At 38.3% G+C, this 144,179-nt stretch overlaps 3 protein-coding genes and 1 long non-coding RNA gene across 6 annotated transcripts in view; 2 read left to right on the top strand and 2 right to left on the bottom strand.

Moving 5' to 3' along the window:
- Window positions 1-257: 257 nt before the first annotated feature.
- Window positions 258-2,128, bottom strand: LOC141399051 (transferrin-like). Its single transcript, XM_073977059.1, has 3 exons — window positions 1,730-2,128; window positions 1,214-1,589; window positions 258-1,140 (listed from the first exon to the last, which is right to left on the bottom strand). The coding sequence occupies exons 1-3, from the start codon at window positions 2,098-2,100 to the stop codon at window positions 1,021-1,023; spliced, it is 867 nt and encodes a 288-aa protein (XP_073833160.1). The 5' UTR covers window positions 2,101-2,128; the 3' UTR covers window positions 258-1,020.
- A 7,403-nt stretch (window positions 2,129-9,531) lies between these two features.
- On the top strand, window positions 9,532-112,190 carry Pdcd4 (Programmed cell death 4). 3 transcript variants are annotated; one of them, XM_073977058.1, is made up of 6 exons: window positions 9,559-10,548; window positions 14,902-14,953; window positions 50,919-52,013; window positions 52,699-53,126; window positions 56,169-56,308; window positions 111,750-112,190. In XM_073977058.1, the coding sequence occupies exons 3-6, from the start codon at window positions 51,182-51,184 to the stop codon at window positions 111,820-111,822; spliced, it is 1,473 nt and encodes a 490-aa protein (XP_073833159.1). In that variant the 5' UTR covers window positions 9,559-10,548; window positions 14,902-14,953; window positions 50,919-51,181; the 3' UTR covers window positions 111,823-112,190. The 3 variants fall into 3 exon arrangements, 2 of the variants coding, with proteins under 2 accessions (XP_073833158.1, XP_073833159.1); XM_073977057.1 differs by lacking the exon at window positions 14,902-14,953 and having other exon boundaries at window positions 9,532-10,548; XR_012411754.1 differs by lacking the exons at window positions 14,902-14,953; window positions 111,750-112,190 and adding an exon at window positions 95,315-95,402 and having other exon boundaries at window positions 56,169-56,696.
- A 20,683-nt stretch (window positions 112,191-132,873) lies between these two features.
- LOC141399056 (uncharacterized) lies at window positions 132,874-135,944 on the top strand. Its single transcript, XR_012411755.1, has 2 exons — window positions 132,874-133,189; window positions 133,241-135,944. It is a non-coding gene; the product is annotated as an uncharacterized lncRNA (long non-coding RNA).
- Window positions 135,945-137,562: 1,618 nt separating this feature from the next.
- LOC141399055 (pyridoxal phosphate phosphatase PHOSPHO2-like) overlaps window positions 137,563-144,179 on the bottom strand; it is a 17,667-nt gene continuing 11,050 nt past the window's right edge. Inside the window, exons 2-3 of the mRNA XM_073977062.1 lie at window positions 142,487-144,165; window positions 137,563-138,360 (exon numbers count right to left, since the gene is read on the bottom strand). Of these exons, the coding sequence (XP_073833163.1) occupies window positions 142,597-143,496 (900 nt within the window). The 5' untranslated portion in view covers window positions 143,497-144,165 and the 3' untranslated portion in view covers window positions 137,563-138,360; window positions 142,487-142,596. The remainder of the gene's footprint in view (window positions 138,361-142,486; window positions 144,166-144,179) is intronic.

The following is a 144,179-nucleotide window of genomic DNA, read 5'->3' on the forward strand; positions in this document are numbered from 1 at the left end:
ACTTTTTTGACGTTTAAAATTCAATCATATAGGCTGATGCATCTACCTTGGTAATTGTGCTATGAACAAAAATCAGCTGACTGTCATTTAAATCATCCAAAAGTATATCTAAATGCAATTAGATTTCTACTGGATTTATTAAATCCAGTTGAGGATTTATGGCTAGTCTAAATGAGCTATTAGTTTCAAGATTTGTAGGCGAATTCGAAACAATGGACAAGAAATGTAACTGCAGTGAAAAAGAAAACAAAATTTACTATGCTTTTAATGTACACTATTCGTTCCACAGTTTACTTTTCATTCATGTTTTTCTAAAATTAGTTGTATTTTTCATAAATTTTTAAATTTTATGTTTTGCCTGTCATCATTAATTTATTTGTCAGAGATGGGACATATTTTATCGTCGTTCGGAGAGTAATTTAAATTGAACAATGTACACAAATCGTTGTTCGCTCTCAAAATTTTGTATGGACAATTAAGTCGAAGGTCAGACAAAAGTGGTTTCATTGAAACTTTTAGGGATTCTTAAATCGAGCTCCCCACTACAGTAACTTTTTAATTTTACTCTAGTATGAAAATCGACCTAGGAACCCTGCAATTCATGAAATTGTTTCAATGAAACCATCTAGTGTGACCTTCGACTAAGTAATTAAAACGTCGAACGTATAGAGAGCGAACGACCGTCGGTATGCACATGGTATTAGCATATACTAATGAATATATAGACGAAGGATTAACCCGAAAACTCAAAAAAGTTCGAAGACGATTTTTGGGGAAAATGGCAATATTTTCTTTATCTGAGAATTAAAAACTAACCCCATGTAGTCTTTTACGAGAACAAAATATGTATTAACTTGTATTGTATTGGCATCTTGTATTGAGTTTCTTGGTCACCACACTCAATTCGAATATACTCGGTGAGAACATTCCTTCGTCTTTATATTCATTAGTCTATGGTATTAGTAAACACATTTACCAATTCCCCTCATACTCTGCGTGTTTTTTTATTTATTGAAATATTTATTCTATAATCCTCGGATCATGTGGTTGATGATCGTCATTACAATGTAGCTGATTGAAAACCTTTTCATTGACACCGTTGCGATAGGTCGGATGTACATCAAAAGCAACTACGTTATTCTAAAAAATAAATAGAAAAAAAATATAATAATTCTTCTCTCCCCACGATGACGATAACAGGTACGGGACTTACCTTGAAAATAACATTATCACTGCCAGAGAAAGGTCCAAAGAAATTGAATGTTGACGATTTTGCATTAAATTGTTTTAAAATAGTTTTAAATATTTGCTGAATTCTATAAATGTTAGATCTGTGAATACGAGATCTAGTGAATACGGCTCGTTGTAGGCCTGCTTCTACATTGCAACGTTCATACGCTTCAAAATCTGCAGTTCGAAGATTTGAACAAATTAACATTTCATTTTCATTTGGTTTATAGCTGGCGGAATCTTCAATGCGAATATATGGACCCACATTGACCTGCATAAAGCCGCAAATATCATGCCCACGTTGCAAATTGAAAAAGGCGGCAGCATGGAAAGCGCGGTGATTTGACAGATTTGCATTGCTGAAAAATTGGATGAGAAAAAGAAAAGGTAAGTTATTGCAGGCATTCTTTGGCACATTGTTTATGGTCCTTGGTATTGTCTATCGCAATACCAAGTATAACCCAATGGCCCTTAGCATTGTAAATTTCTCATTACTTACATTGGAGCTTCTTGCAAGTCAGCAACCGTTATATTCCTTGGTACCACAGCTATATTTAAACTGCTATTATCCTCTCGAGCAAATACTACAGGACGTAAATGTTCCTTTCTTGCTTCAAGATACCCATGTCCTGTTAAAACCGTCATCTCACTATGACCATAACGTACAGCTTCTATACATTGGTCATGATCATTTTTGTGTACACATTCAAGTTGCAGAGATATGGAGTTATTTTTTGCCACCTCTATGGTATGCAAACATTTGTCATAATCCACCTGATTATAGGTGCACAAACGGTACGATCTTCGATGGACAATTTCTTGGCCTGCTGCAATTGTCACAACTAACAATAATAAAGTGAATTTTAACATGTTTGTAAAGTGACTGATATCGGTTAATATGAGTTGCATGGGTATTTAAAGGTTTCCAAAGTTGAGAAAGGTCGAGGTAATGAGATTTTAATTACCTTAAATTCGCTAAACAGTTAAATGTGAAACTAAGATAATGTAATTAGAGAAAAGTATTCGTCACCTGAACATGCATGTGTATATGAAATAAGGATGTAGAGAATTATATATGTGAAAACTGCAGTTTTGATTTTGCTAAGCACAGTGGAGGAAAACTACCAGCTAAAACCAAGCATTTTCGAATTCAAATGAATTAAATATACATACATATATCAATTTATTCGTCAATTGTAACGGCCAAAGCGTTATCCATTGTGAATTGTTATTACCACATTTACAATGCTATCAGACATTCACTGCGCATGGTGTTTTATTGTTGATGACATTATGCAATAATAAAGGTGATGATGCATCGGTGAATTATTCCAACAAAAAACTTCTGCTGCAACGCTATAGCTCTGTTCCAGAACTAAAAAGTTTTTACAATTTTTACCACTTTTACACATTTTGCGTTCCCGCACACAAAATTTATATGAAAATCGTTTACGACTTTTACCACTTTATAAAGTACGGGAACAGGCCATATATCCTAAAATAAAAAAACTTCAAATGATTTTTATTCGCGTGGCAAAATTAAATTGTTAATTTTTGTAATAGTACTACTTGCGAAAGAACGATTCGTCAAATATTGATATTAATTGAAATTTGTTCCAAAAGTACGGGAATGTAAACATTTTGTAAAAATGCTAGTTTCTAAATCGCATGCCAGTAATCACGATGTTAGATCAGCCAAACTTGTCAAGTAGAAAATAAAAGAATAACATTTTTTTCATTTTCATAAGTTTGGGTACAACTTTTGCTATTTTTGGAACACTTTTCTAGCAACAATATTCTGGGGCCTAGCTAAAGTAATTTTTTACTCTACTTGGTGCTTTTAACATATAAACAGTGAAGTTCTAAATTCCATATGTTTTTGTAAAACGGGCTAACTATCCAGATACATCAAACTTTAGCTCTGTTCCAGAACTAAAAAGTTTTTACAATTTTTACCACTTTTACACATTTTGCGTTCCCGTACACAAAATTTATATGAAAATCGTTTACGACTTTTACAACTTTTACGACTTTTACCACTTTATAAAGTACGGGAACAGGCCATTTATTATTAGGTCTTTATTATTAGGTATTTGTACAAACTTTTACAAAATGCTGTTCGATAACAAGCTTGTTCAATAAAAGAGAAATGAGAAGTAGTTGCAAGAACTTGCAAATACTTTTTACTTGCGAAGTTATCGAACAGGCCTATTGGACCATGCCATTTGACGTTTTAAACCATGGCTGCAGGGATGTATTTTTCCGCGATTTTCATACCTGGCCTACCTCTACTTTATTGTACCATGGTGTTAATTGGTCTGTTCCTTTACTAAAAATGGTAAAGTGGTGAGCATGGTACAATTACAAAGGTAGATGCATCGGCGAATTGCTACAACAAAGCAATTTTTTTAATGTAAACTGTCAAAGTTTTCGCCAAATGGTCTCTTGTTGTCTCTTTTTATCGCTTGTGGTTGTCTATAAAGTGTAGACATGCTATTTCTTACCTACCGAATCATATGGTTTTTGTTTTGATTTTTCATGGCGAATTCCTAGTTTTTTGACGTTTTAGATTCGATCAGCTGGGCTGAGGCATCTACCTTTGTAATTGTACCATGGTGTTGAGCTGCTGTCATATAAATTGTATGCTCTTTAAAGTAAGGGAACACTTTGCGGGTAAAAAGTGGTAAAAACTGGTAACCTCAGGCACGTAAAGGAACACGACTAATCTCCATGGTAATGCTGAAGCAGCCGGGAGTGAAGTATCTCACTAATGTTCTCAACTTGTCGCTAGCCACCCTCATTGTTCCCGAAATCTGGAAAATGGGCAGGGTGGTCCCACTACGGAAGCCCGGCAAGGATGCCAGCAAAAGCGAATCGTACAGGCCGATTTCGCTTTTGTCGCCCGTAGCAAAGACACTTGAGGCCTTACTCCTCCCCAGTATCAGAAATAGCTATCAAGTTGCCGATCATCAGCATGAATTCCGTAAACAGTACAGCACGACAACTGCACTGCACGCCATTACCACACATATTTGTCAAGGACTCAATCAGAGACGTCCGTGCGATAGAATAGTGATGGTGGCGCTTGACTTATCAAAAGCTTTTGATACAGTCAGGCACTCCACACTGTTTGAGGACATTATATGTGTGGACGCCAGTCGTACGTGGAATTCAGGAACAAGAAGTCCAAACTCCGTAGAGTGAAAGAGGGAGTTCCCCAAGGTCGGGTGATATCTCCTGTTTAACCTCTACCTCTCCTGTATTCCGCCCCCTCCAGACGGCATCGAGATCGTAACGTATGCGGATGATTGCACGATCCTGGCGTCAGTTACCTTCCCTGATTAAATATGTCAGAGACTGAGCACCTATTTAACCGATCTTACCACCTTTTTCCAGTCGAGGAATATGCAGATTTCTGCCACAAAATCTACAGCCACTCTGTTCACCACATGGGCAGCGCAGTTTGGACGAGAGTTGAATGTCATGGTCGACGGTAGCAGAATTCCGACCACAAACTGCTCCAACATTTTAGGGGCAAGTCCCTAGCCGGCAGCACTTGGGGTGCTATGCGGCTCCAGTTTGGTCCCCGAGATTATGTGATACGAATTAGAAAAAAATTCAAACCTGTCAGAATGCCGCCCTGAGAACAGCAACAGGGTGGCTCGTCAAGTCTTCAGTGGACCGTCTATATGAGGAGGCAAAGATTCTTCCAGTAAAGCAACATAATGAGATGCTTTCGTTGCAGTACTTGCTTGGGTGTAACCGTGAGAGCCATCCCAACTGCTGGCTAGGCCCGACACATTCAGGCATATCAGGAAGGATATTCATGCTCTAGAGAGGGATGTCCAACAATATAGTAGAGAACCCATAGATCAACAGGCATATTAAGCAGGTTTAAATAGTATTCACACGGATGCAGTTGCTAAGGCCATAACAAATATAATGTGAATTAAGTTCTCGGAGTACATCTATCGCAGCTGAGGAGCGTCATCTGCCACGACAAACCAGAGTAGTTTTGGCTCAACTACGCCCGGGATATTGCAGTTGCCTAAATTCTTATTGGGCGGAAATCGATCGCGCCGTGCAAGACATCTGCCCAGTATGCCGCATGTGCCCGCACGACACAAAGCTCCTTTTCAACTGCCGCGCCAAAACTACTCATCTAACTCCAGTGGATCTTTGGTTGCATCCCATCGAAGCAGCCACTTGCCTGGAATTGGAGATAGACCCAGAGCCAGATTGAACAGAAGAACGAGCATACAAACATAACAGTAAACACTGTTACAGCAACAACAACATTTACTATACTTTGAATGTATAGTAATCGTTCAAAATTTTACTTTTCATTCATGTTTTGTAGTTTTTCTAAAAATTTTGTTATAGACATTTCCTTGGTTTGTTTACATATACTGATGACACTAACATTACAAACAAAAACAAAAAATAAGCCGTCGGTACCAATATGTACAAACTGAAGGAGAAGAGAGTTGTTTGCTACCAGTCAATCATGGTGTTCCTCAGGGTAGCGTGCTGGGCCCTCTTTTATTTAAGGTTTATATAAATGATTTGAAAAACATCCCATTTAATGGGAAATTGATAATGTTTGCAGATGACGTATGTCTTTTTATAATTACAAGGATGATAAAGTACTTCGCACACAAATTGAATATGACGCTGCTATCTTGGCGGAGTTTGCAAGGTTGAATTATTTAGTGCTAAACTCTTCAAAGACAATATTCGTGAGATTTAAACCACATCAAACCGGAGATACTATGTCGGTGTTTATAAATGGGGTCCCTGTTACGGAGTCTAAATCGGTAACATACCTTGGTCTTATTATGCAAAACAATTTGTTAAGGAATTCGCATATTGAGAAATTAAAGACAAAAGTTTCATCTGCCACCGGAATAATGCGCAAATTTAATCATGTTTTGGATACAGAGAGTAAGTTAATGATATATCATGCACTGATACACTCTCACTTGACGTACCTCCCAGGAGTCTATGCTTGCAAGAATAGCAGATCATTGAAGGAATTGCAACGGGCACAAAATAAAGCACTAAAGATTGCAACAAACAAACCAAGACGATACCCCACAATAAGACTTTACAAGGATAAAGTTAAAAATGTTCTTCCAATACGAGGCTTATACAAGCAACACATATCAAGATATGTTTATAAATCTGTCTATTTGAATGGTTCTGGATCAATGGTTTTCAATAGAAACTATGGCAGAACTCGGCAGTCTGAGCATTTACGAGTAGCGAGATGCAGATTTGAGATCACAAAACAAAGAATTGGTTTTGCTGGACCAAGTGAGTTCAACGATTTACCTGAAATCTTAAAGAATTGCAATAGCATATCTTCTTTTAAATATAAAGTAAAGAAGTATTTATTAGATCGTGTTGACACACTTCTAGCATGAGTTTACCACTCTATTACATAATATGTAAATTATGTACATACAATATTTTTTTTTATATGTATATATAAATTTTGTTTGTAATTTATAGTTGTCAGTTTTGCCCCTATAAAGCCTTAAGGCTGGGGATTTATATTAACAATGAATAAAGAATTATGAAAAAAACCAATTTCTATGTGGTTATTGTTCAGTTGTATTTGTTGTAGTATTTACTCTATCTTGTTTGTTGTACTATCATCATGGTACAATAATACAGGTAGCATTATCATGCCAGCTGATGGTAACATAATGTGTCAACTGCATTGAATTGATGTCAAATATTGACATCTTATGTTACCAACAATTGCCGATGCGGCTACCTGTGTATTTGTACCATGACTATCATGTTCTTCAAGGCATACATGGTACAATAATACAGGTAGCATTATCAAGCCAGCTGATGGTAACATAATGTGTCAATTGCATTGAACTGATGTCAAATTTTGACATCTTATGTTACCAACAATTGCCGATGCGGCTACCTGTGTATTTGTACCATGAAGGCATATTTATATAAGGGGTAGTTTACACTATATGTAAATGTCATATGACATGAAATTTTCGATCGTTAAATATTCATTAATATGTGGAATATTGGAGATTTTCCTTACGTCATTTATTCTTTGCGTCCACCCCAACAAAAATATAATAGAATTTCGTCTCCACATTGCATCCGTGGGTAGATATGGAATGTTTTTATTTCGTGTCATATCGACACCTCCAAATAATAGTATGCTAAGTCTAAAAAGTGAGTTTTGCAGGAGAAGCTTTCAAAGTTTGGAAATTTTTTTGAACTTCAGTACTATGCTAAGTCAATATTTGTTTATAACTTCTGTTCGGATTGACCGATCATTACCAAAATTAGACAGAATTTAAGTTAAAGGACGTTCGGCATCTCCAAATAATAGTTTGAAAAGCCAGTTTTGCAGTTTGGAAATTTCTTCGACCTTCAGTACTATGCTAAGAAAATATTTGTTTATAACTTCTGTTCGGATTGTCCGATCATTACCAAAATTTGACAGAATTTAAGTTAAAGCACGTTAAATATAAAAATGTAAAGAACTTGAGAACATGCTAAGTCGACAATAGTATGCTATTGTTTGGAGGCGTCGATATGACATTGATAGATAGTGTAAACTACCTCTAAGGTAAATGCATGAATTACAACAACTAATAAATTTACAAAACAAAATTGTTAGTCCATATTTACATTAGGCAATTTTCCTTGCGGCAATTGTCAGTTTGTCGGTGAGAGAGGGTGTTGAGTGGCAAAGGGTTACCATATGCCTCACCTCTCTCTCCTTCAAACTGACAATTGCCGCAAAGAAAATTGCCTAAGGTAAATATGGAGTTATTATAGAAAATTTAATGTCAAAGAAAATATTGTTACGGAATTAGGTTTAACTAATTATTAATAATTACAGTAGTGGGATTCTGTAAGTCTGTGTTTAGACACACAAATTTATCGGGAAAGTAAATTGAGTTTTTTGGGAGAGATCGGAGAGGAAAGAGCTCCTCAATACTCTTTCCTACCCCCTATTGCCCAAAAACTGAATTTACTTTCCCGAAAAATTTGTGTGTCTAAACACGGACTAACTCATTTTTGCTGTTATCGATAATTGTCGGTAAAATTAAAATGCTTATAATTTCGATAATTAACGAAATTTGTCGGTAAGTTAGCGATGAATAAAAAGTAGTCGCTAGCCTCTACCGACACAAACAGTGATGCCAACTTTTCTTTATGTTTTTAGTCATAATTTTGCGATTTAATTTTACCGATTTTTGTCGGTAACAGCAAAAATGAGTTACAGAATCCCACTACAGATATCGGACGTAACGTCCGAAATTTGTTCCGATTTCGTTACGATATCGGTACGATTGGTTTGCTGGGTTCATACACCATACAATTCATATGGGAGCAGTTTACAACTTTTGCTACTTTTGCCGGTTTTACCACTTTCAAAAGAAAAGGAACAGACCATATGAAAAACGCCGCTTTTCCAAGAATTAAAGAAGTAGCAAACTAAACGATAATTACTACATGATTATGGCAAAACAAACAAAAGCACATTAAAGAAAGGTAAAGTAAGAACTAGAATGATGAAGAGAATTCTACATGGTACTTGTTTTTGCTTAAATAAAGTAACTGCGTAATAAAACTTTACGTTACAATTCAAATTTTTAAATTAACGGAAATTAAACTAAATTAACTTAAACCTATTAGTTACATTCGTAACAATATTAAATAATGGGGTGTTCTAAAAATGTTCTCAGGAAAAACATAAAAACTGTTTGAAAATCCTCCAAAATAGAACAAATTTGAATCAAAATGTAAATATAAGGCATTCAGAACTGTCGTAGGTCATTGTTATTCCACGTTTACCATGAAAAGAAGTATTTTATGGTAGCAAATTTCGAAGTTTAAAATTTCATGAGTAGACCCTATTACATTTTGAAAACCAAATTTACAAAAAAAAAGTAAAAATACAGCTGATTGTCACTTCTTATATAAATGTGCCTTGGTCTAAACCAAGTTTTAACATTCTCTATGAAGGTTTATTTGACGTATACGCAATAGAATTGACATTTAAATCCTAGTGGGTTTTTTAAATCCTTTGATATGTAAACGTACTATTAATATATTTTTGTCCGAAATCAATGTATAATTCTACCAAAAAATAGTCTTGAATTGTGATGAATAAATAATCTCATTTTTAGATATTTTTAATATACGTTACATTTCTCTGTATAAATTTAGCAAAAAGTTGTACGATATATCGTTCAAAAAGTCATACTACAACAAAACGAACGTCGCCATCCGACGGCGGCAAAAAGAAACAATCGTTACGACTTGGATCTTTGAGCCGACAGCAAAAGGCCGATTGTCGATGCATTTTCCAATTCAAATCATTGTGGACTTTCAAACTGAAAAGTTGTGAAAAAAACGGTTCTTGGAAAGCTATAACAGGCCCGGTAAAAGCCAGTTAAATCTCCCAAAGAATATCTATCGATTGTGAAGAAAATAATAACCCAAAAATACTATAGAAAATAAAAGAAGATAAACAGTGAAATAATAGAAGCAAATTCTTTGCTTCTGTTTTAACAATTTATATTGTTAAAAACAACAAAAATATTTGCCGACAAGTGAATATTTTATGCAAAAGGAAATAGAGTTCTTTAACAAAGTAAAGAACTAAAGAAAATAAAAAACAACAACGCAAAAAAAGTGCTGTTCTCTTGCTGCATTTATCTTACATTTCCTGTTCTCCTCTTGATTCTTTTTCTGTGGCCAATAACAAAAAGAACAACAATAACAATACAAAACAAAATCCAATAAGACAAATATTTGCAGTCAGTGTATCAGTGTGTGTGTGCGCGGTACTCTATGAACAGCAGCCACGGCAAAGAAGAATAACAACAAACATTGTTGCGTGCAAAAAAAGTTTGTGTGTTTTACCATCCCATCAAGAACAGGAGACGAAAAGCAACAAGAAGTAACATAACAAAAACAAAAGGGACTTGCAATAATAGAAAGAAATTAAACGAAGGTAGACAAAACAACAACAAAAGAAGTGCATTAAATTTTGTTCGTAAATATCACAGCAAAAACAACAAACAGCTTTTCTAAAGTTTGACAAACAACCGGTTCTCGTTCGTGTGTTCCTTTCTCTATCTTCCCATCACGGTTTGCAAAAGACAGCTGAGAGCTATCACCAAATACAGAATTTGTTTGCCATTGTTTTTCTTTCGTTCGTTTCTGTGGTGGACTTGAATGCATTTGTCTAAAATTAAGTGAACAACTTGCATAAACTCGCACAATCAAACACCGCCAGTCAGATAGACATCAACAAGAAAGGTAAGCTTTGTAATTTTTGTTGTTGCAACATTATTTGTATCTAGATTTTTCATTGATTGGAATGTTCGCGAACAGATGGAAAATGGACTGCAGTTAATGGATATAGGAAAATCAGCTGTAGCTAAAGAAGAATTGGAAAAGAAGGAGAATGGGTGTATCATTGGTGGTTACAGAGTTGCCGTGTCTATCAGGAAGTGTTTGTCGTTTGGATACATTCTGGAAGTTGTTGCAATGTGGTGTGAATGTTGATGAGTTGAGAACTTTAACTTTTGCTAAGTGTTGGTTTAATTGACATTTTGGAAAGATAAATTTCATTGTTGGAAATCGGGGAACAAGTTTCGTTTAAGGACAACACTCGGATCGGGTTGAAATTTTGGAACAGGATGAATGTTTTGACTGGATTCGGATCGATCTGAAATTTGTATCACAGGTAGGGCCTGCAGTGCTGATCACGCCAATGTATATATCAAGGGCAGGAAGTCCATACTTCCCGAGATATAGGCTCCGAAAGTTCAAAAATTCCCTTGGTTTTGACGATAAGTTTAGTTTAAATCGACATTTTTTCATATACAGCCGGCCTTCGGCCGGGGATTTAAGACTTTCTCATATGGACAGGAACAAATCTCGGCTAACGCGAACAAAATTTTCCTTTAAATCGATTTTTTTTTTATCATCGATCCAAATCCAGTCCATATATTCAACTTATGCCGAAATTTTTACCATAGGAGTCTTTGGTACCCTGGTCACAGCGATATATCGTTATAGGGTGGAAGTACATTCCTCACGAGATATGGGTTTTATATTTTCTGAAATTTCTTACTTCACCTGTGCCGCACGCTGGGCAGATGTTTTGCAGGGTGTCGTCGATCCTTACCCAATAGGAATTCTGATGGCTCCACCATCGCGAGTGTAGTTGATCCAAAATTACTCTGGTTTGTCGTGGCTGCTGACGCTCCTCAGCTGCGATAGATGGGGGATGTTTTTCGAGAACCGCATTCAGACGATAGTTGTTTATGGCATCTCTGACTGCATCTGTGTGAATGCTATTCAAACGGGAACGATGTGGCTGGCTAGATACAGGTTGAGAACTTTGCTGAAATACTCTACCCTCGGTTCAACCAAATGTTTTAGCATTACCATGGAGATTCTATCGGGGCCCAACGCTTTGGATGACTTAGCGTTCCTGATGACATTCGCAACACCATCCATTGTAAATTGTGGTGGTTCATCCTCGACAGGAAGAGATCTAATGCGACGTAGTACTATTTTCTTTGTCCTGTCACTCCCGGGGTGCTCGATTGAAACAACTTGCGCACCTCTTCGGATCAGCCAGCGTAACGTCGACAAACGTGACTGAGGTTATATCTTCCTTCTTTCCAGGGTTCGAGAGTGACTTAACCGTTGTCCGCAATTCACTTATTTGGGCCCCAATGTTGCAACTTTTCAGATGATCAAGCCGCTTGATCCATGGTTAGTGAACTCCCTGAAATTATGTTAATTAGATTTCTCATGATTGTTGTAATTAGGGCGTTCACAGTTGATGAAATCGGCAGGTCTTCTGATGGAGACAATTATGGGGAGATGGTCTGACCCAAGAGAAACGACGGATTGCCAGATGACGGCATTTCCAAGGAGCGAATGCCACAACACATGATGAACATTAAAATCCGGTTATGACCTTCCAAAAGCGGGCTTATGTTGAGCATTTAACCTGGAGTACAGCTATTTATCGGCGGGATGTATACGTTAAGCAACTCTGCCTCGGCAGCACCACACTTGACTGCTACCCTCATACATTTCCTGTACAGGTCATTAGAGGCAGACTCACACGATATAGGATTGTATTAACCAGACTGGTGCAATAGGAAAGCTAATCCCCCAACTGCATTTCTGGTGCGATCCTTCCTCAGTACGTTGTAACCATCACAACGCATTTTCAGAGATTGGAATAACAACGGCTGGTGGGACTGCGGAGAACAATGACTCACTGGGAGATGTGTTCTCGCAACATGCAGCAACATATTGTACCTGTCGTAATACCTCTCATAAACTAGTCCAGAGCAACCCCTGAGGTGCATCTACATCCGGCATCTATTACATCTCACCGAAATTTGAGTGTGGTGGATGCGGATGTGACAAACCGAGCACATCCATATTGGTCTATGTTTTCCTCCGTCCCGGTAGGGACCAAACGTATTTTGGGTACACATATGCACTGAGGTGGCAGCCGCTGGCCTGAACCGGGAGTTGTTTGGTTCCGGGTCAATCCGGTATCGAAGAACCCGCAGCCGAGTGATTGTTCAGGGGGCTAAGCAGGATGCTCAGGTTCCAATCGTCGGGTACGCGTTCTTCCTGCCAGATGGAGCTAACTATCAGCGTGTCGCCTCCGGTTTTAAACAGCCCGGCTGGTATGCCATCAGCTCCTGCCGCTTTATTATTCTTTAGCCGGTTTATTGCTGTCTTTACCTTATCTTGGCCGGGTGGTATGCATTCAATACATTTGATACCACATTTGATCTCTGGTATCTTCGTCGACTTCACTACTATTGGATACCAACAGTTTGGAAAAATGCCCTATCCATATCCTTGGCACACTATCTGTATCAGTTACCAGATTACCTTGCTGCTCTCTACAGGAGGATGTGCCAGTTCCAAAGCCATCAGTTTGATGTTTCACTCTTTGGTAGAATTTTCGCAGTTCATTCTGTCTCTTGTACATCTCGATTTGTTCACACTCCCGCTTTTCCATCTCTCTCTTTTTCCTGCGGAAAAGACGTTTCTCCTCTCTCCTTTTCTCCCGATACCTCTCTCGTGCGCTACGCGTTGCTACTGTTTGTAAAGTAGCCCTATATGCCGCATTTTTCTCTTCGGTAGCAGTACGACACTCCTGGTCATATCATAGATTCCTTGGTGGAGGTCTCTGGTATCCTGGTATCCAAGTACTGATTTTGCGGCTGTTTGCATGGAGTGGGCAATGTTTTGCCATTGTTCTGATATGTTATAGGGACGAGGAGTGCTTTGATTAAGCAGTTGGGCCAGTTGAGAGGAATATGCTATCTGTTGTGATTGCAGGTTACCGATGTTCAACTTCCGTATTGTTTCTGTTCGCACTTTGTTTGCTACGTTTAATCTGGTACTTACCTTTGCTGCAACAAGGTAGTGGTCCTCGAAACGATCGTACATCCAACACGCTTGATGCATGTCTTCCATCTATCACAACGTGATCAATTTGATTTCTTGTTCTTTGATCTGGCGACAGCCAGGTGCCCTTATGAATGTCGAGATGCTTAAATCTGGTACTGCTAACTACCATGTTTCTTGCAGCTGCAAAGTCTATCAGCCTCATACCATTGTCAGAGGTTTCACTCAATTTCCCGACTGTTGGGCAAAGATATTCTCCTTTCAAATTTTGGCATTAAAATCGCCTAGTATAATTTTAATGTCATGGGCAGGGCAACGGTCATAAGTTTCTTCTAAGCGCTCGTAAAATATATCTTTGGTCTGTTCGTACATATATTGATCAGTCTAAAATTGTTCGTCGAATAAGATGGGTACCACAGGAAATCTTGTCGGCTTAAATGAGATTTGAGTTATAGACGTAATTTTTCCATGTAGATATGACTGAAACCGAGGTAATCCACTTTGCTTGACTTCCTATAGAGTCATGTTATGTCTTGAGTATTCATACAAGTTGGACAACGACTGTAGGCGGTTTAAGCCGATTTCTTTGCAATCAAGAACGCAGCAAATTTTGTATACATTTTTTGAACACCTTCATAGCCATATTTCGTCCAGTAACAACCCTCACCCGACCGATTAAATCAACGATACGAACCAAATAACTGCTACACATGAGCAAGCTAAGCCTATTTGCTATGACAGGAGTCATTACTGGTCAGTGTACCTTTAAAGACCCACATCTCGGAATGTATGGACTTTTGTAGCGAAAAAAGGGGGCTTTTAAGCGGACTTGAATTTGTATATTCCTGCAGGCAGTACTATTTAACACCTTAAAGTTTTAAGTTTTCCTAATAGTGTGGAGGGTCCCCGAACTTACCCTCCTGTTTTACTTGTTCATATCTTCGTTCCGTTATGGCAAATTAAATGCTCTTTGTAATCTCAACTTAAGTAGAAAAAAATAATGACAGGTGGTGGTGTGGTGTCTAAATACTTTTTTTGTTTTCCTTTACATTCTATAATGATAATAACAACAGTATTGAATTACATTTCAGAGATAAAACAATAATCAGATAGGCCAACAATAAGCAAAATACATTTCAGATTTTTTTTGTTCCAAAACCCCTATTGTTTTCAATTGCAAATTTAGCTGGAAATCTTTTTTGTGTTTTACAGAACCTAGAACGGAAATCAGTGTCTGGAGGTTTGATTTGTTTTCACTCTGAAGGTAATTGGCGATCAATGACATTATTTTGCTGCAACAAAAAATCCAACTACATATCTGACTACTTATTTTCAATATGCAAACAAATACAAATTTCTTTTGATTTTGTATGCGGGTTTTTGTTTGGGAGCGACGAGTTATCCATTGGCTGCATTGTGTGGTTGGTTTGGAATAAATAAAAAATTGAGATAAAGAATTTAAATCAGTATAACAACCACAGAAAAGATTAATTTATTTATAAATTCGCTGCTACTTTAATTTTGCATCAATGCAAGGAGGCAAGAAGAACAAGAGCGCAACAACGTCAATATAATTTCAAGGCTATTCAAGTGAAAGAGTTAAACAAAATGTTGATCCTTAATAGAGAATATTTATTATTTAAGATACATATTTATGTAGCTCAGATATGGAAGAAAAATAAGGAAATTGAATAATAAGAAAACCTGAGGACCTTAGGACCATTATTTCATGATGTGTTTAAGGGCAACTCTCGTATCGGGCTGAAATTTTTTATCTTAGGTAGTGTTTGATATACTGGTAATAACGATATATAGTTTTCCAAAGGGGAACCCAATAGTTTCGGAGATATGGGTCCGTATAGGTAAAATTTTCAAGATTGGGACTCCGTTTAAAGAACTTTTAGGCCCACCACTTCTGTTATTGCTTTTTTTACAGTCATAAGCAAATCTACCAGGTTCTTTTTTCTTGTTTATACCCTCAGCATTTATGCTAACGAGGGTATACACACTTTCATACGGGCAAAATGTGCCTCATCGAAATAATGGTTTTAGACCCCAAGTATGTTTGGAGGAAATGTGTTTCACACAATTTGGAGTTGATTTAGCAATGTCCGTCCGTCTGTCTGGCTGGCTGGAGCGCACGATAACTCTCGAACGGATAAACCGATTCGGTTCAAATTTTGGCTTTCGTAATAATTTGCCGAAACTTAGTTTAAGTTCGAAGATGGGCTATATCGGTCCACTCCTTCAGGTACCTCCCCCACAAAAGTTAGTCAGTGAACACAAGCGGAAAAAGTGGCTAGAACATCTGAAGTGCTGCAACATTGGAGCCGGCTGTAATAAATTGTGGACAACGGTTAAGGCGCTATCGAACCCTGGTAGGAGAGACGATCCGACATCTGTCACGTTTAACGGCGTGGCTGTGACAGATCCGAAGAGGTGCGCTGGCTATTTCTGCCGACAATTTATCGAGCACCCCGATAGTGTTTTGCGTCGTTTGCGATCTCTTCCAGCCGAAGAAGAACCGCCACAATTTACGATGGATGATGTTGCAGATGTTATCCGAGGCGCAAAGTCATCCAAAGCGCTTGGACCTGACGGAATTTCTATGGTGATGCTAACCTTGAACTTCTACCTCTCGGCAGTTCCACGCCCTCCCGACGGCATTGAGTTAATTACGTACGCGGATGATTGTACACTCATGGCGTCAGGTCCCAATATCGGTAACGTTTGTGAAAGGCTAAATGCCTATCTCATTGATCTTGTATAGTTTTTCCACGCGAGGAATATGAAAATATCCACCACTAAGTCAACAGCCACACTGTTCACCACATGGACGGCGCAAATGAAGCTCCCACTGAATGTGCAGGTCGACGGTACAACTATTCCGTCCACAAACTACCACAAAGTCCTAGGGGTCACATTCGATAGCATGTATAAGTCGTCCCAGCATACTACAGTTATCTGCGATAAGCTGAGAAACAGGAACAAGGTCCTCAAGTCCCTAGCCGGCAGCACTTGGGGTGCGGATAAAGAAACCTTGTTAACCACATACAACGCGATAGGTCGGTCTGTGGTAAGCTATGTGGCGCCAGCGTGGTTTGCTAACGTAAGTGATACGCAATGGGATAAACTACAAATCGGCAGAATGCTGCCCTGAGAACAGCTACAGGGTGTCACCTCATGTCTGCAGTGGACCATTTACATGAGGAGACAAAGATCCTTCCTGTGACTCGTCACAACAGGATGTTGACGATACAGTACTTGCTTGGATGCTATAGGCAAGACCACCCAAATCACCATCTGGTGGTTATGCCCGAACCCCCCAGGCGAGTTAGGAGGATTATAGAGATCTAGAGAGAGAAGTCCAAAGATATAAAATAGAACCTCTAGATCAACGAAGATCATTCTCCACCCGTGGCAGCGGAAGAACAGCAGCTGCCAAGACAAACGAGAGTCGTGTTGGCGCAACTTAGATCTGGTTGGTGCAGCCGCCTCAATTCTTACTGGGCCAGGATTGATGGCACGCGGAATATCTGCCCAGCATGTGGCACCGGTCCGCATACTACGCAGCACCTGTTTAACTGCCCAGCCAACCCGACTGACTTAACTCCTCTCTCTCTCTCTTTGGACTAATTCAATTCAGGTGGCGTCCTTTCTGAGCTTGGAGCTGGAGGCAGAGCCGAATCAATAAAATAAAGATTTACATGTACTTGTAGAAGCTGCTACAATCTGGTTTTAGACCCCAAGTATGTTTGGACGAAATGTGTTTCAGACAATTTGGAGTCGATTGAGCAATGTCCGTCTGTCTGTCTGGAGCGCACGAGAACTCTCGAACGGATGAACCGATTCGGTTCAAATTTTGGATTTCGTAATCATTTGTCCAAACTTAGTTTAAGTTCAAAGATGGATATATCGGTCCACTCTTTCAGGTACCTCCCCCACAAAAGTTCGAAAATGTTCGGAAAATTTGTGCGCACGATAACTCTTGAAGGGAGTAACCAATTTGGTCCATACTTTGCCCATCGTGAAATGTGTACCAGACTTAGACAAGGTTTCACTCTCAATCGACTCAATCGATCCACTCCTTCGGGTACCTACCACATAAAATTTTGGAAAAGTTCAGTTTAGGGCCATCTCTCGAATCGCTTTGATTTTTGCTTTGGCAACTTGTATTCACTGCCCCCCAAGTCCATGCTTCCTGAGAAAATAGCATGAAAGTTGCAAAAAAACCCCTATGACACCGTGAGAGGTGGTCGGAGCGAAAGATAACTCTAGAACGGATCTGCCGATTCGGTCCAAAATTTGGCCTTAGTAATATTTTGTCCAAACATAGTTTAATTTCGAAGATAAGCCATGTCGGTCCACTCCTTCAGGTACAAAAATTCAAAAATCTTCGGAAAAAATATGCGCACGATAACTTTTGAAGGGAGTGACTGATGTAATCCAGAGTATGGATATCTACCAGATATAGATCAGGTTCGAATATGGACTATATTTGTGCACTCCTTTGGGTACCTTCCACACAAAATTTCGGATAAGTTCACTTTAAGACCTGCTCTCGAATCACTTTGATTTTTGTTGAAGCGATTTGCATTCGCTACCTCCATTACGACGGTAAAAGTTTTTTCAGGAGCAGGTCCATATTTCTTGGGAAATCATCCCGAAAGGTGTAAAAAGCCCTATGCCACCATATGTGGCTTTCGAACTGTTCTACCGATTTGGTGCAACATTTGATCTTCGTAATATTTTATCTAAACTTAGTTTCATGGGGCAATACCGGTCCCCAACTTCCGGTACTTCTCCGCAATATTTAAAAAATGTCACTAAAATGTTAGGACGATATCAGTTGTATGGTGCAACCAATTTGGTCCAAACTTTGGATCTCCTAATATTTTGTCAAAATTTAGTTTAACTTCTAAAATGGCCCATATCGGTCCTCCCTAAGGGTACCTTCCCCACAAAAGTTCAACATTTGTGTTAATTCCTAATCCACATTTTTGTCGGCAAGTTCAAATGTTGAAAAAGGGCCACAAAATTCTGAAGAGGCGCTAAATACATTCTATCTGTCCGTAGATGAAAGTTTCAATTCACATTGGCTGAGGGTATACCTCTGTCGGCAAAGCCGACTGACACTTTTTTACTTGTTTTTTAATGATTTTTTTATTAAATTTTTCGTTTAGAGTTAAGCTTGTTCTTTCGCCAATAATGTTGAATTTAAATATTCCCCATCCTTTTCAATAACTTTCATCAACGTTTATTTTATGCACCTATTTAGTATTTTATTTCCCTTTTTAAGCTTCAGATTGTCATTTTATACTTCTCAACAACACCAGGTACCCTGGATGGTTGGTGGTAGTGGTTGGACAATTGACAGCCAATGAATGTTCTGGTGGTGCCAACAAAACACGAATCTGATGATGACACGAAACGAAAACTGCATATGTGTTCAGATTTTGTATTGTTGTGCATTTTTTTGTTGCCTTTTCTTCATTTTGCTAATTACTTTGCCATATTCCATATTTTATTATCTCTTCCACACACTTTAGTTTAACCGGTTGGTTGGATTCAGCGATTAATTCTTCTTCATCTGACATGTTTTGCAGAATTACTTTAAAAAATGAAATTATTTTTTGGATTTTGTTTCTCCTTCTTTGGGATTTACTTCTTGCTGGGTTCTGGAAGACTTATTGGCTTGGCTACATGCATACGTGATGGTGTGTTTGAAATTATTTATTCCTTTTTCTTTCTTTTCACAACATATTCTGTGTTTTGTTTCATATTGCCGCTTTTGTTTGTTTAGCCAGCCAGCCAACCAGCGATATACTGTTTATTTTGCCCGGTTTAACCTTGAAAAAATGTGTCGTTTCAGGTTTTTTTGTTATTTACTTTTTATTCTTCTCCAACGTCTGTCCTCCTTCCTTCCCATCCTCCATGACTTCTTCAAGTGCATTATTTTTTTGGTGGTGATAAAATTTGTAATGCATTTTTGCTTAAATAATTACCTAATATGTATTTTTTTCCTTTCTAAAAATATAGTCAATTTTTATTACCCACCGAATCATCATTTATCCCATAAAAAACATTTTTAATTTAATTTGATTTTTTTTACAATTATCATGTCTGCCTCAGGAACTGCTGAGTGTTTTTTAATTGTCACACCATGTACCACATTCTGGGGGGAAGCGAGGAGGAGAGGTATTGATTGTTCTTGTCTGCTTTGTGGGCTGCTGTGTATTTTGTTTTCCCCGTTTCAGTTTCGCACAAAAATTGCGACGCAATATAAATTTCGGGTATATTTTTGTAAACACTTTTTTCTGCTGTTATTATTTTTTTTGCCGGTTCTGCCGCTACTGCTCTCGTTATTTTCTTTATATCTACTTCGCCTGCTTGTTTTTTTCTCGTTTTTTGTTTTGTTTTTTATTCGGGGCATACTACTTATACATATCAAAAAATGTTTTGGGGTAGGCAATCAGCGTAAAAGTGGGCAACAACAAATCACCAAAAACAAACTTTTAAATACACGTAATAGAAACAATTTTATTGTTGGTGGAATACATAATATATATTTGTTTGTATGTACGAATATATACATAGTATATATGATGGGTATATAAAATTTGTATTCCATTCACAAAAACAAAAGCCGAACACATCAACCCAAACCATAACAAACCACATAGAAGCAAGCCCCCTCCATGGTGTGACTTGTGGCGTCTGCTGCTACAAGAAGTTCTGGAAAAATACACATGATGTAGAACAAAAATTACCATAAGAAAATATCAAACAAATTAGTCTTTATTAGGCATAATTGCTAAAAAAAAGTAAACAAATTAAAGTGAAACCTAAATTATTTGAATTTTTACGCGCTAAGGCTAAGGATAGATTAGTGCGTCGGTTAATTTTTCACTTTAAAAAGTATCAAGAATCGACCGAGATGGATGTGCCCACATTCTAAAAGGGGTGCACTGGCTTTCAAAAACGCTATATGATCCAGGGTGTTGAATGTCCTGGAGATTGTGTATTTGGTAAGACAGGGCCGCCTAAAAAGAAAGTGAAGAACAGGAGTGGCATTTATTTTCATGGGTGACTTAAATGTTTGGGAAATTTCTATAAGGACTACATTTTTACATCAACTTTAATTACGTTAATTAACACCTCCTAGAACGGGTAGAAATTTTTACCACAGTTAGTCTTTGGTATCTTGATCTCAACGATATATAGTTTTCCTTGCGGAAGTTCATACTTCCCGGGATTTGGGTATTGGTTTTTATGGCACACCTCGGATCGGTTTAAAATTCTTATCATAAATTGTACTTATAATTACAACGACATTAAGTCATTCAAAGTTGGAGTTAAACTTCCCGAGATATGGGTCTAGACTTTTCGGAAATGTCTTACTTTAATCCATTGCGTTGTTTAGCGATTTGAATTTGTTATCGTAGGCAGTATTTGTTATCCATTTATAGATAAAAAGTTTTCCGGGAAAAGCCAATACATGACTTATCCTGCATATTAGCCAAATTGTAAATCTTTTTTGAGGAGCTATCAGAAAGAGTGGGCCTAACAATTCTACTGACAGCTCCAATAAGCACAGGCTCCTCGACTAAAATACTCAAATAAAACATGAAAACAACATGGGGTTTTCGGAAGTGACCTATTCTATGAGATCGGTTTTTAGATATATGTATATAGTTTTTGGGGGACATCTATACTTTCCCCCGATATGGGTCTAGACTTTTCGGATATGTCTTACTTTAACACCTTTATGTTGCTTAGGTAATTTAGCGACTGCACTAAGTCAGCAATGTAGACATTTAACATATCACAAATGTCATCGACGTCAGGGCCCAACACCAAGATGGTATAATCATCTGCATACACTGCGAACTCTGTGCCGTCTGTAGGGTGTGGAATTTTAGGCCACTCTACGGGTCTTAAATTTCTTACTTGTGAAGTCCAAAAACGACTGGCCCACACACATATAGTTGATTGCCCAACGTTTCAAACACGGCTGCAGGTAAGTCTTCCCCATAGTAGTTGGCATCCCGGGATATATTGCAGTTCCCATAGTGAAAAAAAAAAACAGTAAAGAAAGGATCAAAGTCGGGCGGGGCCGACTATATAATACCCTACACCACTTTGAATATGTAAAATATATATGGGAGCTAAATCCAAATCAGAACAGATTTTGATATAATTTTTCACACTTATTTGTAGACCATATTCCATCACATAGTCCAAATTTCATCAAAATTGGACATACAGCTGCGAAAAAAATAATAGCAATAATAGCACCACCTTCTAAAAAACGTTTTGGAGCCATTCTTATTTTTCCACAGAACTTCTATACGACAATTTCTTTGACTTTCTTCCAGATTATAACCCAGTTTATTACTGTTCATATCCTTTTGGCAGAACCAAACTAGTGTCATCTTATTTTATTATATAGTCATATTTTCTAGGATTTCAACGATAATAAGTTAATTCTTCACAGTTGTGTTACCGTGTATAGGGCTAAGTCTCTAACGACAAAGTCAGCTCCATACTATTACGGTTAAACAATCTTTTCTTAATGGGTTTTGCTATATATTTTTGGTTCTATTCAGAGTTTTTGAGAACATCTAACTAAGAAATTAAAATATTTTCCTCCAAATATAAATATTTTGAACCACAACTACATAAAATATTGCCCACTGTTGGTCTAGCAAATGTTAAATTTTCTTGTGACCATTTTTCCGCTCCGCATCCTTTAAAATTATGCAGTTTCCTGGAACTGTGTGCTTTTAAATTATGTTCTCTGCGATATTTGCGAACTTTTTGTACTGTTTCCTATACAATATGGTCCTTTATAGCCTACTAAGACCTTTGAAATATTAACTTTTTGCATTTCAAATGAAAATTTTGACCTGGTGTTGTGTCAGGGATCAATTAATTCCACTAATTTCCGCATTTTCTTTACAGCTAACCGCGTGACGAATCATTTTGTTAGATTTTCAAATTATTTGGCACACTTATTTCTAGGCCAAATTCCAAATTTTATTGAAATCGTACATATATAGCGCGTTTCGTGCATCAAATACTTAAATCGACCGAGAATACAGTGTTGTTCACAGAATTAGCACACCCCTTTCGGACAAAATGATTTCAGTCAGCTAAAAGTTTTGATAGGGCAAATTGAAATATTTTCGTAAACAAAATCCTTTTCTATAATGTATTTAACAGATCTAATGATATAAGTGAATAGTATTATCAGTGGTTTTTTTGAAAATAAAAGTTTTGTGAAGATGCCCAAAATATCAAGGGGACATATAATTAGCACACCCTATGATTTTTTAATTTAATTCAATAAATATACAAAAATTAATTTATATTGAAGTTAATTCATATTCAAAACGCATTGAACAAATCATTTTTTCAAAGAAAAAATAATTTATCATCCCGGAATCTCAAAATATATCCCAATAGCGGACCATTTTTCGTAATGTACACCTAAACGTCAGAAAGTCGCCAAAACTTTAAAAACAAATGTACAATTGGATCTGAAATTATTGGAATTGTTAACCGATTACTGAAATTTAAATATAAAGTGCAAAAACTTTTCAAAAAGTGTTTAAGGTAGATGATTCATTCAAGAAAATTTTCGATTTGGAAGGGGTTTATAGAATGAAGATCAATAAAATGTACCCTTATGTAAAGAAGGATCAACTTATAACACCAATTGTTATTCAAAATTACAAGTCTGAATAACACCAAAGACCTATCACTACAAAACTGTCAACAAAGCGCTAGGTGAACACGTAGCACATGAGTATGTTAAAAGGTATAACCCCTTTCTAACAATAAAGGATTTTGATGTTTGCTGAAATTGGTCAGAATCAATGAAAGTAGGCATATACTATTCAATATAAATGTTTTCTGGATTATTGATTTTAAATTTAATCGTTTTAAGCTCCGGGAAACATATTAACTTGCGGTCTCACTAGACTATCTCCAATTTGCCTTATGTTTACAAAATTATAGAAATTTGCGTAGGTCCCATAGAGATGAACATAGGTTTATCGTGGCACACATCACGACATATCGGTAAAATTCAGTCCAGATGGATAAGTATTTATATAATCAATAGCTCAAACCATCATATTACAGTTTCGTAATGAAAATTTTTGTGTCAAACGGATTTTACAGATGTACACTGCTGGTTGGTACATCCCACTATTCACAAATTTACAGAGATGAACAAGAATATGATGTTTTATTTGATGTTTCTATGAACTACTTGCCTCATTGAATTTGTTTACATGTGCAAAAATCGATAAAAACACTAAAAAACTGAAATTTCCATCAGTCCTTGGGACCCAAGGTGTACCCCATATAATTCCCTTCTGACACTGAAATTTCGGAGACTGGTGGAGAGTATAACTAGCAGACTGGAACTTATTCCCAAACGAAAGGGATTTAAAACTGAATATGGACGAACATATTGAAACTATTCACAATATTAGTGATTCTATTAAGGTGTGCTAATTACGTGTCCAGTGAATTTAGGACATTGTTTACATTTTTGGGGGTTAGTCAAATTGACAGTTATGTTTCAGTTTCTGTATTGCGTTGTATTCCTTAAGCATACTACTGAGAATATATTAGTACAAATACTTTATTCAATACAACTACTTTTGAAGGTCTTTTTAGGCAAAATAAATGTTGGTAGTGGGGTGTGCTAATTGTGTGACCAACACTGTATATATAGGAGCTATAGCCAAATTTGAACCGATTTCTATATAATTTGCCACACTTATTTCTAGACTAAATACCGTCGCACATTCCAAATTTAATTGAAATCGGACATATATATCGTGTTTCGTGCACCAAAGTCCTTAAATCGATCGAAAATATATATGGGGGCTATATCCAAATCTGAACCGATTTCTATATACAGTATAGTCTCGATAATCCGGACAACGCGGTAATCCGGACACTAGAATTTTTTACATTGTAGACTCTATAATCCGGACATCTCATATTTTTCGTACCTCGATAATCCGGACATCAATATTTTTTCCTATCTTGAGGATTAGATTCTTATTTATTTCATTGACGTTTTCGTTCTTAGCAATAGTAATTGGTGTATCAATAAGAAAAAAAATATTTTTTCAAAGTTTTTTTTCTCGTCTTTCTGGCTAGCCACTGTTGACTCAGTTATGCAGTCAATATGGAATTACCTATCTGAATCTGTTGAATGACACTATGCAACACTGAAAATGCAAACAACTTCTAGCATGGATTTTTTGAAAGTACATATTTAGACTACAAAAACCCTAGTTGGGTTTTGTCCTGTCAGATCCAGTTCGGATTTTATGGCCTCATCTAAACCGGGCTAAATCTTCACTTTTTTGCATTTATCAGGCCTCTATCTCAGAAACGAATAGGAATTTGGCCTTGCTGTCTTTAGCAATATTGTAGCCCTAAACTAGTAGAACTTATCTCTTGAAGAAACCACATAAGAAAAACTCCATCTAGGGCATAAAAATCTATAAAATATAGAAAATTTTACATAACTGCTGAAATTCTGGTCAGTAACGGCTAAACTATTGGGAGTTGAACCAAGTAACCTTTTGCAAAAACCTTCCAAATAAAGTTCTCAACAATTCTTTAGAACATTCTGAAAGTCTAAAATGCTTACTTCATGTTGTTTCAGCGGTATTTTGCATCATATCTTTTACAACACATATTTCAAACACAGTTCACACCAACAGTTTATTCTCGCATTTCGGATTTCACTACATTATTGATATTTTTATTAAATCGTCGTTGAAAAATGTACTGAAAACAACGGCGTAGAGGCATTTTACAACAATGACATGTTCTGAAGAGTTGTGTATTACATTCCAGAGAATATTTTACCAAAAGAAAATATTCAGAAAAAATTAACGGTTTTGGAGATACGGTGCGAAATGTATAAAAATTGTGGAATTTTTGCATATATTTTGAAATTTGAGGCAATAAATGTAGTTTTTCGAGTTCATTATTTCTCCAAATATTTTATTCTTGTCCTTGTCTACAAATTTGCTTCAGAGATCAGAAGAAGATTCGTATTAGTTTCAGAGATATAGCCCCGAATTTCTTTAAAAACTCAATATTTAGCCATGTTTAGATGTGGCCATAAAATCCGAGCTGGATCTGACACAACAAAACCCAACTAGGGTTTCTTGTCGTTTGGGTCTGTGCTTTCAAAAAATCCTCAGTTCGAAGTGTTTGCACAAGATCACCTTAAAAATGTTGCACAGTGTGATTTTTCTACCAGTAATGGTTGCGTAGCCTAGTTCCCTTAAAATTCTATGTTGGATGTTCCTTTCCCCTAAAGGAATTAGTTCATTAGTCCTCTGATAGTGAGAAAGTCCCTTGGCAATGGGCAGAGCTTACCGATTACTTCTTTGATCGTGTTGAGAGGCCAAAAGGAAAGACAAGTGGTTGATTTGACGGTTGCTTATGAACTATGCTCAATTTTATTGAATTCACTCAGAGCAGACTAATTACATACTACTATTTCATACATCACATAAACATCTGTTAGTGATCTCACAAATGGCTAAATGGTTATTCGGTTATTACAATATTTATTACAACACTCTCCCTGAATAAGCATTTACCTTAATACAAAAAATAAAATAATTCAAAATACAAAAATCATAGAGTTCATATTAATCCAAATTTAGTGGAAAAAACTTTGTACTTGTCAGCAGCTACAGCTTTGGTGAATAGATCAGCTAACATATTTCCAGTTTCCAAGTATTCCAGACTAATACGACCAGCTTCCAAATTTTCTCGAATAAACTTGATTCTGATGTCTACATGTTTCGTTCTAGATGAGTATGAACTATTGCGTGCTATTTGTATCGCGCTCTTATTATCGCTGTACAAAGTTATGGTATTGGTTACACTCAATAGTTCTCGTTGAAAACGTTGAAGCCAAACTGTTTCTTGCATTGCAGCAACAACTGACATAAACTCGGCCTCAGTTGACGATAAGGCTACTGTACGTTGTCTTTTTGTACACCACGATATTGCTCCTCCTTGCATCGTAAACACATAGCCCGTAGTTGATCTCCTGTCATCTACGTTGCCGGCCCAATCAGCATCACAAAAACCAACTAATTCGCCACCTGATTTGGTATACACTAAGCCTTTTTCAATTGTGCCTTTCAAGTATCTCATTACTCGTTTAACTGCTTTCCAGTGGGCTTTGCCAGGATTGGTATTAAAAGTACTCAACAAATTGACAATATAACAAATATCTGGTCTTGTGTTCTGCGCAGCAAACAGCAATGAACCCACGGCTTCCAAATATGGGACTTTGCTCATCTCCTCCTTATCTTCTTCAGACGATGGGCACATTTCTATGGATAATTTTTGATTCATATCGACTGGAGAAGATATTGGTTTGCTGTCGTCCATACCAAAACGCTTTAAGACTTCTTGCAAATATTGTGATTGATCAATTTTGATACTATTTTCTGACCGCTGTATTCTCATTCCAAGTACAGATGTTGCTTCTCCTAAATCTTTCATCCGAAAATGTGTCGATAGCTCTTTCTTTAATTTATTTGTCACATCCATATCGGTTGAAAATACTAATACGTCATCCACGTATATAGCAACGAACAAAAATTTGTTGGACTCACGATAATAATAAACACATTGATCAATCTCACTCCTTTTTAGTCCAAACTTCAATAAAACTTTGTCCAGGGTGTTATTCCATACCCTACTCGATTGCTTTAAGCCATACAGTGCTTTCCTCAATAAGCAAACTCGATTCGTGCCATCTTCATAACCTTCAGGTTGAATCATATAAATTTCCTCCTTAAGCTCACCATGGAGAAATGCGGTTACGGCATCGAGTTGATGGATATGCATGTCATGCTTTACTGCTAGTGCCAACAAAAATCGAATCGATGAGTATCTCACGACAGGTGCGAACGTCTCCTCATAGTCGATTCCTTCCTTTTGACAACATCCTTTAATCACCAATCTTGCCTTATGTCGAGTGTTCGATCCGGATCCATCTGATTTTGTCTTAAAAACCCACTTGGATTTTAATGGTTTCCTTCCGGTTGGCAAATCTACTAACTCCCATGTCTTGTTATGTGCAAGCGACATTATCTCCTCATCCATTGCACTACGCCATTCTTTAACATTGCTTGACTTCATGGCTTCTTCCAAGGTGATAGGATCATTTGCAATAAACGCAACAGCACAAGAAGTATAATTTTCTCGTGACTTTGCAGCCAGTCTACCTGATCGACGTATCTCAGTATCGCTATTTCCACCAGAAATTTCTTGTTCAGCATCTTCAAAGTCCATATTATCGTCAGAATATTCATTGTATTCCACTTTTAAACTGTCGATGGAAACATTTGGATTCTCGACTACTTCTGCTGCTTCATCACGCTGTGCTTCTTCTACTACACACGCCTCTCCCTCGTTGTCGTTTATGATTTCTACAAGAGTATTGCGAACTTCATTAGTAATATCTGTATCAGTGCTACATACCTGATTCTCCATAAATACGACATCACGACTAGTTACAATTTTCTGCGTCTTCGGGTTGAACAAACGATATGCTTTGCTCTCTAGACTGTATCCCACGAAAATGGATTCAGTCGACTTAGCTTGAAGTTTTGACCTCTTCTGCTTAGGAATATGTACGTACGCCTTGCATCCAAATATTCTTAGATGATCCAATTCCTGTTTTCTGCCGGTCCATATTTCCTCAGGACATCTTGATTCTTTTCTGCATGGAATCCTGTTCAAAATATATGCTGCGGTAACAGAAGCTTCAGCCCAAAATTTGCTGCCAAGTCCCGAATCCAAAAGCATGCACCGTACTCGATCCATTATAGTGCGGTTCAGCCTTTCCGCCACCCCATTTTGCTGCGGAGTATACGGCGCTGATTTCTGATGAATGATTCCAGAGTTGGACAAATACTTTTGGAACGCTCCATTGACGTACTCAGTTCCATTATCTGATCGAAATATCTTTATCTTCTTCGAACACTGATTCTCCGCCATATTTTTAAATTTCTTAAAGGCTTCAAACACGTCAGATTTGTTTTTAATTGGTGTCAAAAACACTTTTCTCGAGTAGTCGTCAACAAAAGTCGCAATATACCGCGCACCAGAAAATGACTTTGGTTGAAATGGACCCATCACATCAGAGTGAACAAGCTCTAACAACTCCGTAGCTCTGTGACCTTCCTCCTTAAACGAACCTCTGGACTGCTTGCCTTGAATACAAATTTCACACTTCTGGCCATCAACTTTAAAGTTGAATTCATTTGCAGCTTTTATTTTGTTTAAGGTATCATCACAAATATGCCCAAGTCTTCTGTGCCAAACACTTGCATTGTTGTTTACGGTAAAGGCTGTATTTGTATTTCTAAAACGTAAACCAATCAGTTTGTACAAATTGTTCTCCAACATTGCCTTTGCAACTACAACGCCATCATTTCCAAAAATTGTGCACATACAGTGACACAGAAAAGTATACATACACCCTACAAAAATGCAGTTTTGGCTCAATCGTTGGGTTTTTTACAGCAACAACTGCACTGTGTGGCTCCTTGGTGACAAAATAACCATAATTACACAAATTTGTTTTAATCTAATACGTATATTTAATACAATTAAAGAAATTCAATTTTCGCAACACAGAAAAGTATACATACACCCCAAGGAAATACGAGTATTATCGTAAAATTTATGGAATTAGTAGCAAAATTTATACATTTTTTAGTTTTGGCGAATGTCTATGGGTGTCTGAGATATATTTTAGAGAAAAGAAAATAATTTTTGGGGGTCAAATGCCGTTCTTTAGGGTCAAATTTCTTATATACCTCGTTAAAGCTGACCCTTGCTTAATTTTTTGCGTTTTTAGGTATTGTACTTTATAAAAAAGCACAAAATTCGTATCAGATGGCAAATTTTGGGACCCTAGAAAACTTTGAAGTTGTTTTTGTGCATAATATACCTTCCTTAACGTAGATAAATGCACGTTTTCCCTCAGATTTCTCAGGAAGTGAATATATTCAGCGGAAATCTTGGTGCAAATTACATATAGATGGCCTTGAATTGCCTTGTAATATTGTCGGATACAATCCTTGGGCATCAATTGACTCAGAAATGTACAATTATACGAAACGTTTCGGGCCTATTGTAACGGTAATGATCATAATACGAAAACGACGTTGTTCACAGTACAAATTTCATGCTTTTTTGGTAGTGCTTATATTTTGTTGCTTTAAAAGCTTTGGGAACAGGTTTGTAACAAAATATATCACATTTCTGATTCAATTAATGCCCAAGGATTGTATCAGACCATACTACAATGCAATTCAATGCATTTTGTATGTAATTTGCGCCAGGAATTCCGCGGAAAATATTAACTTCCTGAGAAATTTGAGAAAAAACGTGCATTAATCGACGTCCAGGAAGGAATATTTTGCTCAATAAGAACTCCAAAGCTTTCTTGGGTCTCAAGATTTGCAATATGAAACTAATTTTGTGCTTTTTATAAAGTACAATACCTAAAAACGCAGAGAGTTAAGCAAGGGTCAGCTTTAATGTGATATACAAGAAGTCCGACCTTAAATAACGGCAAAAAACCGCCAAAAATGATTTGTTTTCTCTAAAATATATCTGAGACACCCTAAGACATTCGCCAAAACTAAAAAAAATTATAAATTTTGCTACTAATTCCATAAATTTTACGATAATGCTCGTATTTCCTTGGGGTGTATGTATACTTTTCTGTGTTGTGAAAATTGAATTTCTTTAATTGTATTAAATATACGTATTAGATTAAAATAAATTTGTGTAATTATGGTTATTTTGTCACCAAGGGGCCACACAGTGCAGTTGTTGCTGTAAAAAACCCAACGATTAAGCCTAAACTGCATTTTTGTAGGGTGTATGTATACTTTTCTGTGTCACTGTATTTTTATCAAAAATTACTTTGTTGCCATTCGCCGTTAACTGTTTCACTGACAACAAATTTGTGCAAAGAGATGGAACAAATTCTACATTTGTTAACACTGCATTTGTCTTTTTACATCCATCATCCAATTCCACTCTCACGTCTCCTACACATTCAACCTTCATTGTGTTGTTGTTCGCTACCGTTACTTCTCTACCAGTAGTTGTGCGAATATTAGACAAAAGCAATCTTGAATTTGTCATGTGAGCAGTAGCGCCAGAATCAATGTACCAATCTTCTGCATTTATTTCATGTGGTGTAAAAAGAGATGTCAGCAGTAGTCTCTCATCTGTCTCTTTCTGTTTTTGTGCACTGTTATAATTTTCAAATTTTTTCTTGTTGGGGCAATTTCTTATGAAATGACCCTCCTTTTTACAACCATGGCACTTTAACTTCTTTCTACTTGCAAATTTCTTTTTTAACACAAATGCGGCGTCTTCCTTTTTAACTCCATCGAATTTAGTATCCTGCAGCAACAAATTCTTCACCATATCCACACTCAATTTTGTCTTCGCATTTTCTACTGCTAACACCAATGACTTAAATTCTTCTGGAAGTCCCGCCAACATAAGGGATGCTACCAACTCATCATCAATTTTGAGTCCAGCCTGTTGTACTTCCATCGATGCCATTATCATTCGGTTGACGTAATCTTCCACGTTGTCGCAATCAGATAATTTCATCTGCACCATTTGTTTCAAAAGCTCGACTTTCCTTGTTAATCCCGTGTCTTCATAGGAACTCACCAACGCCTGCCACGCTTCCTTAGCTGTCTCTGCTTTGGCAATGTGCTCAAAATTACTGGGTTCCACCATCAAAGTTATTTCAGCTAACGCTTTTTCATTATTATCTTTGTCCTTGTCATTTGCATCTGCCGCCAAACCATTCTCGATAATTTTCCAACAATTCTTTAATATAAGATACGATTTTGCTTGCCGCTTCCATGTATCAAAATTTTCACGGCCTCACAATTTCTCAAATGGAAAAGACAATGTCGATGCCATTTTAATCGCTTCTCACTTATATTACTTGAAAATTATCACTTTTAAACTTCTAATTCGCCTCTGGGCCCATAACCTGTTGAGAGGCCAAAAGGAAAGACAAGTGGTTGATTTGACGGTTGCTTATGAACTATGCTCAATTTTATTGAATTCACTCAGAGCAGACTAATTACATACTACTATTTCATACATCACATAAACATCTGTTAGTGATCTCACAAATGGCTAAATGGTTATTCGGTTATTACAATATTTATTACAACAGATCGCCACCTTTTTGAAAAATATCGTTTATTGCCGAAATTATAAGCATTTTAACTTTGCCGATTTTTGTGGGTAACGCAAAAAATGATTTAGGGAATTGCACTATTATTGAAATGTCTATACATTTCAATATATTATTTAAAACATATAAAAGGAGTTATTAACATTCTTTGATGTACAAAATGCAACCAATAGATTTTAATTCCATATATAACATTTATATAAAACAATACCTTATTTGGTTTCGACGGCGAAATAAAGTCAGTTGCTGACATTCATAGAAATTATTGTATTTGAATTCTGAAGTTATATCTCAAGTCGTAAGAGGCTCATGTCCCATGGACACTGAAAATCAATATGTGTACATGGGCTACAAAGTTTATATCCTTGACTACATATGACTACAACAATACACATGAAATGTAACCTAAATGACTCCGGAGGACGACAATTAAGAAGTAAAGTTGGTGTCAGGAAAGTCCTAAAAAAACCCATGATATTTGCTCAATATGAATTCGTTGATCTTAGATGTTAGGTTATTATCTAGTAATTGTCCATTACACTGTGCAACATTTTTATGGTGATCTTGTGCAAACAATTCGAACTGAGGATTTTTTGAAAGTACAGACCCAAACGACGAGAAACCCTAGTTGGGTTTTGTTGTGTCAGATCCAGCTCGGATTTTATGGCCCCATCTAAACATGGTTAAATATTGAGTTTTTAAAGAAATTCGGGGCTATATCTCTGAAACCAATGCGAATCTTCTTCTGACCTCTGAAGCAAATTTGTAGATAAGGACAAGAATAAAATATTTGGAGAAATAATGAACACGAAAAACTACATCTATTGCCTAAAATTTCAAAATATATGCAAAAATTCCACAATTTTTATACATTCCGCACCGTATCTCCAAAACCGTTAATCTTTTCTGAATATTTTCTTTTGGAAAAATATTCCCTGGAATGTAATACACAACTCTTCAGAACATGCCATTGTTGTAAAATGCCTCTATGCCGTTGTTTTCAGTAAAATTTTCAACGACGATTTAATAAAAATGTCAATAATGTAGTGAAATCCGAAATGCGAGAATAAACTGTTGGTGTGAACTGTGTTTGAAATACGTGTTGTAAAAGATATGATGCAAAATACCGCTGAAACAACATGAAGTAAGCATTTTAGAGTTTCACAATGTTCTAAAGAATTGTTGCGAACTTTATTTGGAAGATTTTTGCAAAAGCTTACTTGGTTCAACTCCCAATAGTTTAGCCGATACTGACCAGAATTTCAGCAATTATGTAAAATTTTCTATATTTTATAGATTTTGATGCCCTAGATGGAGTTTTTCTTATGTGGTTTCTTCAAAAGATAAATTCCACTAGTTTAGGGCTACAATATTGCTAAAGACAGTAAGGCCAAATTCCTATTCGTTTCTGAGATAAAGGCCTGATAAATACAAAAAAGTGTAGATTTAGCCCGGTTTAGATGAGACCATGAAATCCGAACTGGATCTGACAGGACAAAACCCATCTAGGGTTTTTGTAGTCTAAATATGTACTTTCAAAAAATCCATACTAGAAGTTGTTTGCATTTTCAGTGTTGCATAGTGTTATTAATGATTTTAACTTACTAAATTATATGTTTATGTAAGTACTCGATAATCCGGACAATTCGATAATCCGGACATCGCCGAAACATGCGGTGTCCGGATTATCGAGACTATACTGTAATTTGGCACACTTATTTCTAGACTAAATTCCGTCGCACATTCCAAATTTTATTGAAATCTGACATATGTAGGGTGTTTCGAGCACCAAATGCCTTAAATCGGGCGGAGCTATATATGGGGGCTATGTCCAAATTTGAACCGATTTTTACCAAAATAAATAGCGTTCTTCCTTTGGCTATCTTCACCAATTTTCATGCGAATCGGACAATAAATGCGACCTGTACTTTGTTTACAAAAATACATGGACAGACGGACAGAGAGACGCACATGCGTAAATCGACTCAGAAAGTGATTCTATGTATATCCCTAAAAGAATCTATGGGTCCATCTCGTTTCCTTTTGCATGTTACAAACTAATGCACAAAGACATAATACCCATTACCACAAGGTGATGTAGGGTATAAATATAAAACAAACATATAATTATTGAGGTGACGGTCTCTGGTCGAAGATTCCTCCCGAGTCAAACCGGTGCAAAGAACCAGAAATCGTAGGATTGTTGTTGTTGTATCAATGCAAATATTGTTCGTTCGTGTATTACTTCAGTTATCTGACTCTGGTTCCTTTGTATCCAGACCCAAAAATTCTGCAACCTAGGCTGACTGTGTCCATACAGAATCAGGAGATATGTGAGTGGGGTTAGCTGCGCAGCTAAACAAATGCAGCTTGTCGTGTGGTCCCAATCAGCATGTGTTTGGGTATCGCATCAATGCGGGCCCAATATGAATTGAGGCAGCTGCATCGTCCTAATCTTATCTGGGCTAAAATAACTCGCGTTTGTTTGTGGACTGATTTCCGAGTACGGCATTCACACTGTAACTTTGTAAGCCCTGCGCAACTGTATCAGTATGAATGTTATTTAAGCCTGTCTGATAGGCTCGTTTATACCTCAAGTGCCTGGATAGGGGAAACTTGTCCACTTGATCGTGAGATGGATGCTCATGGGGGTAACACCCAAGCAGATACTGACATCGACAAAATCTTGTTCTGTTGATGTACCTTTAAAATCTTCATAGCGCTAATATTTGGATACCACACTGGCGTCGCCTAGCTTACCACAGACCGCCGGTCTATTGCTTGATAAGAGGTCAACAAGGTTTCTTCCTCTGCTGCCGGCCAGCGACTTGAGAACCTTTTCTCTTCTTCTTTCTGTCTTGGCTTGAAAAATTATTTATTAATTTGAATAGTTTCGGCCAATTAGGAATCGTAAGTTATGGTGTTCATTAGTTATTTTAGTAAGTGTCGCAAGGGTTTTTTTCTTTTCGAACGTTCCCACGCCTCACTTTCCCACTCCTGCCGACCAAGGGGGCGACCTCCCTTTTCGTAGGGATCGCGTACACACCATGATCCGCATCATGATGGGATATGAGAAGGAAATCGATAACCAGCTACAGCTACTTCATCAGCCAGTTAGTTAAACGTTCAAGGATACATATACTACTCATTTAAATCGAATCCAAAATTTCTCCAAACCGACCAAGAAACGAATAACATTAGTTGCAGGTGTTAAAAATGTTTTGGAGATTTTAACAAGGACTATAAGTGGTGCTAAATTTTAAAACGATTTAATATGGGACGGGATATTATGTGTATTTAAAACCATATTTTGGCTCAAGTCCAGTTTAGTTCATAAAAAAGCACTTAAGATCCTGAGTGCAATTAATACGTTCTTCTTTCTTGCGGAAGTCCATACTTCCCGAGATAAGGTACGAAAGTGACTTTCCATTAATTCAGGTATTCAGGTCGGAAGGCTATTTTCTGAAATATGGGCCTATAAGAGCGATTAAACCGCATAGGTGGACTTGAAATCTGTCTATATGTGAAAATCTTAAATAACAGGACAAACTCCGTCCTCTCCCAAAAATTTAAATTAAAGAGAGATTTTTCCGCGCACCCCATGTTTAATCTTGTCCATATGGGAAAGTCTTGAATTTTCGTCAGTTAGCCAGAGAACATGTATATCGGACCATAAAGAGTACATGTGGTTAAAACATTAAACAAATATCCGGATTCGACCCTAATTTGGACATGTTCATTCCCTTATTTTTACAAAATCACTATTTCAGATTGGTGGGAAGAAGGCTTTTAAAACACTTTGGAGCCCATGCTTCCGGAAGTATGGACTAACCAAGAGAAAATTATTCGCTGTTAAAATTTCAAAAATATCCTCGAACAACCTTTAAACATAACCTTAGCAAACATTTTGAATTTTTGGTAATTTGATACTTTCGATTATGGTTCAATGTTCGTACGAAGCAGATAATTCACATCTAGGTAGATTGGTTTATAGATTTTTCTAAGAATTTACACAATCAATCAACTTGTAGCTTGAAACTAACCGTATTCGAATATTAAAAAATCTTTAATTCCTGTATGTGTATTTTGAATAATTTGCTCCTAAATGTTAGATTTTTTCCTGAATATTCTTTAGATTTCTTGGAATTTATTTTATTTATTTTTAGCCTTAAATGTCGCACCCAAAATAAACAAAATGTTTTTGGCACGTGCAATAACAAAATATGTAGTTAGAAAAGCAAAACTGGTGTCCCGTTGACGGTGATGTTATTCCCATAAAACATCCTTACTGTGTCTAGCCTTTGTTATTTCTAAAAAGAATAGACATTTGATTTCTTTTTATTCTTCTCAAACAGAAGAAAAAATAATCAAAGAAAGTAAATATCATCATTATGATGATAATAATTATTATTGTGTCTACTCGCAAAAAAAAATTATATTTAATTTTGGGTTTGTTTTGCCACAAGAAAACCGGCTCGTGTTGTTTAATTCTGCTGGATTTTTATACATATACGAGTACACATCTCTATATATACATATGTATATATCAAAGAATATAATTTACATAACAACAACAGCAATACAAAACAATATAGTAAATGTATTTTAGATGTTCTTTAAATACTTTGTTTAAATTTGTTATAATGTATTTTATTTTGGATATGATGCAAGAAAAGAAGGCAGACTGTGTTTTGTTCTACTTGTTAGTGTGATTTCTTGGTGGTGTATGCAGGCGCAGTAACGGCTGTGCAAAATAAGAATATTTCGTACTTTGCATTGGTTTACTGAATCTGGGCCTAATCATTCTTACAGACATTTGCAATCAGTCTTTTCTTATAAAATTCCTACATCTCCGTGAATGTTCAGATTTACATTAGGCAATTTTCCTTGCTACAATTGTTAGTTTGTTGGTAAGAGAGGGTGCTGAGAGGAAAAGGGTTCCCATACACCTCATATCCCTCTCCCCCAAACTGACAATTGCCACAAGAAAGATTGCCTAATGTAAATTAAAACACAGATTAAAATTTCAACTTATCCGATAACTGACCTTAAACTGGATTTAAGAGCAAAGATTTTTATATTTTGTGAACGAGGTGCCTAAAGGTACTGGATCATTATTTTCCACAGATTTCATACCCAACAGTCATGGTTGTAAAAACAGAACCACAAGAACAACCTTTGGTTAAGATTTCACATGGGTTGAACAACGCTTAAAATGTTCTTAATCGCAAATTGGACGATTCGTGGGGGAGATATTTGAAGTAGTTGTCCGATAACAGTCATTCTTCGAACTTGTTTTAAGAGAAATATTACCATGTGTATAAGTTGGAACAATGTCACACATATTGATCATGTCCGCCAGTCAATTTTTGTTGGTCATAATATAATTTTTTAGAGCTTTTTCAGCAAGAATTGCTCACGAAAAAACATTGTGTGGTTGTAAAGATGACCACAAGGATTCGATGGAAATTTCAAACCGATCCTCGTACAGCTCTTAAACTGCGCTTAAGCAACAAATTTGAACTTTTGTGAGGGGAGGTACTCGAAGGAGTATCTCCATCTTCGTACTTGATTTAAGTTTGAGGGAAATATTTCGATAGTTGTAATTAGGAATATTTTTTGCTAAAATTTAATGTCATCTTCAATTAGCGTTAAAAATCTTCTTAAGCGAAAATGTTGATCTGTTGCAGTTCTCAGGACTGCATTTTGGCAAGTTTGTAAGTTCTTCCACTACGCATCGCTTGCATTGGCAAATCACACTGAAGCCGCATAGTTTACCACAGACCGACTTATCTCCTTGTATGTGGTAATAAGGTTTCATCGTCTGCTTCCTATGAGCTGCCGCCTACGAACTTGACGACCTTGTTCCTATTTCTCATCTTATCGCATATAGATGTGGTATGCGCGGACGATTTGTATAAGCTATCAAACCTTGGGCGAATTTGGATGTTCAGTCTGCCACATCCACCACACTCAAATTTGGGAGTGGGTGCTTCTCAGGGGTTGTTCTGGACTCGCCCATGTCAGGGACTTTTGCTGCATATAAATGACGTCACATGGCAACCCGTGGTTCCTCTTAGAGCAGACCATCTCCTCATAAGTCTCTCCATTCATCACCTCTGAACGCCGCACATTCATCAATTATGGGAAAGCTAATTGGCATAGCTTCTGGGAGTTCACTAATCACGGCTTCAGGGATCTACCCAACCAATATGATGTTCGGGTAGCAGAAAGGACGTTCCGAGACACGATCACTGCTGGAGCCGCTCGTCATATACTTGCTGGTTTAATACCCCGCAAATGAGCGTGATGAGCTTCGTCGTGCCAACACCAGTGACCCCAGCGTCAGGGAGCTGACACTTGAATTTAACAGGTTGGTCGGTGAGCATAAGCGGAACAAGTGACTTCTGTTCAATCTGGGTCTATCTCCAGTTCCAGAAAAGTGGCTGTTTCAATTGATGTAACCACAGATCCACTGGAGTTAGATGAGTAGGTTTGACGGGGCAGTTGAAAATGTGTTTTGTGTCGTGTGGGCCCATGCCGCATACTGGGCAGATGTCTTGCTCGGCGCGGTCGATTTCCGCCCAATACGAATTTAGGCGACTGCAATATCCCGAGCGTAGTTGAGCCAAAACTACTCTAGTTTGTCGTTGCAGCTGACGCTCCTCAGTTGCGATAGATGGGGGATGTACTCCGAGGACTTTATTCACACTATATTTGCTTATGGCCTTTGTAACTGTTGGACCTCCCTCTCTAGAGCATGAATATCCTTCCTGATATGCCTGAATGTGTCGCGCCTAGCCAGCAGATGGTGATTAGGATAGCTCTCACGGTAACACCCAAGCAAGTACTGCAACGAAAGCATCTCATTGTTTTGCTTTACTGGAAGAATCATTGCCTCCTCATGTAGATGGTCCACAGAAGACTTGAGGAGGCACCATGTTACTGTTCTCAGGTCGGCATTCTGACAGGTTTGAATCTTTTTCCAGTTCGTATCACATAATCCCGGGGACCAGACTGGCGCCGCATAGCTTACAACAGACCGACCTATCGCGTTATATGTGGCAGATAGCTGTGGCGTGCGCGCACGACTTGCAAGTAGTGTCGAATGTGACCCCTAAAATTTTGGGGCAGTTTGTGGTCGGAATTCGGCTACCGTCGACCACGACATTCAATTCTCTTCCAAACTGCGCTGTCCATGTGATGAACAGAGTGGCTGTAGATTTGTGGCGGAAATCTGCAAATTCCTCGCGTGTAAAAAGGTGGTAAGATCGGTTAAATAGGAGTTCAGTTTCTCACAGATGTCATCAGGGAAGGTACCCAACGCCAGGATCGTGCAATCATCCTCATACGTTACGATCTCGATGCCGTCTGGAGGGAGCGGAATACAGGAGAGGTAGAGTTTAAACAGTTCCGGAGATATCACCCCACCTTAGGGAACTCCCTGTTTCACTCTACGGGGATTGGACTTCTTGTTCCTGAATTCCACGTACGACTGGCGTCCACACATATAAGTTGACTATCCCATGTTTCAAGCTTGGCAGCGTGGAGTGCCTGACTGTATCAAAGGCTTTTGATAAGTCAAGCGCCACCATCAATGTTCTATCACACAGCTGTCTCTGGTTGAGTCCTTGACAAATATTAGTGTATTGTGGGTAACGTTTAAGTCATTATCGAATCCTGAAAAGAAGGAAGATAGAACCTCAGTCACCTTTGGCCACGTTACCCTGTCTGATCTGAAGAGGTGCGCAAGTTATTTCAGTCAACAGTTTGTCAAGCACCCCAGGAATTACAGAGTGAAGAGAAGAGTACTACGTCCACCATTAAATCTCTTCCTGCCGACGAGGGACCAACACAATTTACAATGCATGATGTTGCGAATGTCATCAGGAACGTTAAATTATCCTAACACACACAACACCGTAGGTCGATCTGTGGTAACCTATGCGGCGCCAGTATGGTAAGCGAAAATAGGTGCAACGCAATGGAAAACAAGTTAAAAAGTATCAGTTGGCTTTGCCGACAGAGATATACCCTCAGCCTGTGTATATTGAAATAATTTTCCCCAAAAAATCGTATGTATTTAGGGGGTTTTAAAAATGTTGGGCGTTTGAGCCGACAAAAATGTTGATTAGGATTAAAGATTAAAAGTTTTGGGCAGGAGATACTAAAAGGAATGGATCGACATTGACCATTATGGAAGTGGATCTCCAACCACTACATATGGTGCCTATGGGGTTTTTACACCCTTCGGGCTGTTTTGTCAAGAAGTATGGACTTGCCCCTGAAAAAAACTTTTACCATCGTAATTGAGGCAGCGAATGCAAGTTGCTTGAACAAAAATAAAAGTGATTCGATATCAGGTCTTAAAGTGAACTTATCCGAAATTTTGTGTGGGAGGTACCCGAAGGGGTGGACCGATTGAGTCCATATTGAATCCTTATCTAAGTCTGGTACACATTTCAGGATGTGCAAAGTATGGACCAAATCGGATACTCCCTTCAAGAGTTATCGTACACACAAATTTTCCGAACATTTTTCAACTTGTGTGGGGGAGGTAACTGAAGGAGTGTACCGATATGTTTGGACAACATATTACTAGAGCTAAATGTTGGGCCGAATCGGCAGATCCGTTCTAGAGTTATCTTGCGCTCCAACCACCTCACACGGTGTCATAGGGGTTTTTTGCAACTTTCATGCTATTTTCTCAGGAAGTATGGACCTGCCCCTAATGAAATTTGTACCGTCGTATTGGGGGCAGTGAATACAAGTTGATAAAACAAAAATCAAAGCGATTCGAGAGATGGCCCTAAACTGAACTTTTCCGAAATTTTGTGTGGGAGGTACCCGAAGGTGTGGACCGATTGAGTCCATATAGAATCATTATCTAAGTCTGGTACACATTTCGGGATGTGCAAAGTATGGACCAAATCGGTTACTCCCTTCAAGAGTTATCGTACACACAAATTTTCCGAACATTTTCGAACTTTTGTGTGGGAAGTACCGGAAGGAGTGGACCGATATAGCCCATCTTCGAACTTAAACTAAGTTTGGGCAAACTATTACGAAAGCCAAAATTTGAACCGAATCGGTTTATCCGTTCGAGAGTTATCGTGCGCTCCAGCCAGCCAGACAGACAGACGGACAGACATTGCTCAACCGACTCCAAATTATATGAAACACATTTCGTCCAATCATACTTGGGGTCTAAAACCATTATTTCGATGAGGCACATTTTGCCCGTATGAAAGTGTATATACCCTTGTTAGCATAAATGCTGAGGGTATAAATATTAAAACCTGTCAGAATACCGCCCTGAGAACAGAATGTGCCTCCCCAAGTCTTCAGTGGACCATATATATCAGGAAGAAGATTCTTCCAGTACAGCAACACAATGGAATGCTAATCATACCCTAATATAGACAACAATATTATTTTAATCTCATTAAAAATACCCCATTTATTATTATTTCTATATAAAAATAAACTTTTTTAATAATAAAATTTCAATTAAGAGAATATAGAACAAACGTCTGTCTGTCTAGCCTCAAGCAACAACCAACTAAAAACCATTAATTTATTTTTATGAAATGCCTGCCGCCAGAAATTATAAAAAAAAATAAAGCTTTGCCTTATGCCGTCGTTTATCGTCGTCAAGCCCAGCGGAGGCAGCAACAGCAAAATCGTTATTCAAAACAGAACAACAAAAATACAAGCAAGAAAAATGAATGTTGCAGCTGTACATATACGCTCTTACATACATATTTACTTTGTTGATTACTAGGTTAGGATTGGCAGCAAGGAGGAATTCCGAGGAGAAGGAGGAGGAGGGTATTGGGTTATTTTGCCGGTGTTGATAATTTTGCGTCGTATTACGTTGTTTTTTCAGTTTGTTATTCAATTTTCATTCACATTGCACTGCTTTCTCCTCCTGTCAATTGTTGTGCACTTTTATCCGGTGAGGAGGATGATACATAGCAGTACATGAATAAGAAAGGGAGGGAGTATTGGTGGTTTTGCGAAAGTTATAAGGCTTCGGTTGCTAAAAAAAATCAAAGGCAATACATGTTCTTGCCGCTTGCAGCGTCACTCAACAACAGCAACACATTACCCAAAAGGAAACTCCCTTTTGGAAATTTCAAGGTCATGCGCCATGATATTGACAATGCCACAATAACAACAACAATGTCAGTAGCTACGGCTACAAAAGTTTGGCAATAATTTGTTACTTCTCTGCCCGGGATGTTTACATACATCTGTACATAGAAGTGTATATGAAGTCTGCGTCTGTCTGTCTGCTTGATTTCAGATAAAAACAAATATATGTTTTTTATATACAAAAATCACAAAATTAAAGAGCGAAATGTAAAAAAATACAAAGTATACAAACTATTTTACCGATCTTACCACCTTTTTTCCACCCTAGGAATATGAAACTATCCATCACTAAATCTACGACCACTCTGTTCACCACATGGACTGTGGAGGTGGGTGTGTAAGAGCTGAATTTCACGGTCTGTGGTAGCAGAATTCCGACCACTAACTAGTTAGCCAAAGATCCTATGAGTAACAGTCGACAGTGTGAACATACTGTCCGCCCATGCCACAGCCATCTGAGACAAGCTGAGATGTAGGAACAAGGCTCTCAAGTCCCTAGTCGGCAGACCAAGAAACCTTGTTGGCCACATATAACGCGTAAGATCGGTCAGTGGTAAGCTATTCGGCGCCAGTGTGGTCCACAAACATAACTGCAACGTGTCAGAACACCTCGCTTAGAACTGTAACAGTGGAGCATGTCTTCAGGGGACCATCTACATGAGGAGATAAAGATTCTTCCAGTACAGCAACACAAAGGCATGATCTAGTTGCAGTACTTGCTCGAGTGTTACCTTGGTACATCCTAATCACCATATGGTGGATAGGACCTACCCACTCAGGCATGTCAGGAGGGATCTTCGTGATCTAGAAAGAGAAGTTCAATGTTACACAAGAGAGAACCTCTATCAAACAGCTTTGAAAAACATTCACCCAGATGCAGTCGCAAATGCCATAAACAACTATCATGTGAATGCGGTCTCCATCCATCAAAGCTGAGGAGTATCAGCTGTTACGACAAACCAGAGAAGTTTTGGATCAACTACGCTCGGGATGGTGCAGCCTTCTAAATTCCTATAAGGCACGGATTGATACTCGGTGTAATCAAAGATCTACCCAGCATGCGGCATAGGTCCGCATGACACACTGCACCTTTTATATTGCCTTGCCAAACCTACTCAACTAACTTTAGTAGGTTTGTGGTTACAATCCATCGAAGCAGCCACATTCCTAGAACTAGAGCAGTGGTGCTCAAATATTTTTTTGCATTAACCACTCTGAGAGTTTCTTTCCCTTGCTAAGCAACACCAGATGAGAAAGAAGAGATCAAGTGTTGTTGTTTTTGTACATCCGTTAACGTATGTATATGGGTGAGCAATGCCGCACTGGAGATAGACCCAGTGCCTGATTAAGCCGAAGAACGAACTTACAAGCATATAATATCGAGCCCTTCCCGCGAAAAAGGTGTAAGCGACAAAAAGCTAATTTTACAGGAGACGGTTTTTATTGAATAATTTTTGATATAACCAAAATTGTTTATTCAAATTTGGTATAGTTCTGTTATTAAATACTATTTACTGAAAAAATAAAAAAAATGTGGAATATCTTCAATATAACGGTAGTTTGTGTCGCTTACATCTTTTTAGCTGTCACGCAATCAGACTTTTACTTTGAGAAGTGGCGGTTACATCAAAAAAATTATTTGAAACAAATCATTTTTAGAGTAATTCTTATCTACAATTTAAAAACAAAGCACACTAATTTTATAGCAAGTATTTATTCGAAGAGTTATAAGATTAAAACGTATTTCTTGTAATATAGTTTAATAACGACATGGTATGTAAATGTGCAATTTGATGTAAGCGACAATTCGCTGTCACAAACAAATGTACACAAAAATCAAAAATGGCGCTTACATCAAAATTATTTTTGCTCTAATTTCGTAACGGTACATGGCTGAGTTCTAAAAATTTGGGAGATGGTGTGTGTGAATATTCTTCATAGATTTCCGTAAAAAAACGAAAATCGAAAAAAATGTCGCTTACATCTTTTTCGCGGGAAGGGCTCGATATGCTGTCACTACAACAAAACATTTGTTTATTTTCGTACACTGGCTCAAACACATACGATATGGTGTAGTTATCTCAGTTCTTATTGGCAAGGATGGTGGATTCCTGCTCTGTATGCATCTGCCCAGCTTGTAGTACAATTTCTCCCTACAAACTCCAAAATTATTTGATGGAATGCAGTAGTTACAGCAATTAGTTGCTGCCCATTTGAACTGTCAATTGCATTTTTCTCGAAATCCAAACTGAACACTTCGAGACAAACTCAATATAAGTTCTTATTTGAAAACAAAAATTACAAGATGTTCTAAACTTAAATCGATCGATATTATATAACAAATTGTAGTTTCCTATTTTTGGGGGTTTATTTCGTTTTTTGTTTATTTTTATAATATTTTTTAATTCGCCGTTGCACAAAAATGTTGACATTTCTATAATTAAACAAGCAACTATACAAAATAAATAACAACGCGTTTGATTTACGCTACGAAATGTAAACTATTTATACGTGGCAGTTTTAAACTATAAATCGAAAAGAATAACAAATAAAAATTGCAACAACATGAACAACCGCCACAATAATAACAACAAAAAAGTTGAAATCTAAAAAATAGAAAAAATGCGTTGCAAGAACTAAATAAAATTCATTGCACTTTTAACAGGGAAAAAGGTAATTCAACTTGAGTGACGGTGGTGCTCCGCTAGTCGAGCAACGAACGTCGTACATAGCAGATTTCATGTTATGTTTCAACATTGGCGACAACGGCAATGACGACGGGAGGCTATGAAGTCGAACCGCCATGAACGCAAACAACATCGCATGGACTATGACGAAGATAACAACGAATGCCAACGCCAACAAAATCGCGAGGAAGACCAGCAGAGATCGCATAACACTAGTTTGCAAATTGGGGGAATCAAATTTTAGTTTAATTTTTCGATATAACTTTTTTTATGGGTTTAGGATAGTGTTTACATGGCTGAAATACTCAGAAAAAAAGCCTTCATTAAGCTGAGGGATATTTCTGCCAGCGTTGAAATACCCTGTACCACTATGTAGGAGGGGTATTAGTATTTTTGATAACGATCAAAATTTGCTGGAGTTCGCGTTAAGAAGTTGTGACTGGACAGTTGAAAAGGTGCAGTGTGTTGTTAGGACCTGTATCGAATGCAGGACGGACAGTTGATTTTGTAAGCTGTCGTCAATAGCAATTGTAGTTAACTACACCATTCAGTTTAGCCAAAACTACTCTGGTATGTATCTTTTGGGTCTCAAAAATTTTCCACATCGTTTGTCCTTTCTCAAATGACTTTCCTATGGAAAATTTCATTGTTGACAAACTCCTTGGAAATTTCGATTCATTTTGAAAAAAAATTGTTTTTATACCATCAGCACTTATGCTAACGAAATAATGGTTTTAGACCTCAAGTATGTTTGGACGAAATGTGTTTCAGACAATTTGGAGTCGATTTAGCAATGTCCGTCCGTCTGTCTGTATGGCTGGCTGGTGCGCACGATAACTCTCGAACGGATGAACCGATTTGGTCCAAAATTTGGCTATCGCAATATTTTGTCCAAACTTAGTTTGAGTTCGGTCCACTCCTTCCGGTACCTCCCCCACAAAAGTTCGAAAATGTTCGGAAAATTTAAGCGCACGATAACTCTTGAAGGGAATAACCGACTTGGTCCATACTTTGCACATCGTGATATTTCTACCAAACTTAGATGAGGTTCTAATATGGACTCATTCGGTCCACGCCTTCGGGTACCTCCCACACGAAATTTTGGAAAAGTTCAGTTTAGGACCTGCTCTCCAATCGTTTTGATTTTTGTTGCAGCAACTTGTTTTCACTGCCCCCCATACGACGGTACAAGCTTCATCAGGGGCAAGTCCATACTTCCTGAGAAAATAGCCTAAAAGTTGCAAAGAGCCCCTATGACACCGTGTGTAGTGGTTGGAGCGCAAGATAACTCTCGAACGGATCTGCACATTCGGTCCAAAATTTGGCCTTCGTAATATTTTGTCCAAACATAGTCTAAAATCGAAGATAAGCCATATCGGTCCACTCCGTCAGGTACCTCCCCCACAAAAGTTGAAAAATGTTCGGACAAATTGTGCGCACGATAACTTTTGAAGGGAGTGACCGATGTAATCCATACTTTGCACATGCTAATATATCTACCAGATATAGATCAGGTTCGAATATGGACTATATTTTTCTCCTCCTTCTATTACATCTCACATAAAATTTCGGATAAGTTCACTTTAAGACCTGCTCTCGAATCACTTTGATATGTGTTGAAGCTATTTGCATTCGCTACCTCCATTAGACGGTAAACGTTTTTTTCAGGTGCGAGTCCATATATCTTGGGAAAACAGCCCGAAAGGTGTAAAAACCCCCCTATGTTACCATATGTGACGGATTCAGGTCACCTAACGACCTTAGGTAAAAGTTTCACTTCACATTGGCTGAGGGTATATATCTGTCGGCAACGTCGACTGACACTTTTTTACTTGTTTTGTTAGTCAATTGCAAAACTTATTTTGAGCCCAATGTGCTGCCCAGCTGCGCACCATAAAATGACACACCAATAACAACAATAGTGTGGTGTAGTGCAACATAAGCTACTGCATATTTGTTCTCAAATAGAATTACAATCTCTTAACAAATAAAAAAAATATTCTAAAACCGGAGGACGGACAGTAGACAATATTTCATGTTTTTTTTTTTTGTCTGCTGTGAACCTTCAAAGCGGTCTTTAGCTTTGGCTGGCATAGCCTTACACAACAGTTTTGCATTGAGACTCTCAGTGTGAGGGCTAATTAACTTTATAATCTGAATTATTAAGTTGAGGTTGTTCTTCAACAACTATAACGACAACGACAACAACAACAGCTTAGATGATATGATTTACACATGTAGTGCATGTTGTTCGCAGGTCTACTTACATGTCTGTACAATTCGTGATCACCTTTTCATAGTCGTGTAATGTTTTTGTTTGTTATTTTTGTTGTAAACAAAAATGTTATGCTGGGAGGGGAGGTCGGATCAAGGTGTCTATGAAATAATGTTTTTTTTTTTTTCATTTATATCAAGAAAGATGAAAATTGCATATGTGAACACCTAGCCGAAGCAAAAAAAATTAAGTTCTACAATTGGAGGGGTGAAGATGACTGTTGCTAAAAAACTAAAAGGATCCGCCCCAGAGCACTTTAAGACTCCCGCAGTATTTTAACAATGCCACTGGTTATATGCAAAGGAAAGAGGTTCATTCTCATGGGCACCAAACAGCCTGTACCTTTTGTTTACAAGATAAGGTTTCGGTTTCTTCCTCATCTCTACAGAGCCTGGAGTACTCAATATTGATTTCCTGGCACTTACAGTGATGAACCCAAACAACAATTCTGATCTCCGACTTACTAAGTGAAAGTGGTAACACTATTCTACGACAGATTGATCTCAATACATTACAGCTATGTTCGTCATGCCAGATCCTTGGGGGTTTCTCACAGTAAAACTTGTTGAGTTTGCCAAGGACAATTTAAACATGTTATCCGTTTTGAACCCATGGCTCTTGGTGGTCGGAATTTCTCAATCGCCGACCTGATCAGTGGCATTCTCTTATCCGTGTACGTGATTACGAAGTCAATCAGATTTCTGTCGGCTAAGGATTGTGAGCCTTGTAATCAGCTTGTCGTAGATAGTTTTGGCATGAACGGACAACTTAAAAATTCTATCGATTGTGACCCCGAGGATCTTAGGAAGTAAGTGATTGGATTTGTTCCACATGTCGACATGTCGTGCATTCAGTGGCATTCGTATCTCCGCAGTCATGCGGTAGACAGTTTATCGGAAGAAGTTATGATCAATTAAATAGGAATAATTGTTCACGAATGTCACCAATAATGGAACCAGATATCACGGCCGTAACAATCTCTATGAAGTTTGGGTGCGGGTGAGAATCAGGAAAGGTAGAGTCTAGAAACTTCCGGAGATATCGCCACTTCTTGGCGAACCTCCCATTTTACTCCATGGAGCTTTCCACGTATAATTTTGGTCGAAGGGTTGTGTGACGTAATGAGTGTATCAAAGGCTTCTGATAAGTCAACAGTCACCAACACCATTCTATGGTACTGGGTAATTCCTCGACTGATGGCGTTCAGTGGTCTTGTTGAAGTGTGTTTCTTGCGAAAACCATGCTGAGGATCAGTAAGTTGATAACTCTGACGACAAAAGTCAAGTGCACAATTATTTTTTACTTAATCTGGCTCTGTGAATATCTCCTGTTCTAGGAATGTGGCTGCTTTGACGGATTGTAACCACAAAGCTACTGGAGCTAGTTGAGTAAGTTTGGCACGGTAGTTCAAAAGGTGCAGTGTGTCGTGCGGGTCTATGCCGCATGCTAGGCAGATGTTTTGTACAGTCTCATCAATGCTTGCCCTATAGGAATTTAGGTAGGTGCACCATACGGAGCGTACGTGAGCCAAAACTACTATAGCTGGTCGTGGCAGCAGATGATTCTTAGCTGTGTCAGATGGCGGATGTTCTCCGAGGACCACATTCAAGCGTTATTTGCTTATGGCATCTGCTTGAATGCTATTTAAACCTGCTTGAAAGGCTTGCAGATCTAGAGATTCTTTCTTGCAACTTTGGACCTCTTTTTTCTAGATGGTCCAGTGAAGACATGAAGACGAACCCTGTTGCAGTTGTCAGGCACTTAAATTCGAGACTACATTGGCGACGCATAGCTTACCACAGACCGATCTATAACGTTATATGTGGTAAACAAGGTTTCTTTATCTGCACCCCAAGTGCTGCCGTCTAGGGAGCTTGTCACAGGTAGTCGAATGTAACCCTTAGAATTTTGGGGTAGTTTGTGGTCTAAATTCTGCTACCATCGATCATGACATTCAACTCTATTCTCACCTCCTCCGTCTATGTGGTAAAGAGAGTGGTCTTAGATTTCTTGATAAGATCAGTCAAATTGGAATTCGGCCTTTCACAAATGATATCATGGAAGGTTCCTGATGCCAAGATCGTCGTAAAACGTGACTGAGGTATTCCTTCTTTCCAGGTTCGAGAGTGACTAAACAGTTGCCCACAATTACAATTCACTTACTTCGCCTCTAATGTTGCAACTCTTCAGGTGATTTATCCACTTGTTCCGCTTATACTCACCGACCAATCTGGTAACTTCCAGTGTCTGTTCTATAACTCTAGGGTCACTTTGGATTGGCTCGACGAAGCTCATCACGCTCATTTGCTAATCCTGTCGCCTCAACTGGAAGTTTGGTAAAATGCAAGCGGCGGCAGCAGTGATGATGCCTCGGAAAGTCTTTTCTGCTATCCGAACATCAGAAATGTTGGGCAGATCTCTGAAGCGATGATTGCTGAACCCTCTAAAACTAAAACTGAAAATGCGGCTTTCAGAGGTAATGAAATCGGGTGGCCTGCTGATGAAGATAATTATGGGAAGATGGTCTGATCTAAGAGTAACGGTGCTTGCCAGGTGACATCATTTGTCAGACCAGGTGACACGATGGTGGTTATGTCTGGCTAACTTTGACACTTTCAGCTAATACTGGTAGGGGTGTCCGCATAGACCGTGCAAAACGTGGTGTTATCACTCTACTCAGCCAGTGCTGTACCCCTCTGGTCATTGCCGAGGACTAAATGTCACAACTCATGATGAGCATTAATATCCCCCAAGACCAGACGGTTTCACGACGATTCACTGGGGAGCTGTGTTCCCGCAGCATGCATCAAAATAGTCCGTCCATGTCGTAGTATCGTACATCTATTGCATCTCACCTAAGTTTGCGTGGGGTGAATGCGGATGTGACAAACCGCGCATATCGGTCCTGGATTGGGGTGTGGTTCCGGGTCAATCTGCCGCCGTGGCATACAGATTTTCGCAGCAGACACCGGCGCCAGTGCCTCCCTCATGAGAATAATTACTTTCATTTCAAGTTTTTCTGCTGGGTATAAATACAATGCCTTCACATGCCCAAGCTCTGAAACTCGCCACATTCCTGACTCTCAAAGCCTAAAAGCCTTCCTTGCAGCTTTAACTTGCACCGGGATATCCAAAGGTTTCAGATTCAGGGTCATGTTCTAAACAGCCTTTTTCTGATTAGATGTTGATCCAGGATTGTACGGAGGTATTCAGAAGCGTTAGAAGGCTCCAGTGCAAGACGATCTTCGTGACGGGATTCGTGAAGTTTGCCCATACTGATGAATAGTATGAGTTCCGCCTCGGCCGGATTCTATACAATTCATGGTTAAACACATCTATAAAATGCTAGCCACGTTTTCTGAATATTTCGGCTATGAAGAACTTCTATATATGTAAGTATGTGGGTGGCGTAATTTTGAAGTCTGTACGTCCGTTCGAACGGGGCGATAAGAAGGACTTCCCATATCATTGAGATAATTAGATGAGGCCTGCCCTTGTGTTATTAGGGAAGTCTTTTCCTGTCTCTTAGGAGATATACGAGGAAATCGCTTTGTTGAAATTAAGTCTTCCAGAAAATATTCTTAAAAAGTCACTTTATGCGGGGCTTCGAGTCGGTCCTATTTTGTTTGTTAATATCAGTTAGTCCCCTAGCCTTTGTTTTTACATATCCACTGAAAAAGTTTTAGAATTCGGGTAACAAACCGATCATTCCATTTCCAATTACTCATCCTAAAAATATTATTTCCTTAAGACTAATAAACCCCTGTTGCTTCTTTTCTCTTTTCAGCTGGACCTACGAATTTAGCAACACAACACAACCTCCTGAATCATTCCACTGAAAGAACAGCGGCACTACAACAAACAAAGCTACGAAAAGCACAACAGCTTTGGATCACAAATAACCACCACAAGAAGCGCACCTGTTTAAACAAGTACAAGTTTGCTCCAAACGGATCCCTAGCCACAGACTTGCTCGCTACTCTCACACTAAATCAACCATCTACAGCTAGATTCAACCCACCTAAAACCTAAAAGCTAACGCTCATCATCATGGAAGTTGAAACTGCGCGTCAAAATGGCTATGCCAGTGCTGAGTCTCGCGAAAGCTCCGTAGAACGTGAGCTGAACGGTGACATTAAGGCAGTCGAATTGAATGGCTCCGCCAATGCTGCCGCCGCCCATTCTCCCAAAGGCCAAAATGGCATCATTAAAAAACCTCACAATGTGTCTGCCGATGCCCATGATCAACGCATCAAGCGTAAAGCTAAACGTCTCATCCAGCGACAAAATAGTCGCGGTGAAAGCAATGGCGGTGCCATTGGTGGTATACCCATTGTTATGAATGGCAGTGCCAAAGATTATGTTGTACCTCAACGACGTTGGAAGAATAGTCGTCGTTCCCGGTCGGGTTATGGTCGTGGTCTACCGAAAAAAGGTGGTGCCGGCGGCAAGGGTGTATGGGGTCTACCCGGTTCCGAGGCGCTCGAAGAGCTCTACGAGGATGAAAATGATCCCAACTATGATAGTGAAAGTAACGATCAAAATATTGTATTAAGTGAAGTCATTCCAGAGCTAAGTCCTGAAGAATTCTTCAAATTGGCTGAGCCCATTGTTTTGGAATACTACGAACATGGTGATACCCATGAAGTGGCTGTTAATTTCGATGAAATACTAACCGGTAATTTGCGTCCATATGTTACTAGTGTTGTAGTGGAGATAGCGTTCGATCACAAGGATTCACAACGTGAAATGACATCGGTATTGATATCCGATTTATATGGTCGTGTTATAACGGCCAAAGATATTGAAAAAGGTTTCGAAATATTGCTGGCTAATTTGCCGGATTTAACTTTGGATACACCAGATGCACCAAATCTATTAGGTGAGTTAACAAAAACAAAAGACAACAGCAACAACAATGTAAGGCAGAATGTGGTTACAACGAACAAGTGGACCACTCTATGAAATGTTATTATTATTCAAATCAACATTTCATAGAAGACGATATGTTATTAAGAAGTTCCTGGATATTTTCTAGAATGTTTTATATGCTAAAGAGCTCGTTTTAACCTTTTTCGCCTGTAATATAAGACAGATAAAAAACAGTCAAACATGGTTATAACGAAAATATATAAAAAATTCCCAAGAACACTGCTAAAGGAGCAGTAAGGGACGACCGTCATATCAAATTTTGCTGTTTCGATTGTATTTTCTGTAGCCTAGTTCGATGTTGTCTTGCCGGAGACTTGGGATGTCATCGTTTCTCAATGCAAAATACAGATAACCTTACTCAATTACTCTATTAGCTCTACTACGTTATAGAGAAAATTCGTTATAAAGAGACGATTTTGTTTGAGAATTCAAGTTTTGTTTTATACGAGTTATTCCTTATAAAGAACTTCGACTGTACCTCCTAAAAGATAACAGAAATCAAAACACCCAAATCCCACATGTTCGTTATAGCCATTTTCACCTGTATGTAATAGCTTCCATTTTCTTCTTTCATTCCATTTTATTTCCCATCTTACAATCGCATTTTCTTCTTCATTTCGTATTTTTCTTTGCAGGCAACTTCTTGGCACGTGCCGTAGCCGATGATTGTCTACCACCAAAATTTGTCACCAAACCTTCGGAACATGGTGAACTTAACGATCATGCCATGACGGCAATACGCCGTGCCGATACTCTATTACACATGAAACAGGGTTGGGCCCATTTGGATAATGTCTGGGGTATGGGTGGTCCATTGCGACCAGTCAAAACCATAACTAAACAAATGACATTGTTGCTCAAGGAGTACTTGTCATCACGTGATATACAAGAGGCACATCATTGCCTACGTGCCCTTGAAGTTCCACATTTCCATCATGAACTTGTCTATGAGGCTGTCGTCATGACCTTGGAATCATTGTCACAGACCACCGAAGAGGCAATGTGTGAATTGTTGGCATCATTGGATAAAGCTTGTTTGGTACTTCCAGCTGGCATGGAACAGGTGAGTTTTATAAAAGAAATGTGTGTTCAGTATTATTTCGATTTAGTATATTTTTGAAAATTAGGGGTAGGATTAGTTTTTATTGGTGCCACGTTGATGTTGATTTTTTTTTGTGATGGACTTTCGTAGGTATTTACCGTGTAAGACCCAACTTATTCAATTGTGAAAACGTGTCTCGGGGTAAATGTGAAAATATACGACGAATCTTCGGTCTCACCTAAAATATCAAATTCTCTGTTCCCCTTTGGGAACGATCAATTTCACAGGTTTGAAAGTTGGCTTTCTAATTAACCCTTAGAAAAAAAAAATAAAAAGAACACTGAAAAACGCATCAAAAGATCAATGTGTTGTGATCTTTATGTTGACACATCCCTATTTTTGTTGGCGACAAAGTTTTTCGGATAGTTATCATAAACAGGGGACCTAGTTATGCCACTGAACGATCCATCCCAATCCCAATGCGACGGCGGGTTCTTCGAAACTGGATTGACCCGGAACCACACAACACACGTTTTTTGAGCAGCAAGCGTCTGCCAGCTCAGCGTAAATATGTTTGTATGTATTTGTAACGTTTTTCTGTGTTTGGAGAAGCATACCACAGAATGTCTGCTCCGGTCTTTTTTGGTCCGCACCGGGAAGGTGGAAAATATGGACACTTAAACTTTGGTGAGATGAAATATATGCTGGATGTGTGTGTGCATCTCAAGGGTTCTTCTGGAGTGGTCCATATAAGGAAATACGACATGGACTATGTTCAAAAGCTGCGACGTCGTCAGATTACGCGACTCGCCCGTAGTTCCCCCAACAGCAGCCGCACACGTTGTTTCAGCCGTTGTAGTTCCATTCCCTGAAAATACATCCTTTTAAATCCAGCGGACTCCGAGGTAAGATCAAGCAAACTGTAGATTTTATGAGTCGGGAAAACAGTAACTGCAGCTTACAGCGTTGTGATGGTTACAACGTACTGGGTAAGGATCGCACCAGTGGAGGTGGGGGATCCGTTTTCCTATTGGACCAGTCTGTTCAATTCAGGCCTTTCTCGATTGAGCCACGATCTAATGACCCGTGCATGGAATTAGCAGTGAGCTGTGCAACTGCTATGGTAGAGTTGCTGAACATATACATCCCGCCGATAAATAGCTGTACTCTAGGTTATAGGCCCAACATTAGCCCGTATGTGGAAGGTCATAACCGTTCGGTCTTGGACTTTAATGCGCATCATTAATTGTGGCATTCGGTTTTCGGAAACGGAGGGGTACAGTGCTGACTGAGCCGTTTGATAGCTCTACGTTTTGCACGGTCAATGAGGACGCCCTTACCAGAAATAGAGGAGAGTATCACAGCTCTCCAGACATAACCATCGAGTCACCTGGTTTGACAAATGACGGCACATGGTAACCCGACGTTTCTCGTGCAGCAGACCATCTCCCCATAATTGTCTCATTTCGGAGAGTTCACAAATCACTGCTTCAGGGATATGCCCAACCTCTCTGATGTTCCGGTAGCGGAGGGGACGTTCCGAGACATCATCACTGCTGCAGCCGCTCACAATATACCTGCTGGCCGAATACCCGAAGTGAGACCAAACTTCCTAGCCGACGTGACGGGATTAGCAAATGAGCGTGATGAGCTTCGCCGAGCCAACCCCAGTGAGCACAGAGTCAGATAGCTTACATTGGAAGTTAACATGTTGGCCGGCGAGCATAAGCGGTACATGCGGCTAAATCATCTAAAGAATAAAGAATATTGGAGCAAGAATAAGTGAAGTGTGGGCTACGGTCATTCATGATTCTTGATCCTTGAGGCTTTAGTACGGAGACATCTTCATGTCAGGAGACATCTTCATGATTTATGTATATAGAGAGGTCCAATGTTAGAAACTCGCTTACCCCTTCAGGAGGTATAAAAATAATGAAGAGATGCGTGGCTTAAATCCAAAACTCAATATCGTGGAAATGTTGAGTGGCCGAAATTGTGATTGACCAAAGGTTATCCGCAAATGATCCCTTAAAGCCGGGTTGTCTGGTAAACGCGTGTCTATCGGTATTCGTATGTTTGTAATTAGAGTACTAACTGTATTAGAATGGAGCTTCGTTGATATCTGGGCGCCTCAACGTAGTAAAGACTTTTTTTGTCAAGACCTTGCAATGAGGGATATGCAATTGTGGACCTTTATACCACATCACGTAATGACACATAGATTCCAGAAAATTATTCAGAACAACTCACTATATATCCATTGATCATAACATTTAAGATCCGCCCATGGAAAATTATAAACCTAGGACTAGAGGGATCCACTCTTCGGTCGATTGCACAGAAGATCGGGAAGAGGATGAAAATGGAATACCCAAGCTAAATTTGATGAAAAATAGTCTGGCGGAGCGAAGCAGAAACGGTGGCCCTGAGCCTCAGTTAGGGTAGTGGTTCTGCTGAGGTCAAGACGAACTTAACGCAGTTATCCCAGGGACTGTAGTCGTCGGTAAACTGACATCGGCCCCGGTAGGAAATACTAACCCTATGAAGCCAGGAAGACTGACCATTGGCTGAAGCTGACAGAATTAGTCTTCCGAGGGGGTTGCGGAAGGAACATCGACCTCGAAATTAGTCGAGAATGTTCTATATGCCCCAACTTGTGTCGTATATTGATTGGCTAAAGAAAAGAGGGCTTGCCGTATGTCGATGCACTATCTCAGAAAATTGGTGGCTTGGAACGCTCTTCCAAAACTAACCCGATGAAGTCAGGAGGACTGTCCATCGGTTGAAGCCGATAAAATTATTCTTCCAATGCAATTGAGAATCACGTATAGAGAGTATCAGTTTATTAGGAAGAAACATCCCAGCAGAAACAGTATACCGCTTTAATAGAGACCACAAAGACCAACCTCACAAGAATACAGCTCTTAAATTTATTTTAAGCCAACATTTTTAAACACACTACATATGTGGGGAGTAGTTAGATATAATTTTTTATGGAGTTTCCTTTATGACCTTTTAATTCGCCCTTGCTTAAATGAGATTCTTGTTTTTTCTTCCTTCCAGGGTTTCCTACGAGTTTTTGATGATATGGCTGACATTGTCTTGGATGTGCCACTTGCTTATATAATATTAGATCGTTTCGTGGAACGTTGCAATCGTGCTGGTTTTATAACTGATAAGATATTAAGTAATATGCCTACTAGGTAAGTTCAAAAATTTTATTTATAGCATAAATAACCTAAAAACAACAAGTGAACAATTTTCCCAAGGCTAAAATATTAAAAGATAAGCTGGAGTAACTTTCAAATGAAAATATAATAAAAAAAATTTGGACAAATAAACTATAAGGTCAAGTGAACTAATTTCCACAGCTACATATGTTGGAAAATGAGTCCTGAAAATAGTCCTTATTATAATTGTTCCACAAACATCCCAGATGGAACAAGGGAGACTTCTCTCATATCAATGAGTGCACCTCGATTCATATTAGCTCAATGATATGGGACCTACTGTTTTTTGGCGAGCCCGAACGGCACTTGTAGAGAAGTTTTTCATGGCTGAAATACTCAGGAAATGTCACCAACATCACCGGTATTGCCCCATGAAACAAAGTTTGGATATAATATGACGAATACCAAATGTTGGAGCAAATCGGTTGAACAGTTCGAGAGGTATCGTGCTTTCCGACAGCCACATATGGTGACATAGGGACTTTTTACACCTTTCGGGCTGTTTTCCTAAGAAATATGGATTTGCCCTTGAAAAATCTTTTACTGTCGTAATGGAGGTAGCGAATGCAAATGGCTTCAACAAAACTCAAAGTGATTCGAGAGCAGGTCTTAAAGTGAACTTATCCGAACATTTTTGAACTTTTGTGGGGGAGATACCAGAAGGAGTGGACCGATATGGCTTATCTTCGAATTTAAACTATGTTTGGACAAAATATTACGAAGGCCACATTTTGGACCGAATCGGCAGATCCGTTCGAGAGTTATCTTGCGCTCCATCCACTACACACGGTGTTATAGGGGCTTTTTACATCTTTCAGGCTATTTTCTCACGAAGTATGGACTTGCCCCTGATGAAACTTGTACCGTCGTATGGGGGGCAATGAATACAATTTGTTACAACAAAAATCAAAGCGATTCGAGAGCAGGTCCTAATCTGAACTTATCCGAAATTTTGTGTGGGAGGTACCCGAAGGAGTTGACCGATTGAGTCCATTTTGGAACCTCATTTAAGTTTAGTAGAAATTTCACGATGTGCAAAGTATGGATCAAATTTTCCGAACCTTTTTGAAATTTTGTGGGGGAGGTACCGGAAGGAGTGGACCGATATAGCCCATCTTCGAACTTAAACTAAGTTTGGACAAAATATTACGAATTTTGGATCGAATCGGTTCATCCGTTCGAGAGTTATCGTGCTCAATCGACTCCAAATTGTCTGAAACACATTTCGTCCAAACATACTTTGGGTCTAAAACCATTATTTCGATGAGGCACATTTTGCCCGTATGAAAGTGTATATACCCTCGTTAGCATAAAAGCTGAAGGTATAAAAATCCACTAAAATGACTTCTCAAAATATAATCTCCCTCCCTTTCTCGCACTAAAATAGAATTTCTCAACAACCTTGTGATTTCATTACGATCCATTATCTCCCTTATATATATTGTATGTACGTGTGTGTAAGTGTGCAAAAATGTCTCGGCATACCATGCCTTCTTGTTATCTGACTTTTCGCTGATTGCAATAAGTGATGTTGGTGGCTACGTGATAATGTAATTCTTCACTATCACTTGTGCCAATACCCTCAATCGAACTTTTGCTGGCTTTGTTTTATTTTGTTTGCATGTAATTTGCTGATAACGATTTCACACAGCTGTTTTATATTCACATTGTATTGTATTCCTATCTCAATCAGTTCTTTTTTTGGAACCTTTTAAAAAGGCTTATCATATTTATCAAGTGAAACATTGCATTACAATGACGATGGCGATGATGTACTGAACTGAGAATCCATTTTTATTAACTCGAAAAATAAATATCGACTATGTTATGAGAAGTTAATATATTTAAGCCAGAATAATACCTTGACAAAAAGTTTTATTTACTTTAAGCCACACATGTGACCCATATTTGTATGGCTTGTAACATCTTGCCTCCCGATACATTTCCTTTTGTAATGGATAGGTGGGGTCATAAATAAAATCAATAAATCGATAGGTTTTGTTTGCTGTTTATATGCAAAATTTATTACATATTCTGTCGATTGTAGGTATACAGAAATGTCTATAATGAAGCATTTTGTAATTGAAAATGTTAACAAAGTATTGGTGGGTATTTTTTTTTCGTAAATTTATGGCAGTGTTGATTGCTCAATTGGACGAATCCCCACGGCTAGTTGCATATATTGTTCTTATTTATTCACATATGGGATCTGATAGGGAACATTTGTCTCGTAAACTGAACTTGGAACCAGAAACTAGATTTTTTTCAACACCTACCAACCATTACACAATCTTTACTAAAATCCAAAGTTGATTGTGGATTTCCTTGCAGTGCCTCTGAAAAACGTCCATAAAAATCATTGTGACCCAAGGACAATTCTTTCTTTAGTTCTTGAAATACATTGCAGAAAGGGTTAAAACCTATACATTCATTGCCCTATAATTTATAACCAATATTTTCGTTTGATTTGCTTACCCACGAGACAATGGGTTGAGGACTTTTATACATTCGCTGCTGTAATGTAGATGTGAACAACTTTGTTGTTGGTGCTTCGGTTTAATTTTAAAAATTTAATGCTACGACGCAATTACGTACAGGTTTTTTTTTTCTCATCTGATGTTTATTTTGTTTTCCTATTTTTCTTTTGACTGTTTTTTTTGTTTTCTTATTTTGTTTGTTTTTTTGCAAGTAAAAGAAGAAACAAAACAAATATATAAAAATAAATTTAGCCGGTTGATTATCACATGTGGTAAAGTTGTTAATAAATTCATTGTTTACTTCGGGTTGTCTTCTTTGTGTTTACTTTTTCTACTAGATTACGCTGACAAAAATATTTATGATTTCTAATTTTACTGGCACGTTTTTAAAATAAGATTTTGCTTTTAATAACATCAACAATAGCAGCCAACATTGTTGTTTTGATTAGCATAACTTAAGATAGGTTAGGTTTTCAAGCAAAACTGTTGAGGTTTTGTTTTGGCGGCAGTTCTGCGGAATACGGAAGGGTATGTCAAAACATTAAACTATTTTTTATAGTTGGCGTTTTTATCACAACGTACATGCATACATACATCTCATACGACATTTCAGATAAACTATTTATAAACAGAAATATTTTAGCAAAACAAGAACTAGAATAACAAACAGCTCGAAACTAATCGAGGTCACCACTTTGTTTTTCTATAGGTATTTTGTTTATGTTCGAGAACAGAATAAATGCGTCTCATTTTTATTGGGATAGGTATTTCAGAAAAATACAATGTCGTCAGATTTGTATGTTATAACTTTGATGTCCATATTAAAACTTTAATCTAATTAAAAACGTGCTAGCAAAGATTGGAAACAAATTGCGTTATAACTTCAACTACTAGGATGCATTATGGTTACCCTACTACTATTGTTTGGTAAGGTTAAAAACTCCCCTTCCCTATAGAAATTGTTCTAAACGCTTGTGATTACCATTAAAAGATTTACATGGAATATGCTTCTATACAATACCCAGCAAAATTAAGGAAAATGGTTCAATGTCATGACTTTATAGGATTTTTTGCATTGGATCAAAGGATGTCATGAAAGATCCGATATTGTTGTCAGCATTTGAACAAATTCCACCGATCCAATGGAACCTTATATAGAATTCATAAGGTGATCCACATAAAAAAGATGTAATTTCATATCATTTTCACCCATGATTGAATAGGATCTTTGGTATCGAACATTTTAGTGGGTAGCTACTATGGTTTCTCGAGGCAACTGATGTTCTTCGGTTGCGATAGATAAGGGAATACACGATAAATAACAAGTAAAAAATTATCAGTCGGCTTTGCCGACAGAAATATACCTTCAGCCTATGTGAATTGAAACTTTCATCTACGGACAGATCGATTGTATTTAGAAAGCATGCCAGGAAACATGGACTAGGGATAGGTATTACCAGGCAAAAGTCGACTTTTCGATCTTTTGATTCTTACTTAGAACTCAATAATCGATTTTTTGATTCTTACTTAGAAATCAAAAATCGATCTTTTGGATTTTTACCTAGAACTCAAAAATCGTCCTTTCGATCTTTACTCAAAACGCATACTTATGCATAGTGTTATAAATAAGGTGCACCATAAACCAAATTGAAAGGTTTTATAAAGAAATGGTGTGTTCATAGTACCGCTGGATTAACTTTGTTCATCAGTACAATAAATAATATAATATTGTTGTCTTGCTCTTACCATTGTAATCTGTATATTACATTTTCATAGTACATCAAAAAGTCTAAACAGAATTAATCTTTCGATTTCCACTGCAAAAATCTAAGAATCATAATAGAAAATCGATCTTTTGATTTCAAAGTCAAGTCAAAAGTCGACTTCGATTTTTAGATTCTTCAAATCAAACAAGTAAAAAGTATCAGTCAGCTGAGCCGACAGAGGTATACCCTCAGCCACCTTCCCGAAGAAAAAAAGTTAACACAATACTTCTGTAGGTTTTTTTGCTGTTGGAAAAATTTGCCATGTTGAAAAGGGCCGCAAAAAACTACATGTTGCAACAAAATTCAGAATGATCCAAGACGAGTGCATTTTTCCAAACTTTGGGTAGGGTGTACCCGTAGGAGTGATCCGATGTAGTATATATTCGTACCTAATACAAATCTGTAGGAAATTATTTTTTTCTTTATTAGTATATGGATATTTTTCTTACAGACTATATAATTAAAAATGTTGTACTTAATTTTCTGACTTTAAATATATTGCAATTTTACTTTTCAATTTACAAAGTTTGAGCTAAATCGATTTCTCTCTTAAAGGGTTATTTTACACATTAGCCAGTTTAGGTGGTGCTGGTAGGATTTTCTGGACATTTTTGGGTCATAATCTAAGGAAGTATGGACTTGCCCACGAAAAAAAAATTACAACGTCGTAACAGGGGCCGCAAGTGCAACCTGCTGCATCACAAATTAATAAGATCAGAGAGGAGTTGTTAAACTATACTTTTTCCAAATTTTGTGTGGGAGGTACCCAAATGAGTGGACCGATATAGTCCATATTAGAACCCGATCTATGCCTGAAAGTAATATTACCAATAGCAAAGTTTGGCTCAATTCGGTTACTCCCTCCAAGAGTTGTCATGCCCACAATCTTGGCGAAAAATGTTGAACCTTTGTGGGAGGTACCGGAAGGAGTGGACCGATATGGTCTATCTTCGAACTTAAACTAAGTTTGGACAAAATATTGAAAAACCCAAAATTTGAACCAAATATGTTTATCCGCTCGAGAGTTATCGTGCGCTCCAACTACGACACATGGTATTATATGGGTTGTTTGCAGTTTTTGTGCTGATTTCTGAAGAAGTATAGACTTGCTCTTGAAAAAAATTATATCGTCGTAATGGGGGTAGTGAATACAAGTGGCTGCAACAAAAATCAAAGCGATTCGAGAGCTAGCCTTAAACTGCACTTAAGCAGAATTTTGTGTGGGAGGTACCCGAAAGAGTGGACCAATAGGGTCCATATTGGAACCTCATCTATGTCTGGTAGAAATGCACGATGTGCAAAGTATGGACTAATTCGGTTACTCCCTTCAGGAGTTATCGTGCGGAAAAATTTTCCGAACAACTTTTGTGGGGGAAGTACCTGAAGGAGTGGACCGATATGGCCCATCTTCGAACTTAAATCAAATCTGGCAAAATATTTCGATACCCAAAATTTGAACCGAATCGATTGATCCGTTCGAGAGTTATCGTGCGCACCAGCCAACCAGACAGGCACACAGACGGACGGACGGACATTGCTAGATCGACTCAAAATTGTCTGAAACGGATATCGTACAAACATACTTGGGGTCTAAAACCATTATTTCGATGAGGCACATTTTTGGTCGTATCAAAGTGTAAATACCCTCTTTAGCCTAAAGGCTGAGGGTATAAAAATCGAGGAATCGATTACTCGAAGATCGACCAGCGTATCCCTAGCATGGACTTGCCCACGGAAAACATAAACAGGACTACAACGAACAACATCGGTATACATTTCCAAAGAATCTTCGAACAGACCCTAAACTGCACTTAGACACAAATTTTCCGAACAACTTTTGTGGGGGAAGTACCTGAAGGAGTGGACCGATATGGCACATCTTCGAACATAAATCAAATCTGGCAAAATATTTCGATACCCAAAATTTGAACCGAATCGATTGATCCGTTCGAGAGTTATCGTGCGCACCAGACAACCAGGCAGGCACACAGACGGACGGACGGACATTGCTAGATCGACTCAAAATTGTCTGAAACGGATATCGTACAAACATACTTGGGGTCTAAAACCATTATTTCGATGAGGCACATTTTTGGTCGTATCAAAGTAATCGAGGAATCGATTACTCGAAGATCGACCAGCGTATCCCTAGCATGGACTTGCCCACGGAAAACATAAACAGGACTACAACGAACAGCATCGGTATACATTTCCAAAGAATCTTCGAACAGACCTTAAACTGCACTTAGACACAAATGTTGAACTTTTGTGGGGGAGGTACTCTAAGGTAAATTTGGGCAAAATATTAGGAGATAAAAAGTGTATACCATATTGGTTGTCCCGTTCAAGAGATAACGTGCATAACATTTTAGTGACATTTTTCTAAATATTGGGGGTGTTTAAGTTCGATACATTAATTAATTGGCCGCTTTTTCGAGCTCAATGGGGAAATCTTCTCTGCCTTTCTTTTAGGAGTCATATTCGCCTGGTTCGGATGCTGGGAGAGAATATCCATTCTTTCCCACATTCTCTCCTAAAAGTCACATTCGCTCAGTTCGGATGCAGAGGGGCGCTTTCCAATGCTGCGGTCGTCGTTGTTGATCACGACCTTGTTAGTGCTATTATGCTCACTGGCAACGACACTTGCTATTTAACTATCGAAGGAGTCACATTCCTATTGCTTTCGTTTCGTAGCGTCACATACAAAGGTAACCGTTTCTTATTCTAAGAAACTCACTTTTACCACCAATAAATCGAAAATATTTGAAACTGATATACACTTGTGTGTTTGTCTTTTTATTTCTTCTCTTTTCATAGTACGTTACCAAAATTTGGTTCGAATCGGTTGATCCGTTCGAGAATTATCGTGCGCACCAGCCAGATAGACGGACGGACCAGGCTAAATCGACGATGAGGCGCATTTTTGGTCTATCAAAGTGTATATACTAGAGTTGTGTAGTTCCGGAACGAACTAGTTCCAAGGATGAAAGTGAAAAATGCGTTGAACTATATCGGTCTCGGACCTATTTGGAACTATGGAACTATATTAAGGAAATAGTTCCTTTTGGGAAAAGGAGCTAGAATGATCGATCCGCTCCGGGAACTAGATTGCCCAACTCTAGTATATACCCTCTCTAACCTAAAGGCTGAGGGTATAAATATGGGACCTTCTGTTTATCGCCCAGTCCGAATGGTGTCTTCACTTGTAAAGAAGTTTTACATGGCTGTCCTGGTAATGCACACATTTGCACCGTGGTAGCTCCGAGATCATTATAATGTTTGCTACTTAGGACCATAGGTGTCCAAATGTTACAAAAACTCGCCTAGCTGTATTCCTGCAATATAAGAAAGATTATTGCTTTCTGAAGTGGACTGTGTTGATTGAGTCTGTTATCCCACTGTTTATGATACCACCTACACCACAAAGCATAAATATGTTCTCAAAACGTATTTAGTTACCTACAAAAATATATGGGGATTTCTGAGTGAAATCAGACACTTTCAAAGTGAGGTTTTTGGTTTCCTTCATTTTTTTGCTGTGGTGATGCTGCTCATCAACAAAACATTTCAAACAAATTTAAAAAAATAAGAAAAAATAGTAGTCATTCGAATCCCACTACCAAATAGGACGTAAAATTTTTGTAATTGATCGTAGTATAATTCAAAAAAAAAAAAAAATTTCAAGAAAATCGAAGAGTACAATCATTGGTAAAAATTGATTTTGATTGATTTTAAATATTAAATCGCGGAAATTGTATCCAAGCCCACTGTGCAACATTTTTTATTAAATAACTGATAAAACCACAAAACATAAAAAACGATTTTTTTCAAATTGGATCAATATTAAAGAAGTTATGAGTTTTTCTTTGCATATAGTTTTTACAGAATTCGACTTTTTCATGGCGCGATATCTCTGTTTTGCTGGTGAGCAGCATCACCACAGCAAAAAATGAAGGAAATAAAAAACCTCATTTTGATAAAGTGAACTTGTAGATCCACCACTCCTGTTTATTAGGTTATATAGCAGACGGCAAAGCTGACTGAATCTTTTTTACTTGTTTTTATTTTATTTCCATGACATGTTGCGGGGCTTCGAATTCTTTTTAAGGGTTTATATCTATGTAATTTGTAGTCGTTTTAGTTTTTACTGACCTTGAGAATTCCATTGTAATGCATATTTTTATATTATCTTCGTCAGGGCTTCGGAGAACAGTTTCATCCCCGGTTCATTTACTTGATTTCTTGTAGGCGAACGTTTGTAATATTAAAGAAAAGGCAGTTGTTATGGAAAGCTTTGGTAATGACTGGTATTGTGTATTTATACCCACCCTACACCACCCTGTGGTAAGGGTATTATGTGTTAGTGCATTTGTATGTAACATGCCTAAGGAAAAGAGATAGAACCATAGTTCCTTCTAGGGATATGCATCGAATCACTTTCTGAGTCGAATTATGCATGTCCGTCCGTCCGTTTACAAGGTACATGTCGCATTTATTGTTCGATTTGGCTGAAAATTGGGGAAGATCATTTTTTATCCTAATGAAGAACGCTATTGCATTTGGTGAAAATCAGTTCAGATTTGGATATAGCTCTCATATATATTTTCGGCCGATTTGAGGTATTTAATGCATCAAAAACGTTGTATCTGTCCAATTTTAATGAAATTTGGAAAGTGTGATGGAATTAGGTCTATAGATAATGCGCCAAATTATATGGAAATCGGTGCAGATTTAGATATAGCTCCCATATATATTTTCGGCCGATTTGAAGTATTTGATGCACCAAACACGCTGTATCTGTCCAATTTTGATGAAATTTGGAATGTGTTACAGAATTAGGTCTATAGATAAATGTGCCAAATTATATCAAAATCGGTTCAGATTTGGATATAGCTGCCATATACATTTTCGGCCGATGTTTGGTATTTGATGCACCAAAGACGCTATGTATGTCTAATTTTGATGAAATTTGGAATGTGTGACGGTGTTTGGTCTAGATTTTTTTTATTCCTTTATTTATTCCGCTTGGGAACATAGGGCTTTTACAAGAGAGTTCCATCTTAATTTATCGTTACAAATATGTTTTAAGTTTTCAAAATTTGTTTTTTGCTTTGATATTTCTTGCAAGACCGTTCTTCGCCAGGTGATTCTTGGTCGTCCAGGACGTCTGCTACCTTGAGGGTTCCATTCATTATTATATACATATGTCGTAGTTTTCCACGTTTCACTACCATAGAGTATGGTGGATTTGACACATGCGTTAAAGATTCGTAATTTTGTCTTCTGTGAGATTTGTGTGGATCGCCATATTTTATATAAACGACCGAAAGCGGCGCGCGCTTTATTAAGCCGGTTATTTAAGTCGTTATCTATTCCTCCATCCTCTGACATTACGCTACCAAGATAGCAAAAAGCCGATACGTACTCTATCTGTTGATTTTCTATATGGATATGCATATTTGTGTTGTTATTTATTCGCATTGCTTTTGTCTTTTCTATGTTTATTTCTAATCCCACATTTTTGGCCAGTTCAACGAGCTCGTTGAGTTTTTATGGCATATCGGTGAATTTTTGTGCTAATAAGCAAATGTCATCTGCAAAGTCGAGATCCTCTAGTTTCCTATGCAAATTCCAAACAATTCCCCTTTTCTTGGTTTCAAGTTGCAACATAATTTGATCCAAAGTGATGGCGAATAGGAGCGGGGATAACGGACACCCTTGTTTGACTCCTGTGTTTGTTTCAAAGAAATCACTGGTTGTTCCATTGTGACGCACATGTAGTTTGGTGTTTGTATACATAGCTTTAATTAGGTTTATTGTTTTCAGAGGTACACCCTTTTTCTTTAATGCGGACCAAATTGCATCTCGCCGAATAGAGTCAAATGCTTTTTTGAAATCGACGAATACCAAGTAGAGAGGGGATCTCCATTCAACCGACTGTTCGATTATAATACGCAGTGTATTAGTCTGGTCCACACAATTACGATGTGGTCGGAAACCTGCTTATTCGTCGCGTAGCGATTCTTCTACACAGTGTAGCCTGTTATTTATGATAGTGGCTACTATTTTATATACTGTATTAAGTAGCGTGATGCCTCTCCAAATATTGCAATCTTTTCGGTCATTTTTCTTATGCAATTTTATAATGGCACCGTTTGTCTACTGACTCGGGAATATTTCATTAGACCATGCATCGAATATATGTGGGAATAGTAGTTCAGCCGAAGCGATTGGGTTTGACTGTAACAGCTCCGGGGGTATTCCATCTTCTCCTGGTGATTTATTAGTTTTCAATTTTGTAATAACACTGGCAATCTCTTCTACGCTCGGATGTTCTGCTGATATTCGGCTATCTAGGATACAGTCCTCATTAGGTGAAGCAGGGGCTTCTGTACTATTCACGATTCCACAATTGCTTATTTCCATGAAGTGCTGTCTCCACCTGCGTGTTTGGTCAGCAGTGTCTGTCAAAAGATTACCACTTTTATCTTTTACGGCATGGCTTCGGTTACCGTTTTGGTTTGAAATTTGGTTAATAATTTGATGTAATTATTTCATATTATTTGCACCTGCCGCTGCCTCAGCTTCGGTAGCCAAGAATTTCCAAGAATTTCCTTTTGTCATTTCTCGCAGCTCTTTTGACTTTTTTCGCTAAATTGGAGTATCTGGGGTTGTCATTTTTTCGAATTTTCATGTTATTGCGCTCTTTGATTAGGTTTCACGTGTTATCCGATATCCATACTTTTCTTTCCGATTTCTCGCTGTAGCCAATTTTATCCTTCGCTATATTTATAATTGCTTCGTATGTGTCTTCCCATGTTGTTTGTAACGACGGTACGCAGTCTCTTAGCGCGTTTCCGACGTCATCTCTCTTCTGACTATTTTTTAATTTTGACACATTAAACCTTTTTGCTATATTGTTCTGCCTCTTCTTAAATATTCTCCTCAGCTTTATTTTCATAGTAGCAACCACAAGCTCGTGGTCGCTGTCGATATCCGCACCTCTGCTTGTGCGTACGTCCATTAACGACCCTCTCCATTTGCGACGTATACAAATGTGGTCTATTTGATTTTTTGTGTAGCCATTTGCTGAGGTCCATGTATATTTATGGATATCCTTGTGTGGAAATAGTGAACCGCCTATAACGAGCTGGAATGTTTGGCAAAATTCAATAAATCGTTCCCCATTGTTGTTCCTTTCTCCCAAGCCGTGTTTTCCCATAATTTCAGGTATGCCATGATTATTCTTGCCAATTTTTGCGTTAAAGTCCCCTGTTAGTAGAAGTATGTCACGCTCCGCTACCTTATGAATAGTGGCAGTTAACTGGTTGTAAAACTGGTCCTTAATTTCTTCTTCTGCATCCTCCGTGGGTGTATAGCATTGCACAATAGTAACATATTTCTTGACATCACTATAGAAGCGGGCCATTAAAATGCGTTCGGAAATTGGGCTCCATGAACAGAGGGTTTTGCGCAATTCTTTATTATAAAGCCGACACCGTATTAGCTTCTTCTTTCATGTCCACTGAACAATATGAGGTTATCATTTGCAGATATAATTTCGCCATTTCCAGGCCATCGCATTTCGCTTATACCCAATACAGCAATGTTGAACCTTTTTGCCTGCGCCTCTAGTTGGACAAGTCTTGAAGACTCTCTTAATGTACGAACGTTCCATTGTCCTATTCTTATCCGTTTTCGTTTGCTAAATGTCGTCATCGTTTCGGTTGATTCAGTTTCTGTTTCTCTTGTATCAGTTTCAGTAATCGGATTATGATTCAGATAGATGAGTGATTGGTCCATCGTATCTTATGATGGTACTGGGGCTGCCAGTTCATAGCCACCATCCCGGCTATCTGTGTACACGTTTATATAGCGAGCCGCTTGATGCAAGCAGCCGCCCGCTCGCTAGAAACTAATGTCTCAATATGCGTAGTATTGGTTATTTTAAGGGCGGAGCTGGGGGGAGAGTCTCGGAGAAAATGTCCGAGTGCCTAAGATCCCTGGTTCGACGAGGCGAGAATTTGGTCTAGAAATGAATGTGCCAAATTATATCGAAATCGGTTCATTTCGTTTGGATTTAGCTCCCATATATATTTTACCTATTCACAGTGGTGTAGTCGGCCCCGTCCGACTTTGATCCTTTCCTTTGGGTAATCTAGTTCCTAGTTCCTTGTACTAGTTCCAAAACGTATGAGTAACATCATGAAATATAACGTGTGCTGTTAAGTATACGCAGTTTGTTCAAAGAAAAAATAAGGACCATTGGAACTGCGAAGTGAACTAGATACTTCCATACAGTTCCTTCGGCACAACTCTACCTTACTGGTTTTAGTTATTTATTTCTCTTCTATTATTTCTATTCTATTTTCATCGTTTCTGTATATCGTTATATTCCCTTTGATCATTGTAAAGATGATTATATGTGTAGCGTAGTGTATTCCCGTAATTATTTCTCACAACCACTTAAAATATCAAATTTTAATCTAATTACGTGTTAATTATACATTATTTGTTAGTGTAATTAAAGCGTGTGCTTGTGTGTGTACAAGTCTAGAACAGAAATAGCTGCAAAACTCATTTGAATAGAAATATAAAATGAGATGTACAAAAAAGGCAAACAGACAAGCAGAAATAAAAAACCATGTACCGGCAAAAATAAAAATTTACCGGCTCTTACGTAACATTTAATGTGTTATACCTACCTACCTATTTGACATTAATAATTCTGAGATTTATCTAAATGAGAAATACGTCATGCCAAACGGTGTATCTACCTATGTATATCGCTGGCATGCAGGCAGGTTTGGCTTATAAGCTTATTTTTTTCTATTTTTCATAATCTAAGTGTGATTTAATAATATTTAATTCCGTTTTAAATGCTCGTGCCAATAATTTATTGTTTTTTTTTTTGTGTTTCCAATATTTTATTAGCTAATTTTTTGGTTGTTATTCTTGTTTATTTTTTCTATTTGCCAATTTGTACTTATTTTGTATTGCATTGCATTGTTTTCATGTCATGCCTAATATGCCGGCCAGGCTACGCTGACGAGTAAACTATTCGCTTATTGCGCCGTTTGTTTTAAAATACTGAGCAATTCAAAGAAAATTGCAACCGGCCGGCAAAAGTCTTGTCTGTGTATTTGTGTTTTTATATTTCTGTTTTATTTACAAAACGATAAGAAATAATATTGCAATATTGTTTCTTCTTCTCTAATGTTTGTCATCGTCGTATACAATGTATGTATGACATAACATTTTTATTGCAATTTATAGACCATGGCGAAACTCCTCCCCCCTTCCTCTTCTCTATAACGTAAGATTTGTAAAGTAATAAATACTAACCCATTATGGGTGTAATTAGTTTTTATATTTCAACAGAAATCTATGGAATACTTGTGACGAACTGAAAACCACTCGACTTTACTTCAAAATATTACGATTAATTGTTGACTGGGCATTTCACTTTTCCGCAATAATAATTTCCCCAACATGTTTTCCTTAGATGACCATTTTTTTCAATAATTTTATTTTTTTATTTATTTTACGACTACAATGCCCTAAACAAGTAATATTTTGTTTGTAAACTCAATCAATATTCAAAACACGTTTATGTAAAGTTGTAAAAAAATAAATGCAAAATACTTTGTGGCGTTTTGGATTACTTTTGTGGAAGTTTTCGTTGCAGTTAATTTTTTTTTAATTTGCCAAACAACAAAAACCATTTGCCATAACCATTTTGAATAAAGTGGCAGCATAAATTTGTTTGTAATTAATTTATTGTCTCGTATTGTTGCTGCTACTCCTCATTTATATGGTTCACTTGGTTTTTACAATTACACTGTTTTTTTTACTTTCCAAATAAAAAATGCAAAAAAGTGCATTGAATTTATTTACAAAAAACGACAATAACTGCGAATTTTACCCACTCACATTTTTTTTCATTAGAATGTGGTTTATGTCCGTCAGGGGTTCCAATGACGTTTTAAAAATATAATGTTAGTTTCAGTATTTTGAATTGCAAATACATTTATTTTGTTTTGTGTTTAAAAATGTTTGAATTGCATTAGTTTTGGAATTGATTTAAATAAATATTTATATTATAATGTTGTTGTTATACCCTGAGCCTTTAGGTTACAGAGGGTATATTGTATATTCTGAAATGAATGGTTTCGGGGGTCGAAAACGGGAAAATGGCTTTAAATAAATATTTTTTATAAGACAATTTTATGCATAAATTAGCTACGGGCCATGTATATTTAAGGATATTTTCAAACCACGGGAATGACATAACCCCACGGAAATGATATTTAAATATTAAATTTTTGGATATAGCTCCCAAACAACAATTTAACATATTCACAGTGGTGTAGGGTATCATATAGTCGGGTCCGGTCGACATGATCCTTTCCTTATTGAATATCTATTTTTCCTCTGCATTTCTACTTTTTTTCTTTATGGTTTCATGTTGTATTTGATGGTTTGTTTAAAAATCCTATGATAAATTTATTTAATAATTATTATAGATTGAATAATCTCAAATTTACATTATTACCTCTGAACGCCGCACATTCGTCAATCATAAGAAAGCTGATTGGCCGGGTTTCAGAGAGTTCACCAATCACCGCTTCAGAGAACTGTCCAATCCTTCTGATGTTTGGGTAGCGGAAAGGACGTTCCGAGACATCATCAATGCTGCAGCCGCTCGCCATATCCCTGCTGGTCGAATACCCGAAGTAAGACCAAACTTCCCATCAGGGGCGACGGTATTAGCAAATGAGCGTGATGAGCTTCGCCGAACCAACCCCAATGACTCCAGAGTCAGGGAGCTGACACTGGAAGTTAACAGGCTGGTTGGCGAGCATAAGCGGAACAAGTGGTTAAATCATCTGAAGAGTTGCAACATTGGAGCCGGTATAGGTGAATTGTGGGCAACGGTTAAGTCACTCTCGAACCCTGAAAGAATGGAAGATAGGACCTCAGTCAGGTTTGGCGACGTTACGTTGACTGACCCGAAGAGGTGCGCAAGTTATTTCAATCGACAGTTTGTCGAGCACTCCAAGAGTGACAGGGCGAAGAGAATAGTATTACGTCGCATCAGATCTCTTCCTGCCGAGGATGAACCACCACAGTTTACGATGGATGATGTTTCCAATGCCATCAGGAACGCTAAATCATCCAAAGCATTGGGCCCTGATGGAATCTCCATGGTAATGCTGAAGCAGCTGGGGCAGGGTGGCCCCACTACGGAAGCCCGGCAAGGATGCCAGCAAAAGTGAATCGTACAGGCCGATTTCGCTTTTGTCGCCGCAAAGACCCTTGAGGCCTCAGTCCTCCCCAGTATCAGAAATAGCTATCAAGTTGCCGATCATCAGCATTGATTCCCTAAGCAGCACAGCACGACAACCGCGCTGCACGCAATTACCACAAATATTTGTCATGGACTCAACCAGAGACGTCCGTGCGATAGAACAGTGATGGTGGCGCTTGACTTATCAAAAGCTTTTGATACAGTCAGGCACTCCACGCTGTTTGAGGTCATTGAGCAGACAACCCTCCGGCCAAGCTTGAAACGTTGGATAGTCAATTATATGTGTGGACGCCAGTTGCACGTGGAATTTAGGAACAAGAAGTCCAAACCCAGTAGAGTGAAACAGGGAGTTCCCCAAGGTGGGGTGAGATCTTCGGAACTGTTTTACCTCTACCTCTCCTGTATTCCGCCCCTCCAGACGGCATCGAGATCCAAACGTATGCGGATGATTGCACGATCCTGGCGTCGGGTGCCTATCCTGATGACATCTGTGAGCGACTGAACAACTATTTAACCGATCTTACCACCTTTTTCCAATCGAGGAATATGCAGATTTCCCCCACAAAATTAACAGCCACTCTGTTCACATGGACAGCGCAGTTTGGAAGAGAATTGAAGGTCGTGGTCGACGGTAGCAGAATTCCGACCACAAACTGCCCCAAAATTTTACGGGGTCACATTCGACACTACTTTCACGTCGTGCGCGCACGCCACAGCTATCTGCGACAAACTGAAAAGTAGGAACAAGGTCCTCAAGTCCCTAGCCGGCAGCACTTGGAGGGTGCAGATAAAGAAACCTTGATGACCACATAGAACGCGATAGGTCGTTCTTTGGTAAGCTATGCGGCGCCAGTCTGGTCCCCGAGATTATGTGATACGAACTGGAAAAAGATTTAAACTTGTCAGAATGCCGCCCTGAGAACAGCAACAGAGTGCCTCCTCAAATCTTCAGTGGACCATCTACATTAGGAGGCAAAGATTCCAGTAAAGCAACACAATGAGATGCTTTCGTTGCAGTACCTGCTTGGATTTTACCGTGTGAGCCATCCCAATCACCATCTTGTGGGTAGGCCCGACACATTCAGGCAGATCAGGAAGGATATCCATGCTTTAGAGGGATAGGTCCGACGATACAGGAGAGAACCCGTAGATCAACAAGCATATCAAGCGGGTTTAAATAGTATTCACACGGATGCAATTGCTAAGGCCATAAGCAAATTTAGTGTGAATAAAGTCCTCGAAATACATCCCCCATCTATTGCAGCTGAGGAGCGTCAGCTGCCACGACAAACTAGAGTAGTTTTGGCTCAGCTACGCTCGGGATATTGCAGTCGCCTAAATTCTTATTGGACGGAAATCGATCGCGCCGTGCAAGACATCTGCCCTGTATGCGGCATGGGCCCGCACGACACAAAACACCTTTTCAAGTGCCCAGTCATCAAACCTACTCATCTAACACCAGTGGATCTGTGGTTACATCCTATCGAAGTAGCCACTTTCCTGGAACTGGAGATAAACCCAGAGCCAGATTGAACAGGAGAACGAACATACAAACATAATAATAAAACACTGTTACAACAACAACTAAAATTTGATGGGAGTTATGCCTGCAATGTGCTCGCGGCCATACTCTCGAAAAAAAAATTGCGGACATAAGGCGGTATTTTATAATCCAAAGACTATTTTGTACATGTAATCCAATTTGGTATCTGTTCAAGCGTTTACGTCTTAAATCTCATCGAAAGGCCGGTTATCTGCCTCAGATAATAAAAATGACAACAAACAAACTCTCATTGGTGTTATGTCCGCCTGATAACATCGGACATATGTATGTCATAAAAATGCGGACTGGAACCGAAGCCACCCCCACCCGAAGTACAGTGCTCCCTTAGAATTGTTTATGTAAATAGTACACAGTTCCTCCTCATCTATTTCTCAAAGATGTTGAAAAGCCTTCAAATACCCGTCTCAAGGCGGCGATTCTGCTTGGGGGAGGAGCTGCAACACCTCTGTCACGTTCGAGTCTCAAGATTCAGCAGTTAATATCGCGGCTAACTTGCCATATTGGGTTCATGTTGTGCCGTTGGCTGGTGGGCCTGTTGCTAGAGTGGCGAAACCTGTGGAGACATGGTCGGTGGTGGTAAGGCCAAAGAAAAAGGGGCCTTCTGGGCAGGAGGTAGTTGAAGACAGTGATGGAGGAGGTGGGGCCAACTATAAGCGTACGCGTCCATGATGTTAAGCCGATCAAGGATGGTGGTGTAGTGATCCGTACACCGTTGGTTGCTGAGCGGGAACGGATTGCTGTAAATACCAAGTTTGAGGAGATTGGATTGGAAGTGACGGTTAATGATAAGCTGGGCCCGAAAGTTGTGGTCCACAGAGTCCTGGCATGTATTCCTGTCGACGAGTTTATGGAGCAATTGTATGTTATGAACTTTAAGGAATGGATGTCACCTGCTGTGTACAAGAAGAGTGTGCGCTTAGTTTCTGCTCCGTGAACTACGGTTGCAGATGTGAATTCGAAGTTCAACCTGGTCTTGGAGTGCACCGAACGTGCTGCTAAGAAACTCTGCAATGAAGGGGTTTACATTAGGTGGCATCGCTTCCCTGCTCGTCGGTAGGATGTGGTGGCCTCATGTTTTAGGTGTTTGTCTTTCGACCATAGGGTGCGGGAATGTCGCCTGCAGGAGGATGTTTGTCGCAGGTGTGGTGGCACAGGCCAGACGATTGGAGGAGATTCATACAGGACAACAGGGATGATCCCTGGGGAAAGGTATACCGTGTGTGCCGACATGGTGGGTCTAAGCGTCAGTTTGACCTACAGGCGTTGCGTCTTGGCTCCACGTCGACAGCCTCGGGGTGGGCGGGAAACGTAGGGATTTTGCTGGGGTCTTTCTTCCCAAGAGCCTCCGGACTTGGAGCGTAATGAAGTTGAGAACAGTATCCGCCGAATTAGGAGTAGAAAATCGCCAGGTATCGACGGTATGACCGGAAGAATGTATAAAGCCATCTGGAAGGTCATGCCTGAGTATATTGAGTCCATTCTTGGTGGTTGCATTAACCAGGGGTACTTCCCGCGTGCGCGGAAATAAGCTCGCGTCGTGGTGCTCCTTAAATCGCCTGATCGGGTGAGGAGTAATCCTCGCTCGTATCGGGGCATAAACCTTCTCCCAGTGCTGGAGAGGATTATGAAGACAAGGCTTGGGGAGTGGCGCGGCGTGAGTGCTTCACCGCATCAGTTCGGCTTTGTCGAGGGTAGAGGTGCGCTGGACGCGTGGATGCATGTGCAGAACAGTCTGAGCTGGTCAAGTGCCAAATATGTCTTAGACATATTTGTCGACTTTAAGGGCGCATTTGACTTCCTTACGTGGGATAGCGTGCTCGCAAAGCTGTCTGAGATTGGGTGTCGGGAGTTTGTTCTCTGGTCGAGTTATTTCAGTGGACGAAGGGCTTGTGTCGTGGGAGCCAATGAGACGGTCTGGGCAGATGTGGAGCGAGGCTATCTGTGGTCTATTTAGTTGGAACCTCATGATGGATTCTCTGCTGCGGGAGTTAACAACCACTTTCAAGATCTGTGCGTATGATGATGACCTCCTTATCATGATCAAAGATGAGACTCGTGTCGAACTGGAACGTCGTGTCTGGAGTGACAGAGTGGGTGTTGAGGTGTCTAAGGAGAAGACTGAGCTAATGCTGTTGAAAGGCAGATTAGCGAACAGTCGACTTCCCCACGTTCGATTTGGTGACCACGGCATACGACATGTGAAACAAGTCAGGTACCTTGGAATAACGATGACCGAGAGAATGAACTTCCTGCCGCACTTTTATGGTTTTAAGGACAAGTTGACTGCTGTTGACTGGTCTTGCGGACCGAATGGGGTTTGAGTAGGCGTTCCGTACGCACCATATATGGTAGACTTTTTGTTGTCTGTGCAACATATGGTGCACCTGTATGGTGTGCTGCAGCAGAGTCTGCTGTTGGGCGTAGGAAGCTCTTGTCGTGTCAACGAGTGGTCATGTAAGCATGTATGCCAGTGTGTCGCACTGTGTCTACGGACGCAATGCAGGTGCTACTTGGCGCCCTGCCCTTTGACCTGGAAGCGAGATGTAGGACTATTCTGTACAAGCTGAAGCGTGGCTTGCTACTGTCTGAGGATGATTGGCTCGGGCCTTCTGATTTGGTGCTGCTGTTAGGTGGACGGACAGTGACAAAGGGAGAGTGACGTACGAATTTATTCGTGACGCTACGTTTGTACTGGACCGCCCAGACTTCGGCTTTAGCATGAGTCTGGGATTCTTACTGACGGGGCATGGCTCTCTAAATGCGTTTTTATATGCAAGAGGCCTGTCCGGGACAGATTTATGTGGGTGTGGGATGATTGAAGACTGGCGGCATATACTGACGGAATGCCGGTACTATGATGACATTAGAGATTTAGGTAATATGGGTATCACGTATGGAGGGGCGGGGTGGGATTTCAGTAGGGCACTTGAAGACAGGCGGACCTTTAGTTGTTTAAATAGGTTTGCACGTGAAGTGTTTGTTAGGAGAAGGACTAGACTTAGTGGAGGTAATTCCTCCACATAGTCATCTCTACAATTTGGGCGTGTGGTGTTGGAGGAGGAGAGTTGGTGTGGTGCGGCGTCGGGTCCTTGTGTGGATGTCGTGCCGGTCATCCGTGATGGTGGCTTTGTCTACTGTTTGTGTTGTGTTGTCCGTTGCCGCGGTCCCTGTGGACCCTCTGTGTTAATTGTTTGTGGTCATGTGTTGTATGTTTTTCGCTGGCTAAGTTGGAGGAGGTCACTAGTCCGTTTGTAGTCCAACTAGTAGTGGTCATTGGCCACGAAGCCTGACCGGAGGCTATATTCTGGTACAGCGGGTGCCAGGTGCCTCCCGATCCTTGGATCTGGCCTGGCAGTTGGTGTTGGCCCCCTTGTGTGGGAGCATCGCGTTGGCTGTCGTTAAGACCCAAATCGCGGGGAGAGCTTCGGCTCGAGTGTGGAGTTGCACTTCAACCGGGTGCCTGACACAAAGAAAGACAGGAGTTTAGATAGGCTCCGCTCCTAACCAAGAAGGCGATCACGTCCAAATACGTGTGAACGAATTGATACTCGTACTTTCTTAGGATAAGGAAATCTTTAGATTACACATTCTAATAATTGTTATCCGGTTTTGCTGTAGTCAACACTTTTTTTCTCATGTTTTTCAAGGTTTCCAACTCAAAAAGGGACTAACTGATTTGGTCCTAACTTTGCACATCGTAATACTGCTTTCAGATATAGTTTAGGTTCGAATATGGACTTTATCAATCCACTCCTCCAAATGATAATTTAAAATTTTTCCGCAAAAGTGCAGTTTAAGGAAATGTGTGGCAATGTTTTTATTATACCCTCAGCATTTATACTAACGAGGGTGTATACACTTTCATACGGGCAAAATGTGCCTCTTCGAAATAATGGTTTTAGACCCCAAGTATGTTTGGACGATATGTGTTCCAGACAATTTGGAGTCTATTGAGCAATGTCCGTCCGTCCGTCTGTCTGACTGGAGCGCACGATAACTCTCGAACGGATGAACCGATTCGGCTTTCGTAATATTTTGCCCAAACTTATTTTAAGTTCGAAGATGGGCTATATCGGTCCACACCTTCCGGTAACTCCCACACAAAAGTTCGAAAATGTTCGGAAAATTTGTGCGCACGATAACTCTTGAAGGGAGTAACCGATTTAGTCCATACTTTGCACATCCAGACTTAGATAAGGTTTCAATTTCGACTATTTCGGTCTACTCCTTCGGGTACCTCCCAAACAAAATTTTGGAAAAGTTCAGTTTAGGGTCATCTCTCAAATCGCTTTGATTTTTGTTTTAGCAACTTGTATTCACTGCCTCCCATACGACGGTACAAGTTTCATTAGGGGCAAGTCCATACTTCCTGAGAAAATAGCATGAAAGTTGCAAAAAACCCCTATGACACCGCGTTAGGTGGTTGGAGCGCAAGATAACTCTCGAACGGATCTGCCGATTCGTTCCAAAATTTGGCCTTAGTAGTATTTTGTCCAAACATAGTTTAACGTCGAAGATAAGCCATATCGGTCCACTCTTTCAGGTACCTCCCCCACAAAAGTTTAAAAATCTTCGGAAAAATTGTTCGTACGGTAATTCTTGAAGGGGGTGGCCGAATTGGTTCATACTTTACACATCCTAATATTTCTACCAGATATATTTCAGGTTCAAATATGGACTATATTTGTCCACTCCATCCGGTACATCCCATACAAAATTTTGGATAAGTTCACTTTAAGACCTGATATCGAATCACTTTGATTATTGTTGAAGCAACTTGCATTCGCTGCCTCAATTACGATGGTAAAAGTTTTTTCAGGGGCAAGTCCATATTTCTTAGGAAAACAGCCCAAAACGTGTAAAAAAATCACTATGTCACCATATGTAGCTGTCGGAGAGCACGATAACTCTCGAACTGTTCAACTGATTTGGCCCAACATTTGGTCTTCAACAACTTCCGGCACTTCTCCCCAATATTTAAAAAATGTCATTAAATGCTAGGACGATATCACTTGAATGGGGCAACCAATTTGGTCCAAACTTTGGATCTCCAAATATTTTGTGAAAATTTAGTTTAACTTCTAAAATGGTCCATATCGGTCCTCCCTAAGGGTACCTCCCCCACAAACGTTAAACATTTGTGTCTTAGTGCAGTTAATTGCTAATCCACATTTTTGTCGCCAAGTTCAAATGTTTCACTTCACATTGGCTGAGGGTATATACATATCTGTCGGCAAAGCCGACTGACACTTTTTTACTTGTTTTATTTATTATTATTATTTTTTTTTGCCAGTCCATACTTCCTGAGATAATTACCCTACAGCTCTAAAAACAACCCTGCCGGTACCAACTAAAGTGACTGATGGGAATACAATTTTGTCACATGGTAAAATGTCATTTCAAATGTACATCAATTTCCATGAATGTCGAACAAAACCTTGGGGTTCTTCCCTCAAATAATTCAAAATTTAGCGTTAGTACAGTTTAACACGCCTCTTCGAGAATAGTTTTGAAATTTTTACCGAAGGTACTCCTTGCGGTCCTCTTGTCAACGATGTAAATATTTTCGTTGGCATAACCATGTTTCCTAACATCCTCACTTCTGCTGGTATTTCGACAAAAATATTGTTCTCTAAAAAATTCTCCTCCGAATCTGAACTAAATGTTGATATATTCTTTGTAAAATATTGTCGCAAAATCGCTAATGTTTTGCAAGCAAAATTTAAGTTTGGGCAAAACGTCCACGTCATACAAATTGAATGCAAACGAGAAAAGCTTTTATATTTTTCACTTTTTACAGTTGCAATTTGCAACTGCTACGGCTTTTGTAGCAGACTAGAAACGCGCAGTTGGGCTTGTTGGAGAGACAGCGACTTGGACAAATAAGTTGCCTTAGGTTGTTATAAATACATATGTATGTATGCATGGACGTTTTACATTAAATGTTGTTGTGTTTGCTTTTTTCGATATACTAGAAGTGCAACAACCTGCATTTGGTTCAAGATCGTTTCAAAACTATGAAAAACAAGAGCTTTTTTGCCTCCATTGCAAGTTGTTTTTTTTCTGTTTTTGTTTGCCTCCTTGGGTTGATAAATAACTGCACTGAAAAAAAAGAAAAACAAAACAAAAATCAAAAGCGGCTGCAGCAGAAACACTCCCCTTTTCTGTGAATAGTTGTTGTGGAAAAGCTTTTCATTATAGCTTTTTTTCGCTGCTCTATGGAAACAAGAAACCTAAACTTATGCCCCACAACTAGCAATTCCAACCAATCCCCCCAGCCATACAAGTTTGTGTTGTTAGTTTATTCTGCTGTTGTGGTGGTTGTTGTTGTGCCGGCACAAGCAGCAGCACAATCAAACCCAAACACCATCAGTCAGTCAGCCAACCGACCTCTCTCCCGCCCACCCACTTTTCCACACTGCATCTGTTGGGGCCCAACGTAACTAACGCACAACCATAACCAACCGCAATATGTTTTGCCTTGAGCTTTGAAGGAGGAGGCTATTGCACTTTGCTCTTAAAAAAAAAACACACAAATAAATAAAATAGTGTGTAGTGTTGTTATAGTTGTTGCTGTCATATGACAACTACGTGCATAGACTACTGACTGCACTGCACGACAAACAAAGCTAAATTGTGAATAAATAGATATGAATGTTGTAGTTGTTGTTGTTATATACTTGTGTATATTTAATTATTTATAATATTCTTATATGTTTGTATAGATATTTGCTTCTATTTATAATTATAGTTTTGAAGATTCAAATGTGTTCTTGATAAAGATGATGCGTTTGTCTTTTATCTCAGAGGACAAGTAAAAGAAAGAAAAAAATATGTTGGCGAAACTGTAGTTTCAAAGGCTAAATTAGAAATTCAGAGAGATCGGGGTAATTTTGTTCAATTTCAGGCCAGCTAGGGACACGAAAGAATTCGTCGGTTTTGCCGACAGGTATATATCCTCAACCTTTGGCTATACATAAAAACAATAAAGATAAGTTTTGGACCTAAAAAAAGGTTTGGACCTAAAGAGAAGTTTGTGGATCTAAAGATAAGTTTTGGAAGATTCCAGAGTAAATTTTAGGCGTTTGTGGGTTAGGTATCATGAGCAGTGAGCCTATTATTCCACTGTAAAACCTACCAACAGCAAGACAATCTTACGGCAGCCGGTTCTCTCGTACCGGATTAACCACACAATATCAGTGTTCCGGCCAGCGGCTGCCACCTCAGTATACTTACTTACTTAGCTGGCCCCATAACAGAACATTTGTTCCATAGACCGAACTAAGAAAAGATCTCCAATTCTCTCTGTTTCGTGCTTCGCTTTTTGGAATACCGCGCCTTGTCATCTCTTCATGCACTTGTTTGCGCCATCTATTCTCTACCAATTCTGCGTGCACCGCCATGTGGCTCGAATTTATACGCCTTTTTAGCGGGTTCATCATCGCTCATTCTTATTATAGCCTACGCAATCGCTGCATCTCGATACGTTTTAACTATATTGATGTCGCTGTATAGCAGATACAGCTCGTGGTTCATACGACTTAGATATTCACCGTCCACGCAGATCGATCCGAAGATCTTTCGAAGAATTTTTCTCTTAAACACGCCAAGCACTGCCTTATCTGCTTGCGCAAGTACCCAGCCTTTGGTACCATACATCAGCACGGGTAGTATCAGTGTTTTGTAAAGCGTTATTTTTGTTTGACAAGTTGTGGCTTTGTTTTTAAAGAGCTTACTTAAGCCAAAGTAGCATCTGTTGGCCAATACAATTCTTCTTTTTATTTCACAACTGATGTCGTTTGTTGCGTTAACGGCGGTGCCGAGGTATACGAAGTCTTTTACTACCTCGAAATTATAGGAACCAACTTCAACAGTTGGTCCGATCTCAATGGACGCATTGCGCGTCGACACCATCAGCTTGGTCTTCTCGCCGTTTACCGCCAGACTCACTTTAGCAGATTCTCCTTCGACCTTCATAAAGGTATCGGTTACTTCTTTTACTGATCGTCCCATGATGTCTATAATCATCAGCATAAGCAAGTAACATGTGGCTATTGGTGTAGATTGTGCCACTTCTTTTGACCTTTGCCTCTCGTATAACCTTTTCTGGCAGGATGTTGAAAAGGTCACACGAAAGGCTGTCTCCTTGTCTGAAACCTCTTTTGGTGCAAAACTCTTCGGAGAGGTTCTTTCCTATTTTAACTGAAGATATTGTGTCAGTTAGAGTAATTTTACAAAGCCGAATGAGCTTTGCCTTGATACCAAATTCAGACATTGCTTGGAATACCTTTGAACGCAGCGGGCTGTCGAAGGCTGCTTTATAATCGACAAAAAGGTGGTAGGTGTCGATCTGCATCTCTTGGGTCTTCTCCAGGATTTGACGCAGGGTAAATATCTGGTCAATGGTGGTGGACTTGCCAGGTCTAAAGCCGCATTGGTATGGTCCAATTATTTCGTTGACCATGGGCTTTAGTCGTTCGCACAATATCCCTGACACTATCTTGTAGGCGATAAGGAGAAGACTTATGCCCCTATAGTTGGAGCATAAAGTCTTATCTCCTTTCTTATGGACGGGAGACAGGATGCTCAGGTTCCAATCGTCGGGTACGCGTTCTTCCTGCCAGATGGAGCTAACTAGCTGATGCATACACCTTATCAGCATGTCGCCTTAGGTTTTAAAAAGCTCGGCTGGTAGGCCATTAGTTCCTGCTGCCTTATTATTCTTCAGCCGGTTTATTACTGTCTTTACCCCATCTTGGCCGAGTGGTATACATTCAATACCATCTTCTGGGATTTGATCTGTGGTATCTTCGTCGACTTCGCTACTATTGGATACCAACAGTTTGGAAAAATGCTCTTTCCACATCCTTAACACACTACCGGAGAATGTGCCTGTACCAAAGTCATCTGTTTGACTTTTCACTCTTTGGAAGAATTTTCGGACTTCATTCTGTCTCCTGTAAATCTCGATTTGTTCACACTCCCGCTTTTCCATCTCTCTCTCTCTTTTTCCTGCGGAAAAGACGTTTCTCCTCTCTCCTTTTCTCCCGATACCTCTCTCGTGCGCTACGCGTTGCTACTGATTGTAAAGTAGCCCTATATGTCGCATTTTTCTCTTCGGTAGCAGCACGACACTCCTGGTCATACCATGGATTCCTTGGTGGAGGTCCCTGGTATCCAAGTACTGATTTTGCGGCTGTTTGCATGGAGTGGGCAATGTTTGCCATTGTCCTGATATGTTATCGGGACGAAGAGTGCTTTGATTAAGCAGTTGGGCCAGGTGAGTGGAATATGCTGTGGCTATCTGTTGTGATTACAGCTTACCGATGTCCAACTTCCACGTTGTGTCTGTTCGCACTTTGTTTGCTACGTTTAATCTGGTACGTACCTTTGCTGCAACAAGGTAGTGGTCCGAGTCTATGTTTGCACCTCGGAACAATCGTACATCCAACACGCTTGATGCATGTCTTCCATCTATCACAACGTGATCAATTTGATTTCTTGTTCTTTGATCTGGCGACAGCCCTTATGAATATCAAGATGCTTAAATCTGGTTCTGCTAACTACCATGTTTCTTGCAGCTTCAAAGTCTATCAGTCTCATACCATTGTCAGATGTTTCACTGTGGAGACTGAATTTCCCGATTGTTGGGCCAAAGATGTCGGGAGTAGTTAAATCTAATTGCAATGAACTCCGAAGAAGTATAGAGGAAATTGTGGATTTCATGAGTCGGAAGACTATCATAGCCCGGTGGTGCAGGAAACAAAGGTCCACAACAACTGCAGCTTACAGTGTTGTAATCGTTACTACGCACCGAGGAAGGATAGCACTGGAAGTGGAGGTGGGGGACTAGCTTTCCTATTGCATCCGTACATGGAATGTATGGAGGTAGCAGTCTGGTGTGGAATTGCCGAGGTAGAGTTGAGCGTCGATAAATAGCAGTTCATTTGGCACAACTCTATTCGTCATGAGCTGTGGCATTCGGTTCTCGAATCTACGTTTTGTACGGTCAATGAGGACGCCATAACAGAATTAGCAGAGAGTGTCACAGTTCGCCAGACATAACCATCGCGTCATCCGGACTGACAAATGACATCAACTGCCAACCCGTCGTTTCTCTTGGTTCAGATCTTCTCCCCATAATTGTTTCCATCAGCAGATCGTCCAATTTCATCAACTCTGAATGCCGCACTTTCATCAATCATGGGAAAGCTAATTGGCCGAGTTTCAGATAGTTCACTAATCACCACTTCAGAGCTCGCCCGAGCCTTGTGATGTTCGGGTAGCAGAACGCACTTTCTGAGACATCATCACTGCCGCAGCCGCTCGCCATATACCTGCAAGTCGAATACTGGAAGTGAGACCAAACTTCCCAGCAGAGGCAACGTGATTAACAAATGAGCGTTATGAGCTTCGTCCTGCCAACTCCAGTGACCTCAGAGTCAATGAGCTGACACTGGAAGTTAATAGGTTGGTCGGTGATTGATCCGAAGAGGTGCGCAATGTATTTCAATCAACAGTTTGTCAAGCAACCGGTGAGTGACAGGGCGAAGTGAAGAGTACTATGTGGCATTATATCTTCCCATGCCGAGGATAAATCACCACAATTTCCAATGGATGATGTTGCGAATGTCATCAGGAACGCTAAATCATCCAAAGCGTTGGGCCCTGATGGAATCTCCTCGCTGAAATAGCCGAGAGTCGAATATCTCACTAAGATTAACAACATGTCGCTAGCCACCCACATCATTCCCGAATTTTGGAAAATGGGCAAGGTAGTCTCGCTACTGAAGCCAGCCAAGGATGCCAGCAAAGGTGAATCATACAGACCGATTTCACTTTTGTCGCCCATAGAAAAGACCTTTGATACTTTAGTCCTCTTCAGCGTTAGAAATAACTATCCAGTTGCCTATCATCAACATGGGTTCCTAAAGCAGCACTGCACGACCACAGCGCTGGTACGCCATCTCCATACATATTAGTCAAGGACTCAACCGCTGATGGAACAGTGATGGTGGCGCTTGACTTATCAAAAGCCGTCGATTCCGACAAACATGCCACGACGTTTGAGGACATCGAGCAGACAACCGAGAATCTTGAAACGTTGAATAATTAATTATGTGTGTGGAATTCAGGAACAAAAATTCTGAACCCCGTAGAGTGAAACAAAGATTTCCCCAAGGTGGGGTAATATCTCGGAAATGATTAACATATACCTCTCCAGTATTCCGACTCCTCCAGACGACATTGACATCGTAACGTATGCCGATGATTGTACGATCCTGATGTCAGGTACCTACCAGTTTGGTCCCCGAATTTATGTGACACGCAGTGGGATATGATGACAAATTTGTCAGAACGCCACACTGAGAACAGCAACAGGGTGCCCCCTCAAATCCACAGTGGAACATCTACATGAGGAGGCAAAGATTCTCTTCCAGTACGGCAACATAATGAGATGCTATCGTTGCAGTACTTGCTCGGGTGTTACCTTGAGAGCCATCCCAATCACCATTTGCTGGCCACCGATACACCCAGACATATCAGGAAGGATATTTATGCTCTAGAGACGGAGGTCCAGCAATATAGGAGAGAACCTCTAGATCAACACACATATCAGGCAGGTTTGAACAGCATTCACACGGACACAGTTGCCAAGGCCATAAGCAATTATTGTGTGAATGCAGTCATCGGAGTACATCCCCCCATCTATCGCAGCTGAAGAGCGTCAGCTGCCACGACAAACCAGAGTAGTTTTGGCTCAATTACGCTCGGGATATTGCAGTCGCCTAAATTCTTATTGGGCGGAAATCGATCGCAGCCTGCAAGACATCTGCCCAGTATGCGGCATGGGTCCGCACGATACTAAGCACCTATTCAACTGCCCCGCAAAACCTAATCATCTAACTCTAGTAGATCTGTGGTTACATCCCATCCTGAAGTAGCCACTTTCCTGGAACTGGAGATAGAGCCAGATTGAACAGGAGAACGAACATACAAAAATAATAATAAAACACTGTTACAACAACAACTAAAATTTGATGGGAGTTATGTCCGCAAAGTGTTCGCGGCCATACTCTCGAGATAGACCCAGAGCCAGATTGAACAGGAGAACGAACATACAAACATAATAAAAATACACTGTTACAACAACAACAACCCTGATGACATCTGTGAGAGTGTGAACTCCTATTTAACCAATCTTACCATCTTTTTCCACGCGAGGGATATGCAGATATCCGTCACTAAATCTATGGCCACTCTGTTCACCACATGGACGGCGCTGTATAGAAGAGAGTTGAATTTCGTGGTCGATGGTAGCAGAATTCCGACCACAAACTGCACCAAAATTTTAGGTGTCACGTTCGATACAACGTTCACGTCGTCCGCGCATGTCACAGCTATCTGCGACTAACTGAAATGTGGGAACAAGGTCCGGCAGCACTTGGAGTGCAGATAAAGAATCCTTGTTTACCACATATAACACGATAAGTCCGTCTGTGGTAACCTATGCGGCGCCAGTGTGGTCCGCGAATATAAGTGCAACGCAATAGATAAATATTCAAAACTGTTCTGAGAACTGCAACAGGGTGCCTCCTGATGTCATCCATGGACGATCTGCATGAGGAGACAAAGATTCTTTGAGTACAGCAACACAATGGCATGCTTTCGTTGGAAGTCCAGCTCTGAGGCTACCGTGAGAGCTATCCTTACCACCATGTGATATATAGGACACCCATTGGGTAGAGTACGTCCTCTATATTTTATTTTAATCCATTAAAATCGGGGAACCCGTAACTTTTCACCCATCCTAATATGTTAGAGTGGATATCAATAATGATAACAGATATGATTTTATATGAGAAACAATATATGATTGCTATAAATTGGGTACTGCAACCCTACACAGAAAATTATTTAGCCATTTGATAATAAAATTCAAAGATTCAATCAAAAATTTATCGATTTTCCGGCGATAAAAAAATTGCCATATTGTCAATATTCAATAAATTTATTTGATCGCAAAGTAAAAATACATATGATAAAATATTTCACCTATTGACAAAAATATGTATCAAAATATTCCACATTTTGCTTGATATGTCAATATTTGACATATTTTATCATTTCAATATAAAACAAGTAAAAAAGTATCAGTCGGCTTGGCCGACAGAGATATACCCTCAGCCTGTGTATATTGAAACAATTTTTTCCCAAAAAACTTATGTATTTAGAGGGTTTTAAAAATTTTGGGCGTATGAAACGACAAAAATGAGGAGGAAATACTTAAAAGAATAGATCGACATTGACCATTATAGAAGTGGATCTCCAGCCACTACATATGGTGCCATAGGGGATTTTTACACCCTTCGGGCTGGTTGTCCAAGAAGTGTGGATTTGCCCCTGAAGAAACTTTTACCATCGTAATTGAGGCAGCGAATGCAAGTTGCTTCAACGAAAATCAAAGTGATTCGATAGCAGGTCTTAAAGTAAACTTATCCTAAATTTTGTTTGGGAGGTACTGGATGAAGTGGACAAATATAGTATATATTTGAACCTGATCTATATCTGGTAGATATATTAGGATGTGTAAAGTATGGACCAATTCGGCCACTCCCTTCAAAAGTTACCGTACGAAAAATTTTTCCGAACATTTTTGAAATTTTGTTGGGGAGGTACCTGAAGGAGTGGACCGATATGGCTTATCTTCGAACTTAAACTATGTTTGGACAAAATATTAGTAAGGCCAAATTTTGGACCCAATCGGCAGATCCGTTGCGCTCCAACCACCTCACACGGTGTCATGGGGGTTTTGTGCAACATTCCGGCTATTTTCTCAGGAAGTATAGACTTGCCCCTGATGAAACTTGTACCGTCGTATGGGGGACAGTGAATACAAGTTGCTAAAACAAAAATCAAAGCGATTCGAGAGCAGGTCCTAAACTGAACATATCTGAAATTTTGTGTGGGAGGTACCCGAAGGAGTGGAACGATTGAGTCCATATTGGAACCTCATCTAAGTCTCGTAGACATTTCACGAGTTGCAAATGATGGACCAAATCGGTTACTTTCTTCAAGAGTTATCGTATTAGGTACTTTGTATACCGGCGACACCTACAAAAAAGAAGCACACTACAATTCTCTTTGTCTATGAATTTATTAGTCTATGGCCATATTAGTATCACCAAGAACAAGAGACCTTGTTTTGTGTCCCCGAGAAAACTATCATTTAGCAACAAAATCCCCCCAAGACATTGTATGTTTTTCCTAACCTCCATAAAGTATGCTAGAAATTTTATGAATTCATAAAAAACGTCTTAATTATATGCTGCAATACACATTTTTTTCTTTTCATTGAAATACAACGCATTTATGTTGAAGACTTTAAAATTTTCAGCAGCAACAGCAGTGGAAGTGTTTTCCTTGATAAATGGCAATTTTCTTTCATTTGTTTGCAATTTTTGTTTTCTTTTCTTTGATGTTTTCTTACCTTTAACATTGTAAAAGCCTTAAAGTAGGCTACACTTGTGATAGGTGCCTTTGTAGTATGCACAAATAAATATTTTATATTTTAAATATGGCAATTATGTATGAATAAAACACGAAAGAGATTAAAGATGTTTTACTACTGGGCCATGAGCAAAACAGCTTTGAAAATGCAAAAACAAATTATTTGTTCGTTTGTCTCGTTTTATTTTTTTGTTTGTTCTTTGAGAAAGTGAATTTGAAGGACTCGTATATAAATAAAATTGGATGGCTGGACAACAAATTGTGTGTCCTTTAAAATAATTGCGGAATTTTTGTTTGAACAACATTTTAACTTTATTCTTTTTGTTTGTCGGTTGGTTTTGTTGAAGAAACAAGGATTTAGATCAAGGATTACAAGGCCTTCCTTGATAGTGAGAATTTTCTTTTTAATAAATTTGGGTTAAACATAAAATTTTGTTGATTATTTTTCAACTCTTAGTAATTATTTTGATAATTTGCCAACATTTTGATTTCAATACAATACTAAAACATATGTTGTTTTTGGCAAGAGAATATTTTTTCATTATTTTATTTAAACACATACTTATTTATATAGTCGTTGCTGATATATAATAAAAGTCCCATATATCACTTTAAACATTAACAATTTACACTTTCAAATTACCACCTAATTCCATAAAAAAATGTTTAATAGTGCCCCTTAACATTTTTTATTGCTAAACATTTGACTTGAGTCCATAAACGACGACAACGCACTTTAAATATTGCATAGCATACAAATTGCTTAGAAAATCCCATCAATAAAACGACAAACACACAAAAAAATCAATTTATTTTTTTAATAGAAATTTCCACGAAGTTTTCTTTAATAAAAATCTGCAAACAAACCAGATACACAATCAGGAGGTAGGTAGTTGTTTAAAAGCTGGATAGTTGCTACATCATTGCAAGTTATATTGTTGCCACTTGGGCGAGCAACTAGTGAAGGACTAAATGTAATTTTTACCAAGGGAAAACTATGGATTATACATTTTGTGAACTTTTAGGGGAAGGGTTAAAAAACTTGCTTGGAAAAACTTCTTGCGAGAGCTTTCACCCCGATAACACAGTGAAGAAATATTGTTGAAGCAAGCATATTCTGTGAATAAAATAGGATATTGTAATTATGTAAAAATGCTTATTGTTGCAGTAACCATATATTTTATTGGTCCAACAATATACATTTTAACATATTTACAATACTCCAGCAAGAAAACTAATTTTAAATCGACCTACTTAACCATTATCTTAATGATAAAATTAATATATCAATACAACGAGGCGGGCTCTTCGATACCGGATTGACCCGGAACCTCACAACCCCCGTGTACCGACCAGCTGCTGGCACCTCAGTGTGTACATATTTGTATTTGTATCGTTTTTCTGTGTTGGGAGCAGCATATTCCGGAATACCTGCTCCGGATTCTTTTACTCCGTGCGGGGACGGAGGAAAACCAAGGATCAATTTGGTTTTCCACCACACTCAAACTTCGGTTGTTGTTGTAACAGTGTTTGTTATTATGTTTGTATGTTCGTTCTTCTGTTCAATCTGGCTCAGGGTCTATCTCCAGTTCCAGGAAAGTGGCTGCTTCGATGGGATGTAACCACAGATCCACTGAAGTTAGATGGGTAGGTTTGGCTGGGCAGTTGAAAAGGTGTTTTGTGTCGAGCGGGCCCATGCCACATACTGGGTAAATGTCCTGCACGGAGCGGTTGATTTCCGCCCAATAAGAATTTAGGCGACTGCAATATCCCGAGCGTAGTTGAGGCAAAACTACTCTAGTTTGTCGTGGCAGCTGACGCTCCTCAGATGCTCCTCAGATCTGCCTGAATGTGACGGGCATACCCACAAGATGGTAATTGGGATGGCTCACACGGTAACATCCAAGCCAAGGTACTGCGACGAAAGCATCTCATTGTGTTGCTTTACTGGAAGAATCTTTGCCATCCTCATGTAGATGGTCCACTGAAGATTTGAGGAGGCACCCTGTTGCTGTTCTCAGTGCGGCCTTCTGTCAAGTTTGAATCTTTTTCCTATTCGTATCACATAATCTCGGGGACCATACTGGCGCCGCATAGCTTACCACAGACCGACCTATCGCGTTATATGTGGTCAACAAGGTTTCTTTATCTGCGCCCCAAGTGCTGCCAGCTAGGAACTTGAGGACCTTGTTTCTACTTTTCAGTTTGTCCCACATAGCTGTGGCGTGCACGACGTGGAAGTAGTGTCGAATGTGACCCCTAAAATTTTGGAGTACTTTGTGGTCGGAATTCTGCTACCGTCGTTCACGACATTCAATTCTCTTCCAAACTGCGCTGTCCATGTGGTGAACAGAGTGGCTGTTGATTTTGTGGCGGAAATCTGCATATTCCTCGAATGGAAAATGGTGGTAAGATCGGTTAAATAGTTGTTCAGTCTCTCACAGATGTCATCAGGATAGGTACCCGACGCCAGGATCGTGCAATCATCCGCATACGTTACGATTTCGATGCCGTCTGGAGGGGGCGGTATACAGGAGAGGTAGAGGTTAAACAGTTCCGGAGATATCACCCCACCTTGGGGAACTCCCTGTTTCACTCTACGGGGTTTGGACTTCTTGTTCCTGAATTCCACGTACGAATGGCGTCCACCCTTATAATTGACTATCCAACGTTTGAAGCTTGGCCGGAGGGTTGTCTGCTCAATGTCCTCAAACAGCGTGGAGTGCCTGACTGTATCAAAGGCTTTTGATAAGTCAAGCGCCACCATCACTGTTCTATCGCACGACCGTCTCTGGTTGAGTCCTTGACAAATATGTGTGGTAATGGCGTGCAGTGCAGTTGTCGTGCTCTGCTGCTTACGGAATTCATGCTGATGATCGGCAAGTTGATAGCTATATCTGATACTGGGGAGGACTAAGGCCTCAAGGGTCTTTGCTACGGGCGGCAAAAGCGAAATCGGCCTGTACGATTCACTTTTGCTGGCATACTTGGCGGGCTTCTGTAGTGAGACCACCCTGCCCATTTTCCAGACTTCGGGAACAATGAAGGTGGATAGCGACAAGTTGAGAACTGTAGTGAGAAACTCCACTCCCGGCTCGTCCAGCTGCTTCAGCATTACCATGGAGATTCCATAAGGGTCCAACCATTTGGATGATTTAGCGTTCCTAATGGCATTGGCAACATCATCCATTGTAAACTGTGGTGGTTCCTCCTCGGCAGGAAGATATCTGATGCGATGTAATACTCTTCTCTTCGCCTTGTCACTTTCGGGGTGTTCGACAAACTGTCGATTGAAATAACTTGCGCACCTCTTCGGGTCAGTCAACTTAACGTCGCAAAACGTGACTGAGGTCCTATCTTCCCTTCTTCCAGGGTTCGAGAGTGACTTAACCGTTGCCCACAATTCACCTATACCGACTCCAATGTTGCAACTCTTCAGATGATTTAACCACTTGTTCCGCTTATGCTCGCCGACCAGCCTGTTAACTTCCAGTCTCAGCTCCCTGACACTGAGGTCATTGGGGTTGGCGAAGCTCATCACGCTCCTGCCCATTCGTCTGTCGGTCTGGCAGGCTGATTTAATAACACTCGAACGGTTCAACCGATTTATCCCAACATTTGGTCCTCGCAATATTTAGTCCAAACTTAGGTAAAGGTCGAAGTTCGGCCCAATTATTTCGTTCCTAATTTTTCACAAAGATTGTACGCACTGTTCAACCGATTTATCCCAACATTTGGTCCTCGCAATATTTAGTCCAAACTTAGGTAAAGGTCGAAGTTCGGCCCAATTATTTCGTTCCTAATTTTTCACAAAGATTGTACGCACTGTTACTCTGAAACGAATCAAACAATTTCATGCTAGAGCAAAATGTTCGTTCATCAGGTTGTACTCGCGAAGACTATTACAACCGTACAATTGTTTGGGTGCAAGTCCACACTTCCAGAGATAATGGCCCAATGCTTAAAAAACCCTGCCGGCGCCAATTAATTTGGCTGAGGAGCAAGATTATTCAGAAAATGGAGTATCCGATTTGGTCGAAATTTTGCACATCGTAAAATGTCTAACGTATGTCTAGTTCCAAAAACGTCCATTTCAGACAACACCTTCGGGTACATCCCTCACAAAAGTTCAAAATTTTCGCTTGAGTGCAAATAAAGGGCTGTTCGAGTATCGTTTTGAAATTACCACCTTACCACCAAAGGTACTCCTTGTGATCCTATTTACAGCGATATAGTGAGTTTCGTGGACAAGTCCATGCATTCAGACGTGATCATCCATTAGCTCATAAAAATCCTACGGAGGCTAACTAAAATGACTTGTTGTCACTATCGAATGGTATGACTTTCTGACCTTCAATTTCTGCTATTAGGTCTTATGGTAACATTTTTCTTATTGACAAAATTAGTAACATGCCAACAATTGTCACTTTCCTCTACCAGCTGGCAGTGTTTCAGTACTGGTTATTTTCTTGCCAATATTCCGCCACTTTGTCTTCTGCTGCACATTTTAAGGTTGGTAAAATGTTAAGATGTCGGTTGGTTTGTTGGTTGGTAAGGTTGATAAAGTTTGTCGTGAAAGACATTGTTGGTGTCATTGTTGTTGTTATTGCTTTGTTGGTTTATTTTTGTTTGGACGTATTTTGTTGATTTTGATTTTTGTGCAGCAGCTAAAAGTTCATTCACCCAATGACCTTTTTTGTTGCTACTTTTTGTGCTGCTTGCATTAAGATGATGACTGACGGACGACGACGGTGATGCAGAATTATGCGAGGCAAAGCGCAATTACAATTACAACAAAAATAAGAAGCAAATAACGTAAAAGCTCGTAACGTAACGTAAAATTAGCCTACGTAAATAAATTTTGTTCTATGTACAATATTTGTGACTTCTGAAGAGAATAGGGTTTCAGTAAAATTGTGAATAATTTTTATTAAAGAGATGTAAGCTTATAACATATGTTATTTTAATCACACAATTATTATTGTAAATTTGTATAAGTCAAAATATTTGCCTTAGACACAATTATTTCTCTATCCAACTAAATCTAAAAATAAGCAAATAAATGAAACAGACCAGACCATAATTCTCATGGGAACCTTATGAAAATGTGCCTCAATTCAGATCCAACAATTCTAAACATACTTTTCGAAACTCTTTAATTAAGAAGGAAAAAATGTTTCGTGTATTTGAATTTAGATAGCCTATCGCTCCTGTTTAAACCATAAAATCAATCCAAATCACTCCCATATACTACATAGCATTCCTGCTTTGGTGTTGATATGGTCAATCGCTTTCCTTAAAATTCATTTTATGCCACCATAACTAAAAACTTGATTCTGTTTTATTATTTTTTATTAAAATGTTTTGCAATAACCTCAAAAATCTTGTTTTTCTGTTGCTTGTGTTGCATTGAAATGAATTACACCCCGAAAAAAGCTGCGCGTACACACCTTCATGGCATTGTAAAAATGTAATAAATAAAACGGGTGTATGTATGTCATGCTATTTATAGCCCATATTTATTTATCCTTGTTGCATTCGGTTTTGTTGAATAAATTATCAGGTAAATTGTTTAATTTTTAACAAAAGAGAAAAAAATTAAATTTATGGCAGGTGTATATAGAAACATGTAATTAAAAAATAAAATATATTTCGTTCCATAACTGCATTAACAACAAGAATCAGATTACAGTGGGAGGAGCGAAAAATCTTTCAGAAATGGAACATTTGCAACAAAGATCACTTCCAATGTATCGATCTTTTAAGTCCAAAGTGTAGACAATTTATAGTCGATTTAGCCCTGTCGTCTGTCATTCTCTGGTTGGTGAGGATAGATCGATTTGGTTCAAACTTTGCATCTCGTAATATTTAGTCCAAAATTAGATAATGTTAGAAGAGTGCCCATTCGTTCCTTTATGAAAGTTCAACATTTTCCGCTAAAATAGGGCGCGCGATAACCTTGAACAGATAAAACGATTTGATCCAACATAATTCTTCCAAAATTGTTGGCAATGTGCAGTTTAAGGACATGACTCAGATAGTTTTGATTTTTTTTTCGGGGACAAGTCCGTATTTACTGGGATAATGACACAAAAGCTAAAAATTATCTGTCGACGATAACTAAAATGATTTATGAGCACGATAATTTACGAATTCAATATCAGATTAGGCCGAAACTTTGCACATCGTAAAATTACCGCCAAGAAAATGTCTATATCGGAAAACATTTTCGATTAATGGATTTTCTACGATTGTTTTGAAATAGATTTGATACGGCCAAAAATGTGCCTCATCGAAATAATGGATTAAGGGTCCAATTATGTTTGGACAAAATAATATAATTGTTCCACAAGCATCCCATGGGCGTGGCGTGCAACTAAAGACGAGCATTTTCCCCATTTTTGGGAAATACGTAATTTTTGCAAATTTTTGGAGAAAGACGAAGCAATTTCTTTGAAACTATAACATTTATTGTGTTCATTGTTTTTTTGTAAGGTAGGTAGGATTGTGGCCTTTAAAAATCGTTTTAGTAAATTACCGTAGCTTTTACACAACATGATCTATTTTATTTTTCCTCGGGTACTACATTTTATGAAATTCCAAATTTAGTGGACTAGAACTTTTGTGGAACAACATGGAACAAAGTTCTGTTTTCACAGAAAGATGTCCAAAAGTCTCCTCTTCCAGCCCATATATACTTTTGTACCCGTCCCGTTCCGTCCGTTTAACACTGTTTTCAATTTATTGAAATTACATGGGTAAAAATGTCTGTTTTTCTATACTGTTTCCATATGAATTACAGTTTTTTGACACAAATTACAACTTTTTTGAGTATATAAGTTTTATAATACGAGTTATATAAGTTTTATTAAAACCCAAGGAGAATTTTTTTAATTTTTTAAAAAAATTAAATTATTTTTTAATTTTTTTTTACAAATTTTTGAAAATTTTTTTTTTCGAAATTTTTTCGATTTTTTTTTTTTAGTTTTTTGGTAATTATTTTGTTTATTTGTAGGTGTTTGACCATCTTTAATACATAGGAAGATATAACCACAAAAACACTCATATTTTGATGAAAAATAGTTAAAAAACTCAAAAGTTTAACTTTGACCTTGAATTTCTCTGCAACTACCGGCCCGAAATTTACCGCTTGCAATTCGTCTGAAAGCTGATTGTGTTATTTATCTAAGAAAAAAAGAATTATGAATATATCTCTATCCGTTCAAAAGTTACAGAATTTTGACCAGGAAAAAACGATTCTGAACCACTGTGCGGCGTGCCTTAAGACAGCACTTGTAGAGAAGTTTTACATGGCTGAAATACTCAGGAAATGTTGCCAACATTACTGAGGGATATTTTGCCACCGTTGAAAATGTTGATGTTGACTGGCCGGGGAATCGAAGTCACGACCTTCACCGTGCAAGGCGGGTGTGCATTAGGGTTATGACTTTTTTACAACCTCATATCCCTGTATCATAGCGTGATTAGTATTGCCATAAGATTACATAAAATCTTAATTATAAGGTGATTCGGTGAAAAAACCTCACGCACAAAATGATTTTAAAATTTGAATTTATCAAAATTATGGACAATTTTTTGAAGTCACTGAAAACAGATATATAATTGAAAATAAACTTTAGAGCCACATGAGATAATTAAAATGACATAAAATTTATTTCTCACTATTTTTCTTCAATTCTGAGATCGTAAAAAATGTCGTAAACGTTTTTATTCAAAAATATATTTTTTTAACAAAAAACAAAAAATTTAAATTTTTTTCAAAGTGACTTTTTTCGCGACTTTTTTAATATTTGAATGAAATAAACGTTATTATAGTTATTAGTAGGCTTATATTTATTCATTCGTGCAACAAAAAATAATTTTTTGAAAATTTTTTTTTTCATTTCATATATTTTTTCAAATTATTTTTTTAAAATCGATTTGTGCGTGAACTTTTTTTATATTTCAACGGAATAAACGATAGCATAGTGATTAATAGGCAAAAGTTCATTCATCCCTGCTACAGGACATCATTTTTGAGAAAAAGTGTCAAAAAGTCATAACCCTAGTGTGTATACCATTGCACGAAATCCGCTTCGGATAATTTGGAGTCGCACGATAACACGATAACGGATTAATCGATTCGGTCCAAAATTTGGCCACTGTAATATTTCATCCTAACTTATAGTAAGTTTACATTTACGAAATCCACTCGATTTCAACTGTCAATTCCATTGCTTAAACGTCAAATGAAATCCAATAGATTTCTGATGAGTTTTTATTTGACATATACAAATAGGAATTGACAGTTGAAATCAAGTGGATTTCGTAAATATAAACCAAGCATTAAGCTAGGGTCACACTAGGCAAATATTTGCTATAGCGACCGGCAGTGTGCGCTTACTGAGAGCAAATGAGAGTAAATAATGCATTGAAATTTATGCTCACTTGCTCTCACTAAACACACACTCCCTGTCGCTGGAGCAAATATTTGCCTAGTGTGACCCTAGATTTAGTTTAAGTTCGAAGATGGTGCTTATAGGTCCACTCCTTCCCCAACAAAACTTCTAAAATATTCGCTAAAATGGTACGCGCCATGTCTCATAAACAGAGCAACCGATTTGGTCCAAACTTTGGACTTCGAAATAATTTGTTCAATCTTAATTTATATTCAAAAGTGGGCCCTTTCGGTCCATTCCGTAAGGTACCACCCACACAAATGTTCAAAATGTTTGTTTAAGGATACTTTGGAAATTGGAAATAGCGTCCCTGTTTAGAGCGATAATATGTTTTTCGTGGGCAAGCCCATGTTTCCTGATATAATAGTCCAAAGGTCTAAATTATGTGGTGACGTATCAAGGGGAATGACTCCCAAAATAAGACCCACTTTCCAAATGGACTATGTCAGACCATTCCATGGCTAAAATGTGAGTGAAAAGTCCAAGCCCAAAACAACGAGACCATCATTTGTGTGAATAAAGGGGTATAGTACGTAGTGTCCTCCGGAACGGCATCAAAAATTATTATTTCGGGCTCGAAGAGATACCATAATAGCGTAAGAGACTTCAGCTCTCAAAGCGTCATTCGCTTCACTCGCTTTTGTGACTCTGAATGGAACAGGGGGAGACATTTATCGAAAGTACTTGTACCCAAAAGGAACAATCATCCACTTTATTAACAAACGAGTTTCAGGTCCCAAAAGGAACAGGTATTCTCACAGTCAAAAACTTCGAGATTTAGGCCTTTCTAAGTTCTTGAAAGAAACTGGGTCCTGCAAAGTTTGTTTGACTTCATTTGAGCATTTTCTCAGAAACTTAGTTGAGCATTTTCTCAGAAACTTAGTTGTTCAGGAGATGGGAGACTATCGTCCCCGGTGTCATCGATACTGCAGTAACTATTAGTTAAGGCGACTGCAATAACTTTGCCGGAAGCAGGTCGGCAAAGACTATAACAGGTCTATTAAATAATTAGGATGAATGACTGTAATGTCGCAAGAAACTGGGTGCAAATATCCTCCTCAATCTATGAACATAAATTGACAGCCAAAAGCTCTAAGACCAATCACCAAGTATAAAACGGAATAGGAGGTCCATCCATTCCGAAGTGTACTATAGCCGAACAGAGTATCTCCTCTTAAGTCTCCTACGCAAATGTACTGACGAGAGTCACAAAGAAAATCGAAGTCAGAAAGTGTGAAAAGGTTATCCGAGGAAAACACCCATTGTACAAGTATTCCTAATGTACAAATGCCATACTGCATGAGGGCAATAGAGGGTCGTATAAGAAAATACAAACTAAGAATGGTTCACCAATTGTAAAAGAAAATAAGATGTCCGAGTAATGGAATCTATGGTGACCGAGTAAGCTCAGTTGGTTTGCTCGCAAGCATTAAAATTAAATTCAATCTCAGATCATCTCTCTCTCTATGATAGTCTCCATTGACATCCCGAACCATGAGAAAGCTAATTGACAAAATTTCAGAGAGTTGATCAAGCTCCGCTTCTGAGAACTGCTGTTTGTGTAGCATAAAGCATTTTCCCTGACCTGTTTCGAATTAATAACTGTACTCCAGGTTGTAGGTTTAACATTAGCCCACATTTGGAAGGTCATAATCGACTAGTTTTAGGGGCCTTTAATACTTATCATGAGTTGAGTATTTGGTTTTAGGTAATGATCAGAGGGGTTTATACCGCTGGCAGGGAAGATTGATAGCTCTACGTTTTGAACTGTGCCTGAGAATGCGGAGAGAGTCACATTTTGCCAGACAGTACCAGGTTTAACAAAAGACGTCACCTGGTAAGCCGTCCTTTCGCTTTGGTCTCTGGGAGTTCGCCAGTGTGGGATGATATCTGTGGAACAGTTTAACCTCTACCTCCTCTGTATATTCCACTCTCTCCAGACAGCATTCAGTTCGTAACGTATAAGGATGATTGTACGATCTTGGCATCGGGTACCTTCCCTGATGTTATTTGTCATTTTTAAAAGGCTGAACTTTGATTTGATTAATCTTAGCAACTTTTACCTCCCGAGGAATTCCGACCACTAAAATATTCGTTCGACAGCGACGACGTGAACATGTCACCGCTATATGCGACAAACCGGCAGCACATGGTGTGCAGATAAAAACCTTATTGATCATTAGAGAGCGGAATTTTATGCAACCCCTATTTTTGGTCCGATTTATGTCAACTTTTGGGACCGGGCATATTTTTGGCTTCTGATTAAATTACAATCGAAACATATGACATATGCAAAATTATGCAAAATGCATAAATTTTTGCATATGCAAAAATTATGCATTTTACATATTTTCTTATGCAACAAATATTTCAATAATAGGTACAAAAATGTTTGTATGTACAATTTATCTGTTTAAAATTCTTTTCAAACAAGTCAATAAAATAGAGAAGTGTATAACCACAGCCTCAACTTTCAAAACACTGAAAATCGGGAGTTATCATTCTATGAGGGCTATATGAAGGCCTGAACATAAACCGACAAATTTTAGGTGGAAATTTGTTTACCCCCAAGGAAGACTTAATACCAAATTCCAGCCATTTCGGAGGGATATTGAGGCCACAACCTTCAAAATACCGGAAAGCGGGAGGTACCGTACTATGGGGGCTATATGAAGACGTGGACCTATACCGACAAATTTCAGGTGGAAAGTTTTATACCTCCAAGGAAGACTTAATACCAAATTTCAGCCATTTCGGAGGGATATTGAGGTCACAACCTTCAAAATACCGAAAATCGGGAGGTACCGTTCTATGGGGGCTATATGAAGACGTTGACTTATACCGACAAATTTCAGGTGGAAAGTTATATACTACCAACGAAGACTTTATATAAAATGTCAGCCATTTAAGTGTGATATTGAGGCCACAACCCTCAAAATATCGGAAATCGGGAGGTACCGTTCTATGAAGACGTGGACATATACCGACAAATTTCTGGTAGAAAGTTTTATACCCCCAACGAAGACTAAATACCAAATTTCAGTAATTTCGGTGGGATATTGAGGCCTCAACCTTCAAAATACCAGAAATCCGGAGGTACCGTTCTATGGGGGCTATATGAAGACGTGGACCTATACCGACAAATTTCAGGTGGAAAGTTTTATACCCCCAACGAAGACTAAATACCAAATTTCAATCATTTCGGAGGGATATTGAGGCCACAACCTTAAATATACCGGAAATCGGGAGTACTATGGGGGCTATATGAAGAAGTGGACCTATACCGACAAATTTCAGGCGGAAAGTTTTATATCCCCAACGAAGACTAAATACCAAATTTCAGTCATTTCGGTGGGATATTGAGGCTACAACTTTCAAAATACCGAAAATCGGGAGGTACCGTTCTATGGGGTTTATATGAAGACGTGGAGGCATGCGGACAAATTTCAGGTGTAAAGATTCATACCCCTAACGAAGACTTAATACCACATTTCAGCCATTTCGGTGGTATTTTTAGACCACAAATACTTGTATATATTTTTGCATATGTTCATTTTATGCAAATATGCAAAAATTTCTGGGCCTAATTCGTTTCATTTTGTCATAAAACGAGTTTCTGTCTAATCAGATTTTCTCTGCGACCATCCTAACCATATATGCATTTCATAGGATTCCGCTGTCTACTAACCACAGATCGACCTTTCGAGTTATATGTGGTCAACAATATTTCATTATCTGCACCCCAAGTGCTGGTTAGGGACTGGGCATGTTGTGAATGTCATAATCATACTATCGAATGTGACCTCTGAAATGTTGGGGTAGTTTCTGTTAGTAGTAAATCTGCTACCGCCGACCACTATATTCAACTCTTTTCCCACATCTGCAGTTCATGTGGTGAACAAAGTGGTTGTAGATTTAGTGTCGGATATTTGCTTATCCCTCACGTGGAAGATCAGTCAAATAGGAGTTCAGCCTTTCACAAACGACATCAGGTAAGGTACCTGACGTCAAGATGGTACAATTATCCGTATACGTTATGATCTCAATGCCATATGGAGGGGGCGGAATACAGCAGAGCTAGAGGTTAAACAGTTCCGGAGATATCACGCCACCTTGATGAACTACCTGTTTCACTCTACGGAGCTTGGACTTTTTGTTCATAAATTTCACGTACGACTAGTGTGCACATATAATTGATTATCCAACGTTACAAATCTGGCAGAGGGTTGTCTGCTCGTTGTCCTAAAACAGCAGGAACAGATAAAGATTTCGATGGAATAAGCCTTAGTTCTGCTATTGTGACAATTTTTTTATATAGGGTCACCTTTCCATAACAGGTTCGGTTTGTAGAATTCCTTAGTTTTAGGAGGCTCTACTTGTCGTGTATTCTTTGCACGATGGTTTCTTTGATGGATTTCAACTCGTTACCTAATTATTGGTAATTTTAAAAATAATGCACTTAATCCATTTGTAAGAAGAAATGCCTTGCAAAATAAAATTTAAAAATGTTCACAAGCACGAATTGTTTTAATTCAAGACAAACAAAAAATTCCATTCGTGGCCGATTGCAAATGTTTGTTGTTTTCTTCTTGTTGTGGAAAAACAATAGCAACAAGAAATGTGGAACAAAACGTTGTGATTATAATGCAATTTCGAGTGCGTGTGTGTGTGCAGTTAATATTTCAATTAGGAAAATTGTGGAAAATTCCGTTTCAATATGTTTTAAATAGACATTAACAAAAATAGTTTTTCTTTTGCTTTAAATTTGGGGTATTTCAAGAGGGTGGATCTTTAAAAGGGTTTGTGTAATGGCTCCATGAATTTATTATTATGAGACTGCGGAATCCTTTGCAAATGCATATATGGTTAGGATGTTCGTAGAGAAAATCTGATTAGACAGAAACTCGTTTTATTACAAAATAAAACGAATTAGGCCCAAAATTTTTTGCATATTTTGCATATTCAGCATATCGTGCATATTTTGAAATATTTTTACATATCTGCATAAAATGAGCATATGCAAAAATATATTTAAGGATTTGTGGTCTAAATATCCCACCGAAATGGCTGAAATTTGGTATTGAGTCTTCGTTAGGGGTATGCAACATTACAACTGAAATCTGTCCGCATAGGTCCACGTCTTCAAATAGCCCCCATAGAACGGTACCTACCGATATTCGGTATTTTAAAAGTTGTAGCCTCAATATCCCACCGAAATGACTGAAAATTGGTATTTAGTCTTCGTTGGGGGTATACAACACTCCACCTGAAATTTGTCGGCATAGGTCCACGTCTTCATATAGCCCCCATAGAACGGTACCTCCGGATTTCTGGCACTTTGAAGTTTGTGCCCTCAATATCCCTCCGAAATGGCTGAAAGTTGGTATTAAGTCTTCGTTGGGGGTATTAAACTTTCCACCTGAAATTTATCGGTATTGGTCCACGTCTTCATATAGCCCCATAGAATGGTACCTCCCGATTTTCGGTATTTTGAAGGTTGTGGCCTTAATATCCCACCAAAATGACTGAAATTTGGCATTTTGTCTTCGCTATGGGTATAAAATTTCCCACCTGAAATTTGTCGGTATAGGTCCACGTCTTCATATAGCCACCATAGAACGGTACCTCCGGATTTCTGGTATTTTGAAGGTTGTGCCCTCAATATCCCTCCGAAATGACTGAAATTTGGTTTTAAGTCTTCGTTGGGGGTATGAAACTTTCCACCTGAAATTTTTCAGTATTGGTCCACGTCTTCATATAGCCCCCGTAGAACGGTACCTCCGGATTTCTGGTTTTTTGAAGTTTGTGCCCTCAATATCCCTCCGAAATGGCTGAAATTTTGTAATAAGTCTTCCTTGAGGGTAAAAAACTTTCCACCTAAAATTTGTCGGTTTAGGCCTTCGTATAGCCCCCATAGAACGATACCTCCCGATTTTCGGTATTTTGAAGGTTGTGGCTGTGGTTATACATTTCTCTATTTTATTGACTTGTCTGAAGAGAATTTAAAACAGAAAAATTGCACACACAAACATTTTTGTACATATTATTGAAATATTTGTTGCATAAGAAAATATGTAAAATGCATAAATTTTGAATATGCAAAAATGTATGCATTTTGCATATATATCATATGTTTCGATTGCAATGTAATCAGCAGCCAAAAATATGCCCAGTCACAAAATTTGACATGAATCGGACCAAAAATAGGGGTTGCATAAAATTCCGCTGTCTACTTATTATGGAGGTGTAATCGCTATTTGATGTTCGACATGTTGGCTTTCAGTCACATCCTACAAAAAACAAGTGAAAAGTTCTGATTCTCTACTTGTAACTCATCCACATATAGATGATTCTGGCTAGCTAAGGCTTCTAATTTAAATGAATAAAAATTACTTATGTGGATATCATGGAACGTTTGCAGGAAAAGGGCCATTTGCCTTCAGTTGACATAATTTCCATGCGAAAGTAACTTGCATTTCCCAAGTCTTCTTTCTATTGCCTTCATTTAGAATGTTCTCCAAAATACAATTTTCCCCATTATATTGTTATGACGACCGGCGGCTTTATGCCTAGAAATGTCAAACTAATTGTTATGCAAGAACAAATAAACAACAATGACATTACAAACATCACAAAAACAACAACAAAGGCCACCGCATCATAGTAAAAATAATATTTTCGTCCGGTTTCTAGAAGTTTTCCAATTTGGTTCGTTTATTGCAAACTTTGACCGGTTTTCTGTGCAGAATACTCTAGGTTGCAGCTCAAAGCTTTTGATATGCAAGCTGCAAAGTGCCACAGAGCAGCTGCAGCAAACGTAGTAGTTGCCATTAATAAGCCACACTATGCAACGACGCATCCATCAGCAGTTCTACAGCCGTAGTAGTTGTAGTAGTTTAATGCAAAAAGCTCTTTTTGTTTGGGTTCAATGTTCTCTTTTTCGATTTTGGTTAAGAAAAAAGCTCGCCATACATATGTACGTCTGTCCATTCACCAGCCAGCCAGCCCGTCAGCCAAACATCTATCCATCCGACCAACCCCACTACGACCGCTATTTTGCTTCTTTAGGTCATTGCAGTTTATTGAACTCTTCTTGTTGAGAAGGTAGCTTGCTGCAGTTGTTGTAGTTGTTGTTGCATAGGTACCGCATACTACATATTATGTTCTGGCAGCAGCAGCTGCTGCTTCTTCTCTTAAATCTAGGCCGCATGCATGCAACGATGAAAGTGAAACATGAATAGCAGCAGCTGGCGGCAGCAGGCAGGACCTTTTTTATTATTTGTTTGGAAAGTGAAAGTGAAATTTAAATCGATAAAATTCTAGAAAAAGTTCAGTTTCCTGACACAAGGACGTGGTTTTTGTTATTATAAATGTGAGTGAGTGTTGCTGCTGTACACCCGCCGAAGCTCAAGTATTTTTGGGATTATGCAGAAAAAAGGGGGAAAGGGGAGGAGGATACAATAATTAATGCAATTTCATTATTTAGTTTCTTTCTATCATTTGTTTTTGAAATTTTCTAGAAGATGTTACCACATTGAAGCCAATAATTGAATCAAAATAGATCAATTGGACAGGAAGCAATAACATTAGAGTATAGGAGTCGTATAAAAATCTTCCCAAAAGGTTTCTTGGAAATATTTGAAAGACGAATCCAGGCATATATGTAGAAGCCAAGAAAAAATAAAGTCGGCTGGCAGCAGTAGCATTTGAGTACTTAAGTTGTGGTATCAATTTTTTTTCAAAACTCTTAGATTTTAAATGTCAGGAGTAGTTTTCTAAAATCTTTACAGAATACCCGCTAGCAATGAAAATTCCAATAGTCGCAATATAACTAATCCAGAACAAGTTGATTTTATATTCAGTGGTCAATCCTGCTGTTCCTAAGATCAAGGAACTAAACCTGGAAATGGGAAACATACAAAACCAAATAAATGAAAAGGTCATTTTTGAATACCCAAAGAAAAATAAGGCGCGCGGAGTACTTAAATCGACATTTCAGGAAGCTACGCGAGTGTCACAGGGTGGTTGTAGAAATGTAAACCACATGCAGGGAATGTGTTGGATATCGTGCTGTCAATTCGTTCCCAATATCATCTTAGTTATGCTTAAACGACTGATGTTTGTCCTGGTAGCTGGCGCTGTTCTGCTGCAATGAATGGGGTGTGGTCTCCCAGTGCGGCATTCATGCTATATTTTTGAACTATCTGCGCAACTGCATCAGTGTGAATGCCATTTAAGCCTGCCTGATAGGTTCGTTGATCTACAGGTTCCCGTTTATACCTTTGAACATATCTCTGTAGCTCATGAAAATCTCTCCTGACGCGCCTGGTTGGGGGAAGCCTGTTCATAAGATTGATATGATTATATGACTCTATGTTCAGTTCTAGGAATGTGACTGCTTCGATTTGTTGTAACCAAAAAGCTACTGGAGTTAGTTGAATAGGTTTGGCAGGTCAGTTGAATATATTCAGTGTTTCGTGCGGGCCTACGCCACATGCTGGGCAAATGTTTTGTATGGTGTCATAAATCGTTCTCTATAGGAATTTAGGTGGCCGCACCATCCCGAGCGTAGTTGAGCCAAAACTACTGTGGTTTGTCGTGGAAGCTGACGATCCACAGCTGGGATAAATGGGGGATGTACACCGAGAACCAAATTCACACGATAATTGTTGTTAGCTCATTTGTATATAGTATTCAGTTATCTACGGTTGCTCTTGGTCCAGATTAAAATAAAAAAATCTGCAACCTACGCTGGCTGCGTATATAAATGCAACGTGGGTATCGCGCCATCAATAAAATCTTCCTCTCCTCATGAAGATGGTAGACTGTTGTCATGAAAGGCAACCTTTTGGAGGCGACATTCTGACAGGTTTAATTATTCTTCCATCGCGTTGCACTTATATTCGCATATTCGGACAACACTGGTGCCCCGCATTGCTTGTCACAGAACGGCCTATTGCTTTATAAGTAGACAGCGGAATCCTATGCAAATGCATATATGGTTAGGATGGTCGTAGAGAAAATCTGATTAGACAGAAACTAGTTTTATCACAAAATAAAACGAATTAGGCCCAGAAAATTTTGCATATTTTGACGTATTTTTACATAAAATGAACATATGCAAAACCACATGCAAAAATATATACAAGGATTTGTGGTCTAAAAATCCCACCGAAATTGCTGAAATGTGGTATTAAGTTTTCGTTAGGGGTATGAAACTTTCCATCTGAAATTTGTCAGTATAGGTCCACGTCTTCATATAGCCCTCATAGAACGGTACCTCCGGATTTCTGGTATTTAGAAGGTTGTGGCCTCAATATCCCTCCGAAATGTTATAAAACTTTCCACTTGAAATTTGTCGGTATAGGTCCGTCCACGTCTTCATATAGCCCCCATAATACGGTACCTCCCGATTTCCGGTATTTTGAAGGTTGTGGCCTCAATATCCCTCCGAAATGGGTTAAATTTGGTATTAAGTCTTCCTTGGGGGTATAAAACTTTCCAACTGAAATTTGTCGGTATAGGTCCACGTCCCCATATGACCCCCTCAGAACGGTACCTCCGATTTTCGGTATTTTGAAAGTTGTAGCCTCAATATCCCACCGAAATGACATGAAATTTGGTATTTAGTCTTCGTTGGGGGTATAAAACTTTCCACCTGAAATTTCTCGATATATAGGTTCACGTCTTCATACAGCCCCCATAGAACGGTACCTCCGGATTTCCGATATTTTGAAGATTGTGGTCTCAACATCACACTTAAATGGCTGACATTTTGTATAAAGTCTCCGTTGGGAGTATAAAACTTCCCACCTGAAATTTGTCGCTATAGGTATAGCCCCCATAGTACGGTACCTCCCGATTTCCGGTATTTTTAAGGTTGTGGCCTCAATATCCCTTCGAAATGGCTGAAATTTGGTATTAAGTCTTCCATATGCCTTGTGCATTTTGCATAATTTTGCATATGTCATATGTTTCGATTGCAATTTAATCAAAAGCCAAAAATATGCCCAGTCCTAAAATTTGACATGAATCGGACCAAAAATAGGGGTTGTATAAAATTCTGCTGTCTATTTATAAGACGTCAACATGGTTTCTTTGTCAGCACCCCCAAAGCTATTGGCCATCGACTTGAGAACCTTGTTCCTACTTTTGATTTTGACGCAAATAGCCCTCGATCAGCATGTTCAGCCGTCCAGGTGATGAACAGTGTGGTAGTGGGTTTAGTGGTGGATATTCCATACTCCTCTGCTATGTATGTAGATGTATAGGTAGATCGACGATAGAACCCGATGTACGTACAATTATTCGCATACATTACGATCTCTATGCCGTCTCGAGGGTGTGGAATTTCAGAAAGGTTGAGATTAGACAGTTCCGGAGATATAACCCGATCATGGGAAACTCCCTGTTTCACTCTACGGAGGGATGGAAGGAAGTCTTCTCTATATCCTCCAATAGCTTGGCATGCTCGACGTCCAAGCTGTTCGAGTTGTTTATAAAATCTGCGACTACATCTGTGTGAATGCTATGCCTAACTTTTTTTTGAGGACCACAATGGGCTCCGCCTAGCGTAGCACAGGCCGACCTATAGCGTTATATGTGGTCAACATAGTTTCTTCATCTGCACCCCAAGTGCTGCCGACTGGGGACTTAGAGACGTTGTTCCTACAGCCTGTCGCACATAGCTGTGGCATGCGCGGACGATGTGAACATCGAATGTGACCGAATGTAGAATCTTGGGGTTTGTGTGGTCGTAACTTTTCTACCATCGACTATGACATTCAGCTCAGTGCTCATCTCCGCAGTCCATGTGGTGAACAGAGTGGCCGTATATTTATTGGATATTTGCATATTTCTACGCATACGTAACGATCTCAATGCCGTCTTGAGTGTGTGGCATACAGGATAGGTAGAGGTTAAACAGTTCCGGAGATATCACCCCATCTTGGGGAACTCCCTGTTTCCCTCTACGGGTCTTTCACTTCTTGTTCCTGAATTCCAGGTACGACTGGCGTCCACACATATACTCGTAATTGATTACTTACTTACTTCGCTGGCCCATTACAGAACATTTGTTCCATAAGCCGAACTAAGACAAGATCTCCAATTATTTCTGTTTAGTGCTTCGCTTTCTGGAATACCGCGCCTTGTCATCTCTTCATCCACTTGTTTTCGCCATCTATTCTTTGGCCTGCCAATTCTGCGTGCACCGCCATGCGGCCCGAATTTGTACGCCTTTTTACCGGGTTCATCATCGCTCATTCTTATGATATGGCCTAGCCAACGCAATCGCTGCATCTCGATACGTTTATCTATACTGATGTCGTTGTATAGCTGATACAGCTCGTGGTTCATGCGACGTCGATATTCACCGTCAACGCAGATTGGTCCGTAGATACTTCGAAGAATTTTTCTCTCAAACACACCAAGCGCTCGCTGCCTTGTCTTCTTGCACAAGTACCCAGGCTTCGGAATCATACATCAATACAGGTAGTATCAGTGTTTTGTAAAGCGTTATTTTTAATTGAGTTGTGGCTTTGTTTTTAAAGTGCTATACTTAAGCCAAAGTAGCATCTGTTGGCCAATACAATTCTTTTTTATATCACAACTGATGTCGTTTGTTGTGTTTACGGCGGTGCCGAGGTATACAAAGTCTTTTACTACCTCAAAATTATAAGAGCCAACTTCAACAGTTGGTCCGAGCTCTATGTACGCATTGCACGTCGACTCCATCAACTTGGTCTTCTCGCCGTTAACCGCCAGACCCACATTAGCAGATTCTCCTTCGACCTTCATAAACGTATCAGTTACTTCTTTAACTGATCGACCCATAATGTCTATATTATCAGCATAAGCAAGTAACATGTGGCTATTGGTGTAGATTGTGCCATTTCTTTTAACGATTGTCTCTCGTATAAGCTTTTCCAGCAGGATGTTGAATAAATCACGCGAAAGGCAGTCTCGTTGCCTGAAACCACTTTTGGTACAAAACTCTGAGGATCGAGTGTCACCCAGCAAAATAAAATGGAAGCAGTGCAATGTAGACTACTTCTATCACGGCATGTTTTGATGCAGTTCAAACGGAGTCATGAAAAAGGCACTCCATTCCTCACATTTTAACCGCTTTTGAATGCAATCCAAAGAATCACATCCATTTTCAGTTAAAATGCAGTGCCAAGGGTCAGTTAAAATGCAGTGCCAAAGGGTTAGTTAAAATGCAGTGCTATGGAGTGCATCTTTCAGTAGTCACGCTCTTGTAAAAATCATGAGTGAAAATGCATAATTGGATGCACTTCCAGATTACTTGTTCATATAATTTAACTGCATCTTTGGAGGCAAACATTTTGCTGGGCAGTTAAAGTAATTTTACAAAGCCGAATGAGCTTTGCGGGGATACCAAATTCAGACATGGCTTGGAATACCTTTGAACGTAGCGGCCTGTCGAAGGCTGCTTTTTATGCTGGTAGGTGTCGATCTGCATTCTCCAGGATTTGCCGCAGGGTAAATATCTGGTCAATGGTGGACTTGCCAGGTCTAAAGCCACATTGGTATGGTCCAATTATTTCGTTGACCATTGGCTTTAGTCGTTCGCACAATATCCCTGACACTATCTTATAGGCAATAGGGAGAAGACTTATGCCCCTATAGTTGGAGCATACAGTCTTATCTCCTTTCTTGTGGACGGGACATAGGATGCTCAGGTTCCAATCGTCGGGTACGCGTTCTTCCTGCCAGATGGTGCTAAATAGCTGATGCATACACCTTATCAGCGTGTCGCCTCCTGTTTTAAACAGCTCGGCTGCTAGGCCATCAGCTCCTACTGCTTTATTATTCTTCAGCCTGTTTATTGCTGTCTTTACCTCATCTTGGCCGGGCGGTATACATTCAATACCATCTTCTGGGATTGGATCTGTAGTATCTTCGTCGTCTTCGCTACTATTGGACACCAACAGTTTGGAAAAATGCTCTTTCCATATCTTGAGCACACTATCTGTATCAGTTACCAAATTAACTTGCTGGTCTCCACACGAGGATGTGCCTGTACCAAATCCATCAGTTTGATGTTTCACTCTTTGGTAGAATTTTCGGACTTCATTCTGTCTCCTGTACATCTCGATTTGTTCACACTACCGCTTTTCCGTCTCTCTCTTTTTCGTGCGGAAAATATGTTTCTCCTCTCTCCTTTTCTCCCGATACCTCTCTCGTGCACTACGCGTTGCTACTGATTGTAAAGTAGCCCTATATGCCGTATTTTTATCTTCGGTAGCAGAGCGACATTCCTGGTCATACCATGGATTCCTTGGTGGAGGTCTCTGGTATCCAAGTATGGATTTTGCGTCTGTTTGCATTTCCTGTATGGCAGTAATGTGTCGGCCTCGTACTTTTCAAGTACATCTGCCAATGCGTAAACTGCACCTTCTCTATAAAGAGGTGCAGATTCGCAGATCATGGTCCTTAAAACGTTTGAGGGGTTCGTCAACTTTAGAGGGATTTGTTTTTCTTTTCTTTCGTTTTTTCATAGTATGCTGCTTTTTTCTAGGGGAGGGTTACTAACCCGGCGTCCAAACCCAAGTTTTTAACGTTCTTATGGGTGAAAGCGCGGCACATTTTAGCTCACTACCTTTAACGGGTGCTAAAGGCAGCTACCCCAGGCGACACCACGGGGAGGTCAGTGTCCACTTGAGATGAGAGAGGGACCAAGATAAATCATGGACTTTGCCATGTTAAAGCCGGTCAGGACCGTTCCTTTGAATCTCTCATCCCCTAGGTCACCCATATAATTGATTATGATTGATTATTTGACAAACCAGGTGACATGATGGTTATATCGGTTGTAATTTAATGGCAGGAATTTGCACTGCCAGGGCACTGAATAACATCATCAGATGGAAGCTGCTGCGTTCGTTGCTCTTAGGGAAATTGAGAGTGTTTCGTATTAAGATGATGATGATGAAGTAAAAGACAAACTGGGAAATGTACTGGCATAGCAAGCAACAACATAACTCCTGTCACAATAGACCTTAACGCGGTTAAGACCGAGAGCATCATCGAAAGTGTACCCAATCCATATACTCGTATCTATTACATTTCACCGATGTTAACATGTGGAACGGTTGATCTGTATTGCGAACAGATTCATTGTAACGGTTTTCTTCTACAACCTCGCACGGATCAAAAGAGCTCCGAGAAGGCATTCTCAAACTTATATTATGTTCCACGATGGACTATGTCGGTCTATTCTTAAATTTTTACACAAACACAGCAGAAGAGATAAGGAAGACTTCTCTCATATCAATGAGTGCACCTCGATCCATATTAGCTCAATGGTATGGGACCTACTGTTTATCGCCGATTCGAACGGCGTGTCTAAAGACACTACTTTGTAGAAAAGTTTTAAATAGCTAAGATGCTCAGGAAATGTCGACAACATTACTCCACACCGTTGAAAATTGTATGTTCTCTGGCCTGGGAAACGAACCCGAACATTCAGCGTGCAATATTCCACACTTTTGAATTTAAATCCACTTTAAGGCCTCATCTCGAATCGTATTGAAATTTAAATAGCGGATAGACCTTGTAATTTTGACCTCAACAATTACGGAGATCCTTCTTACACCTCCTGGTCAATAACTCAGTCCAGTTTTTTCCTCAGGTAGTCTTTGTGGTATTTATTACAAGCCTATAAATTTGTCCTCCTTACTTCCCTTGATAATTGCTTGAATGTTGCAAAAACCATGCCCATGGTGTGCTCTGTAATATATGAAGGATTTTTGATTTTATTTGTCAAGGCTGTGTTGATTGGATCTGTCAGTGGAACAATTAGTCTCAATGTTTGTTCGTCCGCAAAAACTGCTGAAAACGTACTCTGAGAACTTATAAAAGTTTTTTTGTCACTTACGAGAATCCTAATAATTGGTCCACAAACATCCCAGAAAGGACAAGAGAGACTTCTCTAATGACAATGATTGCACCCCGATTCATATGCATGCAACCATGCAAAATTTGATGTTGTCTGGCCTGGGAAACGAACTCGAGTATTCAGCGTACAATGCGGGTGTTTCACCTACGTGGCACCCGAATACTATTTCTTCCTAAATTTAGGGATATGTTTATAGCACGGATACTAAGCCACCAATTCCGTTATTGGCTTTAAGGATATTTAATTTTATCGTAGTAAAAAATTTAGACCCTGCTGACCTTAAAGCAATTCTTAACAGTTGTTTATCCGGCCTCTTAAAATATTCTATTTATACTGCCATGATTTAAATCAATCTTTTCACAACTTAAACTAATAAATTATTTGATCTTTTTTCTCTTTGCAGAGGACGTAAACGTTTTGTCTCCGAAGGTGATGGTGGCCATATTAAGCCCCCCACTCTTACATTGCGTGACTAAAAATTTGTCGTCGTTTCCATTTCTACTACATAACATCCGAATATAAAAACAAAGAACATTTTAAAGAATACAACAAATTATAAAAGCAAACAACAACAACAAATACAAAAAACTCAAAGGATTCAAAAATAATTGACCACTTGAAATTTTCAACCTACCAGATCCACCCAAAACAATAAATTAGTCGAAAAAAAACAAAAATTATCGAATATTGAAAAACCAACAAACAACAAAAAAGTAACGTCTACAAATTTAAATGGATAAGACAAAACAACAAACAAATGTTTATACTACTACAACAACAACATACACACGATATTCAAACAAAACAAAAATCCAAACAAATCTACGTATTATTAAAACAAAAATATATATCGGATAATTACAACAAAAAAGTGGGCTATTTTTAAGAGCCCCCACCCATTTAACAACACACAATTTTTTGAAAGACTACAGGAAGAAGTGGAGATAAGAAAAGGAACTCCTACCTATAACACAAAACCACAGGAAAAAAGGAAATGCAAGGAAAAGATGAAAGGACACAATGGAATGAAGAAAGCAAGTTGAGATAATTGTATATGGAATGGATTATAGTAGTTGTTACCAGAACATTGAAATATTCCTTCTAAATACTATTACCTACCCAACAACCAATCAACCACCACCATCATCACCAATCAACCAACAACAACAACCGCATAAAAACATATTATAAAAATGAAAAAAAAAAAACAAAAAAATTGATCTCTTAAATGTTTTTGTTCAACATCATACCCTCACCCAAAACCCCCACCCCACCCTAACACACACACCCATCATCGAACTCACTCTCTCTTATTCTTATACTTATGTATCATAAGATAAAAAAACATCCATAAGATACTATAACTTTTCTTAATATATTTTTTTTTTTAAATGAACCATAAAATATAACAACCAATGGAATGAAGAAATAAATGAAAGAAATTTGACATCCTAAAAGTATGCTTTAATTTTTCTACAAATTTGGGATTTTGGGTTGGCGAAAGAAAAGAAAATTATAAATATTGCAACAATTTTCAATATTTGAGCTACATATTTATAGTTATTTTTTCGTTTACTTTTAATGGTAAAACTAATTAACTGCTTCCAAACAAACAAATTGTGCTGCTTTTTGGGGTACAGGAACACTTTTTATGTAAAATAGCCAAACTTAGGGTTCTTTCATGGAAAGGGAACAAAGTTAGCTCGTTCGTATACAGCATATTAAACTGAATGAAAATAGTCGCTATATGGCAAATTAGGGTATGTTTATACAAGCGTTTTAATCAGGATAAAAAATTTGTTTTCTGAGTTAGCAATTTCTATATTTATACCCTCAGCCTTTAGGGTGTATACACAAAGGAAAATTTGTGCGCATGATAACTCTTGAAGGGATTAACCGATTTGGTCCCATTATGTCTATATCATCAAAAATTTCTACCAGACTTAGATTATGTTCCAATATGGACTCAATCGGTCCACTCCTTCCTTCCACACAAAATTTCGGAAAAGTTCAGTTTAGGGCCTGCTCTCGAATCGCTTTGATTTTTGTTGTAGCAACTTGTATTCACTGCCCCTCATACGACAGTACAAGTTTCATTAGGGGCAAGTCCATACTTCCCGAGAAAATAGCCTGAAAAAAAACCCCTATAACACCGTGTGTAGTTCTTGGGGCACAGGATAGCTCTGAACGGATCTGCCGATTCGGTTCAAAATTTGGCCTTCGTAATATTTTGTCCAAACTTAGTATAAGTTCGAAGATAAGCTATATTGTTTCACTCCTTCAGGTACCTCCCCCACAAAAGCTGAAAAATGTTCGGAAAAATTGTGCGCCTGATAACTCTTGAAGGGAGTGGCCGATTTGGTCCATACTTTACACATCCCAATATATCTATCAGGTATAGATGAGGTTCGAATATGGTTTATATTTGTCCACTTATTCGGGTACCTCCCACACAAAATTTCGGATAAGTTCACTTTAAGGCCTGCCCTCGAATCACTTTGATTTTTTTCGAAGCAACTTGCATTCACTGACCCCCTTTACGATGGTAAAATTTTTTTCAGGGGCAGGTAAATACTTCCTGAGAAAATAGCCCGAAAGTTTTAAAAATCCCTATTTTGTTCAAAAAAGTTCAACATTATTGTTTAAGTGCAGTTTAGAGTCTGTTCGAAGATCCTTAGGAAATGTAAATGCTATTCATGCCGATGCTATTCATTGTGGTCCTGTTTACATCAATATTATGTTTCCGTGGATAAGATAATGCTTCCTGGCATACTACTCCATGCGATATCTATCGAAAAGTTATGACTCCCAAAATAAGATCCACTTTCATAATGGACTATGTCGGTTTATTCCTTTAACTACTTCCTCCTCAACACTTTTGAACTTTAACCCTAATCCACATTTTTATACCCTCAGCCTTTAGGCTAAAGAGGGTATATACACGTTGATGCGATGAAAATGTGCCGCATCGAAATAAACGTTTTAGACCCCAAGTTTGTTTGGACGAAAAGTGTTTCAGACAATTTAGAGTCGAAAATGTGCCTCATCGAAATAATTGTTTTAGACCCCAAGTATGTTTGGACGAAATGTGTTTCAGACAATTTGGAGTCGATCTAGCCATGTCCGTCCGTCTGTCTGTCCTGCTGGCTGGAGCGCACGATAACTCTCGAACGGATTAACCGATTCTGTCCAAAATTTGGCCTTCGTAATATTTTGTCCAAACTTAGTTTAAGTTCGAAGATGGGCGATATCCGTCCACTCCTTCAGGTACCTTCACCACAAAAGTTCTCTCTATCTCTTGAAGGAAGTAACCGATTTGGTCCATACTTTGTATATCGTAAATTTTCTAACAGGGTTAGATAAGGTTCCAATATGAACTCGATTGGTCCACTCCTTCGGGTACCTCCCAACCAAAATTTCGGAAAAGTTCGGTTTAGGGCCTGGTCTAGAATCGCTTTGATTCTTGTTGTAGCAACTTGTATTCACCGCCCCCTATACGACGGTGCAAATTTCATCTGGAGGAAGTCCAAAAATCCTGAGAAAATAGCCTAAAACCCCTGAGAACATAGCCTAAACCCATATGTAATAGTTTGAGCGCAAATAGCTCTCGAACGGATCTGCTGATTCAGTCCAAAATGTGGCTTTCGTAATATTTTGTCCAAACATAGTTTACTTGCGAAGATAATCCAAATCGGTCCATTCCTTCAGGTACCTTCCCCACAAAAGTTCAAAAATGTTCGGAAAAATTGTGCGCACGATAACTCTTGAATTGCGGAACGATTTGGTCCATACTTCTTTACACATCTTAATTCATCTACCAGATATAGATCAGGTTTAAATATGGACTATATTTGTCCACTCCCTCGGGTACCTCCCACACAAAATTTCGGATAGGTTCACTTTAAGACCTGCTCTCGAGACACTTTGATTTCTATTGAAGCAACTTGCATTCGCTACCTCAATTACGACGATAAATTTTCAGGGGCAAGTCCGTACTTCTTGAGGAAACAGCCCGAAAGGTGTAAAAAACCCCTATATGTAGTCGCTGGAGAGCACGAGAACTTCTTCTTCCCCTTAGGGTACCTCCTCCACAAAAGTTCAACATTCGTGTCGATATGCAGTTTAGGGTCTCTTCGAAGATGATTTGGAAATGAATGCCGATGCTGTTCATTGTGTTCCTGCTGTTTACAGTCATATTATGTTTTCCGTGGACAAGTCCATGCTTCCTGGCATACTGGTCCAAAAGTTATAAGATGACACACGGAAATGACTAGTGTGCCCAATATATATCAAAAAGATATGACTCTCAAAATCAAATCCACTTCATATGTCGTCTATTCCTTTAAGTAGCCCCTCCGCAAAACTTTAATCCTAATCCACATTATCGTCGGTACAAAATGGCCACAAAATTCTGAAAAGACCCGAAATATATTCGATCTGTCCGTAGATTAATATATCAATCCACACAGGCTGAGGGTATATTTCTTTCGGCAAAGCCGACTGATACTTTTTTTACTTGTTTCTACTACCTTGACTTTATCTTGTGTCAAATTTTCATGTTGATATCTCTAAAACTCGAGGAAGAGTTACAGCTGATTTATTAGGAGGTTGACATAAATCAACAAAACAGTTTTTTTAGTTTATGAAGCAGTAACACACTTCAAATCATGTTTGATCTTGCAAAGAAATTTAGCAATATCTGGCTAGCTCTTTCAAAAATATTGCCCCAGTAGTTATTTTATTTTTATATAATAATTTTTTAAGTTGGGAAGCCAAAATTCGATCTTCTACTTAAAACTTTTTTTTTTTGTCGAAACTGCATTTTTGAGATGTGTCATTTAGTAAATGAGCGATTGGTCAACCAAATCAAGATAGAACCAATATCATATACTCTATTACCGTAATCTAATTTGGCATACGGGATGACACTCAGCTGATGGGGGATGTTCTCCGAGGACAGCATTCAGACGATAGTTGTTTATGGTATCTGCGACTGCATCTGTGTGAATGTTTTTATTCAAACCTGCTTGATAGACTTGCTGATCTAAGGATTCTCTCTTGTAACGTTGGACCTCTCATTCATCAAAATAATGATGATCCCTCATATCCACCATATGATAATTTGGATAGCTCTTGCGTCAACTCCCGGGTAAGTATTGCAACGAAAGCATGCCATTAGGTCTGTTCCAGTACTGCAAGAATCTACTAATTTTCACTATTTTTTTTCGATAACATAAAGGAAAAAATGTTATCGTAGTAAAAAATAGTAGCTTCTTGCAGGTTCTGGAACAGAGCAATTGTGTTGCTGTAGTGGACGAATATTTGCCCCCTCTTGTCAAATGGTTCACTAAAGATACAACAGGTGACACCCTGTTGCAGTACTCAGTACGGCATTCTGACAGATATGAGAATATTTTTCCATTGCGTTGCACCTGTATTGATAGACCATACTGGCGCCGCTAGCTTACCACACGACCTATCGAGTTATATGTAGTCAACAAGATTTCTTTATCTGTACCCCAAGTGCTGCCGTCTAGGAACTTGAGGACTTTTTTCCTACGTCTCAGCTTGCCGTAGATAGCGCGGACGACGTTTTTCCTGGCCAAAACTATGTAACTTTTGAACGGATAGATATATTTTTGTTTGACAGATAACACAATCAGTTTTTTAGCAGTTGCAGAGGAATTCAAGGACGAAGTTAAATTTGTATGTGTGTTTTTTTCATTTTCCATCAAAATGTGAGTGTTTTGAGTTTTTCATATGTTCCAATCTATTAAAAACGGTCAAACACCAATAAACAAACAATAAAAACAAAAATATAGCTTCAATTACAATAGAATAAATAAATAAAAATAAAAAATTGTAAACAATTAAATTTTTTTCAAAAAATTTTAATTTTTTTAAAAAATTAAAAAAATACTCCTTTTGTTTTCATAAAACTCATATAGCTGATATAAAAACTCATTTGGTCTGTTCCAGCACTGCAAGAATCTACTAATTTTCACTACTTTTTTCGATAACATAAAGGAAAAAATGTTATCGTAGTAAAAAATTGTAGCTTCTTGCAGGTTCTGGAACAGAGCAAATTATGCTAAAAAAAGTTTATTTGTGTAAGGGCGAAACCTATAACTCTGCGTGTTGCGTTTGGTATAGATTTGGCCTTAAAGAAACTATAATTCATATGGGAAAACGGAGAGAAAAAGCACACATTTTTACCCATGTAATTTCAATAAATTTAAAGAAGTCTTTAATGGAGGGAACGTGACGGTTATGGGCTGAAAGAGGACACTCTCAGGCATCATTCTGTGAAAACGAAACTCTATTCTATACTGTTCCCTAAAAGCTCTACTCCCTTATATTTGGAATTTCAATCAAAATTAGAACCTGAGGAAAAATAAAATAGCTAAATTCGTGTAAACGCTACAGTAATTAATTAATAAGCAAAGGCTACAATCCTAGGTATGCAAAAAAACCAATGAATACAATATCTGTTATATGTCTTTCTTTCTCCAGAAATGTGCGCAAATTACGTATTTTCCAAAATTCGTCTTCAGGAGCACGCCACGCCCATACCTTCCAATATTTTGACTTAATCTTTTGGTTTTCTTAGTTTCAATATATTTACGATCTCAATGCTGTCTGGAGAAGGGGGAATACAGGAGAGGTAGATGTTAATCACTGGAGAAATCACCGCACCCTGGAGAACTGTTTCACACTACAAGTCTTGGGGTCGATTATGCATTGCCACTAAACTTGAGCTGAGTTCTCAATTGCCAGCACAACTGAGATGGAATTTTATACTATTGATGAATGGGTTGGGTTGTCGATAAACGTCTTATCGATCAGTGTTTTTTTTTTTTTAAATTGTGAACCTATGTTCATCCAAAAGGCACAATTCGCAAAAAAAAAAATATTTTAAAATGATAAGTTCAGTGGAATTATTTTTTGATGATAAAGAAAATGTACAGGACATGACATCTATTAGAAGAAATATGAGGGACAAGTCGAATCCCTTGGAATTGCCATCTGCACTGTAAGTTGAAGCTCATGTTGGAAAGATCTGTATTATCAGTAAATTATTTTAGGTTTAAGGAGTATTTTCGATTGAAAATTATACCGTAGTTTACATTGTGGAAACGTTTAAGGATGACTTCAAAGTAAGTTACAGATCAACAGCAATACCCCCAGTTTTAAAAGTGTGCGCTTTTTTGAGATTTTTTGCGGAGGGAAGTTTCCAAAAGTCCCATGACAATGATTACAACAATTGCATGGCTCAATCTACATTGTCGAACGTATTGAAGGAAGTTGTCCACATGATAGAGGACAAATTGTGCCAAAATTGGATCGTTTCGAAATTGTCGGAGGAAGAAAAACACAAACAGCCCTATTCTGAACATTCCCATGGGAGCGAAATTTCCCATTCCCACGTTTTCCATATTCTCAACGACGTGGGAACAGCAAATGATGGGAGCTGAAATTTCGAAATTCGAAATCATTAACACCAAATTATTATAGCATACTTTTGGGGGGGCTGTAATTATGTTTTGTAATACAAAATGCCTATTTGCATTGAATTCGCGGTTTTTTGAATTAGATTAGCAAAGCACAACTCACTTAATTCAACAACCGTGCATTGATTTACGGATTTTTTAAGTGAATGGAGTCAACGATGTGTGGTGTTGTTCTAATAAGCACATTTTCTTCAGAATTTGCGAATTGGTGTAAGCATTTTTTTAATTAGTAGGCAAACATAAGTTTTGTGTATAAAGTAATACGAACTTTTTATGTTTGCAACGAATTTAAAAATTGTATGTTGATTCGGAATAATTTTAGTTAGGGATTTAACGCGTATATCGGTAGTTTTACTTATTCCTAATGATCGCTGGAACTCGTATTTTGCATATTTTTAAAAAAATTCAATATTTCAGAAAACGTATCTCAAACAAATAAATAAATAAATAAAATACGTTTTTGATTGAATCTAAAACTAAAACACATGCCCTTGCAAAATTTCAAGCTTCTACGTTCAAAAATAACGATCCTATTCAAGAAAGGGCATTTCGGAAAATGGAATAGCATTGCAATAATTTAGCATATACATATGTATGTACGTTTGTGTGATATGGTATGTTCTGTTCCAGAACTGCAAAAATCTACTAATTTTTACTACTTTTTTTGTTTTGTTCGATATCATAAAGGAAACATGTTAGATTCTTGCAGGTTTTTGTATCATATAAGAATATGCAAAATCCGAAGTCTACTAATGACATATTTTACAGTACATTTCGTATGCTTTTATTAAGCAAACACATGGCGATTATAAATATTTACAATAATTTTGTCGTGTAGATGTCTTAAAATATGAAATTTCATAAAAATATGAAATTTCTTAAAAATTTTTTTCAAACTCCCACACTGTTTGCTGGGGAGTTTTTTCCCACAAAAAGACACAAAATTCTCCCACAATTCAAGATAGAGAATGTATACTTTTTTCCCATGGGAACAAATTCCCAATTCGAACTTCATTCAGAATGAGGGGAGATGGGAAATGGAAAAAAACTCCCACAAAATTTTATTCAGAATACGAAAATGTGGGAATGGGAAAAAATTCCCAACTCCCATGCGTTCAGAATAGGGCTGAAAATAAAAATAATTTTTATTCAAAAACGAAATTCCCTGGTGTTGTCCGCTGTATAGATAGAACTTATGTGCACATTGGATTTGCACTTAATTTATCAATTAATATTTAAAACTGATATTTTAAACATTTTTTTCATAGACATGATTAATTTTGTCAAATACAATGTGCGACAACAAAAAAAAATGACAAGGAAAATCGAGTAGATTATGAAAGTAGAGCTAAAAATATGAGACACGTGTATCGGCGTTTTTAAAGTTTACGTCGGAAAGTAACCAAAATAGGCGGGGCAAGTTCCGCCCATTTTTAATTTCTTCGAAATATTCGAATTAAGATATCTTGGAATCCTTGCATTTCTGGTATATAGTGTCTTTGGCAACTTTACTCAGGAGGGTGTGGGGAATATTTTTGATAAAAAGTTTAACCCTCATGCGGTTCATCAAAGGGGTCTTTTTTTGTCCTTTTTTTGAAAATCTTTCAAAAACTTCTTAAAAATGTAATCGTATCAAATCCAAATATTCTACAAAATTGTTCGCCATAAAATTTTAATATAGGTCTCAGAGTACACCAAATCTGTAACTCTTGTCTTATCGCCAGGAATCTCTAAAAATGAAAAACACGTTTTAGGGTTAAAGTCGGACTTCATCTGAGTTTATTCGAAATTGTCCCACAAAACATAATTTTAGAGAGATGATGTCAGAGACAAAAATATTCTTCATAAAATTTCACTATGGACCACCAAAGAAATGAAATGTCTATTTACATTTTATAGCATGAAGATATCAGTAACAATTTTGCTGAAAAAAACATGAAAATATTTCCCAATTTTTTTGATGAAAAATTTTTCCTTCTTTTTCGAGTTGATACATGGAAGTAATATAAAAATTGGTTATAGGTGAAAAGTGTTAAAGGATGAAAAATTCTACACAAAATTTCACTATGAGTTTCAAAATAAACCATATATCTATGTACACTATTTCCTTAAAAAAAAAGATTACAAATTTATAGATATTAGGATGAAATTATATGTTTTAATTTTGGACTGTTAATTTTACATAATTCCATACAGGATCAAAATCTAGCAAAATCCTTTACTTTTTGGGAATATTGTTAAAGAAATGTTCCAAAAGAAATTTCATTGTGAGTCTCTGAATAAAAGAAATCTGTAACCATAACGTATAACATTCTTAGCAGCCCTTGTTTTTGGTGTAGGGTTTAGGGCCGTATTTTAAAATTTTTAACCGGATTGTCGTTGTGGTTAAAAAATATAAATATCTTATTGATGGTTTTTCGTTATAAATTCATACAGGATGTTGTGTGTTCAATTTAAATAGCTTTAAAAACATTTGTGGTGAATATATATTTGAAAAATATAGAAAACCCAGATCGGACCTGCCAAAATTGCGTTTTTATAATACTTTGAACTTAAATTACGTATTTAGGATAAGCCATTGGTTGCTTATATTGTATGTGAAAATACATTAGAGGTCTACGGCTATGGTCCAGTGAAAATATAGGTGTCATATAGGCTCTCACATGTACAATTTGGTGTGGTCCAAAAAACTACAATGATGGGACTCACTCCTACCTTGGTGGCATATACGTAATTAACTATACCAATTGACATAAATGAATATATCCTAACTGGGTTCGTTATGGTCATTCATGATACAGTTAATTACGTAAATGCCACCAAGGTAAGAGTGAGTCCCATCATTGTAGTTTTTTGGACCACACCAAATTGTACATGTGAGAGCCTATAAAATATTCCCCACACCCTCCTGAGTAAAGTTGCTAAAGACACTATATACCTGAAATGCAAGAATTCCAAGATATCCTAATTCGAATATTTCGAAGAAATTAAAAATGGGCGGAACTTGCCCCGCCTATTTTGGTTACTTTCCGACGTAAACTTTAAAAACGCCGATACACGTGTCTCATATTTTTAGCTCTACTTTCATAATGTACGCGGTTGTTCCCATCATTTTGAAAAAAAAAAATTGAATTTTGTTGCACAGTGTAATCAACAATTGTTAAGAAAAAGTTTTTTCCTTTGAATTTTACTTCTTGTTTCTTCGAAAATATTCACTGCAACTGAAAATAACTGGTTGCTGAAAAATAGCCGGTTCGTCAACTGAGATGCGCAACTTCAGTTGAAGGTTGCCATACATAAAGTAATTTTGTCCACACTTCGTTGTAAAAACCCTAATAAATTTACAAGAGTTCCATGAGTGAATACCGATAATATTATTTTTTCTTCTTTGGTATAATACATTTTATATAGACCTGTAACTCATTTCCTTTTCCCAAAAAACGCAATCGTCTGTCCACGTCCTACCTCCCCCACAATTTGTAGTTCTTAACCGAATCAAAAATAAATGAAACTGAAATTGTATTGTAAGTATGATGAGAATACAAAACCACAACACAATTGAAACAAAGAACAGTAATATGAGATATGATAAGTTTAAAAAACTTGAAGAAAATATTTAACTTTTTTGATTTGATAAATTTAACAATTTATTACATTAAAACAAAAACGTACGAAAAAAAGAATATGAAACAAAACAACAAATAAACGTATTTCAATATATATAAAAATTAAATAGAGTTTTTATTTTTCTGTTAACTAATATATAGTTTAACGGCGGTTAGTTGTTAAAAGAAATTGAGAATTATAAGGTGAGTGTTCCAGTACTTCTCGATCAATCTAAGGCTTTTGATTCTGTGGTCAATCGTTTCTCTCAGTTTTCTTAAGTTTATTTTCGCGTGTGCTCATAAATTTATGCACAAGGGAAAAGCAATTTTGGCTCAACTACATTCTGACAATTGCAAAACATTTTCTCTACATGTGTTAAAGCCAAACTTACTAAACTAAATCCAGAAGCCTTGTGGTTGCAGCTCGTGGAAGCAGCCACATATTTGTCGGTTTATCCTGCTGTATATACATATAAGCTTTGTTCCTTTACTCTTTGTTAATAGTAAAAGTAGCAAAAGAGAAAACTGCCAAAATTGCTCTCACGTAAAAAGTTTTGCACAAAAGTAAAGAAACGAAAAAATATTAGATCTTGTAGCGATGTCAAAAAAAAAACATGGCTGCTTATAAAAATAACAAACTGTTTTTTTATTTTTTATTTCATTGGTTTAAATTTTTTATTATTTATACGTATTTTATTTCTTTTTATTTTGTTTTTTTCCTTAATTGTCAAATCGGCAGTTTGACAGATTTTTCACTTTTTACACCGAAATTTGTCAAGCAGAAAATAGTAAAAGAGAAAGCAATTTTGGCATACTCTCTCATAAATTGCGCTTCAAGTTTTACTACTTTTTGGGGTTAAGGAACGCTTTCCGAGTTAAAAATGGTAAAAGTGGTAAAACTTTAAGAAACATTAAAGTAAAGGAACAAATCTTTATTTGTATGTACAATGTAAACGTGAAAACTATTTCTCAATAAATTTTGTTTGAAACAAATATTTTTTAAACATCTATATTTGATGTTTATTTATTTTTTAAACATATATATTTGAAATGCAATTTAAATAAAACGCCGTTAAAGCAATATAAAAATGGAGCAATATTGGTTTTGATTCCATATTCATGTATTGTTAGCTAAATCGATTGGTCAACTGCAACTGTGTCAAAATTGAGTTACCAAATTTGAACTAAAAGCCATTTGAACCAAAGCAAGTTAAATAAAACACTGTAAAAAAGTTGTGGAGGGAGGTACCTGAAGGAATGCGGCATAGTCCATTTTGGAACTGGATCTTATTTAGGAAGTCATATCTTTTCGATAGATATCGCGCCCACCAGTCATTTCAGTGGGTCAGTCATTTGAGTGGACTTGTGCACGGAAAACACAATATCGCTGTAAAAAGGACCATAACGAACAGCATCGGTATACATTTCCAAAGGATCTTCGAACAGACCCTAAACTGCACTTATACACAAATGTTGAATGCGATATTGGCCATTTTTGAAGTTAAACTAAATTTGGACAAAATATGACGAAGGCGAAATTTTGAACCAAATCGGTTGATCAGTTCGAGAGTTATCGTGCTCTCCACCCACTACGTATAGTGCCATAGGGGTTTCTTAAATCTTTAGGCTGTTTTCTCAAGACATATGGACTTGCCCTGAAAAACGTTTAACGTCGTAATGGAGACAGCGAATGCAAGTTGCTTCAACAAAAATCAAAGTGATTCGAGATCAGGAGGACCTATTGAGTCCATATTCAAACTTTATCTATATCTGGTAGATATATTAGGATGTGTAAAGTATGGACCAAATCGGTCACTCTCTTCCAGAGTTATCGTGCGCACAATTTTGCCGAACATTTTTAAACTTTTGTTGGGGAGGTACCTGATGGAGTGAACCGATATAGCTTATCTTCGAACTTAAACTAAGTTTGGACACGGCAATTCCCCGTGAATTTTTTCATTTCATGATAACCACCATTCTCTTCTTTATTTGCCTATTCGTTTTTCGAATTTTGGCGATCAATGCAATTATATACATACATATTACATCTGTTACATTATAAATTTCATTTTGGTGTTTATAAATTTCTTATTATCTCAGCAAATGACTCTCTGTTTCGGCTTTCGCTGAGAAGATTCCCAACATCTTGGATACCAGTCCACTCCTGTATGTTATTAATCCATATCAGTTCTTTTCTTCCTCTAGTGGGTCTTCCTTCAATTTTTGTTCGGATTATATTTTGGAGTAGCTTATATTTGTTGTTTCGCATTATATGACCAAGATAAGCTGTTTTTCGTTTTTTTATTATATGGATTATTTCCTTTTCCTGGTGTAGCCAAACACTACATACGGTGTCATGGGAGTTTTTATGCACCTTTCAAGCTATTTTCTCAGGAAGTATGGACTTGCCCCTAATGAAACGTGTACCGTATGGGAGGCAGTGACAACAAGTTGCTAGAAGAAAAATCGAAGCGATACGAGAGCAGATCCTGAATTGAACTTTTCTGAAATTTTGTGGGGGAGGTACCCGAAAGAGTGGACGGATTGGGACCATATTGGGTCCGTATTAGAACCTCATCTAAGTATGATAAACATTTCACGATGTGCATTTGTATCGTACGCACAAATTTTCCGAACATTTTCGAACTATTGAGGGGGAGGTGCCGGTTACATCTTAATTTTTTTATAGCCTATAAATTTTTCCAGAGATCATGTTATAATCAGCCTTATTACGGTTGGCGTAGTCGTATCCAAAATTGCAAATTGACGTGTCGTAACGTCTAATCGGTATTGTGTATGTCGTATACGAGATATTACAACTCTGTATGCCATTCTTTTACAATTTTGCTACCACGAGAGGCGTTTTATTACGAGAAACGCTGTGAAATTAGTCGTTAGAGATTTTGTTGACGACAACAGACAAATTTCTTAAAACGTTAATAAAAACGAACAAATAAAATGGATTTAAACAAAAGGTATGTGTCTATATAACAAAAAGATTATATATATATTCGTATAAATTTTATAATATTGCACATGTTTTAGAACAAAAGTCACAACAAAAAAGCAGTTTGACACAATGGTCCAGATTTTGCAGAACAATCCAAATTTGGCCAGAGGTTACAGCAATGGAATAAAAAAAATTAGCGTGAAAGAAGAGTGGAATAAAATTAGTACGAAACTCAACATTTTAGGACCGCCAGTACGAACAGGTGAGGGTTGGATGAAAGTCTGGGCTGACTACAAATTCAAGTTAAGGAAGAAGTTAGTTCACAATTTCGTGCTACAGGTGGAGGATACTTCAAGCAGTACATACTAACAGACACGGAAGAAGCAGCATCAAGCTTGTTACAATTGGATACAATTGTAAACGCGGGCAATCAGTCAATTGGAATCCAGCAGCCTTCAACGCTTCGAGAAACAACCACTGAAGAAGAACTGTTTGAAGCATGTATAATCCATGAAGATTTAGAAAACCACGATCCCTGCACAGTTACTCCCCAAAGCGTAAACAGGTCTCATGCAAAAGAGCAGCAGGTCGTAGTGAATCAGGATCCCCTCACAATAACCCCTGTAAGCATAGGTATCACTCATGGAAATGAGCAACAGGTCCAAGTGAACCAGGATCCCTGCACACTAGTCACAAATACCCCTCACAGATATGGATTTCAGCAACAGCAACTGAGTATCAGTCATGGAAAATATGTTTGATTCTTGTCGTAACTGTTTTCGTCTTACGTTTAAATCGTTCGGAGTATATTCATCCTCATCGTCAGATATAAAATAACCCACACTTAACATTTTTATGGTTTATTAATAAATAATTGTTTTTTATTTTAACTGACTCTATTTTTTGTTTTCTTTTTTATAACAGGGTGGCGTGTAATTGTCGAAAATGTTAATAATCTTCAACACCCTGTGTTTAGTCCGCACTATAGGGACTGGGGGGAACAAGTGTTATCGAGGCTCCCCAATGGAGCCAGTACGCCCAATGCGTACGAGTGGCCGTCGATATAAAAAGAAACGAAATAGAAAATAAAACACAATAGTTTTAGTAGAAGGTTTGGCTCAATTGCCGGTGTTTATTAATGGTAAACAATATTACCTTTAGTACAACGATATGTACAAGAGATGCTTACGATAAAGCGCGGGTATTGCTTGCAAGTCAAGCTGATCGATCGATTCTTGTTTTGTTTATTATTATGCTGTGTTTTGTGTTGACATCTGCATAGATGCTTCAAGAGGGCGGTTGTCAAGTGAATATTCGTTGAAATCTCTCATACTATTACAGGGGTGTAATAAATGGGAATGAGGAGATTTCAACGAATATGTCTATGCAATTCATAGGACCAATTTAAATGTAATAATCAATTCTAACTTAAACATTTGCCGCCTCCCTTGAAACATCCAAATGTTTTAACAGATTCCATTATAACGATATATGTATACAAAAGTATTAAGCTGTAGTATAGTGCAGGCGTGAGCATAACCTTTTACATTTTTTCAAACAATTTTTTTTCCTTTTTTTAGCATATCACATGCTAAACGATGGGCCATGAGGGACCCCGGGCCATTAGGGACCCCGCGGTAAATATGGCCATTAGGGACCATGTGATAGGCTTACAAACTAAACGATTGGGCCATTAGGGACCCCGGGCCATTAGGGACCCCGCGGTAAATATGGTCATGAGGGACCATTCAAGCAACTGGGCCATTAGGGACCCAGCTGTTGTGCAGATCACTATAGACCTGGCTAACGAAAGGGCCATTAGGGACCCCGCGAACGATAGTGCAACGTGAGCTAACGTTCGTTATGTTTGGTTGGGGCGCTTTACAACTATTTTTCCGTACGATTTACGAAAAACCAAATTTAAGTGACAGGACCCGTAACAATCCATCCAAACGATGTGTTTTGAGCGAGCAGCGAACCAGACGAAAGCCGAAGAGAATGATGTTTAATTATCTTCGGGTACAAATCTGCTCCTATCAAAATATCTACTGGGCGCGATTCGCCGAATTGAGGATCTGCCAAAACTATATTCGACAAATCCGACTTAAGGTCCGAAGTGACCGAAAAGGTTGGAAGATTTCTCGATATGGAACCTACTACCAACGCCGAAGTCTCAAAAGTAGACGACCTGTCACCACGACTACGAAGTTTCAACGAACAAATTTTATGACATGTAGCTGTGACAGTATCATTAGCTCCAGATATTGACGATTTATTGGATTGGACCTGGAGTCCCAGATCCTTCTGAAGTCGTTCCGAAACGAGGGACGACTCAGAAGCGGGGTCGATCAACGCCCTAGCAGGAAAAGAAACACCTTGGTGAACGATATTCACCAGTGCTGTTCCTAATAGAACTTTTCTTTTCTGCCTGACGTGGAAGGATTGTCGTACTACATTATCTTCCGATGTCGAAGGAGTGCTAAAAGCTGAGGAAGAAGTACAACTACCATTTAGAGTTCTAGGCCGAAAAGTGGAAGCTGAAGCAGACAACTTCGAACTTCTGGGAGTCACAATTTGACTCGGACTGCTCACCATAGAGCGATCTCTGTGCAACAGAGTGTGATGTCTCTGGTTGCACTTTCGACAACAACGACTAGCACAATTTTTGACTTCGTGTCCCTTCTGAAGGCAATTCACACACAAACGATGCCTTTTAACCAATTTGTATCTCTCCAACGGTGTACAATTTACAAACCGCTGACAAATATTTAATTTGTGTTGTTGCTCTGAACAAAGAACGCAACAAGAATTAGGAAACGAACGAAGAGATGCCGAAAAGTGTTTGGGACTGGGAGAAGAGTGAGGAGAAGTACAAGATTTAGGAGACACTTTACAAGTCGAATTATACAAAGTGCCAACACTTCTCATTTCATGCAAACACAGAAGAGTTCGAATTCTCTCTGTCAAGAATGCATCTAATTCTTTCCAAGTTGAAAGACGAGATTTATTTGTCACACTTTGCTCCCATAAAGCGTGTGTGATCTTAGGCAATTTTTGTAAACAAATGAAGACCACGATCGGATCCCAGTTATCCGTTGGTACATCATAAATTGCCATTGCAGAAAGACAACTAGTGATCCCACGTTGTATTGATTTTAGTCCCGAACTAGTTTCCTGATCTAGTACAGGAAGCGAAAACAATGATTTCAATTGGCTGTGGACAAGCAAACGTGGATTATCATATGTGGAATTCAATTCATTCCACGCAAGATTGAAACTCCGATGAGTCAACGGAAACTTCGAGACGATTTCTCGAGCCTCACCACTAGTTTTACTCACCAGATGACACAAGCGTTCAATATCTGTCAACTGGGAGTTATTTATGTAAACCGCACTAAACAAGTCTCTGAAAGTGGGCCAATTTAGAATTTTTCCATCGAAAACCTCAATCTCCACAGGGGGTAACGCAAGATTATGAATGCTATCAAAATTTGAAGAGTCAACAAAAAAGCTCGAGCCTAATCTAGGATTCCCAATACCAAATATTGTGGAACTAGTTGCTTGGGTGCCCACATCTTGAGAGGTGTGATGCGGCGAACTCTTGTTTTTAACATGTATATCACAAGACTGTTTTTCAGAAGAAATATTGCCTGGATGTTCCGTTAAGGAATCTACCGAACTATTTTTCAATGAGTTCAGGGACAATTTAAAAGAACTATTAAACTTTGACAACAAACTATTTATCATTGAAGAACAACTTATATATTTATTATACGACTCCTCATATATGGAGTTAAGATTTTCAGGATTTTCTACAGACGAGAGGCATTTACTAAAAGTTTCCTGAAAGTTTTTCCACAATTTCTCAATTTCCTCACTCCTAACTTCGAGAGCATAAATGTCAAGTTCGTCTTCCTTCATCGCACCGAAATGTGCAGTGAATCTCACTATAGAATTGGAAGCTCTGAGGATCTTTTCTTTAGGGGTGAAAGCCATATTAACGAAAAACAAAGAGAAATCAAACCAACAATATGGTAACCACAGGATAAAATAAAGCTAGCAAATTTGTAGCCACAAAGAATAATGCCAATAAATTAATTTACTTTCCACAAAAGGATAAATTCTCAAACTACCAATTGTAGCGTGCTGATTTAAAATCGGAAATCTGAAACAATATTCAAAATCCCACAAATTGCACCAAATTACTCTAAAGAAAATCAACCAAAAAATGCAATTAACAACTCTAAGGGTCTAGGAACAACCTAAGAATCCACAATAGGAAATTAAAACAATATTTATTATTTAATATTTAAATTCCAAAATGTATGTAAATTACCATTTAATTTATCCACAATTTGAAACTATATTCAAATTTCAAAAGCAAATCGCAACAGAAATTTTAAAACAATATTCAAAATGCCTGAAATGCGCTATTTAAACTACAAAATTATGTAAATTACTATTTAATTTACAAAATTATTAGCGAAAATGGCACTATACGATATTAATTTTGCAGTAAAAATCAATAAAATTATCTAATGTCAACTAAGAATCAACAAACAACTACCGAATGTAGCGTATATTTGTGCAATAGTGCAACAGGAAATTTGAACAATATCAAAATTTCAGACAAAAATTACAAAATTCGCTAAAAATATGTCTAAAATACGCCGTTCACAAGAAAACGTCCAATTGTAGGGTGCATGCAATATCAAATTTATACAAATAACCACCGAATGTAGTGTATTTGCGTCAAAAAATTCAACAGGAAATTCGAACAATATCAAAATTCCGAAAAAATCACAAAATTCGAGTAAACAACTCCCTACACAAGAAAAAATCCAATTGAGCGACTGTAGGGTGCGCGCAATATCGAATTTATACAATTAGCCACCGAATGTAGCGTATTTATGTCCAAAAATGCAAGGAAAATTTCAAACTATATTGAAATTCTAAGAAATTATATGCATCGCAATAAATATGTTTAAATAACTCCCTACACAAGAAAAGGTCCAATTGACCAATTGTAGGGTGCACGCAATTCCAAAATGTCCAAAAATTTTATTAAAAAGTTCCCTGACACCGATTTATTATATTTACCATAAAATATACTAATATGTGTCACAGTACTAATTTACTGACCGGGTACTGTGTAATAATACACCGGCGGGAGACCGTGCAATAAAAACGGACACGACAGAAAGAGGAATTACCAAAATGCAATATTTATGCGTACATGCGTGTGTGTATACATTCGCATGCAACTGACTGGCTGACCGACTGGACAGAACAACAGAACGACGATGCTGGAGTATGTATCAATACAAACGTGTGTGTACCAGCACAGAAGGGACCACGAATAGGCCGTGCAGTGTAAATATGTAACCGATGTATTTATGAAAGTATGTTTGAATATTTACACTGCTAAAGCTAGCGAAAACAGATCAATGCAAATCAATGATATTTTTAGGGAATATTTTTTTTAACCAATTTTGCAACAACAATAAGTAGAAGCAGGTAAATGAAATTTACAGCGAAAATTTAGAAGAAGAGAAACGAAAAATAACCCAAATATTAGAAGAAAATATTTATTATTTTGTTTTGATTTTTTATCCCCGTATGTCTGTCCACGATTTGGACTTTGACCGATTAACAAAAAAAGGGAATATGTGACGTTGCAAAACGACCAAACAAACAAACGAACACTTGTTTTTTTATTTATTTTGATGCTCACTATGCACTATACGTACCGATAATAGTAAGCAGCAATGGGATTGTGGACTGTAATGGTTTCCAAAATTATGCCAACTGGAATATCCGGCTCGAAGGACCAAATGTTTAGTCCGCACTATAGGGACTGGGGGGAACAAGTGTTATCGAGGCTCCCCAATGGAGCCAGTACGCCCAATGCGTACGAGTGGCCGTCGATATAAAAAGAAACGAAATAGAAAATAAAACACAATAGTTTTAGTAGAAGGTTTGGCTCAATTGCCGGTGTTTATTAATGGTAAACAATATTACCTTTAGTACAACGATATGTACAAGAGATGCTTACGATAAAGCGCGGGTATTGCTTGCAAGTCAAGCTGATCGATCGATTCTTGTTTTGTTTATTATTATGCTGTGTTTTGTGTTGACATCTGCATAGATGCTTCAAGAGGGCGGTTGTCAAGTGAATATTCGTTGAAATCTCTCATACTATTACAGGGGTGTAATAAATGGGAATGAGGAGATTTCAACGAATATGTCTATGCAATTCATAGGACCAATTTAAATGTAATAATCAATTCTAACTTAAACACCCTGTATTTTTGCAATCTATTACAAAACAGACGTAGTCGAAAATTTTACATAATACCAAAAATTATTGACTACGACAACGCCTACGACTACGTCTACGACACTTGAACGCCTACGACAACGCCAACCGTAATAAGGGTGAATATCCCAGCAAAATTTTATGGAAGTGGTTCCGTGAGATGCCATGATTTCACTGGATCTTTTGCATTGGTTCAAATGAAGTCGTGAAAGATCCGACCTTTTCATCAGCATTTGAACCCATTCAAAGGAAGTCGTGATAGATCCCATCTTTTCATCAGCATTTGAACCCATTCAAAGAAAGTCGTGATAGATCCGATCTTTTCATCAGCATTTGAACCCATTCCATCGATCCAATAGAGATGAATTTTGTGTTTTTATTTATACACATGTATATATTTTTTCTTTTGCTTATTTAAGATTTATTACGCTAGGAAGTCCCAATCTTTGGTATTATAAAAGTTTCTTTGTCTGCTCTAGAGAGCCCAGCTCTACAAGTCGATTTGTAAATCCCTTCCTTTTCAAAATGTTCGTAAAATAAAATTCACGAAATAGTAATTTGCTGTTAGAGTCTATGTCGAAATCTGTACTGGTGATGGGAACTGAAAAACCTTTTGTATGATGAATCAATCAATCAGTTGCGGAGGAATTAAACTATGTTGCGAGTAGCGGCAGTGCTTAAACTGCAATAGCTGGACGGCCGAATGTCACGTATAAATTAAGTGCTCAACCTGTCGCTAGCCACACACACATCCTTCCCGAAGTCTGCAAAATATACCAGCTACTGAAGCCTAGCAAGGACCCCGGCATCAGAATAAACTGTCTAGTTGCCGATCAATAACATGCGATCCGCAAGCAGCACAATAACTGCGCTACACGCCATCTCTACACATATTAGTCGAGGACTCAATCAAAGTAAGCCGTGTGATAGAACAGTGATAGTAACCCTTTGAGACTGTCAAGCACTCCACGCAATTATATTTAAATTATAGTTATTTCATAAATTGCTTTGAATTAATAAATGGGTCTATCTTGCATTGCCACTTAACTTGAGTTGAGTTGTCAGTTGTCTGCGCGACTGAGATGAAATGTTGTACCATTAATGTCAACTCAACTGGGTGGTCGATAAACATGTTATCGATCAGTGTTTTTTCAAACTTGTGACCTCTATTCGCAAAAAAAAAAAAACTTTAAAAAATAATTTGCGCTTTGGATAACTCTTTTGTGTATTCTGGAAAATATTTTAATATTTTGGCTGAGTTTTCGAGCAAATTTGGAAAACAACCCAAGATTGGAATATAACCTGCCCATTGAATCTTCGCATCGTCATGTTTTATTTGCAAAAAATGATAAGTTCGGTGGAATTATTTTTTGATGATGAAGAAAATGTACAGGACATTGCATCTATTAGAAGAAATTTGAGGGACAAGTCGAATCCATTAGAATTGCCATCTGCACTGTAAGTTGATGTTCATGTGGAAAGAACTGTATAATCAGTAAATGATTTCAGGTTTAAGGCGTATTTTCGATTGCCAAAGGATGCCGTAGTTTACATTGTGGAAACATTAAAGGATGACTTCAAAGTTACAGATCAACAGCAATACCCCCACTTTTAAAAGTGTGCGCAGCGTTGAGATTCTTTGCGGACGGAAGTTTCTAAAAGTCCCATGGCAATGATTTCAACAATTGCATGGGTCAATCTACATTGTCGAGCGTATTGAAGGAAGTTGTCCACTTGATAGAGGACAAATTGTGCCAAAATTGGATCTTTCGAAGTTGACGGAGGAGGAAAAAAGACATAATAAACCCCATTTTTATTCAAAAACGAAATTCCCTGGTGTAGTTGGCTGTATAGATGGAGGATGTTCCTCATTTGTACTTAAACTGCACCTAGTGTATTTGTCACCAAATTCATTTGCAAAAGATTTGCTGCTGTCCGCACCAAAGGCGATAAATTCACTTATTGTGATGGACCACCACCAGTGTCGTTGAAGTTTATTTTGAGGCATTTTCTTTTTCAACTTTGCTTTAAAGTGAATCCAGACTCTGCCACTCTTCAGGTGTTCGTGTTGGAGGTTCACGGCTGTTTAAACTGCCCGAAATGGACCTCCACGCTTCATCCGCTGTGGCTTTGGTTTCACCAAAACTCCCGAACTCCTCGGGCTAAGTTTGGATTTTCACTCAGTTTATCAATTAATATTTCGAACTGCTGCTTTGTCGTTATTTTCACCATATTGATACACAAAATTAATTAATGATGCAAAGAATCAATAATTGTTAATAAAATGTTTATTTTTCCTTCTATTTTACTTCTTGTTTCTTCGAAAATGTTCACTGCAACTGAAAATTTGTGGTTGCTGAAAAACAGCCGCTTCGTCAACTGAGATTCGCAACTTCAGTTGAGAGTTGTCATACGTGGATCAATTTTGACAACTGGCAACCCCACTCAACGATAATTGTTATCGATGATCGACCCCAAAGTCATGAAAATCATATTTCAATACAGCATTTTCCGAACAAGACGTGAATTAATTAAGATGACATGCCAAAGAATTGGTATAGATGCCATGCCAAAGAATTGTTGAAGATGCCATTCCACCGAGTTAGTGAAGATGACATGCTTAGGATCTGAAAATGAATTGCATCTTTTGGGGGTCACGCCCTTGTAAAAAGAATGAGTGAAGATGCTAAAAAAATTACATTCCATTTTACTTGCACCCATTCTTGAATAGCATCTTTGGCATCGAACATTTTGCTGGGATGGTTCACTCCTGGCACCTCCCACAAAATTTTCAAAAATTATCACAAAACGGTAGTTTAAGATATGTTCGGATCTTTTTGACATTTTTGCAGTAGGTTTGTGTTTGCGATCCCTATTACGATGCCAAATAAAATGACTGATGAGCCAGATAACTTCGAAATTGAGCATCCGATTTGGCAGAACTATTGCACATCGTAAAAATTGTTTCAAACTTACATAAAGTTCCAAGAATATCTATAACGGACACAATTTTCAGGTACCTCCCTCACAAAAGTTCAACATTTTCGTTTAAGTGCAGTACAAGAACTGATCAAGTACTTTTACAGGTATATAATGTTTTTCGTGGTCAAGTCCATGCTTCCTGACATAATGGTCCAAAAGCTATAAAAAGTCCTACGTTGACGAACTAAAATAGCCGGAGGGAACGATAGCTATTGAAAGCAGTGACTGACATTGGTTCACTTGGCAATATTTCCCTGAAACTTTAGTGGTCGATTATGGATAGCAACTCAACTGTAGTTGCGTTGCCAGCAGAGAAAATCATACAATTAAAATAAGTGAAACGACAGAAATTTTTGTCAAATTCATATATTAATTTAATTGTAAAAAAGTATGAATTTCAATGCGGAACTGGAAATTTCTTTTATTAAATTTGCTGTCGGCAACGAAACTGGAATTTGGTTGCTATCCATAATCGACCCCTTAAAAAAGTTCGAAGATTGACTTGACTATCTATATCGGGCAAATCGGCTCCAGTGTTTCCCTTCTATAAAGTCTCAAAGTTTTCGCGTAGTTTAGAAATTTTACTGAATATGGGCCTTGTGGAACTCTTAACAACGATAAAAAAATTCCAACAGTGATCATTTAAAATTTCTATTGGGCATGATAACTATCGAAAGGAGTGACTCTCAAACTTCGATCAAGTTCCAAAATGAACTACGTCGTCCCATTTCTTCAGGGACTTCATTCACAAAAGTTCAACCCTTTTGTGGAGTCATTCAATTCAAAGTCACTTCTCGGATCTCGTTGAAATTTTAATAGATGGCAGTTCTTGTGATCGGGACACAGATTCAATATACATTTGAAATAAAAGATGGAGCATTTTTTTGTTTTATCGTCTTTGGTAATATGCGAAATATAGGCTGACTTCTGAAACGTTAGTTGCTTTGCAACTGTCTTAAGTATAGCATTTCAAAATGTCATAGTTGGGCATTTTTGATGCAGTTAACAAATGAACATACATACACTGCCGCTCACTTGAATAGAACCCCCCCTGCAAAATTTTTTTCAACGTCCATTTTTTCCGAATTATACAAGATATGAAGTTTTTAATTTTTATTATATTTTAATTCATGTGTTTGGAGTAAACTTGGTCATTCATTTGTATTCAAATCTAATTTGTATAAGAATTATGCAAGGAAAACAAAATAAAGTCAAAAATTGAAGTAAAAAATTTGGCTCATTTGAATAGAACCCCCCTTTAAAACTTGGGAATACAGAAAGATTGTATTATAATATCGATGCATATTCACTCTATATTGAAAACGAAGTACTTTCAGTAATATGCAGTAAAAGTATATCCCTCCTGATTAAGGATACACCCGTATATCCTGCTTTGGCAAGGATTCTTTAAATAATCAGGTGTTATGCCCAACAAACCTTGCTTTTTTCATTCAACAAGTTTATTTTTGGAAGCGTGCTGTCTCCTTTAGTCGTATATTTTACGCATAAGCCATTCCCATACATTTTAGAGAATATTTACCACTGTAGAATATGACGGACCCTCCAGGATATCCGCATTTCTTTCCAAAATTTTAAGTTTTAATGACTCGAAGTGTACAAAAGTTTATAAATTCGTGATGAAATTTCCACTCTGGATATCCGAAAATGCTTCTTACTATTGGAAATGCCTGTTTTAGAACTCCTTTGTAAATTTTCGTGCGCATTTAAGGTGAAAGAAATAGGCGCCCAAGTCCTTCATAATTAGTAAGGGCTATCCTCATTAAGTAAACAATTACATAACTGTATAACTATTTTTTTCGCGTCTATTGACTGGAAGACCATCTTCTAAATTGCTTTTGTAGCGATGAATGTGATTTTAAGGTGCTGGAACGTATTACTAATTATTAAGGACATGGGCGTCAATTTACTTCACCCTAAATGCGCACGACAACTTATAAAGGAGTTCTAAACCAGGCATTTCCAATAGTGAGAAGCATTTTCGGATATCCCGCATGGAAATTTCATCACGATTTTATAAACTTTTGTACACTTCGAGTCATCAAAACTTTAAATTTTAAAAAGAAATGCGGATATCCTTGTGGTGCCGCCATATTCGTCAGTGGTAAATGTTCTCTAAAATGTATGGGAATGGCTTATGCGTAAAATATACGACTAAAGGAGACAGCACGCTTCCAAAAATAAACTTGTTGAATGAAAAAAGCAAGCTTTGTTAGGCATTACACCTGATTATTTAAAGAATCCTTGCCAAAGCAGGATATACGGGTGTATCCTTAATCAGGAAGGATATACTTTTACTGAATATTACTGAAATTACTTCGTTTTTAATATAGAGTGAATATGCATCGATATTCTAATACAATCTTTCTGTATTCCCAAGTTTTAAAGGGGGTTCTATTCAAATGAGCCAAATTTTGTAGTTCAATTTTTGACTTTAATTTGTTTTCCTTGCATAATTCTTATACAAATTGAATGCAAATGAATGACTAAGTTTACTTCAAACACATGAAGCAAAATATAATAAAACTTAAAAACTTCATATCTTGTATAATTCGGAAAAAATGGAGGATGAAAAAAAATTTGCAGGGGGGTTCTATTCAAGTGAGCGGCAGTGTATATCATTTTTATTTCTGACGCATTCAGTGGCCTTTTCAAGGAAGTCAGCCATATTTATATTCTACAAAAAATGCGGAGTGTCTTATAACTTTTAATTACTCATACATGAGACGTATGATTATTTGTGAATTAGATATTAATCATACGCTATACGAAAAGATTTTCGTGTATCATATACATTTTTAGAGCAGACTTCTAAAATAATTATACGACTCTTTACATTCAATTGTTACATAAAATTCACTTTATTTTTTTAATATCTTTTTATATATTCATACATAAATACACTAATTAATAGCCTCATGTACAATAATAAATATTTCAGCAGATTATTATTTTTTAAATAATTTCTCAAAGATATATTTCATTCCAAAATACAGGATATTATCAAAGGTCAGTGTAACGGTTTCTCTTAAAAATTTTATACACAATTAACAACTATTAAAATTTTCATTAAAACTGCATTCATTTCTTTAGTTTTAAAAATCTTTTATACTCTTAATTTCACTTTACAAAAAAGCCTTTGTATTAAAAATTCGTTTCTTTATTTACTTGACTTGATGTAACACATCATAGACTTTTCTTTTGTATATACGTTTTATGCACAATATTTTACATTTATAAACATTAAATACCTAAAAAAAATACTTAACAGTTTCACATTATTACTAAAGAATATAACAAAATTCGATTTTAGCTGCATTGATTGTTTTAGCAAATAAGTAAGAAAATATATATGTTTTTAACAATGGCAACATTATCTGTCAATGAAAACAATATGCATTTTTCCCCTAAATAATATTGATATTATTAGATATTTTTTTTCATAATAAAGGCAAGCATAATACATGAAAAATTAAGCAAATAGTTAACAATTATAAATCAAACATGCAATCATTAATATTGTTTCTTTTCATATTCTTCTATTGGAGGAGAGGAATGAGTTCCGGATTTTATTTCCATTGAGAAGTGGGTTGTTTTTTCCCCTGGGACAATTAAAACGGCAATCACATCTGCAACAAAAATAAAGTTTGGATTTAAAAAAAGCTTCATACAGTATTCATTTAGCTGCATGAAAACAACAGCGGACCTATTAAAATGAAATATTCAGTCAATTAGATGACTGAATGATATTTTATGAACATTTTTTTCAAAATTCAAACTTCTGCTGTTCTTTAAAAATATTATCCATATGGGACGGCTTTGTTATCCTCAAGTCGATGCGTTAATCTTGGATGAGTTGGGTCTGCTCTTAACTACGCCACTTATCTTTGATGAGTGTGAACTCTACACTTGTATACGGGTACATCTCCTGATCCTATATATATGTTTACTTGCTGTATAGGCTGTGCTCTGATTTTCCGTTTTGAAATTCAAGAACAACAAACAACACCTTGCTAAAAATTACGTTCATGTTTTTGTTTACTTTTAAAGGCCTACATTGTATTTATATTATTTTTGCATGTATACAAATCTATGTCGATGCATTACTACCACTCTCACTATAAAACTGCAAACGTGCATATAGATTATATCCAAAATAATATGTATGTATGTATGTATATTTACACAGATGTTTACATTTCTAGTCGTTTTGGCAATTGTATGACTTTCATTGTCTGCCTGTAGAGAATTGCAAAAAAACAATGCATCATGTGTGTATTTAAAATGACATTTATGAAGACGTAGAAACAATTAAGAAAATGATGAAAAGCTGTTTTCTTTTTTTTTTTTTTTGTTTTGTAAAGACTATCGACATGTGAAAACTATGGACAGATGAAGGTAGCAGTGACATCTTTACACTAAATCATACCCTGAGATGTTCATTATTGACTTGTTTCACTAATTTCCAATTCAAATGCATTCAAACTACTGAATTAGCCACGAGTGCCATCGTGTGCCGTCGTTTCCCTTGGGTCAGACCTTTACCCCATAATTGTCTCCAACAGCAGACCGCCCGATTTCATCAGCTCTCAATGTCGCACTTTCATCAATCATAGGAAAGTTAAGTGGCCTAGTTTCGTTCACCAAGCACCGCTTCAGAGAACTGTCCAACCCTTCTGAATATGTTCCTGGACATCATCACTGCTGCAGTCGCTCGCCATATACCTGCTGGTCGAATATCCGAAGTGAGATCAAATTTCCCAGCAGAGGCGACGGGATTAGCAAATGGGCGTGATGAGCTTCGTCGAGTCAACCTCAGAGTCAGGTTGGTCGACGAGCATAAGCGGATCAAGTGGCTAAATTATCTTAAAGTTTCAACGTTGGAGCCGGAATAAGTGAATTGCTGGCATTCTAAAACCCTGGAAAGAAGGAAGATAGGACCTCAGTCAGGTTTGGTGACGTTACGCTGAGAGATCCGTATAGTTGCGGAAGTTATTTTAATCGACAATTTGTGAATTCGAATCCTAGAAAGAAGAAATGATTCGAAGAGGTGCCGAAGTTCTTTAATCGATACGCGACAAAATCGATAAGTTGTCAATGAGAGCCGTACCTAAAACTTTCTGAGCGACATTTTTGCAGAAAATTTCGAAGCTGAAAAACGTATTCTTGTGGTACTTTTATAGCGGCTCTTAAAAAAAGGACGAAATGGACATTGAAGGAAGCGAGTTAGAAGGTCGAAGTTCTCTACGAAAATAATCCTCATTCGATTTGACTGCAGACATGTCATCTCAAAAATAAGGGTCTCTAGCAAAAACTACATCACGCCATAACGCGGAAGTTCGAAGTTCACGGCGGATCTGTCCTTCGGGGTTCTTAATATACTCACCAAGGCCTTTCTTCCCTAAGAGAAATTTTCTGTGCCCCAGACTTTCACCTCCATTTTGTTGCACCGTGTAATTTGTCGGATACCCGGGAGGAACAGGGGGAAGAGAAGAGTATTGCGTCTCATTAAATCTATTTCTGACGAGGAGGAACAACCACGCTATATCATTCAAAGACTTAAGCCTTACGGTATCTCCATGGTAATGCTGAGGCAGCAGTATAAGCTAGTAACTGAGTATCTTACGAAAGATCTCAACTTGTCGTTAGCCACCACATCGTGCACGAAGCCTGGAAAATGGGCAGGGTGGTCCCGCTACTGAAGCTAGCGGCAAGGATATGCATAGGTAACAACGGCTCTTGAGGCTTTTATCCTTCCCAGAAACAGAAATAGCTTTCAAGTTGCAATCATTAGCATGGATTCCGTAAGCAACACAACACTACAAGAACGCTTCACGTCATCTCCACACATATTAATCCAGGACTCAACCAAAACAAGGCATGCGAAAGGACAGTTTTGGTGGCGATCGAGCACTCCACGCAGTTTGAGGACATCGAACAAGCTACCCTTTGCTCAAGTTTGGAACTTGGATCAATTATATGTGTGGACACCAGTCGTACGAGGAATTTAGAAGAAGAAATCGAATCCTCGTAGAGTAAAACAAGGTGGGGTAATATCTCCGGACCTGTTTAACGTTTACCTTTCCTGTATTCCACCCCCTCCAGATGAAATTGAGATCGTTACGTATGCGGATGATCGACATATGCCAGACAACGAATACTACCGAAACGAAGAAGAGGAGTAAACGGTTGAACACCTCCTCTGCTCCTACCCTGCACAAATGCTACGAAAATTGAAAACTCTAGGACGACCCTTCCTACACGATTCAAACCCCCTGAGAACGGCAACTGGGCCATCCTCATGTCATCAGTGGAATATCTGCATGAGGAGTCCAAGATTCTTTCAGTACGACAACACAATGGCATGCTTTCGTTGCAGTACTTGGTCGGGTTTTAACGTGAGATTCATCCCAATCACCGTATGTTTGATAGGGTAGTGGACCATCTGCATGAGGAGTCCAAGATTCCTCCACTGCGGCAACACAATATCATGTCCTCGTTGCAATACTTGCTCGGGTGCTACCGTGAGAGTCATCGCAATCACCGTATCGTATCTTCACGATCTAGAGAGAGAGAGGTCCAAGGATATAAAGGCCTGGGTACATAAGATACCTCGCATTCTTGCCTTGCTTGCTTCTGACAAAAGAATAAAAAAGAAAGGAACAACCCAATTCGAAATTTGCTCGGCCTTCCTTATTCTTTTATTTTTATTATGTCAGAAATGAAGCAGGAAAGCAAGGCAATCAGGCAAGGCAACTTATGTACCCAGGCCTTAAGTGAGAACCCCTAGAGTGACAAGCCTATCAAGCAGTTTTAAATAGCATTCACAAATATGCAGTAGATTCCACATACTATTATCTTATGAATGCGGTCCCGTGTAAAATATCTGCCCAGCACAAGACACAGCACCTTTCCAACTGCTATGACAAACCTACTACAGTAACTTTGTGGTTACAACTCATCGAAGCAGCCAAATTCATAGACCTGGAGATAGAGAGAGATCATATTTGATAATTACCAAATAGGGAGCGAAATGGTCTTAGAAGTTTAATGAAAATAGTCGGCTGTTGAGAACTATCAGATGTTCATATGGGGGATTCAAACTCGACTAAATCTGCTTGCAGATCTATTTGTCATGCCTACCTTTGGTAGCGCTGTGTTTAACAACGAGAACACCAGCTACGTGATAAAATATCCCATATTGTCTTGGTTGTCTTTCGAAACAATGAAGTCAAGGATACTTACGGAACTGTTGAACTTCCGCAACAAATCTATCGACGTAGACATGCGAAAGTGATCCGTTTGGGAGCCTTATGTTGGACTTAGGCCTTTTAAATTGTATTTTTACTATAATTGGCGGTTTTCGGCCAAATATTTTCAGTTTTTCCTATGAACAAGGGCACAACCCAGACTTCGAAACGAAACGGTTTTACTATAAGACCGGGATATTCTTCCGACTCATAAAATCCACCCCGACTCATAAAATCCACCATTTCCTCGATCTTGACCCGGAGTGCATTGCTACTAATTATAAGAAGTATGTATTGGCGCGCTTTTGGAGGACATGTAGAAGAGTCTATCTGGCGATTTGTGATCTTTAATAATATATAATAACAATAGTAACTTTCAATGTAAACTTAGTTTTTTAAAGTCTTCAAATTTAATTATTTAAAATCCTACCAAAAGCAAAAGTTTACTTTTAATAATGGATCACATAACTAAAAACAAAATATAACAAAAGTTATTCGTACTTACCTTTTACTCTGCTTGCCACCAAAACAAGTAGCTTATTACACCAAAAGCATTTAACATAAAACATTTACTATGGCTGAACGGGTTCCCGCCTTCCTATCCCTCAGACCACCTTAATGAACTTCAGTAGTTTTTGAATTTTTCCTTTGAGGAATGTCTTCCGTTTTCAGTTTCTTTTCTTGCGGGGATGTCTCTTCCAATGCTGGCGGCTTATTCTTTTCAATGTGTTTCTCTAACTTTTCCAACAAATCAAATCCTGTCTTCCAGCGAATTATTTCCGAACGAACTTTCAATTTTAAAGGATTTTTAGTTAAAGTTTTATCCATGGAGAAACCTTCACGGGGACAGGCAATATCACGCGGTCTTAATTTTGTAACTGGACAAATATCATTATTGCCATCTCCAACATAGATTACATGTTCATAGGTGAGATTATAGCGCAGATCTTGTTCAATAAGAAAATGTTCCAATACCTTGCCTTTACACAAATTTGCCGAACTCAAACGGCATTCAGTTTGATGATGATATGGCTGAATGGTTAGTAAACCATTCGCCTCAAATTTTGCAGGATTGGTAAAAACTTTGGTGAAACTATCACTCAATCCATGGTATTTTAACCATTCCTCTATGAATAGGCTATTCGAATCAGAGATTATGATCAAATCACAATCATATTTCGTTTTTAGCCTTTTTAGCATTCGTACAAAGCCTGGAACTTCTGGTATGGCTTGTATTGTTTGCAATATCTTGTCGGGTTTTATATTAACTTCATGTAACCGACGAAAAATCTCTCCCATATGTTCGGTCCATCCCTTTGCCTCAGCAATTTCTTGTAGATCTTTAGTTAATTTATTCGGAGGAAGGATATCTCGCACCACCGTATCGGTGTTTTGTGCCACCACTGTATAATCAAAATCAAATGCTCCCAAATAGCGTTTAACTAATTTTGTGGCTGTTCCCGCTGCACCTGATGAAGCGCTATTCATTGCCAACATAGCTGAAGGTATACTCATCTCGTGTTTGCGCTGCACTTGTTTGTAATCAAATTGTAATTAAAGTTGAAATTCCTTATTCTTGCGACACCAACAAGATTACAAATAGACGAGGTGACACCTGTTTTCAGATTGTTTTCTTTCCTTGACTTTGCAAACAAATTACAAATTGCAGCAAAAACAAACACTCTCTGGTTTGCGAATAGATGGCTGTCCATTCACAATGCTGCGTTAGAGAAATTTTGTTTGACTACTCACAATAAGGCATTGTAAATAGAAATATATTCACAATGAGACTTTAGCTTCGTTCCCGTACTTTTTTGGTCCGTTCCTTTACTTTTGAAAATGGCAAAACCGGCAAAAGTGGTAAAAATTGTAGACTGCTCCCATATGAATTGTAGTGGTAAAACTTGAAGATTCTTGCACGTAAAGGAAAACTCTTAAAAGAGAGAACTGCAAAAAAATTCTTCTCAAACACGAGTTTTTTGAAATACGTAATTTCTGGTTGCCTGCATCATTCATAGCTGCAATTTGGCGTTACCTGACCAAAAATCTGTTTATAGGCAACTATTCTCTAGATTCCGTTCAAGATATTATGTTTTAGTGCACATTCAATAGCTGCATTTTCGGCATAGCTGCATCTAAATTATGGTGATTTTGCTTCAATTTGGTTGTAAGATTTACATATATCTGCACAAGAAAAA

This window comes from Musca autumnalis, unplaced genomic scaffold, assembly GCF_047663935.1.
Source record: "Musca autumnalis isolate F117 unplaced genomic scaffold, ASM4766393v1 scaffold_3, whole genome shotgun sequence".
In the NCBI taxonomy this organism is placed as follows: Eukaryota; Metazoa; Arthropoda; class Insecta; order Diptera; family Muscidae; genus Musca; species Musca autumnalis.

Excerpts from the sequence above, each read along its gene's own strand:
- LOC141399051 (XM_073977059.1), bottom strand. The coding sequence starts at position 2,100 with ATGTTAAAATTCACTTTATTATTGTTAGTTGTGACAATTGCAGCAGGC. Across the intron at positions 1,590-1,729 it reads GACTTGCAAGAAGCTCCAAT|CAATGCAAATCTGTCAAATC; the intron begins GTAAGTAATGAG and ends CCAATTTTTCAG. Across the intron at positions 1,141-1,213 it reads GTGATAATGTTATTTTCAAG|AATAACGTAGTTGCTTTTGA; the intron begins GTAAGTCCCGTA and ends TTTATTTTTTAG.
- Pdcd4 (XM_073977057.1), top strand. The coding sequence starts at position 51,182 with ATGGAAGTTGAAACTGCGCGTCAAAATGGCTATGCCAGTGCTGAGTCT. Across the intron at positions 52,014-52,698 it reads AGATGCACCAAATCTATTAG|GCAACTTCTTGGCACGTGCC; the intron begins GTGAGTTAACAA and ends TTTTCTTTGCAG. Across the intron at positions 53,127-56,168 it reads TTCCAGCTGGCATGGAACAG|GGTTTCCTACGAGTTTTTGA; the intron begins GTGAGTTTTATA and ends TCTTCCTTCCAG.